The following is a 144179-nucleotide window of genomic DNA, read 5'->3' as shown; positions in this document are numbered from 1 at the left end:
AGCGTTAGCTGTTTCATGAGGTTTGGTAGCAAAATTGTCGTGTTAGTCAGAGCCAACAGAATGTCGTCTGCGAATAGACCTATTTTGTGGTTGCCTGTAGGGGTTGGGATTCCAGTAATATCTGGATTCAATCTAATCCTTTGGCCCAGTGGTTCAACCATTAAGGCGAATATAAGAGGTGACAATGGACACCCCTGACAAGTTCCATTACAGATCTGGAAAGCATCCGACAGGGCCCCCGAAGTACTCACTCTGGCAGTTGGAGTTGAGTAGAGTGGTTTGACTGCCTTTATAAAAAAGGGGCCTAGGGAAAATTGTTTCAGTGTTTCGGTCATATAAAGCCAATTAACCCTGTTGAATGCCTTCTCTGCATCTAGGGAGAGTAGGACTATTGGTAGTGTTGATTTCTTGATTACATGTAGTAAATTTTGGCATCTTCTTGTGTTATCGGGACCCTGCCTCCCCTCAATAAACCCCGCCTGGTCGTTACTTATCAATGTTGGAAGTAGAGCATTTAACCTGGTTGCAAGGACTTTTGCATATAGTTTTAGATCTGTGTTTAACAGAGCTATGGGACGGTAGTTCGGGCAGAGGTCAGTGGATTTCTCTGGTTCGGGTATTGTCACTATATGGGCTTTTAAAAAACAGGGTTTATCTGTCCCGTATTTTTAATATTATTAAACAGTTTGAGTGGCTGCGGTATTAACAATTCCTTAAATTGCTTATAATATAAGTTGGTAAAGCCGTCTGCCCCTGGTGCTTTATGCTTTAAGTTTGTTAGATTTATTTCCTTTTGTATAGTAAAATTTTTTAGCATTTTTAGTCTGTGTTGTGTTTTGGCATAGGAGATTTCATTAAGTTGCCCTCTAATTTCTTTAATTTTTTGTTGTGTTGTGAAATATATATATTTCTTCTTGTTCTAGTTTTCTTAGATTTTGCTCTAGCTTGGTATATTGCGAGTCTCTCAATTTTTTTGTCTGTTTTGCTAGGGAAATCAATTCCCCCCGCACAACTGCTTTGTGTACTAGCCAAAGAGCCCGGGGGCCTAATGTGGGTGTTGTGTTTTCTGCAAAATACTGTTTTATTTTATCTATTACTGTTTGTTTGGTGTCTGTTCTCAGCAGCAGTGACTCGTTTAGTCTCCACCTTCCTGGGTTGTGGTTGGCAGGCCACAGTTTTATACCAATTGGAGCGTGATCAGACCAGGTGCGGAGGCCTATCCATGATTTGGTGATTAAGGCTGTGGTTTGGAGGTCCGGAAGGAATAGATCTATTCTCGTGTGGGTAGCATGTCTGGGGGAGTCAGAGGGTGTCTTTTTGAGGTTTCTATGTTTCTTTCTGCTCTTGTGGTGGTCATTGAAACTTGATGTGGTGTGGACATAGGTGCAAACAGGCATTTTTGCTTATTATTACACATATGGGTAGGGTTGCCACCTTTCTGGATTTCACACGCACAGCCCGGTTTTTGGAGGGGTAGCCCTGGTGAAAGTGCCTTTCTGGATTTCTAAATTAGGAAATCCCTACAGGACACTGAAGTGAATGACATGGTGGTCAGGCAATCGCTGATCGACATGTCACGCCCGTTTCATTTGTGACTTGAAATAGTGTTACACAAGCAGATGGAGTATGAGAGAAGGAATAGAAATTGTATGTATATTTGTGTGTAAAACCAATAGCAAGCAATACACTTACTGTACATGTTATATCTTGTTATGAGTGCATATTGAAACCACTAACCACGTCTGTTTGGCAGCAGACTTTACCTTTTTAACCCACTTTCTCTGCTTACAAACAGGCCCTGGGTGTCTGGGAATCTGCGCCACTTCTGAGATGTCCAACGCGCTTCAAGGCAGCTCATCCGGGATGATGAAAGGACAAAAGGACGAGTCTATGGAATCTTATACATAATGTGGTTCTGATAGATATTTGCTGATGATTTAGAGTGGCTTCTCTGTTTTGCCTTGCGTGTTGACCAATACATTGCCTAGGAATACATGATTTGTCCAAAATCCCCTCCAGATTCTCAGGGACATCACTAAAGAACAGTGACGTATCATATAATATTTAGAATGTTTCATGTGAAATTATCAGTAGAATTATCAGGGCTCCCATCAGGGGGCACAGGGAGAGGCCAGTTGTCCCAGACCAGGCGCATTTCAAGTTTAAAGGGCACTGAGAGGGGTTGTTCATCTTTGGTGTCACTTTTATTATAATGTAGAAAGTTATATTCTGAGACAATTTGCAATTGGTTTTTATTTTTTATTATTTTGCTTTTTATTCAGCAGCTCTCCAGTTTGCAATTTTAGTAATCTGGTTGCTAGGGTCCAAATTACCGTAGCAACCATGCACTGATTTCAATAACTGACTGGAATATGAATAGGGGAGGCCTGAAAAAGAAAGCTGAATAATTGAAAGCAGCAATAACAATACATCTGTAGCCTTTCAGGGCACTTGTTTTTAGATGGGGCATCCTGGCCACCAATGTTTGTTTTCTTTTCAACTTTTATGGGGGGGGCCCTGGCCATTAATTTTTTTTTTTTTAACTTGTGTAGGGTTCACTGACCACCAATGGTTATATTTTGACCAAGGGGTTAAACCAAATGGCTCTTATTTGTACATTAGAAATGCAAATTAACTAAAAGTGCAATTTAAGTTAGCGTATGTACCTGCTGAAAGAGTCTACCTTGGTGTGGTGGCAGGCTTAATAATCCTTTGGCCAAAAGTGCTTTGTTTTTACGCTCATATCTGTGTGGACTTGCTACTGGTATGGGGTGGGCAGGTCCTGTGGCACGGTGGGCGGGACTTATGAATCATTTATATAGTGTAAGTAAAATATATTTTTCTTGGCAAACGCAATAGAAATGAATTTGGAATTATTTCTTAAGGTGACAGGTCCTGTTCCTGCCTCTGGTTGTTTTCGTCAGGCAGCTCAGTAATTCAGATGCAGATTCTGAACTGTTACAATTTGCTCCATTAGTTGATACATTTCTCAGCAGCATCTGTGGAATATTAACTATTGTATCAATTCTAACAGCTGCCTTTATGAGACTCGGGGATTCTGCTCAGCAGAAGCAAAGATAAGAAATGGATCAACTAATTTATCAATTTAGAGCAGAGTATAGAGTATGAGCCCCTCCCAGAGCTACTTTAGAAAGACATAAGAAAGTAAAAAAAAAAATTTAACTTCAGTAATAGAAACAATGGTCTCATAAAATAGAAAGTGATTTAAAAAAGTCTTTATTTCTGAACTATCTGACCTTAAAAAAGTGTTGGAAGGTGAACAGCCCCTTTAAGGGCACTAATGCACTGCCAATGATTATACTTATTCACTTTGTGTCTGGGCAATGAACGATACTCAATATCTCAACTGTCTATTACTTTTCACAAACATTAAATAACAAATACAGATTTATTTTTGGTTGAATGCATCAAATATTGCACATTCACACACCCAGTATATAGCTCCAATAAATACAAACGTTCTGTAACACTAAACTGGAGGCACAGAGCATATAAACGTATCTTTATGTAAATAATTTCTTCAGAAGGGTGTCCTTATTTAATGGCACTGGTGCACACTGCTGAGCTTTCTATGTATTCACTTTGTTCCTGTGCAATAAATGATATTGAATTTCCCAAATGTCCACTCATAGCCGACCCTCAGTGTCAAATTGAATTCCCTGTTGCCTACTTTTCATTATCAGGGAATCATTGTAACAGACGGAAGGGAATTCATCTGGATCTGTATCAATCATTGCCACAAATTGCTGAGCTTCCCATTTATAGTATGAAGTAGAAAGTGATATTCTCAGACAATTTGCAATTGGTTTTCATTGTTTATTATTTGTGGTTTTTGAGTTATTTAGCTTTTTATACAGCAGCTCTCCAGTTTGCAATTTCAGCAGTCTGGTTGCTAGAGTCCAAATTACCCTAGCAACCATGCATTGATTTGAATTAGAGACTGGAATATGAATAAGAGAGGGCCTGAATAGAAAACTGAGTAATAAAATAGCAATAACAGTAAATTTGTAGCCTTAGAGAGCATTTGTTTTTAGATGGGGTCATTGACCCCCATTTGAAAGCTGGAAAGTTAGAAAAAGAAGGCAAATAATTCAAAAACTATAATATTGAAGACCAACTGAAAAGTTGCTGGTATTTGGACAATCTATAACATACTAGAAATCAACTTTAATTTGAACCACCCCTTCAAGAAAAAAACTTTACAAAGAGCAAAAATGAATTGCCTGATAAGATTGTTTATTTGACCAGCGTAAGGAAAAGCAATCAATGGTCTACATATAAGCAACAAAAGAACACACCGGCACACGAGACTTGTATCTGCAGGGCGAGCCCTTGCAAAAGTTTTTACTGCGGTGGTGCAACGTTTCGGGGCTCCGCCCCTTTGTCAAGCATACTACATACAGGTGCAAATGAACATTATAAAGGCAAACCAATTAGTGCTTCATTATGCAAAAATGTGAATGATCAATTTCATGTAAAAGATTTTTCATTATATAGATACCAATTATCAAAAATGCATAGAATAAATCAGAAAAAAGATTATTATAAAAATACTTTGGTTCTTTTCACAATTATTATATATATATATATATAAGTGTCAATATAAATAGAGTAAGGCACACAATACTTTTAAGTCCATATTAAAGCAGCGAATTCAAAGTCCCAGTGTTGGACACCTCAATTGAAACAATTGTTGCAATTGACCTGTCCCTGTAGTTTAGGCAAAGAAATTTTCTTATCTGCGAGTCTGCGTTGGTTTCTTTTGTTTGTTCGGTGTAGGTCCTTGCTGAGTGCCGGCGTCCCCTCCTGGTTTTGCGGCGTGTGAATCGCAGAGTGCGTACCTCCTCTGCTTTCTCCACCGACAGGGCCTCCGAGCAGTCATCCGACATATTTCATCTGCCTCATCACACGGAGCGTCAATGTCTTTTTTAGGGGAAGGCCGCAAACGCCGATACCCAAAACCAGGAGGGGACGCCGGCACTCAGCAAGGACCTACACGAACAAACAAAAGAAACCAACGCAGACTCGCAGATAAGAAAATTTCTTTGCCTAAACTACAGGGACAGGTCAATTGCAACAATTGTTTCAATTGAGGTGTCCAACACTGGGACTTTGAATTCGCTGCTTTCTGTCATTAATATGGACTTAAAAGTATTGTGTGCCTTACTCTATTTATATTGACACTTATATATAATAATTGTGAAAAGAACCAAAGTATTTTTATAATAATCTTTTTTCTGATTTATTCTATGCATTTTTGATAATTGGTATCTATATAATGAAAAATCTTTTACATGAAATTGATCATTCACATTTTTGCATAATGAAGCACTAATTGGTTTGCCTTTATAATGTTCATTTGCACCTGTATGTAGTATGCTTGACAAAGGGGCGGAGCCCCGAAACGTTGCACCACCGCAGTAAAAACTTTTGCAAGGGCTCGCCCTGCAGATACAAGTCTCGTGTGCCGGTGTGTTCTTTTGTTCTAGTTACTGGGAGGTCACCGTACCCTCCATTCATCGAGCACCGAGCTAATCTACACATCTACATAACGGGTGTGCGAGGGTCTACTCCAATCGAACTACATATAAGCAAAGCAACTTGTAACACAATACAGGTAAGGGACTGGTTATCCAGAATGCTCAGGACCTGGGGTTTTCTGGATAAGATAAAAAATGAGCTGCGTCTGTAAGGTCTCACTAAAATTCCCTTCTGTACTTTACTTTAATGTCCATCCCCCAAAGACTCCATTTTAGCAAAATAATCCAAAATTCTAAAAATAAAACAGATCCTTGTTCTTGATTCAAACTTAAGATATAATTAATCGTTATTGGAAGAAAATTCAACATACTGGGTATATTTAATGTTTAAATGATTTTCTACTAGTTTTAAGTTATGAAGATCCAAATTACAGAAAGAGCCATTATCCGGAATACCCCAGGTCCCCAGCATTCTAGATGACAGGTGCCATACCTGTACCTTTACTTCTCCTTTAAATATTAAACTCAAAAGGATGATCCTGCCTGCACTAAAGATTACTCATATCTTCTGGATTCGTATCTGGAGTCAAGTACAAGGTACTGATTTATCTTATAACCAAATCAGAAAGGCTCATCTGTGGCCCAAATTAAATAATAAAGACAGATTTCTTTGTCAAGTTGAAAACAGTTTTGGCCGCAGTTTTATTTAAAACTTTACACACATTATTGCTGCTGCCATGAGATTGTAGGTGCAAATTCCCACCGATCTCCAGTAGAGAATAGAGACCAAAGCTGTTGGCTATGGATCCTCTACTGCAAAACCCACCACTTGTTTCTTATCATGGCCATTGAGTAGCTGCGCCAAATTAAGCTTCAACAATAACAGAAAACAATACAAAACTAAGAAACAAAATGACAACAATATTGAATGATTAATGGGAAAGGGGTGGGAATATTTATCCAGCCATATTCTGTTACTCTTGTGTACTAGCAGACACACATCTCCCTTTTTTTTAAAGGGTAGCTATAACAAAATGAAAATGTCATATTCGCTTCAGCACACTGAAATCAGAAACTTTCTAAATACAATCAATTAAATATTCTGCCAACTCAGCAAAGTAGTCAGAGAGATCAGCAGGAGAGCAGGGGCCTAGGCTTAGGGAATTGTTCCAAACCATTAAAAATCATGAAAAGTCTGCATATTTTTTTTTTTAACGAAAATGCTTTATTGCCATATCCCACAAAAGTATCATACATAACATACTATGTCACATACAATGTCCTGCACTGCAATATTGCTATGCATTGTGAACAATAAACAATAAATCTCTCATAATCATGTCTCCTCATCATGTATGTCGTCTCTGTAAATTGACTAAATTGACTGGGTAGCCGCATCTAAAAATAAAAGGAAAAAAAAAGGGGGGGAAAAAAGGTAGAGAGGGCCAGACAAGCAGGGATGACCTATGATGATTTTTCCTTGCGTGACTTAGCGATATATTGCTGCCATGGTAGCCAAATTTTATGGTGCAAGTCCCGTTTGTTTCTAGGGTAGCTGCCATCTCCTCCATCTGTTCACTAGAGGTAAGCAGGGCGATTAAATCAGAATGTGCATAACCAGTGTTAAGCTTCCATTTTCTGGCAATGATTGTAGCTGTTGCCATTAAGATTTGGAACCATAGCTTCCTCATTACGGGTCTAGAATCTGGTGGGGCTGCATTAAGGATTGCTATCTCTGGTTTAAAAGGTATTGTCCACCCTAAGTGAGATTTGAGAAAAGTTGAGATCCAAAGTTTGTTCCCACCACATATGTAACAGGGTGCCCGTGGTTCACAGCCTCTCCATCATTTTTGGTTATAAGTAGGATTGATACAATGGATCTTAGCTGGTGTCAAGTGCCATCTGAAGAGGATTTTCTTGAGTATTTCAATGTAGTTAGTGCACCTAGTTGCAACCTTAGGTGCTGAGAAGATTATGCCCTACTCTTTTAGTGCGAGGCTTATATTGAGATCTTGTTCCCATTGAAGCTGGTTCAGTAGCTTTTGGTCTGGATCCTTTTGTATAAGCATTTTATAACAGTCTGATAGTACTCCTTTACCATATCTGCTTACCGTGCATAAATATTCCATTAGCGTGGAAGGTCTGATGGTTTTATAACTTGGTAAATACGTCTGCATTAAGTGGCATATTTGCAACCATGGTTATCTAGATTTAGCCAGCTCAAGGGTCTCCATGAGCTGGCTAAATAAAGGTCTCCCAATGTTTTAATCCCTTTGTCATACCAGTCCCCTACTTGTATATGCGGGATCAAATGTTTGAGGGCTGTAATAGCCATCTAAGTAGTGGGATTCTATATCTACCCAAGATTTGTAACCACGGTCACTATGCATTCTTATCATATTTTCAAGTAGGGACGCCCTGTGGTATAAGGAGACATTGGGTAGGCCTAAACCGCCTGAATGTGTCCGGTAATGTAGTGTATTTGAGGCCAATCTAGGCTTTTTACCCTTCCATATGAATGATTGGAGAGTATTTTGGAGATCCTTAATATATTTTAGAGGTATATATACTTGTGGTCATTTTGATCATAGCTATGCGTCCTAGCCAGGAAAGCTCAAATTTCTGCCATTTGGCGCAGTCTGTTCTAATAGCATTTAGTAGTGGGGGGAAATTGAACTGATAAGTGTTGTGAAGAGTCTTGGGAATTTTAACCCCTAGGTAGGAAACATAGGTGTCCCGCCATTTGAATTTGTATTCCTGTTTTAGTCTTGCAAATGTATCATGGGGGATACCAATTGGGAGGGCTTGCGTCTTGCTGCAATTAATTTTGTAATGAGATATGTTCTCAAACTCCGCTAATTCCTTCACTACTTTTATTAGAGAGGAGGTCGGGTTTGTTAGGGTAAGGACTATATCATCCGCGAATAATCCTATTTTATGTTGTTCATCTGCTACCTGAATGCCCTTTATATCTTTGTGAGAGCGGATTCTCTCTGCTAGGGGTTCAACCATCAATGTGAAAATAAGGGGTGACAACGGGCACCCCTGTCTGGTCCCGTTGGCTATATTAAAGGCGTTCGATAGGACCCCCGGGACTCAGACTTTTGCCGGCGGAGCGGTGTATAAAAATATGTTTGCTTTTAAGATATTACCCTTGAATCCCACCGTTTTCAATACTTCCGCATATACAACCAATTAACCCTATTGAACGCCTTTTCTGCATCCAAAGAGAGTACCATCAGGGGATGTCTGTCTTTTTCTGCTATATGAATAAGGTTAGCAGTTTCCTGGAATTATAAGGGGCTTGCCTTCCCATAACGAACCCGACCTGGTCATTCCTAACCATCTCCGGAAGAAGTGGGGACAGTCTGTTGGACAGAATTTTGGCATAGATTTTGATATCTGGATTCAAAAGTGCTATTGGTCTATAATTGCCACAATTGTCTGGGGCAGGGCCGCCATTAGAAATCACGGGGCCCCGTACAACAAAATTTTTGGGGCCCCCTGGGCCCCGCCCACACTGACGACCAAGCTCCGCCCCATATCCCGCCCACATCGCAGTTAAAAGACCACACAGACATCAGCGCTAAAAAAGTAACCCCCCCCCACACAAGTTGTAAAAAGCTATTGATGGTCAGGGCCCCCTTATAAAAAAAATTGGGGCCCCAAAAAAAAAAAATTAAAAATTTTTTTTTTTTAAAAACATTGGTGGCAGGGGCCCCCTGTTAAAAAAACTTGGGGCCCCAACAAAAAAAATTTAAAAAAAACTAAAAAATAAACAAACATTGGTGGCAGGGGCCCCCTTCTAAGTTAAAAACAAATTGGGGCCCCAAAAAAAAATTTGAAAAAAAATTAATTTTTTTTTGAAAAAAAAAAAAACATTGGCGGCAGGGGCCCCCTTATAAGTTAAAAACAAATTGGGGCCCCAAAAAAAAAATTTTTTTGAAAAAAAAAAAATGGTGGCAGGGGCCCCCTTACAAGTTAAAAACAAATTGGGGCCCCAAAAAAAATTTAAAAAAAAAATAATTTTAAAAAAAAAAAAAACTGGTGGCAGGGTTACAAGTTAAAAAAATTTGGGGCCACCAAAAAGAAAATTAATTTTTTTTTTAAAAAAAAACAATGGTGGCAAGGGGCCCCTTACGAGTTAAAAAAAAAATTGGGGCCCCAAAAACAAAAGTTTTAAAAAAAAGATTGGTGGCAGGGGCCTATAGAATATTAAAATAATACATTGGTGGCCAGGGGATTAAAAAAAAAAAAAACACAAACTGGTGTTCAGTAGAATTGAACTCATGGCTTCAGTACTTCAACTTCGCCTCCTTTCGTGACTTCGGGTCTTTTCACCGCTTCAGGACTTCGGCTTCGGCTGTTTTCGTGACTTCGGGTCTTTGCGCTGCTTCAGGACTTCGGCTTCGGCTGTTTTCGTGACTTCGGGTCTTTTCGGCGCTTCGTGACTTCGGGACTTCGGCTTTTTCCGTGACTTCGGGTCTTTTCGTCGCATCGGCTTCGGCTTTTCGGCACTTCCGCATTCGGCACTGAAGAGGCAAGACGTACGGCTCGGGCGCTCGTAAGGGGGGCCCGGATCTTCAAAAAAATGCAGCGCTGCCGGGCCCCCCTTCATGCCCGGGCCCCCCTTCATGCCCGGGCCCGGTACGCTTGTCCCCCCTGTCCCCCCCTGATGGCGGCCCTGGTCTGGGGCCTTACCTTGCTTCAGAATAGTAACTATGTGAGTAGTAAGGAATTCGGGGTTAATCGAATTCCTAGAAACCCAGTGGTTGTATAATTTAGAGCAAAAAATGAAATCGCCGCTAACCAAGAGAGGGGATCAACTTCCGGTTCTTGAGGCAGCCCTCCATGCCGGTCCGGTACGGCACTATAGCGAACAAAACAGGTTCTGATGAAGTGACGTATTGGTCACGAAACGCGTCAAGCTACACTCACCCTGCCTGCTTGTACTGTCAATTTTAAGGATTTCATTAAAGTTTATCTGTTTTAACCTATCTTCTGGTTCCACCGCTTTTGATGACCTTCCGGACGCCACCCTCCTTCCCACTTTCAGTGCCTGTTTTGTTGGTTGTATAATTTAGTAAGCCGTGGTGCTAGAATAGCTGAGAATAATTTGCAGTAGTTATATGAGAATCCATCAGGGCCTTGTGACTTGCCTGCTTTAAGGTTTTTAATTGTGTCCATTATCTCTGTTTGTTATTGGGTCATTTAAGGCTTCCAAAGTTACAAGATGGTGACCCCCTGTAGCCAACTTTGAAAGCATAAATTATTTGTTTGATTAGGCTTGTGGTGCAGTAAGTTCATGTTTATATTTAGTATACAAAATACCGCATTTCTTGCCTTATTCTATTTTAGACTTTACATGCCCTTTAAGTCTAAATTCTGTTTTAGCAAGCAATATCCTTTTTTTTTTAATTTCAATTTGCTTTGAAAGATTCTGTGGGGATTGAAGAGAGGCTTCTGACTGTTTCAATTGTGTCTCTAACTTTATTTGTTGGGTTTCTCTATTTATTTTGACCTGTTTGCTGAGGTTGATTAGCGTACCTCTAGTGACCGCCTTATGGGCTAACCATAACGTCTGTGGTGACGTCTCAGGGCTTATATTAAGTTGGAAATATTCTTGGAGTCCCTGCTCAATTTGCTGCTTGTGTTCTGTTCTGGTTAGTAGCGTGCCATTCAGTTGCCAGATAGTTGGGCCCTTCAGTTCATTTGGGGTGCTGATGTCCACTACAACCGGGGCATGGTCTGACCATGACCGAGTTCTAATGGAGGCATTTTCTAACAGGCTCGTTGTTTGTGGATCCGCCAGAATGAGGTCAATCCTCGAATAAGAGTCGTGTCTCGGGGAGTAAGTAAATTCCCTTTGATTGTGATTATGGGCTCTCCAGAGGTCTACAAGAGCATTTGTGTGTATATATGTGTTAATTTTTTGAGCCATTCTAACTAGGTTTGGGTGTGGGCTCTTCCCTGAGGGTCTGAGAGTGTCTTCAATCTGGTCTAGGGCTATATTAAAGTCTCCTGCTACTACTAGGTGCCCCCTCTTGAAATCTTGCAGTTTATTAAGTATAGTACATAAAAATCGATCCTGATTGACATTAGGTACATAGACATTAGCAATTGTATACAGTACACCGTTAATCGAGCAGATTACCACCAGATACCTGCCATTGGAATCAGTTACTACTTTGTGCAAATCAAAAGTTACATGTTTCGAGATTACTTAAACCTCTGAGCTGGTGAGAGACTACGAGGAAATAAGATAGATGAGTAACTGAAAAACCTATGTAAATGAGAGAGGAGGAGAGAATTCAATAGTGAGAGCTGACACCAGCAGTTTAGTGGGGTTGGCCCATCTGTATGGGATTTTATGGTTTTATGATTTTATGGTTTTATGAGCTTTAATTGTCTCTTGAAAGGCTCTCCTTCTAGCCAAGGTAGCCATGGAGAGATCAGTATAGAGTTCTAGATCTGCGAATTTAGCAGGCCATCCTTCTTTCTTCCTGGCAAGAGCTAGTATTTTTTCCTTCGTTTTATAGAAGTGAATTTTAGTGAGTACATCGCGGGGTGCCTTCTCTGGTGCTGATCTTGGTTTCAGCACTCTATGGATACGATCCAGAGTCAGCTCAATGTGTGGCGTATCCGGGAGTATGCCTAGGAGTAATTCTCCAAAGTAGGCCTCAAGCTCCTCCGCCTTCATTTCCTCTGGAATTCCTCTAATGTGGATATTGCAGCGTCTGGAGCGGTCCTGCCACTTTGTCCGTTAGCCTGGTTAGTTCTTTTTCCATGGCCTGTTGGGAGTCCGCAACTTCTTGTGCGCAGCAGAGAACTCGCCCATCTTGTGCTCAATATGGTCTGTGCGCTCGCGAGTTCCCTCACCTCTTTCTTTATTTCCTCTGTGAGGCGTATAAAATCATATTGTAGTGAAGGGCGGAGGTCCGAGAGAGCATAGATTTTATCTCTGCTGCTGTTACAGGCAACGGTGTGGTATCTGCCTCAGCTCTCGCTTCGTCTTCACTGCGTTCCAAGACGGCGCAGGTTTGCTTATTGTGTTGTTCCAGAAAGAACTCCGATACCTTTTTTGAGTCTTTCTTCATCAGATTTCTGGGTCCCATGTTGCACCGCTCAATTCCAGCTATAGAGGGTGGTTGGTTTGCAGCCGTGTAGTGTGGGGAATATGCTTAAAGTACACCTTTTGGGGCCATTAATTGGAGAGCTCTCGTGAGATGCGTCTGCTCACATGCGTGACTTGGCTTCGCCCCCCAAAAGTCTGCATATTTTTTAATTGATCTATATTGCAAAGTTGCTTGAAATTGTGTTTACATTTCAAAAAGCTTAAGTTATGTTTGTGTGGAGTTCCCCTTTAAGCATAGACAACAGAAGGTGTGGAGTATGTATGAAAAAAAATAAGCAGCATGCACAGCTGTGATAGGAAAGTCAACTTTTCTAGAATGTTTCTGTAGGGGCAAAAGGGAATACGGTTGTACTGGAGAAATCTTCAGCGAAAAGGGTCCTGGATGCAAGAAACTTGTATCTTAGAGATACTCTGAAGCAATCTGCAATTGGTTATTTTTTGAATTGAGAATTTTGTACAGTAGTTCGCGATTTTGGAATATCAGCAACTATCCGATTTCTAGTGTCCAAATTAGCCTAGCATCCAGACAGTGGTGTCAGACCAGAAGATAAAGATAGATTTTACTTACCGAAAAATCTTTTTCTAGATGGCCCGAACTGTCAGTGCAGAACGCCTGGGGTTAAGTATCCACCTCCGGAGGCAGGACAGAAGAATAGAAGACTTCAGCTCCACCCTCTCTATATAATGCCATGCTCCTCCTGTTTCCCTCAGTTCTGTTCTGTCAGCTTAGTTAGTCGGAGAAATAAGAGGAGATACATCCAACATACCAGATATATAAAACATTGCATAACATATTAATGATATATGAACTATAACTTGGCTAACCTATCAAAAGGGTGAGGCTTACTGCACTGACAGTTCGGGCCATCTAGAAAAAGATTTTTCGGTAAGTAAAATCTATCTTTCTCTAGACTGGCCCTCTCTGTCAGTGCAGAACGCCTGGGGACGTTCAAAAGCTGTCCCATAACTAGGGCGGGTATAATCACTATTGCCGGACTGCAGCCTGTAGGACTTTCCTACCAAAGGCTGCAGGGGCAGAGTGGAAGACATGTAGTCTGTAAAATTTAACAAAAGTAGATAATGAAGCCCAAGTGGCTGCTCTGCAAATCTGTTCAGGGGTAGCTGAATTATGTAGAGCCCAAGATGTACTCATCGCTCTAGTGGAATGTGCCTTGACCTTAAATGGCCTGGTTTTGTGACTAAGGTCATATGCACAATTAATCGTCTCTACTAGCCATCTAGCTATTGTACGTTTAGTAGCCGGATACCCCTTATTTACCCCGTATGTGACTAGGAAAGTATCCGTCTTTCGATAGCTTTTTGATTTATCTAAGTAATAACGAATAGCCCTAACAACATCTAGTTTGTGTAGGATCTTCTCCTTGTCATTGGCAGGATTGGGGCAGAGTGAAGGTAAATTAATCTCTTCATTGATATGAAATGGAGACACCACCTTAGGTGTAAAAGACGGCACTGTCCTGAACACTGCCCTATCCTGGTGCAGAATTAACCATGGAGGTTTTTGGGAGAGAGCTGCCATGTCTGAAACCCTTTTTGCGGATGTAATAGCTAGCAAAAAAGTCATCTTCCATGTAAGAAACTTCAATGAACATGATGCCAAAGGTTCGAAGGGAGGACCCTGCAGTGCTGTGAGAACTGTAGTAAGGTCCCACGGTGGTGTGGGATCCCTAAACACTGGTCTAACCTTACCAACCCCTTGCAAAAACTGAATAAGGTCTGGTTCCTTTGCCCACTGATGCTGAAGAAAAATAGATAGAGCTGTGATTTGTCCTTTCAGTGTTGCTAAGGACAGACCTAATTGAAACCCCTGTGTTAGAAATTCCACTATGGCCTGTAAGGAAGATTGATGCCACTGCAATTCATGGGAAGCACACCATGTTATAAATTTCTTCCAGGTCTTGTAATAGACCTTTGTGGTGGTAGGTTTCCTAGCCTTCATGAATATGTCCGTGGCCTGTTTGGCCCTTGAGTTAGTAGATCCGGGCAAAGAGGAAGTCGCCATGGAGGAGCTACAGACATGTTGATGAGTTCTGAATACCATGCTCTCCTTGGCCAATCTGGGGCAACTAGGATTGTTAATCTTTGCTCCTGTTTGATGTTTTGGATTATCCTTGGCAGCAGCACTAGGGGAGGGAAAGCAAACACTTTGTTGAAATTCCAAGGAATGACTAAGGCATCGACATACGCTGCTCCCGGGTCCCGAGACCTGGCGCAGTAAGTAGGTACCTTGAAATAGTGTCTTGACGCCAATATGTGCGTGATCTGTTTGAACACCTCAGGATGGAGAGCCCACTCTCCTTGGTCTAACTGCTGGCGCCTCCCAGGTAATCCGCCTCCCAGTTTAGTACCCCTGGGATGAAGACCGCTGAGATGGCCGGAACATTTCGTTCTGCCCAGGCGAGAATGTGAGCTACTTCCTGCATTGCCCTGTCGCTGTTTGTACCTCCCTGGCGTTGTCTGACTGAATTCGAAGTGGTTGCCCGTTCAGTTCCTTCGACCAGTGGAAGATGGCATACCTGATCGCCCTGATCTCGAGGATGTTGATGGGCAGTTTGGTTTCTTTTTTTGATTAGACCCCCTGACATGTGCAAGGAGGAAAGGTCGCTCCCCAGCCCTTGAGGCTGTCGTCCGTGGTCACCACTGTCCACTGGTGTAGGACCCACGACATCCCTCTGGTCAAGTTGTGGGGTAATGTCCACCATTTTAAGGATTGTTTGGGATTGCTGGTCACAGAGATCTGTTGGGAGAGATCGAAGTGGTTCTTGTTCCAACGGCTTAAAAAATAATTCTGGAATTCTCTCATGTGGAATCTCCCGAAGGGGAGTGCCTCTAATGCTGCCACCATGTACCCCAGCAACCGTAGGCAAAACTCTGCTGAAATTGTCTGTTGATTGAAGACCTGTCGTGCCATGCAACAGATTGTCTGAATCTTTTCCTCTGTTAAAGAGATCGTCTGTAGGGAGGAATCGAGCTACATTCCTAAGAATTGAATGCGCTGTGTAGGATTGAGTTGGCTCTTTTTGTGGTTTATGAGCCAACCGTGTTGTTCGAGTAAGTTGCAACACAGTTGTGTGTCTATCTGACTTTGTTTGTGCGATGTTGACCTGATGAGTAAATCGTCCAGGTAGGGAGTGATTGCAAGTCCTCTGCGTCTGAGATGTGCAATAAGGGGACTGAGTATTTTTGGTGCCGTGCAGAGGCCGAACGGCAGTGCTCTGAACTAGTAATGTTCTTCTAAAATCGTGAATCTTGAGAATTTTTGAGATTCCTCTCGTATAGGAACATGTAGGTAGGCGTCTTGAAGATCTATTTTTGTCATGTAATAGTCCTTTGTCATTGACATCAATACTGACCGAAATGATTCCATGCGGAACTTTTGTTTTGTTACAAATGGATTGAGGGGTTTCAAATTTAGTACTGGTCGGAAGGTCCCCTCTTTCTTTGCGACCAGGAATAAATTGGAATAAAACCCCTTGAATTGATCCTGTGCTGGAACTTGTGTGATGACCCCTTGATTGTGTAAGTCTGTGACTATGGACTTCAGGGCAAGAAGTTTGTGCAGATTTCGTGGATTTGCCGATCTTTTGAAGGAGTGAGGAGGTAGTTGATCAAATGGAATTCAGTTGCCCTCGTTGATGATCGAGAGGACCCAACTGTCTTGAGTGTGAGCCTTCATCCTGATGAAGGGTGGGTGCTCCCACCCGAAACGTTGATGTTTGGTGGCTGAATAAAAGGGGATAATCCCCGACTGCATTAATCAGCGTGTGTGCAGATCCGTTTCTTATACACATTGAGTGAGCCTGCCATATTGGAAAAAATCTTTGAAGGCGACCTCCTACCCCTTCAGTTTGTAGTCTGCGCGAGTCATGTGGAAGTTGGCTTGGAAGGACCAGGTTTCCTGGTCTGCCTGGATTGGTTGGCCCAGGAAGGGCGAATCTTCTTTGTGTCACCACTCGTCTGTAAGGGGCGAAAAGAAGTGTTTTTGAAGGGACGAAAGGAGCGAGCTTGTGAGCCCCATTGATGATTGTATGGTCTACTCTGGTGTTCAGACCTGGGCCTTTTGCCGGAAGGTAAAAAAGAACTCTTTCCTCCAGTAACCTCTATTATGATCTGTTTGAGGTCAGGCCCAAAAAGTGTACCGCCTGTGAAGCGGAAATTAAGCAATTTGGTTTTGGATGCAGTATCCCCTGACCAATGTCGTAGCCAAAGAGCTCTTCTGGCTACAACTGTATCCATACTGGCCTTAGCTGCTAGCTTAACCGTGTCCATGGCTGCGTCCGACAAAAAAGCTAAAGCCTAACTAATAAGTTGTAATTCCTCTTGAAACTCTTCAGGTGATCCTGGATTTTTTAAAAGCTCCTGGCACCAGAATCTAGAAGTGCGTGCTAGTCCTGTGGTCTGAGTATGGCTGTAGTACGTGTGAATCCCTTTCTTAATGCTACCTCCATCTTCTTATCCAATTGGTTCCTTAAAGGCCGCCTCCTCTGTTGGTAGTGTGGTATTTCTGGAAAGACGAGCTACTGCAGAATCAATTTTAGGTGCCTTATCCCAGAGCTTTTGTTGTTCCTCTGGTATGGGATAAGTGCTTTGGAATCTCTGAGTTAGAGTATGGCGATGATCTGGTTTTGACCATTCGTTCTCAATAATCTGAGATACAGATTTGAATACAGGAAACGCCCTTGATTTCTTGGGTTGGACCCCTAAAACCCTGTCTGCTTTAGAAGCTGCCGTCGTTTCATCCTTTATTTCTAATGTTGCTAGCATTTCATGTAAAAGGTGCTTTGCTATGTCTGGGCCCGCAATAGATCGATATTGATGTTCATTGTCTGAATCATTAGATGATACCTCACTCATTGAGAGCTGTCCAGGTTCTAGATCGCTCTCATGGTCACTGTCATAATTGGACTCTCAGGAGTCGGTGTCTAAACTTAATTGCACCTTCCGTTTCTTACTATGAACTGATGGTTGATGAATGGAAGACTGAATAGTAGATTTAATCCAGTCAAATAATTCCTCTAACTGAGGAGGTTTTGCTGATGTGGAAGGATTCTGATCCTGTTGGTCTATTTGGGTACAATCCTGTATTTGTTGCGGGGACAGGGTAGGAGGCAAATTTGGTGGTTGTGAGCAATCTAGGCAAGTTCCCTGTTCCCCTTTACGTAAGGTATGCTTGCAGTCTTTGCACTTCTTGCTCTGGTTGTGAGTTCTCTTCTCTGGGGCCTTTCTAGTTTTAGGTGTTGTGGCTGTAGTGCCCATGTCCTTCCTAATGTCTTGAAGTGCTTGAAGTAATTATGGAATTATCTGTATAATTAAAAATAATCTTTTTAGTTGTGGTCCTCTGGACAATGCAGTTAAGTACCCCTTATATACCATAGCTAGACCAGCGTGACTAAAAAGGCCTGTAGGCCCTAAAAGTATGTAGTATCATACACCTGCGAGTAATTAGGCCAGTCCCGAGTTAGGATCTGTAAGCCCTTAGTGCTCCCCATTAAGCATTGCCAGCGTGAGTCAGCTCTAGAGGAGCTTCTGACCCGATTGTGGTGTAGTATGTAGGCTCAACTCAGCTCCGCAGCTATGATCAGCGCGCCAGTGAGATCCAAGATGGCGCCCACACAGTTGCGCAACGTACTGGCGCCAATGAAGCGAAACCGGAAGTGCGGCTACTCTGTAAGCGCCTGCTTCCGTTCCGGTTTTGGGAGACTGTAAGCGCTTCTTGATGAAAGTGGTAGCGCTCCTCCTGTACACAACAGTGGTCATCTTTGAAAGATTTCACTGAGACCAAAATCTGTGTCTCTCATTCACTCACATACGAGAGAGAGCGAGAGAGAGCGAGAGAGAACCTCCAGCAGGACAGAAGAAAAAAAAACTGAGGGAAACAGGTGGAGCATGGCATTATATAGAGAGGGTGGAGCTGAAGTCTTCTATCCTGCCTCCGGAGGTGGATACTTAACCCAAGGCGTTCTGCACTGATAGAGAGGGCCAGTCTAGAGACATAGGAGGCCTGAACAAGAGAATGAAACAATAACAAAATGGTAGCCTCACAGAGCAATAGTTCTTGGCTGCTGGGGTCAGTGGCCCCCCATTTTAAAGCTTGAAAAAAACCAAAGAAGGCAGCAAATAACTCAGACTATAGCAAATACAAAATGAAGAGCAGTTAAAATTTGCTAAGCAATGGCCATTTTAGAACATACTGTAAGTTAACTTAAAGGAGAACTAAACCCTAAAAATTAATGGCTAAAAATACCATATTTTATATACTGAATTTATTCCACCAGCCTAAAGTTTCAGCTTGTCAATAGCAGCAATGATCCAGGACTTCAAACTTGTCACATGGGGGTCACCATCTTAGAAAGTGTCTGCGACACTCACATGCTCAGTGGGCTCTGAGCTGCTGTTGAGGGGTCATCACAAATGATTAATCAGAAAATAAGGTTTGTCTGTAATATAAGCTGATGCTACAGGGCTTAATATTAAATTCTGATGCTAGTTGCATTGGTTTCTGTGCTGCCATGTAGTAATTCTGTATTATTTACTAATCAGCCTTATATTGTGACATTTATATTCTATGTGTACTGTATATTGTGATTGGGTCCCTAAGCTCAGTAAGTGACAACAGCACAGAACATGTGCAGTGAATCAGCAGAAAAGAAGATGGGGAGCTACTGGTTGAAGCAAACAGTATAGTCTCAAATAATAGCCCTCCCACAATGAGAAAAAGCAACCTGTATCTATACATTTCAATCAGGTTGGGGGATCAGAATATCTTGTTTACAATTTAACGTCACATGTTACAGATCCTGGCTGGGCCATTACTACAATTAAATGGTAATTCATATGAGCTGGGGAAATAATAAAATCTTCAAAGGCTCTAATCACAATGTGCACCACATGTAAGTGAATTCATTGCAGATTTTTGTAGCTTGAAGTTACAGGTAATACCCCCCCCCCCCCAATAAAAAATTGAGATAATTACGAAGACTTTAGAAAAATTATTTTATTGATTACTTTACAAAAATGTATTCAAAGGACATCCATTCAAAGTAGCAACAAAGCTAAACTACAGGTGGTCCTGTAATGACTATTTACAAATTGCATTTAAAAGCTTTTTACATTATTTTACATTTGTTTTAGCTTAACCACAAAATCGGAAGCAATTTCCTCCCACCCAAATAAATCCCGTAACGGAGGGAAGTTTCCTTACAAACATCCACCCGTTTGCCTCCCTGTAAATCTTATAAATATGGAAACCAAGATTCTCCACCCGGAATAATTTTCTCACACACAATAACATGCTCACAAAAATTCATTCACAAAACCAAACGAAAAAAAAACCCCAAAGTTAAATAAAACAAGAAATCTTAATTTAGAATTGTGCCCCTCCCCACCAGATAAGATGCCTAATTCTCCTTTACACAGAGCAGAAAATGTCGACTTCCACAGACCTGACGAATTAAATATGCACACATCTATACATACACGCTTAACACTGATAACATATAGCTACCATTTAATAAAAGTACATTTATAACAGACTTGCATTTCTCTGCACACCCTCTCCATTTTGTGAGCCCACATAGCAGCGACAAATGCTACCAGAAAACCTGATGGTAATGGCTGTCGATATGTTGTGGAGACCCCTGTGCTACAATGTATAGTAAAATTACTATTATATACGTAGCCTGTTAATTATTTAACTGCCAGTTTTGTGCTGCCAAAAGGCATAGCCTGGTAAACGTTATAGTCTTGCAGAAACAAATTCAGAACACGCATTTAACTTCATTTAGAAGTATTCTGAAATCCCTATGGCTGTGTCTAATGTTCACAACATAAATAGAAGATCTTTGCCAAAGCGAGTGCAAAAATGTAATTGTATTTCACATTCTCAATTAGCACCCAGTCAAGAGTTTAGCTGTGAGGCGAATATGAAAACTAGGGATGCACCAAATCCACTATTTTGGATTCGGCCGAACCCCCAAATCCTTCGCGAAAGATGCGGCCGAATACAGAACCCTAATTGGGAAGGGAACAACAGATGTCCTAATAGTCAATGGGATGCAGATATACTTACACTGGGATTGTGTTTCAGAATAGTGTGCATGAGAGACTTACTGGTAACATTCAGGGGGCATCCGACTCTGCAATCTAAATGCAAATCCACTGCTCCCTATGACCAGAAATATCCCCAATTTCTGAATGCACAGCTGCATGAACACAATACCCAAGTCAAATGATAAAGTGCAAGTTTGCTTCTACCTGCATCTAATGCAGAACATGCTGCAACAAACTAGCATTCAACCTTATAGGTACAGACTTTACAATCGGCCGTCTGTAACATGAGAATTAAGCAACTGTCTGCACATTCCCTTACAAAGCCTAAGGGAGATCAACACCCCAAGAGTTTAGTGGGGAAACGCTTACTAGCATCATTTCAGCAGCATACCCACCGTGAACTAAATAGAACAGTTTGTGTATTAAAGCACTGTAAAAACTGGAGTACATCAAATTTTTTTTCTAGTTACAAAAAAACAACTGGCAGGCACTTTAGTACAGCTAAGCACAATTCATGGAGGAAGCTGGAATCTTATTTGCATCATTCTGAATAAAATTCATTTTGTAAAACAGCTGAAAAGTAGGCAATATTAAAACGTACCCCCACAACCTTCCCAGACGACTGCCATTTATTGGGGAGGCGCAAAGCCATAAAGTACCAAGGCACAGGCTGAGAGTAATGTCATTAAGATTCACTGGGAGACCTGAAAATTCAGCAACATTGTGTTGAATGTTAAGGCCTTGGTAGATCCCAAAGCATCGCCCCTAAATCTTGCATAGCCCTGATGAAGCAGCAAATTAATTCTCTTTATCAGTAGAGATACTCAATTCTTCTAGATGGCTTGTTGGGATGGCTCAGGAGAGATGGTGGTGTGGTTATTAGCGAGAAATTCTGCTTTCATTTTCAAATAGGGGAGGAGAAAAACAAAAATAAACAAAAAAAAAAAAAAAACAGACTAGTTCATCACACGGTGTTCAAGTAAAAGGGATTAATTAGTGTGGCAATCAACTGCACATAAAGTCATCCAAAGATGGCAGCTTTTCCAGCTCATAAGCATCAAATAGATCACTGATGCCCTCCTCGTCACCAAGACTTAATAGGTAATCTTCTTGCATGAGAGGAGGAAGCAAGTTTACAAAAGGGGCATCCAAATTTAAAGATATTTGATCTTCTGTCTGCTGAAGGAGGTTGCTTGGAGAGGTTAAAGGGGATATCCCTTCCACGGAGGAATTCCCATTTTCCATGTTCGGGGACAGCGGATCTGATAGGAGGGAAGGGTGACAAAAAGTGAGATTTCAAGAACCACCATTTCTACTACAGATTACCAAATATCTTTATATACAGTTCTATGTAGTGCATGCACAGTCTCTACTAGAAGCTTGGATAACATTTGGCACAACCTCTTTTACTGGAGCAAAGTAAACCCCTCAAATTTAGTACATTTAACTAGGGATGCACCAAATCCATTATTTTGGATTCGGCTGAGTCCCCAGAATCCTTTGTAAAATATTTGGCAGAATAGTGAACCAAATCAGAATATGCATATACAAATTAGGGTCTGGGAAAGGAAAAAGTGGGATTTTTTTTACTTTTTTGTGACGAAGACACGCAACTTCCCTCCCCACCTTTAATTTGCGTATGCAAATTAGGATTCAGTTCAGCCAGGCGCAAGGATTCGGCTTGCCAGTTCCTAATGTGAACAATCAAGGCCAACAATGCAGGCATATATGTTACAATCCCAAAGCAAAATGCTTTTTACACTGTAGTTATCTGCTGTTTAACATTTTGGGATTATGCATACCTGGCAGATGAAAAGGAGATTCAGTGCACTATGGGCTAGCCAGTTTCCACAAAAAATAGCCACCTTTAAGTGCACAAAGAAAAACACTGAAAAACTGTTACCTTTGGATTGTTGTTTAGGTTTAGATACATTTCCATTGTGATCTTGACTACACGGCTTTACTGGGCTGCTGGATTCACTCTCTTCAGGACACAGATATACCTCAATTGCTCCTTGGCTGCTGGACAAATGGATCTGCAAACTCTGAATACAAGCACAAAAGGGCATGAGGCAATGCTTTCAAAAGATTCTGAATTGGAAATAAAAGTAGTCATAATTAATGCAAAACAAAAAAAAGCTTCAATCTCATGGAGATGTTAGTTTCATTACGCAGTGTTATCTGTGCACTGGTAATACAATTATTCACATTGCAAGAACCAAATGGAATAGCTGTTTTTTTTCTGTTTAGCACAAGACAAAGATTTTGTTTGCGATTTCATTGGCACTTATACTTAACATATTCCCATTTCCCCCATAACTATGCACAATGTTATTTACCTCAACCGGATCAGGCACTTCAAGTCTTGTTTCTGGAGGGGCTCTTATTACAATGACAGTTTGTTCCTTAAGGCCACTGATTTTGCGTATATCTTGATACGTTACATAAGCTAATGTAGTGTTACGTTAAGGAGAATGATGTCAGGAAGATTAAAACAAAGGTTATAAAAACAGAACATTAAGTAAAAGACTAGGTAGACTGCAAGGAGGGTATAGTACATTTGCAGAAACTGGTACCATCTGTTTATAGACAAAGCAGTCATTTGAAGTAACACAATTGTTATTAATCTTGCCATAAAGGAAAATCCTCTCATTTGGCATAGTGAGTATTTGACGTGGCCACACATACACTAATCACATGGGATGAGCCATACGCTACCTGAACGTAATTGGGGGTCATTTAAACGCTGGGCAAATTTGTACCTGGACAGTTAGTAAATATCTGGTTGCCATGGGTTTCTTTTACTCATTGCAGCTTGCAAAGAAAAAAAATCTAATCACTGATTGGTTGCTATGGGTTACTGCACAGATAAATATATAAAAAGTATTCCATTGCAAAGCAACAACTATTGCATTAAGCATTAAGCAAAGAAAACCTCTCATGGGTACCAAACTGCACTAGAGATTGAATAACGCTATTGTTCCCTCACATACTTACCGATTCTACTTAAAACACATAGTAGCAGTAAGTATAGGATCTAGTCCGCAGAATTCAAAGGCTAATGTCATGCGGGGCCTGAAATCAGCAGGAAAGACACCGCTCCTATGTAGGACAAAAGCTTCGTGGCCTCCCTGCACCAGAAACCATTGTGTCTATTTGGTTGCAGACACACGCAATGGATTTTGAACTGAAAACACAAACCCTTCAGTTTCTTTGCAGAAATCTGTCTCATGTGTTTGCAACTAAACCAGCACATTGGTTCTGATTGCAGACAGGAGGCTCATGCCAGCATAGGGGCTGATCTTGGTCTGCGTATATCAGCAGGTTGATTTCAGACCTGTGGTGTGGTATTTGCTTTAGGATATTTCTTTTCATTTCAGTGTTCCTTCTATGCTGCGTGTGCAAACAGACCAACGCTAATTTCAGCTGCAACAATTTAATACCCATTTGATCCACTCAAATTTCTGCTACCTAAAGATATAAATATATCTAATTACAGACGACTGACCAATGTGCACTAATTGTGACTGCTATCAATGCAATGGTTAAATGCCCACGGCTAGTCCCACACAGGGGTCAAAGTCAGCCTGTTTAAATACACAGGCCGATTGCAACCGCTACTACAGGCCGCAATTTGCATGTTGTGCCAAAATTCGCTGAGTGGGTTTTCGGAGACAATAGTTCCGGATGTAGAAAGGAGGCCATTACCTGTGTATTTCAGCAGACCGATTTCAGCCCCCATGTGGCATTAGCCTAGAGGCTCCACAGATATTACAATGATAAAAATACAACTTTTACTCCTTTTATTTTTACACAGACAAAAAAAGGATATCTCTGATTCTCTGCATTTTCTGTTAAGAGTTTTAGATCTAGAGTACAGTTCTTTATTAACTCATCCAGTTTACTCTCCTCTTGAGCAAGTTCGGAGAGTTCCTTAGAAAGTTCCTGAGATTTTGCCAAGTTGCCTCCATCATCAGGCAAACTGCAGCCCCTGAAAGAGAATTATATGTTACCGATCTGTTAAAACAGCAGTTTGAAATGTGCAAGTATACTACAAGTGCTGCAAGACAGTTACAAGATTAAAAAACAAAACAAGCTTGTGTAAAAGGGGTGGGTGGCATATTTAATTGAGCTGTATAAGCGCCTCCAAAAATAAATGTTTTTTTCAGACATATTTGATTCCACAGACTGAAAACTTTGATGATCTCAGGAAAGATCGGAGTTGTACCATTGTGAAGTGATGTATTGTGGGGCTCTTGCTTTCCAGGGAACCTGTGGACTGCCCACTATGGGAAGCAGAGGGAATTTAAGCCCTAGAATAGATCACTTCACAATGGAACAAGTGAAGGAGGGGTTGCCTAAACTGAAATTACAAATATTTCTGGTCCTGTGCAGTGCCGCCTAAATAAGTTCTAAACAATTTTGTAGCTGCTATTCTCAGCATGAGTGCACAAGCCAGGAATAGGTGCAATGTCTTGTATAAAGAGACTGACATGTCAGAAGATTTGTGTAGATGAATTTAGGCATACAAATCTCAGGCAGTCATAGCACTATTTGTCTAAAATGGTCTACCTATAATATTTGGGCTCCTAATGCAAGGGGTGCTGGTATATTCATACTTAATATGCCTCTGTACATTCAACTTCCCATTAAGTATTTCCCTATGGCACATACTAAAATATTATAGTATATTTTTAGAAAAATGGTTTATTCAGATGAAGCAGGGTTTCACATGGGTTTTATGCAATATATATATTTTGTTTTTAGAGACCTACAGTGTTTGAAGCGGGTAGCTATCTTGTATCTCTTGTACCTGTGCCCTGGCCAACATGGTGTATTAGCAGATTACAATTTCAAACATGTCCATTGTACATTCATTATTGCTAGGGATCGGCAGAACCTCCATACATGTATATAGTAACCATATGCAGCATCTTATCTGTGTGTGTTTGGCCAGATTTATAAAGAAGTTACCCATTTCTACCAGTCAGGAAGACCCAAGAGGTAAAGCACCTGCTTCATATGCAATTAACTGCTGCGACCAAACTAGAAAGCAATTGCAATAACAAAAGCAAATTTTACATTTAAAGGGGACCCGTCACCCTAAGAAATAATTTCAAATTCTTTTCTATCGTGTTAGTTGAGCAAAATAAACTTTACTTACACTGTATTTATTATTTAAAATTTGTTTCCTTCTGTTTTGGAATTATACAATCACAGCAAGCAGGCAGCAGCCATTTTGTGGACACGGTTATTAAGGGAAATTGTGTATCACCCCAAAATCTTGTGTATGCACCAGAATGGGGGACCTAATGTCCATGTGCAGTGCCCTACACAATTATAGAGCCTGAGGAGGGAAGGGGGAATGTGAGGAGAGCAGTGACATGTAGGAAGTGCTGAATGGAAAGTGAAAGTAATTGACTGCCCCTCCTCTATGCCACGGGCATAGAGGTGGGGCAGGTAATATTTGATTGACAGTTTAGATATTTAACGACCTTTATAACAGGTATGGATGTTTTAATGAAAATAATTTTTGGGGTTTCATATTTAAATTGCAAAGGACTTTCATTATGCAGCTTTTTATGTGTAGGTGACAGGTCCACTTTAAGTAGTACAAAATCATAGAACCAAAGTGCTCAAAACAAACACCCATAGAATTGCACTGAAATTGCCTGAAAACACATTTGTACACCTTTTCTGGCATAAATACTGGTCCGACAATTTCAACACAAGTCTATAAGGTACAGTTTCGGATGCTTCTGCTATGTGTTTTTGGGCAGAACAGAAACAGCCGTTGGTAATGAAAAGGTGAAAACCTGCAAGGCCAAGTCAAGAAACCGGATGAAGATACTTACATCCACTGTATGTTGTTCTTAGATTTCTTTTTAATGAGGTGAATTCCTTCTAGTACATTTGTGATGTCATAAATTCTTCTTTTCTGCACCTTCAGGACCTCAGCAGCTTTGTTTAAATCCACAACGCCATCAGGAGATTGGCTGAGCAGCTGAATAAACTTCTTTGTCAGGAGTCCAAGGGAAGTGTCATATCGGGTTTTTTCCAAGGGAGACTTTGGAGCTAAACATAGCAGTGGGTAAAGGTAGGACATTAAATCTCTCTCAATATAGTAATAATACATTTGTAGCCTCAGAGCATTTATTTTGCAGATAAATATTTTAAAAGCTGTAGTCAGAAGGTGGCAAATAATTTAAACAAAATAAAGGCCAATTGAAAAGTTGCTTAGAATTAGCCAATCTAGAATGTACTGAAAGCTGACAAAGGTGGACTACCAACCCTTTAGTCAATTATGAACATATTGACATTTTACATGATTTCAGAAATTTCATAATAAGCAGGAGTTTATTAGTAGGATGGACGGTGAGGTCACATTCATAGGCTATTTACACCACCATCAAGGCAAAAAATCATAATTAAATGATTGCTTGACTTGTCAAACCATGTCCTTCCAAACATCTGAGACATTCATTCTTAGCAGGCAAACTATACTTTGTTTCCCCCATAAACATCACCTGGCACTAGAAAGAGTCTTCAATATAATTTGACTTTACAAAATTGATTATTTTGCTTGTGTGCTTTTATCCAGGGATAACATTCCTTAGAGCTCGCTGTAGATTTGCTATGTATTTATGGTCTTTCAGCCATAGTGGTCACACAATGTAACAGACCAGCAGGAAATGTCATTTTCACAGCGATTTAATTCAAAATAGCATGATTTTTTGAGGGGGGGGGGATTACATTTAGGACAAAACGTGTTAACAGGCATATGAGGGAGTAACAAAATGGTAGAGGTGTGGGACTGGTTATCCAGAATACTCTGGATCCGGGTTTTTCTGGGTAATGGAAATTTGCATCTTCATACTTAAATCTACTAGCAAATCATTTAAACATTAAATAAATTCAATAGGCTGGTTTTGCTCCCAATAAGGATTAATTATATTTTAGGATCAAGTACAAGGTATTGTTTTATTATTACAGAGAAAAAAAAACATATTTCAAAAAAATAAATAAAAAAGGGAGGAGATGGCCTTTCTGCAATTTGTAGCTTTCAGTAGAACAAATCCTATATACAAAGCCCTCTATCAATTCAATTCGGTTAGGTCACTTACTTTTTGGGCTATCTGGACAGTGTGTGGTAGCCCTTCCTTTGCCTTTTGGTGTCTTTAGCCCATCGGAGAGATACTGATGGCTTCCATCACCAAGTTCTAGTCGTCTCTTTGCCTGAAAAGAAAGGTTGATGCTGTTAATTGACCACATAGAAATAAATGCCTGTTCTGCCTCTACAAGGTGCTCAGTTTGGGGCATGAGGAGTAAATATCACCCTCTCACATACAGTAATGTCCATTGTCTGGGCTAAGGGACTATTATGGTTTAGTGCTGGTTCCACTATGAACAAGTAAAAGGGGAACTTCACTCAAACATAACTTAAAGGGGTTGTTCATCTTCCAAACACCTTTTTTTCAGTTCAGTTTTCCATTATTTATTTTTTACTGTTTTTCCAAAAATCTAAGTTTAAAGTTCCTATCTCTGGTGTTTCAGTCTGGCAGCTCAGTAATTCAGGTGTAGATTATGAACTGTTACAATTTTGCAACATTTAATTGATACATTTCTCAGGAGCATCTCTGTCATATTAGCAACTATTGTATCAATTCTAACAGCTGCCTATAACGAAACCCAGAGATTCTGCTCAACAGGGACAAAGATAAGAAATGTATCAACTAAATGTATCGATATAGAACAGTTCAGGGGATCGGCGACCCCTCCTCCCAGAGTGGCTTTAGAAGGTGGAAAAAAAAAAAAAAGACACTTTACACTTCAATATTAGAAAAAAAGGTGACAGAAAATAGAAAGTCCTTGGAAAAAGTTATTTCTGGTGTCTAGTTGTTTGAAGGTGAACAAACCCTTTAAGCTTTTTGAAAAGTAAACATGATTTTAAGCAACTTTGCAATATGCAGACTATTTATGATTTTTAATGGTTTGGAACAGTTCCCTAAGCCTAGCCCCCTGCTGATCTGTCTGCTGATAAAAAGTAACAGTAGTCAGCCAGCTCAGCAAAGTAGTCAACCATCTGTCTCAGCCTGCATCCTCCAAACCCCACAATTCCATATAGAAAATGGCATTTATTCATACTTTTTGAAGTAACAGGTAACGGTGATGTGTATATTAGGAGTTTGTGTGCTATGTGGGCCTCTATCAAATTTTGGTTTGGAAGCCGGAGTTACCCTTTAAAACACATAGGTTACCTTAAAAAGTGGGAATGTAAATAGCCTTTCTGTAACCCATAGGCAATTGTATGTTTGAAGCTAAAGATGCCTTACACAAACTCCATCTGACCGCTAAGCCCAATAACTATAAATCTAGCCAGGTAACTATGATTTAGCAAATAGTCACACTACACGTATCAAGTCAACAGAGCCATGCAGTCACAGGATGGTCAGTGGCCACATTTGCAGTGTACATAATACATAATTCTGGGATCACATGGGACACAACTGTTGCTCAGAACAAGGCACAAGCTATTGTATTAGTCACTGCAGGAGATGAGACGGATGGAGCAGAAAACAAGCCTCCAGCGGTTATAAATGACAGGATATTGATCAGATTAGAAAATATAGCAAGCAGGTCTATAGGGGACAAGCTTCATAGAAATGGCTGTTCATGTCCAAGAATATGGAAAGAAGACACCAGGCATATCCGGATATGTCCATAGGAGATGACTCAGTCTACCATGTTGCTAATCTTACCGGAAAGCCACAAGAATTCTATTTTTACATTCAAGCATTAAATATTATAGTGTAACAGAATGTGTTAAACAGATGGTTCCAGCTTAAAATAATAGTGTTACCTGGGTGGTGACTGTAGATTCTAAAGACAAGTTTTAGAACATTTGTATACACTTAGCAGGCACATTGCACTTTTACTTAACTCCCTACCGTTGTTGGAACCAAACACGATTTACAGAGACATTATACACCGTGTGTGGAGATAGATTATATATATATATATATAATTTTTTTTTTTTTTTTAAACATGAGCAGTGTAGAACGGTTGCTCAGCAAACATGTTTGTTTAAGGCAAAGACTATTGATTGTGAAGAAATGCAACAGGTGGACTGCTGTGTTTGCTTCAGAAACACTACTATTGTTTATATAAATAAGCTGCTGTGTAGCAATGGGAGTAGCCATTCAAAGGAGAAAAGGTTCACGTTACACAGCAGATAAGCTCTGTAGAACATAATGGTGTTATCTGTTATCCATTATTTAACCTGTGCCATATAGCCTTTCTTTCAATTTCCACCATTCCTACACAGCAGCTTGTTTATATGAACTATAGTAGTGTTTCTGAAGCAAACACCAGTTTTACCAGTGCAAGGCAACGGTATATGATATTTTCATTACTTTAAAACATTTTTTGGTGTAACTGTTCTTTTAAAAATGGCACCCACACAAACATTTTAGGACTAAAGCAAATATTTAGCATGCCACCGATTGAAATATGGGTCGTCTATTCTCGAACAGACGTGCATCTGGGATCATCAACCAAAGGGAAAGAAATCATGTAATTTTAATATGCCAAGCCTGAGTCATTAAATTCAGCTAGCCATGTCAACCATTTGCAGCACTTCAACTTTCTGGGCATTCCCTCTCTGACTTTGCTGGTTTCCTACCTTTTTCCCATACTTGACCCTGAACATTAGTCTAGATTAGAACATGCAAAGTGTTAGAATTAGTCCTGCGCAGAGAGTCATCTGTTTATATCATACAAGTATGGGATCAAGATCTGGAATGCTCCTAACAAGGCTTTTCTAGAATTATGATCACCACACCTTGAAGTGGCTAAACACAATATGGATTGTTTTTGCTACCAGTATATACATCCAGCAATTGTTAGCTTGGCTGCCAATGACTGATACAGGTGGGCCGAATGGGGGATTTTCAAGTTTGCCCAATTTTCTCCGTCGGCAGGCCCCATATACAAGCAAATAAGTTGGCAACACTGCCTTAATAGAACGAGTTGACCGCTTTTGCCCATGTATGGCCAGAACAGGCTGCTGTTTACTTAAAGCATTTAATTATTGCTATTAACAAGGATTTTTCTGGATACACAGTTGCATAGATCCCATACCTGTATAGAGCAGTGAGTCAGCCTAAAGCATGGATGAATTCCTTAATGGAATTACTGCTAGTCATTTATACTTACATGTATGATAGACAAGCTATTGGCAGCCTGTTAGGGGAGGAGTTGGGGGGAAAAGCAAACTGAAACTGGTCACTAAGCTCTGGGAGCTGATTTTGGGGGATGGAAAGGCATGACCTCAGGAGCTGAACTTAATGGTTAGGCAAATCCCACCAGTAAATGTAACCCTTTCACTACAGGCTGGCCACTGTACCCTATAAAAGAAGTCAAGCAAGAGACAAGTACAAGAAGCCAGATGCCAAGAGATTATATAGAACCCCAGTCCAACACAGGAGATTACATTGCCCATCCTCCTCCATTTGTAGTGATGTACAGGGGGTTTGGGCACTGACAGACATTATAAGGGCAAGATAAAGGTCTGTGACTGTATCATGTATTCCCCTCCATTTTGACAAACAGTTGGATTGTACAGTTAGATCTATAGCAAAGCTGCATAAAACCCAACCTTCCCCCCTGTAATAAATCCCCTCCCCCCCCCCATTCGTGACAGATGTAAAAACTGCAAATACCCAGGTGACCTTTCCCCTGCCCCCTCTCCCATCTCCATCCGGTGCGGCTACACACACACACTACACCCAGGCCTGAGCAGCAGCAGGAAGTCCACAAGAACTAGGTGGCAAGTGGCTGATCCAAGTAGGCAGGAGCCCGGGCCTATAGACAGCCATTACAGGTGCGGTGCAACAGGAAACACTTCCCCCACACTTAGCATTTCTATCAGCCACAAACTTGCCCTGTCCAACATTCAATCGAACGGCTCCACGTCCCTACCCACACCACACACACTCCAGGTCAATAACAGAACTACTTTACATACGACTGTCCAAACCGACTGCCGCCCAGCGCCTGAACTACAATTCCCACAATGCACCCGAACCGGGGCGACATGGAGACTATAGTACAGCCGCAGCAATGTTTAAACCCATATGGGGAGCGCCAATCCTCCCTGCACCGTGCGCTTCACAGCTGCTACTGAACTGGCTCTCTTGTAGTTCAACAACAGCTGCAGATTGGAAGCTCCTCCTTGGCTTCTATGGGGATAAAACTTAAGGGGGTGGGGATGGGCCGCCAGGCGTCCAGAACGTGCACCTCCTCGGTTGCTGAACTCAACGCGTCAGGGAGGATGCTGGGAGTTGTAGTTGAACAAGTGCTGGAGAGTTGCGGCAGAAAGTGTAATTACCGGTGGGCGCCCCAATGTTGGCTGGAGTTGGCCGGCTCTGGCGGCGGGTCCGTGAGGGGTAGAGTAGATGAAACTGCCCGTTTGCTCGGGGATACACAGTCCGTGGTGATGTAGTTGGGGACCGGGGGAAGAGAGAATCTGAACGTATCCGCCGCCCCCTGCGCCAACGCCTCCCCCGGCGATGAACCCCCCCGCCAGACCGGAACCCTTGTCCGCTCCCTGCAGCCCTGGAAGAAGCAGCTTCTCGCGCCCGCCCTGGATTCCTTTTCTCATCTTCCCGACTAGTGGCCCCCGCTCTACTCCAGCGCCGCTCCTGTCCCCGGGCCGGGATCGCTCTCCCTCCTTCCGATCCGGGCCTTTGCGCTGGAAATAGCCGGGGATGTGGTTAGAGGAGAAGCCCAGGATTCATAGGACACGCTCAGCGGAGGGGTATCAAGCACCGGGGGAGGCAGATGGCGGTGGATTGCGCGGCTGAGAGTACTAGGGCCCCGGCTCGACCGCCCCGCCACTGCCGCGGCTGAAAAATGGCTCCAGGAAGCTGACAATGAATGAAGGGATGCGGTTTACGCGCGAAGGTCCTCCCGCGAAACTCAGATTTCCCGCTGTACTTTTCAAACTGGATTTGCATATCCCCGCCTGACTCTGAATGGCTTGCTCCGATTGGTTCATGGTGGGCTCGAATTCAGAACGCCGCGCGGTCGCTTGTACCCGCCTGCTATTGGCTGTCATATCCGACCGCGTGTCAATGTGCCTTTAGTGACGAAACAGCGAACACAGAGGGCGGGAATTCCCTTAACCAATGGTGGCAGTCCACAGTGAGCGTCACAAGTTCGCAGGCAGTTTACGGTTGTTTACTAGGAAAGTTTACTTTGCTGCTTTGCTTCTGTACAGCGAGTTTTATGCTTCAAGTTTTGGCGAAAGTGATGTAGTAAAAAGCAGCGTTTCCTAGTATCAATTAAAACTTGTGTTGAAATAAAATATTAGGCACAATTACAATGTGTATGCTTTCCTCTGTCTGGGATATTGTTATATAGGTTATTTATATAATTCGGCAGTGCCTTTGGCGAAAACACAATATGGCCGACAAAGAGAGAGGGGTGCAAATAATCACAGTTGAGGTGAGAAGGCCCTGCTTGTAAGAGTTTATACAATCCTTAGGCTAATGGCAGTGTCTACTATCCTGTGATCAGAATGCATCTCTCACTGTTGCTGATCTTAATTATTGTAAAATAAATTTTATTAATTGTCTTAAAGTGGTTGTTCATCTTTAAATATACTTAGTATGATGCAGAGATTGATATCCTGAGAGAATTTGCAATTGGTTTTCATTTGTTATTATTTGTGGTTTTTGAGTTATTTAGATTTTTGTTCAGTTTGCAGTTTCAACCGTCTCATTGCTAGGGCCCAAATTACCCTAGCAACCATGCATTGATTGGAATAAGAGACTGGAATATGAACAGGAGAGGGACTAAATAGAAAGAGTAGTAATAACAAGTAAAAACAACAATACATTTGTAGCCTTACAGAGCATTTGTTTTTAGATTGGGTCAGTGACCCCCATTTGAAAGCTGCAAAGAGTCAGAAGTAGCAAATGATTCAAAAGCCAATTGAAAAGTTGCTTATAATTAGCCCTTCTGTAACTAATTAAAAGTTAATGTAATGTACAAGTGACAAGTGCAACTCTGGGTAAAAATGATTTATGATTTAGCCCGGTTGGTTTTAATTTAACAAGGAGAGTCTTTTTTTTTTTTTTGTAGGATGGTGGGTGCAGATAAAACACCCCATGTGCTATTAGCTAGAAGAGGTTTTCTGGTTTGTTGGGCTTATGTCCTATAGCCAATGATGGTAAGGGGACTACTAGTGTGCCACTGAGTAACATAGGATCCCACACAGCGACGTAACTACAGATGAAGCAGACCCTGTGGCTGCAGGGGGGCAGGAGGTACAGGGGCCTCACAAGACCCTAAGGGCAGGGCTCCACGGACGATTCGGCCGTGATCTGACGCGCTGCTCAAAATCGCAGGCTTTACGTCGGTTGCGACGGAAATAAGGTAAGTAATTCAACTGTCGCATCGTTGATGCAACGTGACACGACGGTCGGATGCAGATGCTGCACACTGCGTCTGCATCTGACAGTTGCATCGCATCAACAATGCGACACGATCCGACACTGGCATTACTTACCTTATTTCCGTCGCATCCGACATGACGCCTGCGATTTTGCGCAGCGTGTCGGATCGCGGCGGAATCGTCCGTGGAGCCCTGCCCTTATTCATATGCAGTTTGAATAAATATTGATAAAACAGATCAACCTCTATATATTTTGAGGTCTGAAAAGTAATTTGCTTTGAGGCCCAGTAATAACTTGTTATGCCACTGATCCCGCAGAAGCCTCAGTGTAAAACAATTTCTATAGACTGTTTCTTATTGCCATCATAGGCCTGTATAATATCTATATATCACTTACCTAGTCTTATAATTGTGAGATTGAGCCTTCAATATCAGATTCTTTGGTGGGACTTAGGAAGCCCAGTACAACACCTTTATTCCCTTAGCTAACAATGCCCATGGTTAAAGGAAAACTTTACCGCCAAAATGAATACACAAGCATCAGAGCCTGGTTGCTAAGCTCAAAGTTATCCTAGCAACCATGCATTAAATAAGAGACTAAAATATGAATAGAAGAGGGCCTGAATAGAAAGATGAGCAATAAAAAGTAGCAATAACAATACATTTTGTAGCCTTACAGAGCATTTGTTTTAGATGGGCTCAGTAAACCTCTTAAATAATTTGAAAACCATATAAAATAAAAAATAACCAATTGAAAAGTTGCTTAGAATTGGTCATTCTATAACATACTAAACGTTAACTTAAAGTCGAACCACCCCTTTAGTAAGTGACTTATTAAAGAATCTTACCAAAGTGTAATAAATATTTAAGTAAATATTGTCCTTTTAGATCTTTTACTTTGAACCGCCATTTTGTGATGTCTGTGTGCTGCCTCAGAGGTAATCTGACCAGAAATACTGCAGCTCTAAATGTAACAAGAAGAAGAGTGGGAGTAAAACAGAATTTTGTCTGTTAATTGGCTCATGTGACTCAACATGTATGGTCTGTTCATTTTGTGTGCACCATGAACCGTAGGATCCCAGGGATGGTTTTTAATATGGCAATTTTCTATCTAGGATTACCCAATGGCACATGCTACTCAAAATGTATATTATTATAAAAATAGTTTATTTACAAGAAGATGGGGTTTACATATGAGCTGTTTTATGCAATATATTTTTATAGAGACCTACATTGTTCACATGTGTACAGTGATGCTAAAATTTTTGTTTTATAAATGCAACTGTCCATAGCTTAAAGTTCTTTAGGAAAGAATTTAAAGTGTGTAATGTGTTGTTCTGGGGGTTATTTATTAAAGTAATTAAATAAAATCAAATTTTGTAAAGAAAGCTTACCAAACTCGATTTTACCTTATTTATCATTAAAATAACCAGAAGAAAGCAGATTGCGGAAAGACTCAATAAAATTGAGTGAAAACCCAAATCGTATGATTTTTTTCAGACTTTACTCCCGAATAGCTCAATTTTTTTGGGGTATCGTCAGAAAACACGGATATTGGGATCATCAGGCTAAACCCAGGGCAGACCATAATATCTTCAATTTGGGATTGGGACATCTGCCATTGACTTATATATGACCTCAACAGGTTTGAGATGCCAGATTTATGGATTTAGGCTTTTTCCAGCATTGGAGTTTAATGTAGTTTTTGCCACAAAAACCCCCACCATAAAAAAATCAAGGTTTAATAAATAACCCCCTATGTGTATGTAAACTCTTTCTCCAGTTTAGAAGCAGAGCAGATAGTTATCAAATACATCATTTTGTTTTTGCTTCCACATGAGGCACTGTTAAAGGCCAGTAACCTCATAATAGCCACCACTAATCAAATAACATAGAAAACATAACTTCCTTCCTGAATTGCTTCCAGTTGTTATGAACCCTTCCTGTTTCGGCCTTTTTAAATAAGTACAGTGGAGCTTAAACAGCTCAGTTTATTGCTGATTTACCTTTTATGTCTTTTGATTGTTTTTTTTATTTTTATTTTGCACTGGTGGATGGTACAGTAGCTGAGCAAGTGACAACCAAAAGCTTGCCTTTTTAATTCGCAGTGTTATACCAATAATACACTTGCAAATATAGCAGCACAGATGGTTATCTTTTCTTTTTTTTTTTACACTAAATAACACATATTCACAGAATGCATGATAATACCCAAGCAATAAGATGTTCCAGACTTTACATAGGAAAAGACCATACCATCAACATTGCCATAACATGCACACTTGTCATCTGTCCCTAATTTCCAGGGGAAATCCAGTTTTTGACTCAAGTTTGTAAAAGTGACCAAATGTACATATTAGGGATGCACCGAATCCAGGATTTGGTTCGACATTCGGCCAGGATTCAGCCTTTTTCAGCAGGATTCGGCCGAATTCTTCTGTCCGGCGAATTGAATATGAATCCTACTTTGCATATGCAAATTAGGGAGGGTGAGGGAAATCTCATGATTTTTTGTCTCAAATTCGGATTTGGTTCGGCTGATTCTTTCAGGAAGGATTCGGGGGTTTTGGCCAAATCCAAAATAATGGATTCGGTCATGGGCGATCCTACCCAATTTGACGCCTGAGACGGCCTTAGTTTTTGCTGCCTCCCCACGGCACTCACCTTCAGCGCCAGATGGGGGTCGGCGGGGGGGTCCACGTCGCTAGTGCAATTTCGCTGTCTGCACTAGAAGAGCCGAATTTCCGAGTTTAGTTACCAGGAGCGGCATTTTTGCCACCCCTGGCAACCAGGGGGCGCTGCCGCCTGAGGCGAGTGCCTCAACTCGCCTCATTGGCGGAGCGCCCCTGGATTCGGTGCATCCCTAGCACATATGAAATTTAAAGATTGTATTACCAACAAGTGATTTTCAGTGTTATTCTTTTATCAGTAATAAAAACTGGGTAATTTGGTTAAACTCAAAGAACTTTATAAATGATGTTCATTTTGAATACAGTAGAACCCCCATTTTACCTCCCCTGATTTTAAGTTTTCCATCAGTTTACATTGTTGTTTTGTGGTCCCACCTATATATTATGCATAAAACATTTCCCTGATTTTATATTTTCCTGGACTTTACATCATTGTTTTCTGGTCCCCTGAAAAACATAAAATGGGGATTCTACTGTATTTTTATTTTTCATAGGTTGGCACCTGCATGAATGGCTGCATTATCTTGAGTAGGATGCATTCTTCCATAAGTCTTAAAGGCTGATCTTTTCTTTGTAACTTTATTTTTTAAGGTCACACATATATTGTATCTCTTAGTTGCAAAATGTGAAAGTTTGTGTTTATTGGTCAGTAACCAACAGGCAATGTTTCGGGCCTGGTCTTGCCCTTTTTCAAGCCTGCCTGACAAGCCTGATAGACACTATCAGGGCAGGCAGGCTTGAGAAAGGGCAAAACCAGGCCCTGAAACATTGCCTGTTGGTTACTGACCAATAAACACAAACTTTCACATTTTGCAACTAAGAGGTGCTGCAGTCGTTTCTCTTTTCTGCTGTATATTTGGCCCCTGGCAAGGTTCTGTAGACTGCTCTGCACTCTGACCGAAAGAGGCTCTTGTGAGGTGGTTGAAGCACACACATCTGTATACTTATATATAGTGTATCTAACTTTTGGGAAGTATGAGTGAATGTCATATTAAGGCTGTTGTTACCAACACAGAACCAGCCTATAACAACCACCTTTGGCTTCGGGAGGAGTCCTCCATTACTCGGGTGCCGCCAGGTCTTAGCATGAGAGGACCAGGTACAGCGTTCTGGACAGGCAAGGGAAGCGAACGTTGTAACTGGAACAGAGAACAAGAAGCGTGGTTAGGGAACAGGCTGGGTCAATACCAATCAGGAGAGGCAGTACAGATTCAGGAGACAAGAGAATAGTCGAGGTCACAGGCCGAGTCAAAACTCCAGTTTTACAGCAAAAGTCAGGACAGGCAGCGTTCTAGACAAGGTCAGGGACAGACAGGATCAGATCAGCACACTAATAATCGCTCCCAGAAACTAAAGAATTAGACCTTACGTTGGGCAACATGTTTTTGCCTGCAGGCTATTTAAATATTTGAACTTCGCACGGTGAACTCAAAGGAACATGCATATAAGTTGTCAAACCCGGAAGCAGACGGAGAAAAGAAAACTGTGGGTGTCCCTGTGAGGAGCGTGGCAGGTGTCCGCACAGCTGGACCACCAGGTATATAACCAAAGAATCAACTTATATATAGAACTAAATGTAGCCTTTTACTTCAGGTCTGTTAGCGAATAACAAAATACTAAATGCAAGTTCAGTTATCGTTTGAGCAAGTTATCCTTTAAAAAATAAGTTCCTGAACATGTTCTTTATTGCTGTCTAGTTCTCTGTATCCTGAATATAGAAGTGGTTTGTGTAATCTCTTCTACGTATGGCCGCACAGATGCCCAGTAGAAGCCAAAAAAAGGGACAGTAGGACAAATGCATGAATGCTGGAGGATATCTGGAGATACAGAGCAAGTGACCATGCTATACTTAAGCCTGTGTAATTACAAGAGATGACTGAGATTGAAGCCTGCGTTTGTCACAGAGTGATCGGTGCATATGTATTTTATATATATGTGTATATATATATATATATATTTATATATATATATATATATATTTATTTATTTATTTAACCCTTTTAACTGCTTATAGGGTCGAACTTGTTACCCAGGCATAAAAAGCTGTATAATAAAAGTCCTTTTCAAATTAAACATGAAACCAACATTCTTTTTTTATTAAAGCATCCATACCTGTTATAAACTTGTTTAAAAGTCTTCGCTGTCAGTCGTGTATTGCCTGCCCCTCCTCTATGCCTTAGGCATGGGCATCAGGTACCCCATTCTGGAGCATAAACATGAGTTTGGCATGATGCAAGGCTTACGAAAGCAAAAAAAAGGGAGAGGCTCACTGTTAGCGAAGACAGAACCCAAATAAAAAAAGGAAAAATCTTTATTAGGACAAGCTTTAGCCTGATGCATTTAGTGCCAAAGATGGGCACTTACTCGTAGGCTGATGATGCAAGGCACAATGAGAAGTTCCATATACACACACACCTGCAACCCCAAAAATAACTGCAAATTTGAACAGTCACAAGTGCGATGCACAGTTTTACCTTAACCCCACTGCTTTGTCTCAGTTTTTGCAAATAACGTAAAGCGAGAATGATTATACTGGCCAAGGTTGCGTCTATATGTTACCTAAAAATCTTGATTGAAGGGGGTTATTTACCGTACAGTTAAATTTTAGTATGATGTAGGGAGTGATAGTCTCAGTCAGTTTGGAATTGGTTTTAATTTTTTATTATTTGTGGTTTTTGCTTTTAGCTTTTTATTCAGCAGCTCTAATGTTTGCAATTTTAGCAATCTGGTTGCTAAGGTCCAAATTACCATAGCAACCATGCATTGATTTGAATAAGAGACTGGATTATGAATATAAGAGGGCCTGTATAGAAATTTGAGTAATTAAGAAGTAGCAAAAACAATACATTTGTAGCCTTACAGAGCACTTGTTTTTAGATGGTGTCAGGACCCCATTGGAAAACTGGAAAGAATCATAAGAAAAAAGGCAAGTAATTAAAGAACAATAAGAAAATAAATAATAAACCAATTGAAAAGTTGATTAGAACTGGCCATTCTACAACACATTAAAAGTTAACTTTACGGTGAACCACCCCTTTAAGGCATATTATCAGTGCATCATTTTTCCTCAGTTTTCAACAAAAGTCAGTGGTCCAAACTCCATCAACTCAACTTCATACCAATATACACACATTTGAAAAATTTGATGAACACTTGGATGTCATATCCAATATCTCTTTTAGGATGGGTTAACGCTATCAAAATGGTGATTTTACCTAAATTACTTTATTTATTCAGAGCATTACCCATTAGAATACCAGATAAAGAAATAAGATCCTTTCAGTCCTGTGTAACGTCATTTATATGGCAAAACAAAAGGGCTAGAATCTCAACAGCTATATTGGCAGGGTCTAAAGGTAAAGGTGGATGGGGACTGCCTGATATCAAAAGCTACTATTTAGCAGCCAGAGTAGCACAGATGGTCCAGTGGAACTCGACAGATAAAACTCATAGATGGGTGGAAATTAAACATTCCCTTACACACACTATTGGGGTACAGGAGTTGCCATGGATTGATAAAAAACAAAGACCCTCCCAATCAGAGTACATATCCCCATATATATATATATATATATATATCTATCATACCTTACAAATTTGGGATTTTTGTCAATCAAAATACAAACTCAGAGGCTCACCTGGTATGGTTGTTCCAATCCACAACAACCCAGATTATGCTCCAGGCTTGGTAACCCTCGGCTACAAATGATGGGCAACTAAAGGGCTATAGTCTTTGCACCAATTCCTCCAATGGGATAAATTGATCCCGTGGGACATTTTTAAGGATAAATACGACATGACCGATCAGGATAGATTTCAATACATGCAAGTATCCCACTACATTAAAACACTATTCCCTATAACACCTGTAGCTAAATAAACATGGTTTGAATGGATATACAGCAATCTGTCTTTCCGTGAAGCTGTGATTTCGGAACCTTATAGACTGATATGGCACGATAGGTCCCCAGGAAAAACAAAGCACCAACAAAGATGGGAGACACACATAGGTGAGAGCCTATCAGAAGAACAATGGACAGAAATATTCATGGATATGGCAAAGATTTCACTGAATGCTATCATTAAGGAAAAACCTTATAAAATTCTGTATGATTGGTATGTATCACCAGCCTTACTCCACAAATCGAACTCAATAAATTCCAAAAAATGCTTCAGGGGATGCGGTCACGATGCAGACAACTGGCATAACTGGTGGTCATGGCATCAAATATGGACTGACACGTTCAAAATGATCTCGACAATCTTCCAAACAAATATAACTCCAGATCCATGGGCGGCGTTGTTTGGTAGATGTTTACAAATGCCCAGGAACCACAATAAACTAGCAAACCAAATCTGTTCAGCTACAAGATGTGTTTAGCTTCAATGTGGAAGGGCCCCCGGGCCACACCAATCAGCACTGGAGGGTAAAATTTGGTGGATTGCGGCCAATGAAAAAATCACCTACCTACGGAAAGATAAGCTTGATAAATATGAGTTAATATGGAATCCTTGGATTAATAAAGATAACCCCACACAGGATGCTAGTATCTCACTGATTATGCTATAGATATAATTTTAGTCCTTGTAAAGTAGCCAGCAGGAATGACACGGTGACAACAGAAACTTTATGCAAAAATGTTAACATTTTATATTATTTTATTGTATGTTATGACATATTATTTCATTTTATTACTATTCATTATCATTTTGTGCAAAATATTGAACTTGAATAAACAGTAAGTTTAAAAAATAAAAAAAAAGTCAGTGGTCCATAGGTAACAGATAACAGAATACTGACTGGGCAGTGAGCTCTTGTACCGCTGCAGTAATAATGCCACCTGTCCCTGTTAAACAGCTATACCTGTGTACTTTTCCATATGTACAAATCCCTGCCCCTGATGCCAAACTAAACTATCACCAGACAGGCAATTACCAGTTTTTCCTGCTAGTGCACTTTCATTATCTATGTTTAGATTTCAGGTTCTTTCATTAGACTTAAGCTGGCCATAGATGCAAAGATCCAATGTTCGATTCCTCGAACGATCGGACTTCCCCATCTCCCGACCTGCCACTAACCATTCAGATCAAATAAAGTAGAAAAAGAACAGATCAAAAAAATCTGAAAATCGTACGATTGGCAATACATGCAGAGATATTATCGTCAGCCAACAGAAATATTTTAACCTGTCCGATCGACCAAACGACCATTCTCCACCGCACGAAAAATGACGGGACTCTGCACACATGGTCCGAAAATCGTACGAATCGAGGATTCATACGATCGGATCTTTGCGTCTATGGCCAGCTTTAGGGTCAGGCCACATTAGCAGATTCGGGGAGATTAGTCGCCCCAGTGACAAATCTCCTCTTCATCGGGGCGACAATCTCAAGACACGAAGATTACCAGAGAAGAAGAAGATGGCTGCCGTGAACTCCGAGGCCAGAATCTGCATGGAGGGGCGAGTAAATAATTAGGGGCATTTGCCAGGGGGGGGGCAGTTAGGCTGGGGGGAGGAGGGAGTGGGGTCTATCCAGGGTAGGGTTTTTTTTATTACAGGTTGAATTCTCCTTTAAGGCCTCCGATGGGCTTCCCTGATCGATATCTGGCCTAAAGTCGGCCAGATGTCGGGCGGGCTGGTTTAAAAATTCCATTGTATTAAGGACCACATTGGTTCGTTGATGCGGCCCTCTATCCGACCACCTATATTCTTCTCATTGTGATCTGATCTTTGGGCCCTATGGTCCACCATCAGATCAGTCCGATATCTCCCACCTCAAGGTGGGCATAACGGGGAGAGATCTGATATTATGGTGACATCGCCAAACAAGCATATATCCCTATGTATGGCTAGCTTTAGGGATGGATTTATTAAATATTCAAGTTATTCAAATATTGAAGTTTATGTTTTAACTCAAATAGTCTCAATTTATTAATGAAAATAAAAAATCATAACATTAAAATCTTCATTCCCATTCCATATGCCTGCCTTTAGAATGTGTACTTGATATTAAAATATGTCAGTTTTAGTCTGTTACACTAATTATTGTGCTATATCTTAGAACTCTGTAAAAGTCTCACTACATACAGTATATAATGTTGTATACAGCAATCTGTGGTCAGTATGGAAAAGGAACAATAATAAACAGCTTTTATTTAAAGTATGCAAATGATGGAGGTATTTGAATGCTGTTTTTTTAACTTGTTGCTTTTGTGTCTGGGCGCTTAAGTCTATCAGCTTAGGGATTTGGGGATCTGAGTATCATTGTTGGCATGTTTCAATGATTGTCTCTAGGGTTCTGTTACTGAACACAAGCACATACACTTCACCAGGATATGATGAGCTGCTTAGGTTGCAGCACAACATCAATCCACAATTCCCAAAGCAAGAAACAAAAAAACAAGCTTTTCTGTAGCCTAACCCATAACTAGTCTGGGGTGTTTAGTCTTTATTATATAAAATAGTATTTTAGTAAATATAGAATGTTTCCTTTGAAATGAGAGGTATTTATTGTTTTGAACTTTGTAAGCTGCTTTTCTAATGGCTGAGGGAATTTATTTCACAGGCTGACCATGTCTGCTTTATGTTTGCATTTATTTGATTGATCTCAACTGCAGGCCTGTACTGTAGCTGTTTTTGTCCACCTCATGGCCTAGCACAGCAAACATTTTCCACAGTTTTTCTGATGTCTGCCTTCAAAGCCTTCTCCTCATTGTCTCTAAGATGAACAGCGGCGCAAACGCATGTGCGTCATCTCGTGTCACGCGCCGAAACGGACGCGGGCACAAAAACGCCCGCTAACGTGAGCGTGCGCCGTGTGATGACGCAGGCGTGATTACGCTTGGCGCCAAAATACCTCTTTAAAAGGACGCTCAGGGAAAGGCTCTGTGCATGTTGACAAATTAACCTGCTCCTGAACTTTTTGGAACCCTGACTACTTGATTCTGGTTTTGACTTTGGCTTTGGATATTGACTTACGACTGAACTCCGCCTGCATCTGACCCCAGCCTGTTTATCCATTACGATTGAACTCTGCCTGCATCCGACCTCGGCCTGCTTTCCCGATTACGACTGAACTCCGTCTGCACCGACCCCGGCTTGCCTTCCGACTATTCTTCTGCCTACTCCCTCTGATTACTATTGTCTGCCACAGCTTGTGACACTCCTGCTGGACCTCGTCACCTCACATCTGGACTCTGGACAGGTGAGGCCTGACAAAGACTATATTTCCAGTTGTGGAAGTCAAAGTATAAATAATTCCTGGTTTTAATTATTTGACTGAAACAGTTTGCCTAGTACAAGGATAGTTCAAAACAGTTATAGATTGGTGGCCCACACTCCAATTCGGGGGGAGTTTAGTCGCCCAGCGACAAATCTCCTCTTCTTCAGCCGACTAATCTCCCCAAAATGCCTTCCCGCCGGCGATTCACATTTTAGTTGGTGGGAAGGCATTTCCAGAAGACTAGTCGCCTGAAGAAGAGGAGATTTGTCGCTGGGAGACTAATGGCACTCGGATCGCTTTGTTTTCCAAAGTTGCCTCATGAGGAAAGTTCGGGCCACTTCGGAAAGCTGAAGCCATCCAAGTGCCTGACAATACTCCCATGATATTGTCAGATAGGCAATACATCTAATCGTTAGCTGACTGAAATCTTCTAACCTGCCTGATCGACTGATCAACTGAACGACCGATCAACATGGTATGAAAAATGTCTGGACACTCCCCACACGGTCCGAAAATTAGAAGAACCTTTCCTACGACTTTATCTTTGCGTTTATGGCCAGCTTTACTTACGTTTCCCAGTAGTCCCCAGCTCTGACTTACACTTGCCCATGTGCAGTAGAGTAAAATTGGAATTATATAATGCTTTTTGTTTAACTGTATAAAAAACCCACCCAATCTGATACATGGCTGGAATTGAACCTCTGACTTGTATTTGATTGATCATACATTCTGTAGTTTATTAATAACTTTATTGTCCTGTTCAGTTGACCTTTTCCAATCAATTGCTTATTCTGTTCTGTTTTATTCCTTGCCCCCCTTATTTTAGAAAGTGTTGGTACATTCCCAGTTGTCATGCACTAGCACTGCTGTGTGTGCAAATGTAGAATTTCTTACTGAAAAAACTTTTTGTCATAGGCCCATACTGTCAACGTCTCTGAAGATGGATCTGCTGCCTGCAACCCCCCCCCCAGGTTAGTGTAACACACACAAAATACACTTAAGCTGGCTATACATGAAGAGATCTGCACATCTGGCAACATTGACGAATGAGCGGATCTTTTACCGATATGCCAATCAACGGCAGGGTTATATCGGGGTAATCCGGACACTCGGCCCTAGGGCCTAACGATCGGATTACAACAAGGAGCAATGGGCTCCGACGGGTCGGTTGGCGGAAAAATTAAACCTTACCGATCTATATTGTGGCCAGAAGCCCCCATACACGGACAGATAAATTGCCAAATTGGTCTAAAGGACCGATATCGTCAGCTTTATCTGCCCATGTATGGCCACCTTTACACACACTTTTTACACTAATACACACATTTCCACCTACACACACTCACATAGATTTGGGGGGTTCACACATTCACACCACTCACATACAACACTTATTTTGCCATGTGGACACACACTTACACAATTTATGGCTTTTTTTAAACTGCATCCTATGGTTTTCTTGTCTGAAAAAACTTTTATTGCCATTGCGAATAGCATATTCACTAACCGCACTGTGCAATACCTTTTATTTGTTATTTCGTGATTATATTATTAGCTGTTTTATTGCATTTTTAGCCATTTTATTTCATTTCTGAATAGGCGTTGCTCGCTTGTTTCTGTCTGTAAAACTTATTTGGCCAAGCTAAAATATCCAAACTGTGATTCTGATGCCTGATTACACTAAGCAAAAAAAAATCATTGAATTTAGTGGTTTTATTGCATTTTAGTGATTTTATTTTACTCCCTGTAAGGTGTGTCTCCTGCAGCATTACAACCTCTGAACCAATTTGTTTTACATGATCTAACACCTTTTTCCTCTTTACCCTGTCGTTTAGACCATGTACGATCCAGGAGAGTAAAGAAAGCGTTAAGTTGTTAGCCATAAGGGGACAGATAAAAGAACTAAGGCCATATCTTTAATCTGCAATGGCCCTGGGGGGCACCATAGACACGTGAAGTGCTGAAAATGACCTGCATAACATTTAAATTTATCAGAATTGCAACACACTTTTCCTGCCTGAAGGTGTAGGAAATGCCACTGTTTGTGCCTGACCCCAACAGAGGCAGAATTTGTACCCAAAACATCTATTATCATAACAATGCAATTTAGTGGAACTATTTAAACTGCTCAGATGCTGTACTCAGTGACAGAGAGAAAGCAGTCGATAGTTAGTATAGTGCCATCGTTAGGCCCGCCGGCCATGGAACAATATAACTAGCATGAGCACTTAACATGGGTGTAAATTAAGTCATCTGGGATGTGTGTAGTAGCCATGTATGTTGCATTACTGGCGTAGAGAAGTGCAGTATTACCACATGCAAATAAGCTATGGTAACCCAGGCCGCCAGTAAAACCCAGCATTGTGTACTCAATCTTCTTGTCTCTCAGTTGCTTCTTGACATCCTTGAACCGTGATCTTTGCCATTGAACTTCCAACAAAAAGTCCAGGTACAGTGAAATTTGCAAGTTGTGCTTTGTTTCTTGCCATTTTGAGTAGGGCATATCTATTCTTGCGTTTAGGAGCCTTGCTATTAAAACCCTTGGAGTGCTGGAATTGGAGGGCCATTCCACACTGAAGGCAGAGGTGAGAAGAGCGGTATCAAAAGTGCATCTGAGCCAGCGCTCCAGAAACTTTTCTGGTTTAGAGCCTTCTACCTTTTCAGGGAAGCCCATGAATCTTTTGTTCCATCGCAGGTGATTCTCCAAGTCATCCGTGTTAGCTTGGTATGTACTTAACGCTTGTTGGAAGTCTCTGATTTGCTGTCTCGCCATGAGCACAGGCGTTTTCCAGGCCACTGATGTGCTTCTCTGTCTCTACAGTTTGCTCATGCAGTCTCCGGATATTGTGTTTGAGAATAGAGAAATATACCGTAAGTTGCAGTGCATGACTCCCTAGACGCTTTTTCTGTGAGTGTCAGTTTGGGTAGTGGAGCCAGACTCGTGGGAGGAATCCATTGATGCAAGTGCAGAAGAGGTGACACCATCTTTGGTAGGCCTATTCCCTAGACACTAAGAAAAGCAACACCTTGTACTGACAGAGTGGCTATACGTGTGCTCAATTGAATTCCGAACCCCCCAAATAATAGCGATTTCCTCCGTTCCACCTCCCCACGTTTATCAATCCCACTATAAAGCTTTCGTTGCGGTTCTCTTTTCCCCTATCTAAACCGCTAAAGAACTAAGCGGCGGAGCTGTAGTGCCTGACGCATGTTTCGCTGATTATAGGCTTTTTCAAAGGCAAATGGCGGCGTATTCTCGCGATATTTACGTCTTCACGAGCGCGCCGATAGGTTCACTGGTGTCATGTGGTCAGTGGACATTTCTTCACATGCATCAATGGAAGAGAAACACGTATATTATCAATGCTGATTGTAACAAATTGTAACAGTAACCTTCCAAATGGTAACACATCCACAGATTTGAATATGTATCACTTAATAAAAGCAACAGTTCCACATTGTAACTATTCCAGTATTTTACTGTTGCATGTTGTATGTTATTCGATACTATATGAAAAAACAACTTTATATTTGTTGGAGAAAGACCTACTTATATTCAATATACCGAACATTTCAATGGGACTCAATGTTATTTCTATGATCCTATGTAGGTACTGTATGTAATGAAAGACTTTCATTTAAGCCATGAGGGTTTAGAGTATTGAGTTCATAGATCCATCTACTTTCTATTGAAAGAAGTCTATGATCTAAATCTCCTCTTCTAATTCCCAGAGACACTTTTTCGAGAACTGAAACAGTTAAACCATCTGTTAAACCATTATGGTATAGGTAGAAATGTTTTCCCAATGGACTGACTTTTTTGGGTTTGTATGATTCTCCATCTACAGTAGCTGATCCTACTGTTTGGGCCTCAAGCAATACTCTCTGGGTGGATTTAATACTGGTCAGATGTTCAGAAATCCTTTTATTTAGTGATCTCTTTGTTTTACCTACATAGTGTAGATTGCAGGGACAAGTGATCATATAGATCACTCCGATCGTTCGACAGTTACTCCATTGTCTGAGAATATGTTTCTTCCCAAATCTGTCTTCAACCTCTTTGATATTGTGTATATAAGGACAGATATTGCAAGAACCACATGGGTAAGTACCACAATCTTGTGTTGATCTTTTCCCTTTTTTATTATTGAAGTGACTTCGAACCAACAAATTTTGTAGGTTGGGAGCCTGTCTGGATGTTATTTGTGGGAATATTTTAATGTGTTTACCCAAAGAAGAATTAGCATCCTCTCACCTACCACTATTACAATTGCTTACAAATGTTCTCTATGTACCCCATCAATTAATTATAGGGTTATTGGGTGATGTAGGATCTAGAAGGGAACAGTCTAATGAATTAATTACGCTGTAATCCCTATTCACACATATTTCAGATCGAATCTCCACCCCTTTTTCTTAATTGTTTTTAAGTGATTTTATCAATTATTCCCCCTTACAACTTATGAATTTTAGGAGTCAATAAAAGTTATATTTTATCAGGTCTCTCATCCATGGGTCATATGTTGTGGGTCTAATCATGTATCATGTCCACAATAAGCACCTTGCACTTTAAAAGTTTTTACTTCACAATGAATTTCACAAGATTTTTCACTTTATTTATTTAACTTTATTAATTACAAAAGCTATTTTCACTAATCAACACAATCAATTTACTTGTTTGTTCACAATGAACTAGTTGATCACAATGTTTTTTGAAGACACAATCACTTACCCAAATCTACAAATAGATTGTGCGACGCCATATACTCCTCTCTTTTTGTCTCTTTCTTTGAGCATTGAATCAATTTCCTATTTATAGGAGTTGTCAGCACATCTATACCGAGTGGCTCATCTGCTTTCAGTTAAGGGACTTCCTTAGGGAGTGACATTTAGTTAGAAGGTGCGGCAAACACCAATTTCTCTCACTATTTGTATGCACATTCTGGGGTATCTACTGTATATGCCAGATACTTTGGTAATCCTATGCATAATGGGCATCAAACTGTTCAGTTAACCCCTGGCATTCATATTTAGGATGTTTTTTTCTTGGTACCTAATGCTATGTGGAAGATACGCACTTGCAAAATTAAAGTTTTGAGGTGATTTTTCATAAATTTTTATAGAAATCGGTAAGTTAAGAAAAGCTTTGATGTTTGGTATTTTGGAGTAGAAAGGTAACCCATTTTAGATTCGACAGAATGTGTACTTTTCAAAAATATATGGTTTCCTGGGGTAAACCTGTTGTTCCAGGATTTTTTGGCTTTAGAATGTAACATATTCTGGGTAGTGCTTAGAAAATTCGGTATTGGCACGTTTGAGACACTTGAGGCTTTCCAAATCAGTTGAATCTTTTTGTGTAAAATAAAATATTTTTCTGTTATAAATCCCTCTATCATCAAAGTATAGTGATTTTTCATATTTTTTTTGTATTTAGTGCTCTAAATCTTGTTCCAGAAACTAACATATACAAAAATGTAGGCAGATTTAGAAAGTTCAGGTTCTCCTGAAACAAACAATGTATAGTTTTCTTAGGTAAACTAAAAAATCCTCGCCCCCCCCAGGAAATGCCCCTAAAGTGAGCGAGCATAAAATGTTCAAAAAACAGCTGACACTAAATGCAAATGAAATGGGAAATTCTGCTGGCACTTAAAGGGTTAAACTTGAGTCTAGAGAAGGGTGACAGAGCAAAACTTGAGAAATTAAGGTTGTTTACACTGGAAAATATGTTCTTAAAGGTGAACCAAAGCCCAAAACACCTGGGTGCCAATTTATTGGAAACCTCTTTGTGACTGAAATACCTACCTTTTAACTGCCATTTAAAAAAAAAAAAAAAATATGCTGGCCCAAGGTACTTTCCATCACAGTACTGTACCACATTTTTGTAGCTAGCAGCCAGGTATCCCTTGCATTGCCCTGTGCAGGCACATGTGCCTTTCAGTAAATTATTTGTGCCTTACTGTACCTCTATGTTTTAGAAGCGCAGAAGGAAACCGGAGTACCTGGAGGAAACCCATGCAAGCAGAGGAAGAATATCAAATTTGTGCAGATTGTGGCCTAGCTGGAACTGAACCTAGGACACCAGTGCTGCAGTATAACCATTACCTTGGGCCAGTGCATCTTTTAAAGAACAGGTGAGCCTTCCCAGGAAAAAGGGGGGGAGGGGATTCCTAACATTGCCCCCCACCTCAGAGTTCTAGGGTTTCTGAGGGTTTCTCACTGTATAAATAAGGGAGTAAGCAGTCAGACTTCTGCATACTTGTTGGCACAGGTGCTCCTCAATTCTCAGTTGCTCCAACCCAGTATAGTTCATGAAAGAAGGCCCACTTAAAATTCTGTGAACTACTGCCCTACGTAATTTATTGTTAAATTTATTGTTAAATTTATTGTTAAGCATAATAAATTATACTTCACAATAAATTACGTAGAAGGATAGTCCGGCCTGGACTGGGATTCAGAAACACAAGTCCACGCGTGTAGTTATAAAACTGTATAGACATAGAGAAAATGTATAACTCCAATAAACCATAGTACAAATGGCACTTACATGAACAGCAGGTGCAGTAGTTTTGATGCTTTTTATTCAGAACTCAGCAAATGTTTTGGGGGAAGTCCCCTGACTGCCTAAAAAATCCTAGATTTCTTCGTTAGCGGGCAAGAAAATACAAAATTCCTATACAGGCTACCTATAATCAATTCACCTAACGAGCAGGTATCATTTATTGATTACCTGATTTAAATTAGGTTTATTCTTCTAAATTCAAATTTGAAAGTGTTAAACCACTGCATACTACTTGGCAGTGAACCTAATTTGTATGCAATTAAAATTTACCTCCAAGCATGGAATTAAAAAACAGACACCTAATTTGGGCTCTCTGAGATCAAAATCCTATGGGCTGGTGAAACATGTTGCTCTCAAGCCACTGGTTGGGGATCACTGTGCTAGGGGATATTTTTTTTTAACCACTCTACCCCACCTTACCAGCAATTAGGGATTAAAGCAGGGGTGTCCAAACTTTTTCAACGACTGCCAGATTTTTTGAGGTGAAAATGTGTGGGGGCCGACCATTTAGCCCGACATTCTTTGAACCATTAACACCATTTAACTCATTTAAACAAGGAATCGCGTAGCCGTAGCAGTAATATTTGGGCACATTAGTGAAATGATCTGCCACTTGGTCTATACTGCTGCCTGTTTGCTGAAGGTGTTAGCAATAGACACGTACTGGCACGGAGTGATGTGCTGCTCTCGCATACTTTTTTAGCTCTGAAGGTACAATAGAAGTAGTGACGTGCCAGTACAGTAAAGAAGTACTGTATATACTTGAGTATAAGCCGACCAAGTATAAGCCGAGGTGCCTAACTTAACCTATGAAAACTGGGAAAACTTATTGACTTGAGTATAAGCCTAGACACAACTACAGCCCTGTCTCCCAGCAGCGCACATTACGCCAAAGCGACCCCCCCAACGATCAACCGGACTTCTTTGCAAAGTTGATGGTGACAGAGAATTGCCAAACGGATTACTGTGTGCATTGTCCCACTGTCCCTATACCATGTGCAGAGGGTGCAGTGTGATATTGCCATCACTGTTAATCTTTCGTATAACCAACAGAGGGCGCTGTGTGATATTGCCATCACTGTTAATCCTTCATATAACCAACAGAGGGTGCTGTGTGATATTGCAGTCACTGTTAATCTTTCATATAACCAACAGAGGGTGCTGTGTGATATTGCAGTCACTGTTAATCTTTCAAATAACCAACAGAGGGCGCTGTGTGATATTGCAGTCACTGTTACTCTTTCATATAACCAACAGAGGGCGCTGTGTGATATTGCAGTCTCTCCCCAAGCATCCTCTGTTGGTATAGGAATGATTAGCAGTGACTACAATCTCAGCTAGTGCCCGTTGACTCGCGTATAAGCCGAGGTAGACTTTTTCAGCACATTTTGGATGCTGAAAAACTCGGCTTATACTCGAGTATATACGGTATGTGAGAGTGTCACTACGTGCCAGTACGTGTCTATTGCTAACACCTTCAGCACAAAGCCAGCAGTATAGACCAAGTGGCAGATCATTTCACTAATGTGCCCAAATATTACTGCTACATCTACATGATACCTGATCGCACTATGCTGGCGGGCCGCATTATTATTAATTTCATGATGGAGGCTGAGGGCAAATGTAAATTTGATAAAGGGCCACAATTGGCCCCCGGGCCACACTTTGGACATGCCTGGATTAGAGGCTTCAAGTTGATAAGAAGCATTTTTTCATTCCATTCTTGTGGTGGTGTCTGTGCCCATTCCAGTATACTACCTGCTGCCTTGATAGCTAATTTCCCCCTAACTTTGCATCTATTGCTTTCTATATTCTTTAATACAGTGTATACATTTTTATGCAGAGGCAAAGCTCTAGAATTATAGCAAAAACACAGTATAGAAGGAGATAGAAAGCAATGACCAAATGGAGGGAAAATAAAACCCCAATCTTGCAGAGAGTGAAGCACCTATGCATAAGATCAGTAATAGTGACGTACAAAGATTGCATCAATGACTGAGCCTTAATCATAATCTATATTTAACTTCCTATTGCACATTGAAGCACACCGGAAACTGAAAAACCACACAAGGAAACATAAATCGGGTAGAATTTGCTTTACCTCTGTTCTGCCTGCTGTTATTGGGGTTAACCCTCTGTCTCAATTTTCTGTACATATTTAGGACAAAAATATTCTTTAGATAAAAGGGCAAATACATGTAGGTGGTCCACGGCATTACTTACTTTCTTAAAAACCTCTCTGGATTTTCAAGCCTTGAGGCTTGAGAAAAGGCAAGACTAAGCCTGAAACATTGCCTGGTTGTCTGACTTAATAAACTTTTCTCTTTTTCCAACAAAGAGGTGCTGCAGCAGTTTGTTTCTACTACTTGATGTCCAAAATATAGCCCTGCCAGGGCCCAGTTTCCATTAGGGGGACCTTGGACACACTGGTTTAATTTTTTCCCATTAGAAGTTTAGGGGAAGAGTGCCTGGCTGTTTTTTCAACCAATGGGAAATTCAACATTTCACTGTTGACAGAATGCCCACAAAAAAGCCTTGAAACTGCCAGTTTCTAGCCAGCTGAAATGCATAATCATGCAAAAATGCCAAAGGAAACATTTCAGCTGTGTTCTTGATTCAGCTGGCTAGAAACAGGTCATTTCAAGGCCTTTTATTTAAAGGTATTTCGGAGCATTTTTTGCCCACTGGAAAAACAATTAGCTTTAGGAAACCAAATTCCAAAAGAAATTGCCCTTTAGAAAACAATTATACATATGGACAATTAGCAATATAAGTGGATAGAGAGTCTGGGATTAAAAAATATGAATAACAAAAACAGTTTTTTTAAATATTAAAAAAATTTGATTTAGCAGTAAAGTCAGCAGTTTATTGGTCCCTGTATGGGGGCCGTGTAAAGGCTGTCTGACCAGCCAGATATCTATCGAACAGGACTGAAATCCATAGGGTGCAGAGCTGTCAACCTTTCCAACTCATTTCTAGGGAATATTTATATAAAATTTTGGTGATCCTTGAAGTCCTGTCGATAAAAGTGATGTGCAGATTTCATACTGCGAATCGGATTTTTGCCGCAAATCATCTGAAATTGTGGAAAATTGTCACAAATTGGGGGAATGCTTGAGAATGAAGCATTGGGGATGGCGCCCAAAATCTGGTAACTCCAGAAAAAATAGGGGGATATGTCCGCTCTGAATGTTGATGTGGTTCTCATCATAAAATATTGTCTGTCTAATAACGTTAGATTGTTTTGTTTGTCCCCCATTGGTGACATCACCATTACCCCATGTGCCCTGATTGGCATTGGTACTTGCCTGATAACCAATATAATGAGGGTGCCCAGGCTTCTATGGAATTTATCTTGAGTCAGACAGTGCCATTGAGGATTGCAGCCGGGAAGTGGCTTGCCGGGATGCTGTTATAGTGCCTTATAAACAATAGTGTAATGTTCTACTATTAGAAGGAACAGCTCCTGCTTTTTTCTGGTCAGAAAAACAGACACGTCATGGTATTTTTGGGAACACCTGATTTTTAAATAATTTTTTTGAAGCTCAGAATAAATAGGGCGCAGTTGGGTTATCTACAGGGCCTGACTGGGAGTAGAAAGCAGCCCTGGCAAAAAAATCAAAGCAACCCACAAATAAATGCACAGTGGTCTTCTACTAGTGAGTGAAAAATGTTGCCATGTATAGATTTGCTGCAAACCTCCATGTTTCACCAATGGTGAAATTTTTCAGAACCGCATCAAAAATTCGCCACGCAGCTGTTTGTTCTTTGAGTAACATATTTGCTCAACACAGGCAACAAGACTTGAAAGTAAGGATATAGGTGGCCCCAAAGCAGAAACAAGGTGCCACAAACAAAACCCCCATAGACTCTAATGTAGTTTGCTACAAAAATGGTGTTATAAAAAAAAAAAAGTCACGTGATAAAATATTTGCAATAAAAAAGTTTTAGGAATGTTACGGTGAACTGAAATGGGACAGATTCACTCATCACTATCTTCTACTCTTTTAAATATCACTGCACGTATATTATCAGCCTTAACCCCAGAAATGCTAGTGACCACATCAGAAAATTGTTAATAGTCATTAACCCTTGACATGCCAATAATCACCTTAGAAAATGAGTAATCAGCATTAACCCCTGACATGCCAGCAACCAAAAATTACTGCATAACTGGCATTAACCCCAGACATGCCAGTAAGATTATTGTTGAAAACGTATTTAAAAGGTATTTAAGATCTTCCTCACCTAGCTTTTCCGTCCCCTTCCTCGTCTCCAGAACTGGGCAGTGATACGTGTCCAACAACAACAGGCTAATGTACTTTTGAGTTTTGATGAAACCAGTGGAAGATAAGCTGATTTGAAATAACTGAAATTTAAACAAATAAACATTTATAGTGCTTATGAAACATTCTGAACATAAGAGCAGAGATGAGGTTATCGCTTCTCTGCCTTTTGGCTAAGATCAAGTGTAGTATATTCCGAGAAACACTTGATCTAACCGTTCCTTTAAAGTTTCCTTCTCTAACTCTACTTCTACTACTTTCCCACTCTCTGTTGGAGTTCCTCAAGGCTCTGTTCTTGGCCCCCTGCTGTTCTCGTTCTATACAACTTCACTAGGAAAACGTATTCAGTCATTTGGACTCCAGTATCACCTTAATGCTGATGACACCCAACTCTACTTGTCTACTCCTGATCTTTCTAATTCTGTCCTTTCCCAAGTCACAGACTGTCTCTCTGCTGTCTTCTCCTGGATGTCACAGCGCCACCTGAAACTGAACCTTTCAAAAACGGAACTCATTATATTTCCTCCAAGATCTTCCCCTGTCCCTCAGATATCACTCACAGTAAACAACACCACCTTTCATTCCACCACACAGGCACGCTGCCTAGGAGTTATCTTAGACTCACATCTGTCTTTTTCACCACACATTCAAACACTTACAAAATTTTGCCGTATTCAACTGCGCAACATTGCTCGAATACGACCATATCTCAATTCAGAATCAACTAAAACACTGATCATCATCTCCCGCCTTGATTACTGCAACTTACTCCTCACAGGTATTCCAACAAGTCACCTTTCACAACTCCAATCTGTTCTAAACGCGGCCGCTAGACTCATTCATCTAGCTCGCCACTCAACATCAGCTGCTCCCATATGCATGTCCCTTCACTGGCTCCCAATCTCCTCTAGAATCAAATTCAAATTACTTACACTCACATTCAAGGCCCTTAATAATGAAACCCCTCCCTATATTTCATCTCTAATCTCCAAATTCACTCCTTCACGAAACCTTCGCTCTGCTTCTGATCTTCGCCTTATTTCTCCTCTGATCACTTCTGCCCATTCTCGTCTACAAGACTTCTCTCGGGCTTCTGCTTTTCTCTGGAACTCTCTGCCACAAGCTGTCAGACTTTCTCCTTCTTTCCAAACTTTCAAGCGCTCCTTAAAGACCCATCTGTTTAAAGAGGCTTATTCGATGTACCTTAATTAATCATTGCTGTATCAAAAATGACAAAGTGTTTATATAATCCTAATGTCTCAATTGTACCCTAACCTTTTAGTTTGTAAACTATAATCTCTAGGTCCTTCTAACCCTGTTGTACTCTGTAATCCTTGTTTGTTGTCCACCATTTATTCCCTGTTTGCTATAACTGCAGTAAAGCACTGTGTATCTTGACAGCGCTATATAAATAAATGATGATGATGATCCTCTGGCCAGGAGCCGAAACTTCATGAAAGCCCGGGGGAATTGTGCCCCTACAGGGGGTGCCTGACAATTGGGTCGAGCACATTTGCACAATGCACTTTTATGTTGCTTTAAATTTTCGCTCTGGCCTTTTGGCCAGCGAGAGACTTTTTTATTTGGCCACCAGGCTGGAGTCATACCATGGCACTTTTACACACAGCACTTATTTATGTTTTTTATATGTGTGTACACAGTCTGTATCACTCACTGCAGGGGTGCAGTGCAGTAAGTCCTTTTGGGCTCTGCCCCAGGTTTTGGTGCCCTGGGGGAAGCTTTGCGGAACCCATGGTTAAAGGGACTCTCTCTAGTCGTGAGACAAAGACCCCCCATCTATGTCTTTTGTGCCTAGGGTTGCCACCTTTTCTGGAAAAAAATACCAGCCTTCCTATATATTTATCTTTTTTCCCTATTAATAACAATGGGGTCAAGCATAATTTTTACAGGCCAGGCCAGTAAAATACCAGCCAGGTGACAACCCTATTTGCGCAGGGGGTCAGGGATTTTGGGATTTACCCTAGCTTTCGGGCAAAGGTAGTCCATCGATTCTGGTAGCTTTTAGGCCTGGCTGGGGCTTCTGGATTTTTGTTGCCCATGACATTTTTGTTAGGACTCACTTGGGCACCTGCACTTTGCACTTAATACTCTGTACACTTATGGGGACAGCATGATCCTGGGCTTTTAATTGAGAAAAACATAAAACAGCTCAGCAGCACTGTCCCATTCCTGAATCTGGTTGAGTTTAGTTCCAGCTGGCAGGGGGCACGATAATAAATATGCCCACAAATATCTTTAGTGGGGCATAGAGTTCCCATCTGGCCAGTATTTTACCTGCCTGGCCGGTAAAAATGATGGCTGATCCCAATGTTAATAATAGGGAAAAAAGATAAATATATAGGAAGGCCGGTATTTTTTTCCAGAAAAGGTTTGCAACCCTAGTGGGGCAGAGAGAGGTTCTCCCATGTACCACCTGTTTTCACACAGTACCAGGGGCAGAGGAAAACCTTAAAAAACATAAGTTTCCCTTTAAGGGGCACTGAGCTTGTTTCAAAAACGTTTTTTTCCTATGACTTGTCCAAAATTGCTGTAACACTATTGGGCCAGGAAGTTTGGAGCATGTAGTGTGAAGGGCAGTTCCTCACTCCGTGCCCCAGACAGAACACTATGGAGGCAATACATTAGGATGCTGTACAGGCGGGGCAGAGAGAACAAGTTGGGCATCTAATACTCACAAAGAAGAGAACGCCCAAATCCTGCCCGCCTCAACCCCAACCTAAACTGTCAGGCGGAGTCTACTCCTTTCACTTACTAACAGCCGCCTGACAATGTCTGTTCCCTGGGTGTGAGCCGCCAGCCGTCCTGCTTACTTGTGATTGGACAGTGTGCTTGGAGTGGGCGGGCTTGGTTTCCTGGGTGTAGGAGGCACATGTTGCCGGTGGTGTCCGATCCCTAGACTGGCAGCCTGTCTGTCACTCAGCAAGATGCAGGATGGGGGCAGCCTCTGGAAACGTAGTAACTCCTCAACCCACAGGCTCCGCGCTGCTTCAGCCTATCAGCCAACTGCTACATACTCCTCTGGATCAGGTCAGGGAGCTTTGCTTTGATTTTCTGCGTTTTTGTGCCTGTTCCTTTCAATTTGCTGATGCTTGGTCCAGAGACAGCGGGCACCGAACTTGTACCTGCCCTGGTGCGACTTTGTTTCCTCAGTCATTTATTTTACTCCGTAATGTGATATGCCAGTGTTTAGTCACGTACTTCTGGTAAACATGTGCAGTAACCGTAGCAACCAAGCCAACGCTTGCTTTTATTGAGCTTGCAGCTACATTGTAACTTTTGTTCTTGTGCTAATGGTATGGTGTCCAGCCTACTGGCATGTATGCTGCTAGTGTTCAGCTACAACAACTCCCAAATCTTCTTGCAGGTATTGGAAGTTACTGGGAGTCGTAACTGAGGAAGAGCTGGTGGCTGTCAGAACCTCACATCCCTGTGCAACTGCCTACTTGTATTATACTGTCTGTCCGGCCTGCTCCATGTGTTTATCTTCAGGTTTGATGGTTTAATGGGAACCATGGAGCTGATTTACTAACATAGGTGCAGTTAGCAATAGCAAATAGTTCTCCTCAGTCTTCTACAAATTCTAAAGTTAAAGTAAACATCTAATTGGCTTTTGTGAGTAACTGCATTGGCACACTTTAGCACCTGTTAGTACATCAGTCCCTAAATCTTACTAAAACCAGCCTTTTTCTGAAATTACACTAAAGTATCAGGTTTAAGCTGGCTACAAGTTTGTTTACTCATTTGAGTTTCTGCCTTTACCTGTATTGGATGCAGTATCTGTATTACACAGCCCTATAGCATTTTCTGATGTCATATTACAGGCATGGGATCTATTATCCAGAACGCTCGGGACTTGCCGTATTCCGAATAAGGCATCTTTCTGTAATTTGGATCTCCATGCCTCAAGTCTACTAAAAAGCATTTAAATATTAATTAAACCCAATAGGTTTGTTTTGTATCCAATAAGGGTTAATTATATCTTAGTTGGGACTCAAGTACACAGTGCAGGGTACTGTTTTATTATTACAGAGAAAAAGGATTTTTTTTTTAAAATTAGAATAATTTGTTTAAAATGGAGTCTATGGCGTTCCCATCATTTGGAGCTTTCTGGGTACTGGGTTTCCAGAAAATGGATTCCATATCTGAATTGTGTTGTCTCAGTGCTTGTTAGGTGATAGCTGTCTGAAAATGTATTTTCATGCCAGGCAGGTGAATGCAGTTTAAGTATATGGGAGCTTTAATGGTGAGTTTTTGGGCTACTAATAAAGGGGGGCGCCTGAAACAGTCCCATGTGCCATTACTGTTAGGGTGGTCTCACAACCATTTTTGTATTCTTGTAAGCAGTGTATAGTATATTATTGTATCGTTATATAGGCAGAATTTATTCTGGTGTATAAAGTTACAGGCTGCACCTGTACTGCACAGACCTACAAGGGTGTCGACTATAGGCCTTTTTGTTTGTATTTCTCTTGATTACATCATTTGCAGCTCAATGACAGAAGCTAAAGAAAGAATGTAGAAAAACTGCCCCTACACCTATAGCAGACAGTTTTGCTCTGAGAGTGCTGGTGGGAGGCGTGTAGAGAGGTGTGGGTGTAGGCGTCTGTTAATGAATTGCATGTGGTGAGTTCCTCATAGTTTGATGTTGGTGCTACTATCAAGGCAGAAAATCAGCAATGCAAATAGACATAGGTGGAAAGAATAATGGCACTTATGTGTTCAAAGGAATACAATGATTTAAAAAAGACTGGGAGGAGGGCTTTTATTCTTGCTTCATTGACATATTTAGTGATACAAGTCCAGTCATGACCTTTCTGACATTGTTGAACTGGTCTAACAACAACTGAAGGGCACAAAGTTGGACAACCCTGACTGGCAATTGTAAGGCAAAAAAGTACACCCGAAGCCCAATGAAAGCAATGCTGGAAAGCTCAGATCACTGAATTAGGGTCATATGTATCATAACTAGTGGCAGACCCATGGGAAAAGTCTCTGTGGTGTCCCTTCCCCTTTGATTGCCAAAGTAGTTCATCAACAGCCAATGGGCCTTCTCAACACTGGGCTAAATTTGTACCAGGACAGTAACCCATGACAACCAATGCCTGAAGACATTTAATCATTGATTGGTTGCTGTGAGTTACTGCTGTAGTGCAAATTTGCTCTGTGTTGATAAATGGGCCTCATGTCTCTATCTCAGTCAACTCTATATATGTTATCCTACAGCACCAGTCCTCTCTCAAGTTCTTAAATTGGTCATACACATTTGATATCATCTGCCAATTTGGGCCCTTTAGACCAATCCAGCAATTTATCTGCCTGTGTATAGGACCCTCTGACAGGTGCACCAAAACCCAATATCTGGACAAAAATCATTCAGATGTTGATCAGGAAGGTTTAATTCCTTTGTTGGATCGAAGACCTTATCATTTAGTTGATGCAGTCCATGCTCGCAGTAATCAGATTGTTTTTGGCCGAGCGGGACACCGGGAAAAAACCCGGTGTGCCCGACCCTTAATGGGCCCCCCCAGGCCAAACCCCTCTCCCGATAGCATTCTACAAAAAAAGTTTTTTTAGTCGCCGCGCAGTGCCATCTGCGCATGCGTGTGGCTCCATTCACGCAGGTGCGCCATGCGCGACGGCGCGTCACAGTAGGGGGGCGGAGGGGGGCCCTGGACAATAGTCCCAGCCGACCCTGGTTTGGCCCTAGGGCCAGGCAAACCCAAACCCAATATCTGGGCAAAAATCATTCAGATGTTGATCAGGCAGGTTTGATTTTCCTGTTGAAGCAGTCAAACCGAATCAGATAGTTGATGCAGTCCATGCTTGTATTGCCCTAGGGCCAACGATCGGATTAAGCCCGATATCAGCCACCTTAGGCCTGCTTCACTTTGTTACAGGTGCAGAGCTAAACCTGATAAACTGGTAGAGGCAGAATTAGTTTCTTTACTCTCCCTCTGCGCATATCCGTTACCCTGAAAGATGTCTTTGATGGAAAATTGTGGAACATTCTTTTAAACTCTTTCTTATATTCTTTTCCATATATTGGACCAGTTATTAATTTGTGTTTGTGGGCCTGATTTTTGTTAAATATAGTCATCCAAATAGATCATTTTAGCTCTTCTAAAGGCCATAAATATCTATTGGAGGGCCACATCTGGCCCACATGCCTCTAGTTGGATAGCTCTGAATAAACAGATTGTGTGACATCGACGCAAGGCTTGAGCAGATAGCTATAACCAACTGCTGGAAACCAGATTCTTTCAATCATTTCATATAAACATACTTTGGAATTACGTTAGACATCCTCATTTGCTTTAATCCGTTTACTCTGTGTGTTCAGTTTAACAATGTTGTTGCAATGAAAGGGCACATTGCAAGAGGGAACTCTAAAGAGGTTCCTCTTTGCATATTAATTATTAGCTAGAATATAGCCTGTCTTTTCCTTCTACCAGCTTGTACCTGTAACATGTTTGCACTGCTTGGCAAGAGACGTATATTAAAGCATGCTTCAGATAAGAAAATGTATGACAAACTATGAATTCTTTCCCAAGTACCTGTTCTGGGTATATAATCTATATTATGACAGTTAAAGTGACGCTGACAAACCCCAATAATTCCCCTCTCCTTTTTTTAATAGGAACATTTCACAATTACTTTAAAAACATCTCTGTTGTAGATACATGATGTTGGGTGTGATTATAAGGGGTTATATATTCAGGGGCTGATTTATCAACGTTCGAATTTGGGTTTTTACCAGGATTTGAGGGTTTTGGGGATTTTTTTTTGCGCTAAAACTAACATACTCAAATTATAACTTTAAGTCAGATATTTATTAAGCACCAAAAAGCATGCAAGGTCATGTAGAGCTTTTTATGACAGTTGTCCTTGGCAAAATTATTATTATGAAATTATTTATTCAGGTCAAGCGTTTTTTTGAACTTGTAAACTCAATTTTTGGAGGTATTAGGTCTATTATGCATTTTTAAAAATACATTTTAATCCATTGACTCCCCTCTGCCACACAATATCACATTTTGGTGTCTCTGTTTATCCCACCCTTTCTCAAGTGCTGCTGAGCTTTCTGAGTAGTTGATCATTACACTTCCAAGAACAATAACCTCACATCCCAAATACATTATACAGAAAGGGGAAGTCTGAACTGATACCCCAAATACAGGAATAGAAAAATTGAAGAAGCTGTAACTGTATGAAAATACTAAATGCCCTCAAAGAGAGCATTGGCACCACTGCTGTTAACCTGCATTTTTTTTGCAGGATGAGAGAACTGGATCCACTCCCTTCTGCAGCTCCATTTATTTGTACTGAAAATCACAGCTTCCGCATCAGTGTAGGTACGCAAAGCAGAGGCTGCCCTACAAATGCTTGCTTTCGCAATTTTTAGACCAATCTTTTATCGCTCTACTCCGTGTATATACACTTTCGCTTCAAAAAAAAAAAAAAAAAAAAAATGCAGAGCAGCAGAGTCAAATATCTGTGTGCCCTCAGCCTTACAATATGCTGTGCTGGCTGTTGCACTTATTTGATGTACAGGTATGATATGGGATCCGTTGTCCAGAAACCTGTTATCCAGAAAAGCTCCAAATTATGGAAAGGCTGTCTACCATAGACTCCATTTTATCCAAATAATCCAAATTTTTAAAAATGATTTCCTTTTTCTCTGTACTAATTAAACAGTAACTTGTACTTGATCCCAAATAAGATATAATGAATCCTTATTGGAAGCAAAACCAGCCTATTGGGTTTATTTAATGATTACATGATTTTTAAACTTAAGGTATGAAGATTCAAATAACGGCAAGATCCGTTATCCGGAAAACCTCAGGTCTCGAGCATTCTGGATAACAGGTCCCATACCTGTATCAGCTCTTGGGCCAGTTAGTAAAATTGCTAGATCTAGATAAATATATAGATCAGCACTACAGGCTATGGAAAAAAAACAAATAACAGAATTTAACTCAATATTGTTAAACATTCAGTACAAACAAGGCCACAACCATAGAAATTCTATGCACAGATTTTTTGTGTTTCTAAAGTGCTGTAGTGCTGAAGGTAAAATAAAACAGAACATAGTCATACCTCCCAACATTTTGGAATTAAAAAGAGGGACAAAAACTTTTTTTCCGCACATAGCGCAGCAATCTTTTTTGACCACGCCCCTTTCTGTGGCCACACCCCCTAATTACCATGTTTGTTTTACAAAATTTGGCAGGTTATGAAAGTTTGAAAATATTTCTCCTTATCTAAACTGTGTTTTTGTGTCTCAAAATTGTTACAAAGTATCTTATTTGCACCTGTTAGGTGTTCTGGGCTCTCTGCTAAAAGCCAATTAAGTGAGAAACTTTGTTTCTTTTTCTGGCTGTTCAGTGCATAGAAAAGAGGGACTTTCCAGTACAAATGAGGGACTGCGGGTTGAGCTGTCAAAAGAGGGACTGTCCCTCCAAAAAAGGGACAGTTGGGAGGTATGCATAGTGCTTTAGTGCTTTCTTCACAAATAAAGCTTAGCATGTGGACATTCCACTGTCTAGTGGGATTGCAGTTTACAAGATTTCTGATATTAAAACTGCATGTCAGTACCATTCCAGTGTGTTTCTTTTTTCTGTAAAAACATTAAAAAGCAGCACCAAAAGTGTAATTCACCTTTATTTTTAAAAGGTTTTAAAAATAAGTCACATTTCTGAGAGCGCATCAAACAGTCACTTTCTCTAGTGTTATAAAGCAAATTGTGGAGGTGAACCTTTGCAATACGAGAAGATGGATTCTGCCGGTGTGCTCACTCACTGTTGTGAAAGGAAGTGACATCAACCCTGATGGTTTCGCCGAGGACAGCTTCTTCAGAGGCGGATTTCATTTCCTTATGTTGCTTGCATTGCCATGGTTACTATTCAAATTCTTTTTTTGGTCCATAAAATGTTCTTTTAGCCCCTTACCCATAAGCTTCATATAGGCACCAGGTTACAAAAAAAGACTCTTTATACTGCACGTTCACATTCAATCAGTACAATTAATACATTGCTTACAAAACCTAAAGTGCAAAAGAATGTGAATAGTAACCAAGGCAACTCAAGCAGTATAAAGAAACAAGCAGTCAAAGGAAATCAGCGTCTGAAGAAGCTGTGCTCAGCGTCAGACATGAAGTCACTTCTGGTCCCAAGAGTGGATGCTCAGGTGGAACACATAAGGGAGGGGTACGCCAGTAGAATCCATCTTCTCATTTTGCAAAGAAAACAAAGCACTAAAGCACTTTGTTTGTATTTTACCTTTGGTAACAGCACTTTGTAAAAATCATTATAGAACTTTTGGAAAATAAATACTGTTTATTTTCCTTTAATTTTGCAAATTTTCTTTTGTTTTGCGATTGTAACTTTGTTGTACGTCAGTCAAATTTCTAGGCAAACCTTTTGTAATTCTGGACAGGACTAATTGATACATCAATTACATGCACTGAAATTGGTGATTGGTCAGTCTGAACTTATGTTTTTGGGGCTTACATGTGCACAAGTCATGCAGTTTAGCTGGAAATTGACTGAATTGGTGTGTATGGTCAATATTATGGTACAGAATTTTTCAGCACTGGTATAGGGGCATATTTATTATGCTGTGTAAAGAAATGGTGGGATAATACACCACACATCGCCAGGCTTTGCCGTGTAATAAATGGCGTAAAATTTGTATGCGTTTTTTTTTTAGAGTGACTCCTGCCGGAAGCAATTGGCAATAATGTCGGCAAATCTGGCGTTCACATGGTGTAAAATAACATACAAGTCAGTGACATCCAAAGGCACACAGGTCTACAGGAATTCTTCCAAAATTCTTTATTTACGGATTGCAAATGCAACGTTTCGGGGAACAGAAATCCCCTTTGTCAAGCATGCTTGACAAAGGGGATTTCTGTTCCCCGAAACGTTGCATTTGCAATCCGTAAATAAAGAATTTTGGAAGAATTCCTGTAGACCTGTGTGCCTTTGGATGTCACTGACTTGTATCCTGTCGTGAGGTTGCCGAGCCTCTACCATCGTGCACCAGGCGTCTCTTAATTTCCTATAGGGTGTGCGGGGTCCTACACTGCTGTTTACCTGTAAAATAACATACACCATGCAATATTTTACACAGCTTTTTATACAGTTTTTTCTGTGAATTTTGTTTTACACAGCATAATAAATATTCCTCTTAGAGTGTAGGAATTGAGTAAGTAAGCACTTTTACATGTGTAACTTATGCGTAACATAAGTATGACCTCCTTTAGCCAACACTTGTACTTTTATCATTATCCAAGCATGTGGGTGCATGATTCATGCAGCAAACAATTCAAAACACATTCTAAAGCACCTTTACACTTTATTGACAGGGAGTGGTCCTTCTTGCTAATCTGATTGAAGAAAAGAGAGGGCATAAAGAAGGTGCCAGACTGATTATGTCTTCAATTCTAGATTTCTGTAGTGGTGATTTATCTTTAGAATGTTTCTGTGGAGCCTGGTTATTGGTTATCAAATCAAGTCTGCCATCAATTTGAAAAACAAACTGAGAATGAAAACCTGGGCCATTACAGCAAACCCTGACCATTAATCATTTGGAGTTTGAATTATTCTTCAGTGTCTGTATATTTCATCTGAAATTTATAGCAGGGCATCTGGGGGACGAAAAGATTTTTGCATTAAGTTATAAGCTCCTTCTTCAGTATTAATTTGAATGTGCAGCAAATGCAAATGCAAATGCAATGCACTTAATGCACGCATTAAGAATAGCAATTAAAACAGTTACATATAGTAAACACCTTTCTTGTGTGTATTTCTCAATATAAATCAAGGCCCCCATGTAAAATCAAGTTCCTTGTACACCATTGCCATAAAAGACAATCACATTCAAAGGCATATAAAGTATTTTATTAGTGTTCTGCAAGGTCTGCAAACAATCCACACCACTCCAGAAGGATCTGCATCTATTTGTTTGCAATAAATATTTTTATACATTTTTAAAGACCTGTTAGTACGGATCCTTCTAGAGTGGTATATATAAAATACCTCCAAAAGAATCCACACTCTCAGGACTTATAGATGAATAAAATTGGTCTTTATTTACAGAACTTCAGTCTAACGTTTCAGTCCTATCCAAGGCCTTTCTCGAGAAAGTAATCGTACACAATCATACACAATCATTACTTTAAATAGTTACCACCCACATCACATGACTGTGCCTGTGACATTGTGTGCAAATTAACCCCTTGTATGGCTGCAATTGAGCAATAGTGCTTTTATATACTCATTAAAAATATTTTCCTCATAAATTACTTAAAAGTGATTCTATTTTATAAAGTGCTATGTGCTTCAATTAGTGATAAAGTTAAAACGACCTTAAAACCACTTAAGCCATACCTGTTAAATCACTTACATCGTGCTACAAATTTTAGCTACGTTAATCACAATTCAAATACCTCCAACAGAGTCAATAATTTGTGTATATATAGATATATAATACACAAAAGCCTTGAATATCCTGTAAATTATATCCTTATAAACGGTGAGTTCTGAAGTCATCAGTTATAAACGGTGAGTTCTGATGTCATTTCTGTCACATGACTCACTGAAACTTGTGTATTATAATAAATAAAGTACCCCCTATTGTAAAATATAAGGATATTAGAAGTTACCTCGGAGTTCCATGACCTGTATAAAAACACTCGGCCTTCGGCCTCGTGTTTTTATATGGTCATGAAACTCCTCGGTAACTTATAATAGCCTTATATTTTACAATAGGGGGTACTTTATTCACTATATATGCAGTTGATTTAGGAAACAGTTATATTATTACAGTGCAAGCAAATCCTTACCTGATAAAAAATTTTTTTTTAACTCTCTCTGTGGATTAGTTAGAATTTGCCAGCACTTTGCTCCTGTTCTAGAGATGAATGATTTCTACATTTAACCCAACAAAAAAATGGGGTTGTGTAACGTATGTTTCCCTAACCCAGAACTAACTCCAAGGTTCCAGTCTCAGCTCGCTCTTCTGCCTATAGCAGCCTCCTTTGGCTTAGGGTGAAGCCCTCCGCTACTCAGATGCTGCCAGATCTTATTGCAGGACGGAGAACAAGGAAGAGAGTTCTGGACAAGCACGGGAACTGAACGTGTAAGGAGAAGTTAGCGAAGTAAGGAACAGGCCAGTTCAAACCACACGGGCAAAGCAGTACCAAGGCAGGTAGCAGGAGCAAGGTTGGGGTCACAGGCCAAGATCAGACACCAGGAAGAATCAAACACAGTACCAAAATCGGAAGAGTGGTCAAAAAACAGGCAGGGGTCAGTTCGGGCAGCAGGATGGTGAAGTCAGGGACAGGCAAGGGTCAAACACAGAATATCAGCACAAGGAATCAATACAGAAAGCACACAGGAACCAGGAAGGACCTTTACTTTGGGCAATGACAACCAGGAAGATGTGCCTTTAAATATTAGAGTTTTCATGCCATGCACGTTGACGTCACACGTCGCGACAAAGAAAGCCTAGAAAGATTGCAGAGGGAGCGAAGAAGACGGTGGGCTTCCCTGCCAGGTATTTTTATTACAGGTTGTTTGTGTCTGATAAAAAAAAGACAAGTCTCTAAAAAAGTTAATTTAAAATATGGTTTATTTAATCCAGAATGTGCCTCTGTCAGCTGCTTCATACCATCAGTTAAAAATAGCTCTGTATTTAATTTCATAAATACTATCATTAAAAAAATAAAAGTTCTCTAATAACTATTTTTAAATGTATAGTCTCTGCTTGAAAATTGCTGAATTGCATTACATTTTAGTCACATCATAGTTATTTCTTTTGTTTTGTTTAGCATAAAAAGAATGGTGAAAAATTATCATGGATTTCATCACATAGCTAACCGATCACTTTTCCAAGACATGTGTATGGTTATCAGTAATCGTCAACCAGGAGCATGCAACCTTGAAGCCAGGCTTCTGGTGTTCATACTGCTGCACAGTGATTGGTGTACACCAGGAAGGGGTCAGGGGTCAGCATTGAGGGGCACTTTTGTGAGGGGAAGGGGAACCTGTGCAGAGGCAAGCTAATACACAGTTTCAAATAGGGTATGGACTTTTTCTTTGTCCTTTAGGACAACACAATACTAAGAAAACTGCTGTATTTTATTGTGCAGAGGTTACTCACTACCCATGTTTTGGTCAGAGCTGTTTCTCATGTGATTCGAACAATAGGATTGATAGCTTGAGCCTTCCACCATTTACATTTAAACAGACATGCAGATCTTATTACTATTTAATTTATTTTACATGCTGCAATGGTTTGTTGAGGCAAGGAATCCTTTATCTTTGTCCCAAAGAGAAACATGAGGGATCTGATAGCATGCAAAGACAATGTTATGACATATGTAAAAAAAAAATGTTAAACTTCTGGTGTCAGTATCTCCTTAAGTGTCAGTTTTGGAAAAACAGTAAAAAATGGAAAGCATTTGAAAAAATGCTGGTGAATAACCTGAAAACAACTTTACTGGAAAAAAGTGTTTGGAAAGTGAACAACCCCTTTAAGAGCGTTTGCATTGTGTAGAGGCATATTTGGTATCATGATGTTGCAAGAAGAAAATGACAGCTATTGCACAATAACGGATTTGTTCTAGGGGCGTTGAAGTAAGCTTTATCTTCTAACTTCTGTAAAAATCTTCTTTTTCAGTAGTAAGCCAGTATATACTCTGTGCAGGTGTCAGTGTTAACATGGGAATATGTCCTGCTTACAACAGACAAATCTACACACACTCAACTATATTTACATTTAGTGAAGTACAAGTAAAATATTTGACATGGAGTAATAATGCAGAGCTACCTCTTCACTGCTATAGTTGCTACATGTTGCATTCTAGTGTTGTAGACAGCAGATCACCTTAGGCTAAGGCCACATGGGGGCAGAATACCATTAGTAGAAGTCTGCTGGCTGATTTCTGCCCTACCACTGGCAGCAGCCTCTTCTCTCTCCCTCTTTCTTTGTCTCTCTTCCTCAGGTGGGTTTCTGCATTTTGAGCCGAAATCCACCAAAGTTTGTTCGCCGTGCCAATTCAATGAGGAAGAGAGAGGAGGCTCCTGCCCGCGGTGGGGCAGAAATCAGCCAGCGGATTTCTGCTAGCGGTTTTCTGCCCCCATGTGGCACTAGCCTTAAATTCCTTGTAGATAATAAACTTGGCTGTAGCAAACAATGCCAGGCAGCAGCTGCAAAGGCAAACAAGGTTTTGAACTGTATTTAAAGGGGGAGGAGGAGGAAGGGGTTATTCTTCCACTGTACATAGTGATAGTAAGACACTATTCAGAATATGCCGTGCAGTTTTGGTCACCAGTGCTGAAACGGGACATTATTGAAATTAGAGGGTAAAGAGAAGGGCAACTAAGCTGATAAAGGGTATCGGAATTCTTAGACTGACTATTTACACTGGAGAAGAAACACTTAAAATGATACTGACACTAAAAAACTACTTTTTAAAATATGAAAGTATATTAAAAGTTACCTATAGATCATTTTGATCGTTTTTTGCTGAGAAGTTTGTTTTTGTAAATAATTTTTAGTTGATGTTCCTAAACCTGACTGTTTTGCCAACCTGACTGTCCCATCTCAGCCTGTCAGTTACAGTTTCTAATACTAAGGGACTCTTGCTGCAAAAATATGGCAGCCCCCTCATAGACGAGCATGGGGAGTCAGATGGGTAATGTAAAAAAGCCAATACTATGATAAATGTAAAAATTGTTTAATTTCCAGTGTCAGTATCTCTTTAAGGGGATATGATAACTATGTAAAAAGGTGATTATATGAAAAAGGGGATTGTATAATAACCTCTTGGTCCACAAGTCTTCTTAAAGGAGAACTAAAGCTTAACTAAAGAAGTAGCTCGGATTACTGTACATTATGTTTTGAGCTTCTGTACCAGCCCAAATCAACCACAGCCCTTTAGCAGTAAAGATCTGTGTCTCCATATATGCCCCAGTAGCTCCCCATCTTCTTTTCTGCTGATTCACTGCACATGCTCTGTGCTGCTGTCACTGAGCTTAGGGACCCACTCACAATATACAGTACACATAGAATAGAAATGTCACAATATAAGGCTGATTAGTAATTAATACAGACAATAACTACATGGCAGCACAGAAACCAGTGCAATTAGCATCAAAATTTAATAAGCAGCCCTGTAGCATCATCTTATATTACATGGCAATCTTATTTTCTGCTTGGTAATTTGTGACAACATCTAAGCTTAGCTTCTCAACAGCTGCTCAGAGCCCACTGAGCATGTGAGTGTCACAGACACTTTCCAAGATGGTGACCCCCTGTGACAAGTTTGAAGTCCTGGATCATTGCTGCTATTGAGAATCTGAAACATTAGACCGGTGCAATAAGTTCAGTATATAAAATATGACATTTTTAACCATATTCATATTTATGGTTTAGTTCTCCTTTAAATGCAGTAGCTAATGCAATAGATAAAGCAGGAAACACAAAATGTATAGTTTACTGATGGGACATAACTGTAGCTAGAGGTGCCACAAAGTTTGGAAGTGGTTCTTTTGCAGGAACTTCTGATTTTAATATTCATATTACCGGTCACAATAATATACTGCTTAAATATAATTTTACATTGAACCATTGCTTTCCCAGAGTTCACATTAATATGGTTTGTGACTCAAACCATGATAATATGTTTTTAAATAGTGCTCGACAAACTCTGAAAAGTAAATATGTAAAGATGCCTGAGCAGTCATGTGTCCTGGGACTCCAACTGCCTTCATTTTATGTATAATACAGTCTGCAAATACCTTAAAGTAATGGGGACATATTTGACTTAAACAGCATGGAATATTATGAATTTAGGTTATCTTTATTTCTGTTATTTCCAATGGTGTTTGCTATGAAAGTTTAAAATTGGAAAACAAGCTCTTGTGTCTTGGTAGGGGTTGAGAACTGTACAAACTGCACCTGTAGTATTGTTCAGAGTTGATGTTTATGTCATATATCATGTCTTTAGTGCAATCAAAAAAAATCTATTGCGGAATGTAACCAGCCTCCATTGCCACTGGCACAAGCTTTGTATAAGAATGTTCATATGCATTATGGTACAGTCTAAGCTTTGCCCTATATATATTGTATCATGTTTGTAGCTTCAGTTGCTTTCCACCGGAAATTATTGATTTGACTTGCTAGAAATGCTCTTTATTACCAGATATTTTATAAAAAAATAGTATGTTGTTCTAATAACTAGGGATGCACCAAATACATATTTTTAGGATTCGGCCTAATCCAGAATCCTTTTTGAAAGATTTGCCCGAATACCAATTTGCAGGTAAATTAGGGGAATAAGGGGGGAAGAGAACTGCCCGTGCAGTGCGTAGTTAAAAATATTTTTACTTTCCTGTTTGTGTGAAAAGTCATATGAGTTTTTGGATTCAGAATCAGTTTGACCAGGCACTTGGATTCAGCCAAGTCCAGGGACTAGACGAAAGGTAGAATGGTTTTATGCAGGTCATGGTATATAAAGGTCACTTTAAATATCCTTACATTTTACAGTTAAGGGACTATTAGTCTTTGCTCACATGAGTGGTTGGATAGATCAGTAAGATCAGTAATCTGGCATCACACTAGTCATTATACTGCACATGGCACATCATAATCTATAATATGTACACACTGTTGCAATTTATCAGTGATATGTTTCATTTTACATGATGATGTGTTCGACATTTTTTTTAAGTGCAAATACAAATATTAAATGGAGTATTTTAATTTTCTTGTGGTATTTGACTTACAATAAATCATGAACAGGTCCTGCATTTCTTTTTTTATTCTACCACAGTAGCTTTGTGGATCATGGTTTATTAACCTTGCATACCCCAATGTTGCTGGACTACAGCTCCCAGAATACTCCAAGATGTTATCAAGGTCCATTATCTGGAAACCTGTTATTCAGAACGATCCGAATTACAGAAAGGCCTTCTCCCATAGACTCCATTTTATCCAAATAATCAAAATTTTTAAAAATGATTTTCTTTGAAAACTAAAACAGTACCTTGTACAAGATCCATACTAAGTTGTAATTATTCTTTACTGGAAGCAGAACCAACTTATTGTGTGTATTTAATGTTTACTTGATTTTCTAGAACTTCTTTTCTAAACTTAAGCTATTAACATCCAAATTACTGGAAAGCCACAGGTCCCAAGCATTCTGGATAACAGGTCCCATACCTGTACAGCAGTATTTGGGGATTTAGGGTTAAGAAACAGGGGACTGGTCACCAGTACATCTTATTATGAGACTGAAGCATGGTAATTCTAGGCCAGTAGCTAGTTAGTCTGCTGCTGAGTTTTACTGTATGTGACAAATTTGCCCAGTTAGCAAATTCTGACTCTGACTCACATATACTGTAACTAGTGGGACTGTTTTTCACTGCATTTTGCAATGGCTCTTTTGTCATCCAATTTACAGGAATGTATGTTGGCTCAGCAAGGCCTGAAACGTCTCATTTTCGTAGCTGAACCAGGAGTAGGTCGACCAGTTGCTAAGGAGTGGGCTGTGTAAAGCCGCACTGTAATTCTTGGCAGAGCTGGAGGTTGTTGCCAGTAGTTGCAACAGTTCTGCCTGTTCCATAATAAAGAGGTGAGGTGATTCCCATCAGATCCAGACAGGGAAATGAGCCAAACCGACTAGAACTGTGGTGCTAATAACTGTTTAGTTTTCAAAGATTTACCAAAGAGACCGTGCAGCTGTGACGCATTAAGACCTCTTTTTAAATCCTCATTGAGCTTTGATGCTAACATCCGGTTAATGGTGGAAATACTTTACCATGTGTATTGTATCCTATTGTTCTGAATGTTTAACACATTCCATTTTGTTCAGCGTTTTCTGCTATGAAGACAAGAAAAAACTTGTTGCATTGTGATGCTGTTTGATTCAGTATGCACAGATGGTTGGAAAGAGTTGCTTATATGAAAGGCAATATTGTTAGGTACTCACATTAATGTGAAGTAATGGGAAGCTACAGGCAATGTTTAGATTAGAAACATTACTGTGATTCTTCCTGCAACCACCAGAGGTCCAGCCCAGAAACTCTTATCTTTCTTGTTCATATTCGTATAGAATGCACTCTTTAGCAATAGGGGCTAGTTAAAGATTATTATTACTATCCTTATTTATAAATCATTCACATTAGTCTCTATCCCAGTGGAGCTTACAGTCTGTGGTCAATATCATATATACAAACACAGTATGGTCATTTTGTATCAGAACCCAGGACAGTTAAAAAACAGTGGAACCTCTATTTTACATTCCCTGACACTTTACAATACAATACAGGCCACAGGGCAAAATTGTGCTGCCATGCTAAACAAAAAAGTACCCCAGGGTAAAAGGTGCCAGTATATTTTGCTTTTCTTGTCCTTTAAGTTTTTTTATTCATATAATATCTGCATAAACCCTCAGGTGACGAGGATTGTTTCACTTACATTATTTTGTTTTAACTTAATGGGCCATAAGGATTAAAGGAGCCCTTAATATTTATTAAAACATTTTTGTAACAGAAATTAATACAGGAATTTTGTATGCCAGCTCTCTGCAATGGTTTTAGCTGTCACATGTCATTTAATTTGACTTAATCTCTTTCTTCCTAAATACTTGATGAAAGATTTTCCACTATGGCCCTTACAATGTTGTGTTATTGTTCCTCACTTACGGGATGGGATGGGGGGGGTTACAATATAGTTTCTCTGACAGAAAAACACTATAGGCCTCATTTACGTACGCAAATGTTGTGAACAAACTGGCATATTGAGTGCAATTGCCGTGTTCCCCCCCCCACACACACACAATGCTGGTGTTGTTGGGGTTTCAAGGGAGTGTTGAGTCTGATTATGTAATTGCACTCTCACTTCTCTAAAAATAAGATGCAGTTGCACTGAAAGTTTTTCAAATTTGGTTGGCGTTGTTGGTAGTGGTAGTGGGGTTTTAGGTGCAACTGATTGCAGAGAATTTGCACAAACACATCTAGGCCTGCGGTTGTAAATGACTCATTATGTGTGCCATCAGTCTATGCCCAATGTATAATACACTCCTCCTTATTTGTAAGACTGCTATAGGAGGGGATTGTTTGTAGATATTTCAATTAATTAAACAAACTATTATGTGTGTGTGGGGGGGAAGGAGAGGTAGGGTATTTTCCAGTTAAAATAATAGGATGCATTTTCAAACCAAGTATTTTGGTAATGTAAAAAAGAGATGTATATTATTACATGATGAAAACAAGAGCTGGTTAACTGGGAATATTTCCTCCTGCTAATAATATCGCCCAATTAAGCTGAAACTACCAGCTGCAAATAAACATGCTGTGACTGCCTATCGCCAAGGGATGTTTTGAGGTTAAATATTTGCACCACAAGTTAAAAAGTAATTAACCATGAAAGTTAAGTATATTAAAATCTACCATGATAAGATTTGTAATCTACTTTTCTTTTCTTAATAGCAAAGTCAATGATGCAGACAACAGCACAAACATGCACACACTGTGTACACAAATACAAAACGGGGAAACATCCATTCAAAGGAAAACTTTACCCGCAAAATGAATACTTAAGCAAAAGATAGTTTACACCATTTTAAGTGGCATAATAAATAATTTACCAAACTAGAATATATACAGTATTTAAGTATATATCGTATATATTACATTTTTTCCCTTGAGCCACCATTTTGTTTCTGTGTTGCATCAGAGATCACCTCACCAGAAATAATGCAGTTCTAACTGTAACAGGAAGAAGCGTCTGTTAATTGGCTCATGTGATCATGTAACATGTATGGTTTGTTTGTTTGCACCGTGAATTCTAGGATCCCAGGGGGCGGCCCTTATTTTTTAATTTGGCAATTTTCTATCTAGGATTACCCAATGGCACATACTATTAAAAATATATTGTTATGAAAGTAGTTTATTTACACAAAGCAGGGTTTTACATATGAGCTGTTTTATGCAATATATTTTTATAGAGACCTACATTGTGTGGGGTTATAGTTTTCCTTTAAAGGAGAGTTAAACCTGCCCCAAGACAAAAGTCCCCATCCACAGCCATCAAATGAGCTGCTCCCTCCCGCAGAGTCTATTTCAACAAAGAGTGCCTCTAATAGTAAAGCTGACCTCTTCAAGCAGGCGACAAATTCTGAATCTTTGTGATTGTTTCCGATCAGTTCAGTGACATGGAGCTTGCTGGCGCATGAGCAGTTGAAGGTAATTTCAGAGTGCCTTCAACTGCGCAAGCGCCAGCAATCTCCATGCCGCCAAACTGATCGGAAAAGAACAATAAGTTTCAGAAGATGGTGCCTGCTAGCTCCGCTGAGCATTTCTGCTTGTATAGGTCAGCTTTACTACAAGAGACACTGTTCATTGAAATGGACTCTGTGGGAAGGGGGTTCATTTGATGGCTGTGGATGGGGACTTTTGTCAGGGGGGGGTTAGTTCTCCTTTAAACAGTTGAAGGGTTTTCACAACAATCAGTGTGGGACAGTTGGTACCACCTGCCCTTAAATGGGGACTGACTCATGCTTAGTTGTGCATGGGTAACTGCTCATTTTCATCACAGTCCAAGACAGCTAAAAGATCAGCTGCAGCCCTTCCTATTTTGCAAGTCTTCTACAGAAAGCATTAACCCCTTTTGTGCGGCAGGGATCATTGGAGGAGCTATCAGACATAATGTGGCTTCTATAGCTTATTTTATCTACAGTAAACTGATAAAATAAAGGTAATAAGTAAGATTTTTCCCCACTAAGTGTTTGATATTAAACACTAATAATAAATGCAGATTAGCTTTCCAGCCTACCAAATCATAAACATGTTTGTCACATAAATAAATAATTAAAAACTCCTATTTATTTGTTTGTATGTTATTTATATTATATATTAGTGGACTGACCATCAACATTATAGTTATTGATTCATTGTTGTTCATGTTACCCGTTTGTGGGTTCATACCATAACATTATTTTTCATTTTCTAATTACATTTCCCCCTTTTCATGGGCAGTGCTGCATTCTAAGCAACAGGAATATTCCCATTATATAGTACTGTATATTAGGCATACACTCTATAGTACTGCATAGGTATACACTCTATAGGGAAGGGAGTAATACACAAGGTGAGGGAGTGGGCAAGATCGAATTAAGTGAGTGAGAAATGTGGTACTGTATGTGGTGTTGCGTTTGGTAGTTAAGCAGAGTGAGGGTAGGCTTCTCGAAAGAAGTGCGTTTTAAGAGATTTCTTGAAAGCAGAAAGGTTGGGAGAAAGTCGGACAGACCGTGGGAGAGAGTTCCAGAGGAGGGGTGCAGCCCTTGCAAAGTCTTGAATGTGAGCAGGCGAGGAGGTAATGAGAGAAGAGTTGAGTAGCAGGTCAGTAGAGGAGCGTAGTAAGCGGTTGGGTGAGTATATAGAGATGAGTTCAGAGATGTAGGGTGGGGCAGAGTTATGAAGTGCTTTAAAAGTCAGTGTCATTAATTTGAATTTGATTCTGAAAGGTAACGGAAGCCAGTGCAGGGATTGACAGAATGGCGAGGCAGAGGAGGAGCGGTCGCAGCAGTTTTCATTATGGACTGGAGAGGTGACAGTCTCTGGAGGGGAAGGCCAATTAAAAGAGAGTTACAGTAGTCTAGTACTGTATATTAGCTAATGAAATTAAGAATTTAAGGAACAGTAACACCAAAAAATGGAAGGTGTTGTAAAGTAATTAATCTATAATATACTGTTGCCTTTCACTGGTAAAAGCTGTGTTTGCTTCAGAATGACTACTATAGTTTATATAAATAAGCTGCTATGTAGCCACGAGGGCAGCTGGGAGAAAAGGCACTTGTTACATAACAGATAAACCCTGTAGAATGCAATGGTGTTTTATTTGTTATCAGTTTTGTAACCTGTGCCTTGTCTCCTTTTTTCCAGCTTAAATGGCTGCCCCCATGACTACACAGCAGCTTGTTTATATAAACTATAGTAGTCTTTCTGAAGCAAACACACAACTTTTACCACTTTTACCATTACTGTTCATTTAAAGGAACTTTTCAGTATAAAAATAAAAACTGGGTAAATAAAAAATGTTTTCAATATAGTTAGTTGGGCAAAAATGTAATGTATACAGACTGGAGTGACTGTATGTCTAGCATAAAAGGCAAGGCTTGCAGCTCTCTTGGTCGTTTCCACTGATTGCATACCTCCCAACATTTTGGAAATAGAAAGAGGGACAAAAAGATTTCCCGCGCATAGTGCCCATTTTTATGGCCACACCCCCTAATTACCATGTCAATTTTACAAATTTGGCAGATTATGAAAGCTTGAACACATTATGGGGCCGATTCACTAACTTCGAGTGAAGGATTCGAAGTAAAAAAACGTAGAATTTCGAAGTGTTTTTTGGGCTACTTCGACCATCGAATGGGCTACTTCGACCTTCGACTACGACTTCGATTTCGAATCGAAGGATTCGAACTAAAAATCGTTCGACTATTCGACCATTCGATAGTCGAAGTACTGTCTCTTTAAAAAAAACTTCGACCCCCTAGTTCGCCATCTAAAAGCTACCGAAGTCAATGTTAGCCTATGGGGAAGGTCCCCATAGGCTTGGCTAACTTTTTTTGATCGAAAGATATTCCTTCGATCGTTGGATTAAAATCCTTCGAATCGAACGATTCGAAGGATTTAATCGTTCGATCGAAGGAATAATCCTTCGATCGTTCGATCGTACTATCTGCGCTAAATCCTTCGACTTCGATATTCGAAGGATTTTAATTCCCAGTCGAATATCGAGGGTTAATTAACCCCCGATATTCGACCCTTAGTGAATCGGCCCCTGTGTGTTATTACAGTTTTGCTAATGAAGGTGAATTGTCAAATCTGTTTTCCCAAGAGACTTGCTTATCTGATGTTGTTACAAAAGTATCTAAATATCTATTCTGGGCTCTCTGCCAAAAGCCAAATAAGTAAGAAACTTTGTATTTTTTTCTGGCTGTTCAGTGCAGGAGATCAAAGAGAAAGTCCGGACATTTCAGTAACAAACCCGGGACTGCGGGTTGAGCTGTGATTGGTTGTGGTATGTGATTGGATACCAGTCAGTAACCAATCAGTGACTTGAGGGGGCCACATGGATCATAACTGTTTGCTTTTGAATCTGAGCTGCATGCTGAGGATCAATTACAAACTCACTAAACAGTTATGTCCCATGTGGCCCCCCTTCAAGTCGCTGACTAACTCAGAGTTAGACAGTTACAAAGCAGGAAGTAGTGTTCTGGCTTTTATGTTACACATCCAGTCACTCCAGCCTTTATACATTACATTTTTGGCTAACTTACTGCATTAGAAACATTTTTTATTTTGCACAGCCTATCTATTTACCCAGTTTTTATTTTACACTGAACTGTTCCTTTAAGTCCTAGAAGGAGTACGGACTGGGTCATGCACCACACATTGGTAATTATATTGTTGATTTGGTGGGTTAAATAACCATCCAATTGTTATCTTATATCACAGTGAGGACAGTGAGGTTGTGGAATGCACTGCCGGGTGATGTTGTGATGGCTGATTCAGTTAATGCCTTTAAGAATGGCTTGGATGACTTTTTTGACAGACAGAATATCAAAGGCTACTGTGATACTAAACTCTATAGTTAGTATAGTTATGAGTATATATAATTTATGTGAAAGTATGGAGGGGTGTGTGTATGGATGCTGGGTTTTCATTTGGAGGAGTTGAACTTGATGGACTTTGTCTTTTTTCAATCCAATTTAACTATGTAACTATGTGTATCCATCCATGAATATTTCTTGCATGTTATTTGTCAAATAGTGTTTTACACCACTGTGCTATAAGTACATCTATTTAACCTCTTGGTTACCATTACAGGTCAACTTTGTAGCTTGCCAACTGGTTGCCCTTTTGATTGCATTTTGGTTTCGCATTTATCTGAATCCTAGTAATGCACATCCTGCTGTCCGTCATGCATTTGCCACCTTCGTTGGAGTCTACTTTGCTGTGTTTTGCTTTGGATGGTAAGTCAATTGTGCATATGGCAAAAAATTTTAAAAAAAGGCGCTTAGCGTAACAAAGCAATAAGATAACTAAGAAGTTTTAATTTGTTTTCCTGTCCTGTAAAAAGCTACTCATTTTACTTTTTTTAAAGGTACACCATGTGACATTACACTTACTCCTTATACATAAAAATCTGCTCTCTCTCTCTTTTAAAAAGTAAATTATGTTCACTGAGCATGCACATGAGCAACTGATAAAAAAGCTCCCCTCCCATAAACACTATAATGTTGCTAAAGAGCATAACTGACTCACCAGAACAATGGTGCATACCTAAAGAGGCTTGTTCAACATGAGTACAATGAATAGGGCTTGTGTTGAACATACTTAGGGGCAGATTTATCGAAGTGAAATCGAGGGAATTTTCGAAGTAAAAAAATTCAAAATTCAAAGTAATTTTTTGGATACTTCGACCATCGAATAGGATACTACAACTACAAATTCGTTTCGAAGTAAAAATAGTTTGAATATTCGACCATTCGATAATTGAAGTACTATCTCTTTAAATTACTTCGGCTTCAATACTTCGCCAAATTAAACTTGTCGAAGTGCTATGTTAGCCTATGGGGACCTTCTAGACCATTTTTCTAAGTTTTTACACATCGAAGTAAAATCTTTAGATCGTACGCTAAAAATGTTAGAATCGTTCAATTCCAACGATTTAATCGATCGATCAAATGATTTTACTTCGATCGTTCGATGGCAAAATTCGGTGAAAAATCCTTCGACGTCAATATTCGAAGTCGAAGTATTTTAATTCGATGGTCGAATTTCAAAGTATTTTTTACTTCGAAATTCGACCCTTGATAAATCTGCCCCTTATTGTTTTAATTATGAACACTCAATAGTTTTTGTTTTTATTTAGGTAAACAAACACGGAAATTACTCCTTGATACTTGCAAGGTAGATAACTCAGTAGATAGTCAGTATGCAACCCCTTCCATTAACTTTTTGTTGTGTCTGTTTTGTTAACATGAGTCCATTATGCAGATGACTTATCTGTCTTGCATGGTCCAAAAATAGAGCTGTAGTGGAATGTATTGGAATGGAGCATATACCTACAGGGAAGTTTAGTGTTCTGACTATTTGGAAATTGAGTTGCAGGCGGTAAGGCAGCACCCCATTGTGGCCTACATTCTCTGTTGCTCCCTAACTTGCATGTCTGAATAAAACACAAGTTAGTGGATGGGAAGGGGGATGCCTAGATGCCTCCCCCCTCCGGCCCTTCAGTAGTAGCATACACTTCTGTGATCTTAAATGGCTCATCAGAACTTTGCAAAACTGACAGCAAAATTTGCGCCTACCAATTGCTTAATTTACTGTGCTTACAATCAATTAATATAATCTTTCTTGATACAACAGTATATTTTAAGACATAATCTACTTAATGACTTTTTTATCTGGTCATTACTATGGGGATGATTTATCAATATTTGTTTTAAATTTTTTACTGCATTCAAACTAAAACTCACATATTTGAATCAGAGTATTTACTGGGGTATTTACTACCATTTGTTTACACCGTATAGTATATCATATACTGTCACATTCACTGTGCTGAGGCAAAAGAGGTGCTATAACAGCACTTGTATATCTGCAGTTTCATTTAGTAAACTAGCTCTGTAACATTGAAAATATCCTGATGTAAGTATTGATGGGCAATATATACAGTTTTGAGTGTATATAGCAGTTGAGTGTTCAAAATATGACTATTTAATAAAAAATTACCCAAATACTGTAATAACTATTATTTATATACATATTTATTTATATATATAAAATAGTAGAAATGTCAATGTATTCTGTTTTGTTTTAGGTACTCTTTGCACATATTCACACTGGTACTCCTGTGCTACTGTATCATGATTACAGCAAGTGTTACAAATATTCACAGGTAGGATATACATATATTTGTAAATAATTCATGTCAGAGAGTGTGCATTCTTATTTTTACATAACAGTTTGCATATATTTATATATAACTATTTATAAAGCTCTACTAGGATGCATAATGCTTTACAATTTTACAATGTAGAAAAGTACAAATTAATATAATAAATACATAAATAAGTATAGATAGATTAAGTGCCATGGTTAAGAGACACATTAGAAGAGTCTCTGGAAGTCCCTGCCCTGTAAATCTTGTAATCAATGTTCTCATGTATATTTGGATATAAATACCACATTTTTGTTTAAAACGTTTATAAGAAAATAGCTTTCATATGTGACATTTTGGCAGACTGTGGGAAACAAGTCTGGGTTTATCAGCTAGGCCAGGGAGTCCCTACAAAGTCCCTTTGTATGTACTATAGGTAGTTTATACACAAAACTCCACTTTAAGCTCCACATTTTAACCAATGCACATGGGTTCTTTTTGTATTAAAAGTGACTTGTTTGACCTTTGTTGTTGTTATATAAAATATTTCACAAATACCTCCATTGGGTAGATCCAAAACTGCTGTATTTCTTATTATTTCTGCAAAATATAAATCTCTTATTATGTGCAAAATATATGTACAGTAATTATATTTTCTTTGTGTTATTGCAGGTACTCCTTTATAATGGCTATGGGCTACCTCACACTGTGCCAGATTAACAGAGTGTACATATTTAACTATGGCATTTTATCCACTGACTTTTCAGGGTAGGTGCACATTTACTACAGTGAATATTATTTTCTGGGCAAATGTAATGAAATTGTTGACTGTTAGCATCCAAATTTTCAAATCTATGGATGAAAGAAATATGATGTTGCTTCTCTGATCGAGTCAATTAATTTTGACTTCTAACATGACTAGGGATGCACAGAATCCAGTATGCGGCAGGCCCGGATATTTGTATTTGATACCGAACCAATCCTAATTTGCATATGCAAATTAGGGGTGGGAAGAGGAAAAAATTTTGACTTCCTTGATTTGTGACAAAAAGTCACACGATTTCCCTCTCTGACCCTCATATGCAAATTAGGATTCGGTTCGGCCGGACAGAAGGATTCGGCCTAATCGGAATCCTGATGTAAAAGGCCGAATCCTGCCCGAAAAGGATTTAAAAAGTACATTTTGTTCTATTTCATAATTAGGCAGAGGCAACAATTAAAGGAGAAGTAAACCCCCCTAAATTTAAAAACCCCATTGCCCCCACTCCCTGCTTCCTCCCTGCATAGAGTTATACTAGAAAAAGTGTCCTGGGCAGCAACACTGACCTATTTATATGCAGAGTATCGCAGTGGAACTCAGGGGCAGTAGCTTCGGTATCATACGGTTCCTCTACTTTCTCTTCCGTAATTTATGTATGTATGTATGTATATTTTTATTTGTATAGCGCTCCTTGAGGGCAAAGCACTGTACAGCAAAACAATAAATTAGAAGTAACATACAAGGGGTCATTGAAATAAAAAGTAACAATAAGTACATTATTAAAAATACAATTTACGTAAATATAAAATATAATATATAATACAGATTACGTGCTCAGTGTCAAGGAGACAAAAGGCTGGAGGTCCCTATACCGTAGGGTTTACAGTCTAAACGGGAGAGTAACAGACAGACACAATTCGGAGGGGTATTAAAGTGCTGCAGGTTACAGTTTGTTATGCTGTCAAATAAGTGCCAGTTCCCAGTTCAGGTGTTATACAGGTGCTCCCAGAGGTAGTCTTTGAGTTTAGTTTTAAAAACATTGAAGGAGGGTTCTCTCCGGAGAGTTTCAGGAATGACATTCCAAAAATAAGGAGCAGCAAGAGAGAAAGGTTTAATACGGGAAACAGCAGTAGTAGTGGGGGGTGCAACCAAGCCGTTGATCTGAGAGGAGGTTTCTGCCAGGAACATATAGAGAAACAAGAAATGAGATGTAATTAGGTGCAAATGAATGAAGGGCTTTGAAGGTTATGAGGAGGAGTTTATAAGATATTCTTTGATAAGGACTTCAGCAAGGGAGGGGCCTGTACCCTTTTGGATGAGAGGAGGATAATTTTAGCAGCAGTGTTTAATACAGACTGTAGGGGGGAGAGATGGGAGTTAGGGAGGCCAGTTAGTAGAAGGTTAAAGTAATTTAGTCGGAATAGGATGAGAGCATGCACAGCGCCGGGCCAACCCAGCCAGGTGCCCTAGGCAACCTGGCCGGCCACGGCGCCGCCTGAGTGATTGCTCTGTTGCGCATGCGCGAAACTGCGCTATGGTGCACATGCGCAAAACTACGCACGCATGCGCAGAAGCGCAATTATGGAAAAATATCCACGGCAGTCGGGGAGAGACAGGACCGGACAATGGGGTAGGCAACAGTGCCTGGCGCCCCCCCCCCCAGCTTTGCGCCCTAGGCACGTGCCTACTCTGCCTACCCCTAGTTCCAGCCCTGAGCATGCATGAGCGTCTTGGACGTATCAGGTGAAAGGAAGGGACAGATTTTAGCAATATTGCGCAAGAAAAAGTGACAGATTTTGACAGTGGTGTTAATATGATCAGAGAAGGAGAGAGAGGAGTCAAAGATTACCCCCAGACAGCGAGCTGAGTTGACAGGATTAATGAGCATGCCATCAATAGAGATAGTAAATAGGGGAGTAGGCCCAGGCTTAGGTGGAAAGATGATTAGTTCAGTTTTTGTTAGGTTGAGTTTGAGGTGGCGCTGGTTCATCCAATTTGAGATAGCCAGGAGGCAGTTAGAGATTTGAGCCTCTGTTTCAGCTGTTAATGAAGGGGTGGATAAATATATTTGGGTATCATCAGCATACAGATGGTAATTAAAGCCAAATGATCGCATGAGATATCCCAAAGACAGTGTACAGGGAGAACAACAGCAGGCCAAGCACAGAGCCTTGCAGCACCCCCACATTAAGTGGAACTAGAGATGAGATTTTGTTAGCATAGGAGACAGTGAATGATCGGTTAGAGAGGTAAGAAGAAAGCCAAGATGCAGCCTGGTTACAGATGCCAAGCGAATACAGAATCTGCATCAGTAGCTTTCCGTCTCAACTGCGCATGCACCAAAAGCTCAAGTGTCGTTTTTTAAAGGATTCCTGGGCTTCTGTACTATAATGTAGTTGCTGCAGCATATACGTCCATTATATTTTAACTTTGCGCCGTATGCAAATTAGGCAACGCTAGCGTAACTTCGCTTTGCCTGACGAAGTAACGGTAGTGCAACTTCTCTACCATTCGCCTCCCTGAGCGCAAATTCGCATTTTAGTGAATTTGTGTACGCCTGGCGAAGTGCGGCGAAGCTGTAGCTGGTGCAACTTCGGATCTTAGTGAATTTGCCCCTATGTCTAATGGAACACGATGTGGGGAGGAAACAGGGAGGGGGCCAGTGAAGTGTAGGGAATGTGAACTTTTCACTGTATGAGATTTTACTTCTCCTTTAACTCTGTATTTGCAGTTCTTTCAGCTGTTCTTAGCAAGTTCCAGAATAGAATCAATGAGCAGTGAGGGGACTTCTAATTGAAAATACAACCACTGCCTGTGTACTTTCCTCTGCTCTACCATTGACTGGTCAAGGCCCAAGTTCCTCAAAAAGTGAATCAAGTAGAAAAGCAAGGTGGTTGTATGAGTAATACATGACTGTATGAGACCTTATTGATTTATGTATTTTACTCCATTAAATACATGCATTGCTATTGCAGACCTCTGATGATTATTACTCAGAAGATCACAACCTTGGCTTTCCAGTTGCATGATGGTAAGGGTTTAAATTGGTTTATAAGGCTTAATATAGATTTAAATATTGTTCCCTTACAAATTTTACTTTCTGAGGAAAAAATGATGAGCAGCTGCAGTGTTGTATTTTTTTTCTGTTTGAGAATGACTGTAAACACATATCAAATGTAATACAGGCAGTCCCCAAGTTAAGTACAAGATAGGTCTGTAGGGTTAAGTTAAATTTGTATGTAAGTTGGAACATATACATTTACTTATTAAATGCAACTTAGACAGATGTTTGTCTTAACATGGTATTTATTTTTACCTTTCTTTGCATATCTTTACCTTTCTGTGTTTTGCAGTAGACAACACGTGCCAGAAGGGATTGGGGCAGGTGGTTTATTAAAGCTACATGCTAATAAAAGTCAAGCAATCCACAGTATGTTACTGTAATAGCCTCTGTGTTGTATGTAAGTCAAGTTTATGTAACTCGGGGACTCCCTGTATAGACACACAGTAATGCATTGGATAATTATCCATTGATCCGTAAACCTGTCCTTAGTGCTCTTGGCAGTTCTCTTTAACCTTGTAACAACAGATTGATGATCAAGTGGGAGAGTTATACTCAGACCCACCTTGCAATAGATTGTCCCATATGTTTCGTTGATTCCAAAGGGAATGAAATAACAGACTTAAGGCTCTTACAGACTAGTGTTTGAAGCTACACTCCCCTGCGTTCCGTTTTTATGTGTTCAGCCGCAGGAGCAGACACATTCAGTTTTTTTCAATGGGACTGTACTTACACAGGCGCATGTAGGCGCCGAACGCAGGAAAAATGCAGCATGTTGCGTCTCAACCTGCGTTCGGCGCCTACATGCGCCTGTGTGAGTACAGCCCCATTAAAGAAAACAAATCACACAATGCTCGGGCCATTAATTGACAGGCAGCAATCATAAGAAAGTTATGTCCGACTAATAGTAGTATCCCATTGATAGTGTCAGATATACAATACATGCAGAGGTATTATCAAGGTTAATATAAATCATTTAAACTGTCAGATCGACTGAATGATTGATCACCAAAAAATGGCAGAACAATCCACATACGGTCTGAAAAGCGTATAAAACGATGATTTTTTGTATCTTTGCGTCAATGGCCAGCTTAATTCTTGATAACTGTACAGTCCATTTTTTACCACAATCAAAGGAAGGAGCATTTTTAAAATGTATATTTAATATATAACCAGCACTCCCATTAAATTGCTGTGAACTAATTATTATTGCACCACTATACATCTCCCATGGTGACTTGATCATTTTTTACAGCATTGGAGTACCCAAATTTGACAATATTTCCCATAAACTTGAAAAATTTGAGCACAGACAGTGCTTCCTTCCTGGGAAGTTTTGCTTCTAAAAATTCTATTTTCGCGGAATACTCTGAAAGATGAAGCTCACTCAGTGTGTTACAGTCTCCTGTAAAAGCTTTCCCACCGGCAATAATGTGAATCACTGCTGGTAAAACCCCAGCGTCGCTTCAGTCTTCCAAAAATCGCTTGACATTTCCTCTTTAGGTATAGCACAGACATGGTTGTCATTGTTCAAAAAACAATTAAAGACTAATTGCACTCTTATGTGGGTTAATCGCTTCAGTGCAAGGATTTGTGTTCCAGCAAGCCTGAAGTGTGTTTGTAGCTCAAAGAGTGAATCAAACAACAAAACCAGAGATTGCTCTCTAGTGGCTGGTACTTGCATCGCCTACATTATCATCCATTGCTGATCAGGGGGAGGGGGAACATGACAAAAACAGTAGGGGAGTCAGTAGGATCGAGTGAATTATCATGGGAAAGACTTCCAAACTTGGTTGCAGTAGCTTTGGCTCCAGCTTTGCAAGTTTGTATTTTCTAAAGCTCACATGTTTATGCAGCTGCTGTCTCAAATGGGAAATATCTCTAAATAATTATGTCATAGGCCACCAACACATTTAAAGGGGAACTATTGGGAAAATTTAATATAAGCTTCATCACACTGAAATAAGAAACTTTTTAAATACAACCAAGTAAATGTTCTGCATCGTTTCTGAAATAATCAAGTTTATCTTAACTCATTCTGTCTTCTTGCAGCAGTTGGGTGTGAGATAGTCAGTGTGAGATAGTCAGTTAGATCCAATATATATATATATAGGGGAGGCTCATTTCCTAGCAGATGAATTAGAGCTCACTCAAATAACTGATTCCAGTACAAACAAAATCTAACAAAATAACTTTATTTTTATTCTGTAAATTTTATACAGAATAACTTGAAAGTTAAAGGTTTGTCTGTAGTCATTAAAAGGGTTTTTTGTCCTTTTATCATATTATTATTATTATTATTATTTTCTTTCCAGGGTTGGGAAGAAGTTTTAAATCACTCACCAAAGATCAACAGCAGTATTCTATAAAGTAAGACTTTCACATACTCTTCTGGTGTTTTGGGGTTTTGGACTGATCTCAGAAAAAAATTATCATTTGGTCAGATCTAGTAGGTGTGAGTCTTGGTGACAATGTGCCGCCTGTAGTTGAGCAAAGCAGAATGGCCACTGATATATGTGATCAGCATAACGCTGTTTCTAAGGTCAATGGCATTTGCAGTATTTTGATTTGTTTCTAACTAGCAGTGGGCAAAATGCAAGTTGCAGCCATAGCTATCCTAATGGGTAATGCCAGGAATAATATTGCACAGGGGATTATTGCCTGGAAACATATACATGCAGGGTGATTTACTGCATTTTCCATTTAAGTGATCAGTGGTCTGTAGCAGCCTTCTGGCATTTTTTCCACTGCTGCATGTCAAGTAAAACTTGTGTAGCCCAAATGTTGAGCCTCAGGGTAAGGCCAGACGAGGAGATTCGGGGAGATTTTGTCGCCTGGCGACTTATCGCCACGTCTTTTGCGCGACTATCTCCCCGAACTGCCTCAGCGTTTTTTCCCCATAGGCTGTGTGCATTAGCGCAGGCGATTTTGCGCTGTAGCCTATGGGGAAAAAATGCTGAGGCAGTTCGGGGAGATAGTCGCGCAAAAGACGTGGCGATAAGTCGCCAGGCGACAAAATCTCCCCGAATCTCCTCGTCTGGCCTTACCCTCAATGAGCGGACTGATTCAACTGAATACCACTGCTTTAGAGATTAAAATTATTCTGGTCATTCATGCAGAGAATTTTAATCTCCCTCTTCATGATCAAATGCACATGTGCATGAATTTGTCTATCAGTATGCATGCCCAGATTGTACTAATATTACTCAGGTGAGGTTTTCCTCCTCTTGCCCCATTTATGGCCATTTTTAGGGTACACCGGGTTAGAGTTACTTAAAAATTATGCACTGGCTTAACCTGACTTTGCTATCACTGATACTGATAGGCTACACAAGAAGCCTTAAGGCTTCTGTTTTATTGTAAAATTGTGTCTTTAGGCATACTCATACAAATACAAATATCATACAAATATCATACAAATATTATGATGGTTTCCATAGAGATATATGCTAACTTTATGCTTTAAGTGTTAAAGATTATATAGTTTAGATGGCCATGATCCACACAAAAATGACAGCACAGACATGTATGTTATTTTTAAAACATGTTTTTAATTTACAATTACATTTTTGGTTCTTTTTTCATGGGTCTTAGAGGGAATGTTTGTAAAAATATTCCCTGCCTTTATGAGCATAGCATCGAAATGCTTTTATCTTCATAGAAAGAAACCCTCGTTCTTGGAATACTTGAGCTATCACCTCAATTTTATGAGTGTTCTTGCTGGACCATGCAGCAATTTTCAGGATTATATTGCATTCATTGAAGGCCGACATATCCAATCAAAGCTCCTCAACTCAAAAGCGAATGGATACACTAAACTTCCAAATCCATCTCCAAATGTGAGTACATAATCCATTATTTATGTATAAAGTATATTATAGAATATATATATTTATATATATATATATATATATATATATATATATATATATATATATATATATATATATATATATATATATGTGTGTGTGTGTGTATTAAGTGTATTATAGAGCTAAAGCCAAATTCTGGGACAAACCCTGTTTTATGCAAAATGACTTTGTGTCCTTGCAATGTCACATCCTGAATCTCCATACAAATGAACATTTATTTATTGATGCTGTTGGTAAATTGGTTTCATAGCTTTTCAATTTAATAATGTAAAATGTGTTATTTTACATTATGTGTTTCATAGGTGCATATTTAGTAGTGTTTAGGCTATTGGGCCAGTGGTTACATTTGATTTAATAACCACAGAGGCAGGGTAACATGCATAACATACATTCTCTGGTTTCCTTATTCATTCAGAGTCCTCTTTAATACAATAATATTTTACTAGGACCTAGGCACATTGCAGTAAAAGCACTGATTTGTAAAACAATGTTTGGTAGAAATTCAGGCTGGTTTAAAAGATGAACGTTATAGTATACACGGATTAATCGTAGCATTAGCTAGGATGATCTAATTTTTTAAATGCTATTGTAGTAGAGTTAAGATGGCCGTATCCATTAAAACCTGCTTATTTGGTTTAGGTTGCCAAGTGGTAGCCCAAACGATGTTGATAAACATATGCAACCCTAGGAACTTGATCACATGGGACCAGTGCAGAGCCATGATGGATTGCACCTTCTGGCCTATAGTAACATAGTTAAATTGAATTGAAAAAAGACAAAAGTCTCAACCCCTCCAAATGAAACTCAGCGTCCATACATACACACAATCACATGACCCCTACATACACTCACGTAAACTATGTATACCAATATCTAACCTCTGTACTTCAAGGCCCTAGCTGGCCTTGTGCCGCTTACGGTTGAACGATGGATGTGCTGTGAATGAACTACATTCTACAGTAAGCATTACAGCCGGACTCTATAGAAGAATATTTTGGAGTATTTGTCACATGGCCACAAGCTTGAAAGTGCTTGGGTGATAATGCATGCTGTGTGCCATTGCCCTTACATAACACATAATGCTGTTGAAAGAAATGTCTGTGTCTGCAGTTAGCTAGAGATTGTTTTTTGGTATAATAGCCAACCTAGCTAAGAAATCTGAGCGCAAGAATAGAATGGCCATTTCTAAGCAACTCAGTTGGTCTTTATTTTATATTTTTTTTTATAGTTTTTTAATTATTTCCCTTCTTCTGACTCAGCAAATTCTCTGTAAGGCTACAAGTTTATTTTGATTGCTGCTTTTTATTACTGATCTTTCTAGTCAGGCCTCTCCTCTTCATATTCCACTATCGTATTCAAATTGGTGCATGGTCGCTAGTGTAATTTGGAGCCTAGCAACCAGACTGCTTAAATTTCACACTGGAGAGCTGCTGAATAAAAACCTAAAGCACTCAAAAACCACAAATAATTAAAAATGAAAATCAGTTGCAAATTGTCTCGGAATAACACGCTCTACATTATACTCAAAGTTCATTTAAAGGTAAACAGCCCCTTTAAAGGCGAAAAATTATAGAGTTTTGCAACTTCAAAGTACTTGTGCAGGGCATGTGAATTTCGTTTGAATGTATCAGCTTTTTTTTTGAGTTGGTCTTAAAAAAATGCAACCACATGAGTGACAAACTCAATCATTTCTATGTTATATTTTCAGGAAGTGGTTTTATACAAGCTGTGCGTTGCTGCAGCATGTCTCGTTGTTTTCCTGACATTTACCAAGGCCTTCCCAATTTTGTATGTAGTTGATGAGACATTTATAAACAAAACCCCATTCTCGATAAGGTTGGGCTATCTCTACTTTGCAACACAGGTCTGCAAGCCAAAATATTACTTTGCATGGACGTTAGGTAAGTGTTTGCACCTAAATTGAATAGTTTAAAATATGTTGCTGAAAATGTTCCTGTCTTGTTATTTTCAAAATCTTTAGTTATATCGACAGATTTTAGGATGCTTTTGATTCTCTTCAAAATAAATGAGAAATAAAGTAAAATCATGTATATTCTATCAAAAGCTAATTGTAATATCCAATCAGTAATTAGCATGGACTCTAGTATCAAATATCCTTATTCCAAAGGCATAATTTCCAAAATATATATATGAACAGCTATGGGTTCCCTTATCTAGAAACACATTATCCAAAAAGCTTACAGGAAAAGTCATCTCACAAGGGGGTATATTTATCAAAGAGTGAAGTTAGAAGTTATTCAGAAACTTGTTATTCAGAAACTTGTTATTCAGAAAGCTCTGAATTATGGGAAGACCATCTCTCATAGACTTGGTTTCTAAACATTTGAATTATTTGATTAAAATCTTTTTCTGTTATAATAAAACAGTACCTTGTACCTGACCCCAACTAAAGGCCCCCATACATGGGCCGATAAAAGCAGTCGGCAGCTTATTGACCCATGTGTGGGGCCATCCGACTGGCTTTCCCGATGAATATCTGGGTGAAAGTGCGTTTATTCGGTCCTGCAATCCGCCAGTATTGGATGCATTATGATCTGATCGTTGGGCCCTAGGGCCCACAATCGGATCAGCCCGATATCGCCCACTTCATCGTTACGTTTATGGCCACTTTAAGATATAATTAATCCTTATTGAAGGCAAAACAATCCTGTTAATTAATTAATCCCTTTAGGGATACTGAGAATCACTTCTGCTAAAACACTCGCTCAAAAATGCATACAGAAAAAAATGTGTAAATAATTATACATAAAACCTAGAACATGTATTTAATTGAGCTATTCTTATATTCTTATATCACTTTTTGTTTTAGCTGATGCTGTTAACAATGCAGCTGGTTATGGTTTTAATGGAGTGGATGAGAAGGGCAAGTTTCGTTGGGATCTGATTTCCAATTTGAATATCTGGAACATTGAGGTGGGCTTACAATATAGATTTATCTCTGTATGCTAGTAATCTAAAATATTGGTTGCATGTATGTAATAAAATTGTTCGATTGGGTATGTGTAATGTGTTTTAATGAGAAATAAAACAAAAAGCTTACTTATAAAGGGAGTGCAAATAAAAGAAAAAAAATCAAACAAGTGTTTTTGCCCTCAGTGTACCTTTCTGCTGGCAATTCCACCAAGGGGTGAAGAATATGCACCTTTCTGACTGTGGTGCTGCCAACAGGAGGACTTGTCTAACCCTTGGCATGCCCATTTGTATAATGTAATTTATGACATGGCCATTCTTGACATAAGTAAAAAAAAATATCACAAGGAAAAGACCTGCTTTTTTAATTAAAAGCAATCTGTGATTTTTCCCATGCCCTTACTGTGTGAGGATTTTGCTCTGAAGCACATTTAAAATTTAGTGCTTTAATCCAAGGATGCCTTTGGTTCCTTCTGAACGTAATTTTTTTTGCATCCCCAGACCTTAGACTCGGATTAACTGCGGCATTTAAAGACTAGAAGAGATGTTCTAGGACATTTTTATTTCTAGTTGATTCAAGTTCAGTGTTTGACAGAATCTACTTCTGTGTTCCTTGTATGCTCTCCTGGTAATTAATGCAAACTGTCAAAATATTTCTTTTCAGACTTAAAGCATTTACCATGGTAACTGGAGCAAGAATATTTGGTTGAGTGGACTAGATGCCAAAGATATGCGCCAAAAAATACTGTTGACTTAATTTTAATTTTTCTTAAATCTGCCTTAAGGCTTTTCTTAATGAGCTGAAAACACAGCTACATAATTAAGGCTTCCTGCATGTGCCACATTAAGCATCTATGTCTAATTGCATAGCTAAGATGTATTTCTCCTTCTCTTCCTAGACTGCCACCAGTTTTAAAATGTACATAGACAACTGGAATATTCAGACTGCAGCTTGGCTAAAGCGGTAAGTTTCCTGCAATCTTAAAAGGGAACAATAAACATACTTTCAATATATACTTTATAACTGTATCTTTACTGTGATTAGCCATCACATACAGCAACAACAAGTTATCTGCACAATGGTTTAAATTATTAATACAAGATATGAATATTATGTTGTATGCAAAGCGTGCACAGTGTGTCAGTGAAAACTTGTTTTTTTTAAAAAGATTATTTCAAATGAGTTTTTTTAATAGTTTTTCATGTATCCTCTGCCATGGATGTTTCACTGTGACATTAAAGCTTCTGCAGCAGTGTCTCTGATTGCCAGCATTCCTGTTTGGTAGTAAGTTTGCATTTTACAAGAACATTGCTTGTCTATGTCTGAATTTTGGCACTTGACTCAAACTGCAGTTATAGGTGCTTACGGGGTTTATATACCTTTTTAGGTAAATAATGTATGTATATGGATCGATTTCCACTGACAGTGAAGGCATATTGATGCCATTGTAGGAAGGTGCACTGTTTATATAATACTATAGCATTATAAGCAGTACTGGAACATTAGCTGCTGCAACTACAATGGTGAGTGCTGAAGTAAGATCCCTTCCTCCAGTAAGTACAGTCAATGCAGCCTAATTTTAGGTGGGATTTTGGGGGGGTGGTGACCTCAAAGTATCTAAATATTATTATTAATATAGTATTACTTGTATACACAACACTGTGAAATAAACTCAATATATTAGTAGAAAATATGGTGTCAAGTACAATAATAGAGCATAAATAAATACAATTACATTCAATTGCTAAGAATCAACAACAAGATTCTTCTCCAGAACTTCCAATCTAAAGGCTCAGACACATATAGGAGGGAAATACAAGTTGCAGTTTTGCATGGTGACGTCAAGTGCAAAGATGTATCGCTACTGCTGTAATAGGTAGTCTTTCAGTTTAATTTTGAGAAGATTTAGGAATGGTTCTCTATAGAGGAATTCAGGGATGGAATTCTAGAGCTAATAAACAGCAACATTTACAGAAATGGAAGGTCACAGAATTGGAAGAGGATGATTTTTCCAGGTGGTGCCTATGAGAGAAATGGACGAGTCAGCCAGGAATGTATGGAGACACAAGGGAAGAGATGTAGCCAGGTTCAGTGGAATAAATGTGTTTGAAAAGTTATATGTTTGCTTAATGGGTAGCCATGTTTTAAGTGGTGGAGCATGCCTCCCAACTGTCTCGATTTTCATGGGACAGTCCCAGTTTTAACAACTCAATTCGCAGTCCCGGATTGTTACTGAAATGTATGAATTTCTCTTTGATCTCCTGCACTGAACAGCCAGAAAAAAATATAAAGTTTCTAAAACTTAAAATTAAAGAAAAGGCTTTTGGCATAGAGCCCAGAATGCATGGCAGCTGCATTTAAGTACCTTTGTAACAAAGATAATCAAAGATACAATTGTAACAATTTAGAATAAGCAGGTCTCTTGGGAGAACTGAGACTCACAGCCTAAAGGGCAAATCACATTCATTGAAACTGTAATAACACATAAAATCTGACTCTAAAACCCCAGAAATGTGTTCAAACTTTCCACATTTTGTAAAATAGATGTGGTATTTAAGAGGTGTGGCCATAAAATGGGCTTGGTCAAAAAAAATGTTATCCCTATTTTTATTTTCCAAATGTTGGGAGGTATGGGTGGAGGAGCCTGTTTTCTCTTATGTGAAAGGAAGATTCTAACAGCTCTATCAAGGCAGTTAGATATCTCCCCAGTCCGCAGAGTGAAATTCCACCTCTCTCCATTCATTTCTATGGGTTTCTAAATGCAAATCAAAGGGTGATAGTGAAAGTTCACCATTTGATAAATACGCCTTTAAAAATCACATAGAAGTGAATGGAGAGAGGCGGAATTTCACTCTGTGGACTGTGGAGTTCTCTAACTTCACTCTTTGATAAATCTACCCCAAGGAAAGAGCTCCGATGTAAGTTGGGATCAAGCTTGCAAGAAATTTTTGGCAGGGTAAATACAGAGCATGTGAGATTCTTAATAAAGTCAGACAGATCTGTGGTATTAATATGAGGCAGCAATGCATATTGCTTCCATAAGGAAACCTGCTTCCGTTCCATAATAACACATCTTCCTGATCCTTTATGTAGTGCACTTGGAAGGGCAGTACACCCCCATTTTCATAATTAGTGCAATCAATAGGGCTTCTGCTGAACATACATTTTAAATATTGTTTTAATTAAGAAATATTCATAGTTTTTGTTATTTAGTGCAGTAAACAGGGCAAATATGAATTTAAAGGGCATTCTACTTAAGACAATCAAAACAAATCAGCAATCTATTTGTATATGCAACCTCTACCATATGTCTCACTTTTCTCTGCATCTTTTAGATTGTAAGGCCTTGCAGGAAGGCATTCATTACCTACTGTACGGGTTTGTCTCTATCTCTGTATATGTATGCAAGCGTTGATTCATTCTCCTTAAGTTTTTACTTTGAAGGTGAAGCTCTTCCCTAAAGGACAATTATACCGGGCTATTAAAGAAGCAGCAATCTTTATGTGAAAGACAAAAATGTTATGAAACAAGCACCAATCCAAATTTCTCTGCCTACTAACTTCATAATGGCAGATCTTACTTAACAAGAAGCCTTACAGTTGTTCAGTGACTGTGCCAGACATCATCAGGAGAGTTGAGCTTGGCTCAGAAACAAGTACAGCACATAGACACAAAGTATTTCAGCCAGCTTTGTTCAAGTTGCAGTTGAGTTTAAGGACACTGGTTCATTTAAAGCCGAGCTATCACAAAAATGCATTAGCTTTATCATACTAAAATAAGACATTTTCTAAATATCAAATAAAAATTCTGTCCCATTTCTGAAATAATCAAGTTTATCTTCACTATCCCTCTCTCGGCGTCTGTTTCTCTTCATTCTGTCTTCTTGCAGGAGTTGGGTGTCAGATTTTGATTGACAGTTAGATCAAATATATCTTTTACGGGGGGTACTCCTTTTTTTAGCAGGTGTGTTGGAGCTAACTCATATAATTATCCTGCCTACCTCTATTTTGGGCCCTGTCTTCTGGTAATGGCACAAGGGGTAATCACCAGTCATGATGGTTTTAGCTCAGCAGGTGTGTGTGTCATAATATCGGGACTTGCCTCCCTATCGACTGGGCTGGTGATTGGTGATGACCACCAATTGATTCTTATGATTTGCATGGGATTGGCACCATTGTTACCACTTGGGTCCAGTCTATCTATAGTTTTTTCACTTTATGAAAGTTTTGCACATTATATTTTGTATTTTTTCTTCCACAGGGTTTGCTATGACAGGGCTCCAAAGTACCGGACAGGCCTAACGTTTATGTTGTCTGGGGTGTGGCACGGTGCTTATCCAGGATATTATTTCACTTTTGTTACAGCAATTCCTGTTATGCTTGCTGCAAGAGCGGTATGTATCCTAATGTCAGGGCATATTGTGCTGATTCACCATTCAGACTGATTTCTGTTTTTTACTAAAGTTTTTTTTAAAAGTAGAGGTGTGTATACAGAGCATGCACATGTTTTGATGTAAAAAACAAAAGGAATAATAACATTCTCTTAATTTAACCCACTGTTGCTTGTTCAGCCAATATACTGTATACTCACACAACCACAAAAATGTGGTATCAATGTGCCTTCACTGTCAGTGGAAATCAATCAATATACATACAATATTCAATTAAATAGCTATATAAGTCTCACTAGCACCTATAACCGCAGTTTGAGTCAAAGGCCAAAATTCAGACATAGACAAGCAAGGTTCTTGTAAATGAAAACAAACTACCAAACGGGAGTATGAAGGTTCCAAATTATGGAAATATACTTTATCCAGAAAACCCAGGTCCAGAGCATTCTATGAAAAGTAGTAAAGAACTACTGCAGGAATCAGTGCTTAAATACAACATATTTGCAAATATTAATGTGCAGTTACATTTTATTTCACCAACTGTACAACAAAGAATATAGTAATTGTGGCAGATGTAAAAGTTTAGGCACACTTTCATTTGTCCATGTAGGTACACTGTTTTGCATAGTTCCTGATCCTAATTACCTTATTAGGCCTTAGTAACTGTTAAGAGTTGTCACCTGTCGGATATTGTGAAGCTTAAAGGGGAACTCCGGCTTCCAAACCAAAATTTAATTAAGAGGCCACCATAACACAGACACCCCTAATATACCCATCACAGTTACCTGTTTCTTTAAAAAGTATGGATAAATGCCATTTTTTATGCTGTAATCCAGCTGTTTAACAGTTCTTCTCTTTCTGCAGCTGGTTGTTGATACAAAGTAACAGTAGTCCGCCAGCTCTGCAAAGTAGTCCAGTAGATCAGCAGAAAAGCAGGGGGCTAGGCTTAGGGAACTGTCAGAAACTATTAAAACTTATAAAAAGTCTGCATATTTTTTATTTGATGTATATTGCAAAGTTGTTTACCTTTCAAAAACCTTATTACTAAATTATGTTTTTGTGGAGTTCCCCTTTAATAAAATCTCTGACACCCTAAATATTGGGCTGTCCTGCAACAACCATGAGCTCTTATAAGCAACTGAGTGAGGATCCAAAATGAAGCTAACTGATGCCTAGAAAGCAGGTTTTGCTTTAGAAAGCTTGAAAGTGCTTCCAGCTCACAATTTCTACTGTACGCAGTTTCCTAAAGAAATAGATTAAAGGGAACTATGGAAGTCAAGGAATGATTTGGAAGGCCAAAAAAATTAAGCTGAAAAGGGGATGGTTCCTACAACAAGACAATGATTGTGAACATAACTCAAAAGCCACCATGAGCCTGAAGAAAAGCAAACTGAGGTTTTTAGAATGGCCCTTACAGACCCCTTATCATTGAAACTCTATGGGTTGATCTAAAACATGCAAGGCGACCCAAGATCTCAGAATAAGAAGTAATCTGTAAGGAACAGTGGGCAAAAATCCCTGGAACAATAATACAAAGACTCTTTCATTGTTCCTATGTTTTATAGTTGGTGAAATAAATATAACTGTGCATTAATGTTTGGAAATTTGTTGTTTTTAACTCAATGATTCCTGCAGAAGTTGTTAAGTACCTTTCACTTACCAAATTAGCTAAATGTTTAGTTTAGTGCCCAATCTTTTGCTTTCAACTTCATTCCCAATGTATTTTCACTACAGAATTTACTATCCCTTAATAGAAAACTATACCCCCAGAAGGAATACTTAACCGGGAGATGTTTATATCATATTGAGGAGCCTATTAAAGAATTTTACCCAACTGCAATATAGATATCAGTAAATTTTGCCTTTTACCTTGAGCCACCATTTTATGATATTCTTTGTGCTGCCTCAGAGATCACCTGACCAGATATAATGATGAAGTGTGAGAGTAAATGACAGAAGTTCGTCCATTAATTGTCTCATTTGGCCTAACATGTATGGGTGCCCTTCGGTGTTTGTATGCACCGTGAATCATATAGTCCCAGGGGGCGGCCCTTAGTTCTTAAAATTGCTATTTTCTATTTATTATTCCCCAATGTCATATTCTACTAAAAAAAGTAAATTTTTTATGAAAATAGTTTATTTAGACAAAAAAGGGTTTTCTATTTGAGCTGTTTTATGTAATACATTGTTCAGGGTTATAGTTTTCCTTTTAACAATCTGAGATTAAAGGAAAATGAATTTGTAACTGTAGCCTTTAAAGGAATTGTTCAGTGTAAAAATAAAAACTGGGTAAATAGATAGGCTGTGCAAAATAAAACATGTTTCTAATATAATTAGTTAGGCAAAAATGTAATGTATAAAGGCTGGAGTGACTGGATGTGTAACATAGTAGCCAGAACACTACTTCCTGCTTTTCAGCTCTCTTGGTTTACACCGACTGGTTACCCTGGTTACCAGGCAGTAACTAATCAGAGACTTGAGGGGAGGCCACATGGGTCATATCTGTTGCTTTTGAAACTGATCTGAATGCTGAGGATCAATTACAAACTCACTGAACAGATATGTACCATGTGGCCCCCCTTCAAGTCGCTGACTAACTCAGAGTTATAGAGCTGAAAATCAGGAGGTAGTGTTCTGGCTATTATGTTACACATCCAGTCACTCCACCTTTATACATTACGTTTTTAACTAACTATATTAGAAACATTTTTTATTTCACACAGCCTATCTGTATACCCAGTTTTTATATTTACACTGACCTGTTCCTTTAAGCTCTATTGCTGCCAGTATGCACTACTTAGTTAGATCATCTCTGAAGAATGCATATTTCAGTTGCTAAATGGTTAGTGGTGATAACATTTTGGCCTGCTTTCAGATAACGACATTTTCCAGATAAGTTAGAATGTTAGCAATGACTGTTAGCAATGACTGGAAGTCTTTAATTAAAAATAAATACAAATATTTGTGCATATTATTTAGTTAAAGAAATACTTATATTTCTAAGCACCAGTTTCAATGTTTCTGTTATTCAATTTTCTCTCAGATGAGAAATAATTTTCGACATTTCTTCATAACCTCGACATCGTGGAAATTTCTTTATGACACATTAACCTGGATTGCAACACAGCTGGCTATCTGCTACACCGTTGCCCCATTTGTCTTGTTGGCAGCTGGACCATCCATTCAACTGTACAAGTATGTTTTGATGTTACTTGCATGATCCTTATTGTATGATTACTTATTTTTATGCACATAGACAAAAGGAAATTAAAGGGAACATTGTACACCATTAAATATAAGTAGCTATAACTGAAAGAAGGTAGACATAACGACTACTAGAAAACTTACAGTTTTGTGTGATGTTTGACATTGTGCATTGGTATTTTTGTATTATACATATCACCAAGCCTTGCTTGTTAAGGCAGCCATTTTGGCAGATTTTGTTATGCGTACGTGAATAATGGTATTTTCAGGCTTTTTAGGTTTAACCCCCTTCAGTCCAACATTTGGTCAGAGAGCCTGTACCTTCTAACATGGAAACAGATATATGAAAATACATACTTTGCTTGGGTTAAAGAAATGACTAACAAGCAAATAAATATTAGCCTAATCTCATACTAACTAAACTTCACACAGTACCCATTGCTTTATTCCTCATGGGGAGTATCAGCATTGTCTGGGAACCCTATGTTGGCTAATGACAGATGTGGCATTTTGTACACTGGCAGAAAATGCTAGTAAAGAAAACACCAGTGTCTCCTTGTGTGCATTGATAATATGGAGTCAGATCCACCCATTACAGTGAATTTTGGCCAAAAATGCTATTGTTTGCATTTTCTGTCTGAAATCAAGCGTAAGCCTTAGTACTATTTTACAATTGGGTAATATTTACATAAGATAGGTTACAAAATTATGCAAACTATAATAGTTTAACTCCAAATTTTCCATTTTCATGCTATAAACTGAAACCTACCCAATGGGTTTTAAAGTACAGGTATAGGATCCCTTATCCGGAAACCCGATATCCAGAAAGCTCCGAATTACGGAATGGCTCTCTCCCATAGACTCCATTTTATCCAAATAATCCAAATTTTTAAAAATGATTTCCTTTTTCTCCCTAATTATAAAACAGTAGCTTGTACTTGATCCAAACGAAGATATAATTAATCCTTATTGGAAGCAAAACCAGCCTGTTGGGGTTATTTAATGTTTAAATGATTTCCTAGTAGACTTAAGGCATGAAGACGCAAATTACGGAAAGATCCGTTATCCTGAAAACAACCAGGTCCTCCCCAATTATAATTCTTGTCTCTTGCTTCTTATTTACTTAAAGTATGTTGCCCTGGGCACACATTTGTGTTGGTAGGCTTATAATAATCATTGCTAACATCAAACTAAATAAACGAGGCTGCCATCTTAAAGGCTTCATGCATTTTGACTTTCACGATTCTTCCTCAGTGTAGTGATCAATGACCTTACAAAACGCTTAAAGGGGTATTTAACTTTAATTAACTTCCAAAATATTATAGATATACGTATTCCAAGATAATTAGCATGTTGTCTATTTTCTTTCTTAGTTATTTACATTTTGATATGGAAGCTTTAGACTGAATTTATCTCTTTATTACTTCAACTTTATTACTCTTATCAACCAAGCAGCAGTTTAAAAGCAATATTTATTATCAAGTATTTTTAGAGCACCAACATATTGCGATGACTTGTAGAGGGCCATCTAAACAGAAAAATACAAATAAAATTATGATCTATACTTATAGATTGGAAAGAGGTGAAATAGGAAGGCTAATTAAAGTAACCATTTACAAATAAAACCAATTAAAACTTTGCATATAATATAGGCCCATCTATATCATGCTAGAAGTAAATTTTAAGGTGAACTGCCCCTTTAAGCGCTAGTTAAATGCTAATTATTGATTCTTGCTTGTCTTTTTCTAGGTCATTGTATTTCTACCTGCATGTTGTATGCTTCCTTGCACTCATTGTTTTGCCAACAAAGCCCAGTGGAAGAGCATTCTCCAAAGGCCTTGAAATAAACCATTCAGAGGAGAAGCAAAATTCAGCAGACAATACTAAGAATCATTTGAGCTGAATCAGTCCAAAGCTCAAAAAAAAATTGGCCAAATATATCTGGCTAACTGCTTGATATTGTGTCCATTATTTCACTGGGACTTAAGTTTATGTGGAAGTTGAGTTCGGATATGAAGGAAAAGTAGTTTCTCTTATTTTTACCAATATTTTATACAAATGAAATTGCTTCCAGTCCTGTCAATGAAGGATTATCGGGAAATACATTCCAAGGTCGTGTAAAAGCACTTTTTGACGTGCAATTTATCAATACATGAATCTATCATTAGTAAAAGCACAAGCATTCCAATTGACTCTGTTACAGAGTGAGAGTTGCACCTGCTCACACTTGCTGCTCCGGCCTGCAATCCCCTCTCTTACTGCCTGCTTGCAAGGGTGCATGCAAAAATTGAAAGAAATGGGGGGGGGGGGATTTCAAGCTACATACGAAGCAGACCCAGTGGTCCAGGACCCCCTATCCCCTGGGGGCCCAGCGAGGTCTGTATCCTCTATAGTTATACCACTGATTGCCTGCATTCAGACATATTATATTCATGACAGGCAGACAGATGGAGGCATATCGGCATGTAGAGTAAAGCTCTACATGCAACAGAAGTGCTGAGTGAATGAGCCATAAGTGATGCTCTTGCACTTGTGTTCTGAGATTTTGTAAATTACCCCTATTATCTTTATTGAATTTTATCATTTATTTAACCAAGGCAAATTCAAATTTGCAAGAAGGAATGTTTAGTGCAAATAATAATATATGTCTGGCTTTTAGGTTATTTAAAAGACACAAATGGAAGCTAAACCATACTAATAAATTGGGTATACACATACACACTGTTGACATCCAGTCATTTTAGTAGAGTTGCAGACTGCCACATGAAGTAACATGTATATGTTTGTGACTTTTATGTATATTTTCAGAATTAAACAACAGTAAATTATATCTAAATGACGACGTTTCAAAATAAATACATTTTTCTATTTTATTGTTCACAACGTGCTGGTGCAAAATTATTAGATGTGTGTGCTTAACATCATGAAAGCAGCTGCTTGTCTTGGTATCTGTCTTGCACAAATGTCAGTATGCTAAATTATTGTATTTCTGTTAGTTACAAGACAACTGATGGCACAGTCATCAGAATACAGGGCAAAAGGGGAAATTGAAGACCATGTTTGGTCCTAGAGAGGTAAATAATGATATTACTAGTATACAATCTCATTAACCATCATTATCATTAGGTAACCAGATAAAACACCCTAAATAGGAACACCGGGATATGCATAGGTTTACATAAGTGTGGAATATAGGGGCCCCAAAATTAAGACACCCCATATAAGCTATCAATTCTATAATTCCAGATACTGCAAAATGAACACATTTACAGCATTTTATGAGTGGCAAAGGTACTAAAAAGTACTTTCATCCTAGAAAACTACAGTATATATTTTAGGAAAATACGCATTCCAGCAAATCCAAATTGGGCAACCACGTCTTTCTACTCCTAGTACCAAGCCCCAAAGCTTTCCTAAAGTTGGTGATTTTGGTGACATTTCTGAAAATCACCTCAATCTTATCTCCCACATATTATTAGGTACCAAGATAAAACACCCTAAATATGAATGCCAGTTTGATGCCCACTGTACATAGGATTATCCAAAGTACATGGCATGTAAAGACCCTAAAATCTACCCTGTAGATACTTATTCTATGGCTTACATTTACCCTAATAAAATAAAGAACTTTAAAAAAAAATGTGTGTGTATGCATGCGTGTACAGCTCTAAAAGGTGTGTAAATGTGTGTATGTAAGTGTGTAAATATGTGCAAAAGTGTGCAAGAGTAAACAAACAGCGACGATCCAGGTAAAAGTTGGGTCCTGTTACATGAGCTGAAAGCCTCCTTGGCTCGTTGTTGGGGGCCCATTTGACAAATGCCACTAGTACAGCACGGAAGCTCATTAGTTTGCAGCAGTCAGATCATTTTCCTGCGAGCACAAAGTACCTACAGTTAAAGAACAAGACAACCCCAATAAGGATTAACTCTTTAGGTTTTTGCCTACTTGCACTGAAGTCTGCAGCGCAGTTGATTCTTCTTAATCCTGCATGATTTCTTAGTAGCACAGTCATCCCTGTTTAAATTCCTATTACTTTTGCAATGTAAACTTTCCAGTAATGCAGGAGTCTAAGACCAAGACTTTCTGGGATTTGTGCGTGCACAGGTGATGTCTTATCTGAAGCCAAGAGCAAGAAAAATTTGGCACACTAATTTGTCAGCCATTTTTGTGACATCGTAAAGGGGAAAATGCCCGTCACGACCAAAGAAGCTGCAGAAGTTTTACATATGGTTTAGCGGTGTTGCCTTTTCTTTTAAGATCAGCATGATTGCCAGGATGAGGATAAGATACTGTGTTTAGGACAAGGGGCACACAGAGCATTGGCTATGCTGCTCTCACTCTGCATATTTTTTTCAGGCTGAGAGAAGAGGATCTGATTGCTGTCCGAACTCCATTCATCTGAACCACTTCTGCTTGAATGCAGTCACACAGTGCAGAGTTCGGCCCAATTATGAGAACACAGCCATTTTCAGGCAGACCTCCACTGCATGTGACTGCACACAAGCGGAAGCAGGTCAGCTGTATGGAGCTGTATCTTAAAGGGCACCTGTTGCCAAAAAATATTATATATCCCCAACCAAAGGTGCGGGCCAATAGAGCCCGTACTCTGGTTGGGGGTAACTAGTTTTATTTTTTAAATTGGTTCCTGCCAGAACTAGACCCCTGCACCAGGTGGAAACTCCTGGTGGGAGTGTCCATGTTGCACACGCTGAGCATAATGAGCAAATGCCGCAACTGGCTCATTATCCGCATGCGTGTGATGTCATAAGTGCGTTATGCTCATATGCTCTGATGGACATGGCCGATTGCACCGGGAGCTCCATCCCGGTGTGAATGTCCTACCGCTGGTGGAGGGCTTTTTTTAAAAAAAAGCTACCGTTACCCCCAACTGGAGTGCGGGCTCTATTAGCCCACACCTTTGTTTGGGAATAATATTTTTTTTGACAACAGGTTCCCTTTAATATCAGAAACCCATAGCTAACAATCCCATTCAGTAAAATGTTGCTTATCTAACAGTTATGAGAGCCGATAATCATCCTAAATGTAGGGAAAGAGGTAGTCCAGTAACTGTTTTATGGTACATACTGTACATGGATACTGCGGGACTTATGAAGGTGGTAAAAATAATGTATTCTAAAATAAAAAGTAATATTTGCAAAGAAATATTGCTTACCTAAATTTGCAGCAGTCTAATTTCACGCTAGTGCATTAGTATAGAGAATGAGGAATAGAGTACTTTACCAGCATTCTGACTTGAGCAGTTGTGACATTAGCTACAGGCAAGTGAGACTCAACAGTTTATTTCACTCCCTTGGCACAGCCATAACTGCCTGCTGCCCAAAATGTTATTATTTTACACGTAACCTCAATTCTGCAGGACACCACAAAGCAAAAGAAAATATGTTTTAGTACAATGTCGTACCATACATAATGCCTTGTAATACAAATTTTTTCTTAAAAAAATTAATCATTAGACACAAATATATTGTTCAAATGTATTGAACATCAAAATGCTACAACTGTTTGTGGTTATAATGTATTCCCAAGCTTAGACAATGACGTAATCTGTGCAATGCAGGTCGTCGGCCACTGGATATTAGGAGTTGTTTACTGTTGGGGATAATGGCCATGTTTTGTAGGAAAAAGCGAGTCACTGAACTATTAAATGGAGAAAATATTTAGTTAACATGCTAAACAGTGACACCTAGTGTTCAACAGTGTGGTGCTCATGTGTTGCTAAAACAGGCACTGGCGTAATAAATCACAGAACAGAAGTATGTTTGTACCATATCGCAAACTGTGTTTATAAGAAATGCTTATAACAACAGAAACTGCCCCAGAAATTGCATTACCCCCTGGTGAGGTCAAATAGCTGTAGTATCATCAGTTCTTGGATATAATGTATATCGACGGTGTCTGTTTCAAACTATATCTAAATTGAGAGCTAAGAAGGGAGGGCTGAGGATGGAGGGCTTTTGTAATGAGGGCTGAGGAATGAGCCACAAGCGGGAGATTGCAACAGCAAATGTGGGCAGCACTGCAGTGTGACTGCAGTTTCTTCGGATAAGTGAGCAAAATAAGAGACAAGTCTGCATACTTCTTTACAAGAGCGCATGTAGGAGTATGTGTTCTCCCGATGATGTCCTAAAATGCTTTCCTTACAGGTGGGCATGTGTGTTGTGTGTGTGTGTGATAGAGAGTATAAATGAATTTGTGTATAGATAGCTGTGTAAATACTTATTTTAGGTTATTAAATCTTATAGGTGCAAGTTGGGTGTTAGTTTGTCTACAACCATTCTCTCCAGGGCATTTGCCACAAAGCAGATTGACCCCTTTAGTTCCTTGTCTCATTGAATCTTTTAACTTTTAATTCATTTCTCATATTTATATTTTCCCTCTGCTGATTTACTCCACAATCACCTCTCAGTTTCTAATACTCCTATGCCTCCTCACTCCTTTATATATTTGTATAGCTATAAATATCTATAATATTAGATTTATAATATTGATATATCTATATATTTGAACCTCAGTCCCTTTCCTGTTCCTGTCCTTCTTCTACCTCTTTGTTTCTGCTTTAAGCCCACCTTTGCCTATTCCTCCCCACAAAGTAAGTAATATTATATTTGGCTGACTCTTAACCCTTTGCCTACCACCACAACACCCAGGTAATAATGCAGCTTTCCCCTAGATATCAGAATGCTTGAACATAAATTCTACACTCTTGTCATTATGTTACTCCTTTACAAACCACCTAGAAAGTAGGTTGTTGGCAGCCAAAGTAAAGGGCATTTGTTGTACACGTCTTCCTGCTCAGTTTGTCCACTCTCAGCCCACATGAACATTTTTATTTCTCATGAATGTAAGGCACTACTTTGGTTATGCACAGACTAGCAAGCTGGCTATTTAAACTGACGGACTGATTCGCCTTGCTAAATGTACATGTCAAAAGTACTTATTTGACTAATAAAGATGGCTGCATTAGCGCAGAATAATGTGTGTAGGTATAATGCTGGCTAGCTTTGTGAAAGAACAAAAATGTAAATCCAGAGAGCAGACACCCTTGGCCCTTACTAGGCGGGGTTTTCAAAAAAAAAAAAAAAATACTAAATTATAGACAGTTATGAAAGAATTCAAAACAAAGATTGTAAACTGGGTGTTGTTTGGTCTCGTATACAAATCCTGTGAATGCACTGAATACAGTTAACCTGGCCATACACTGCAATATCCACTTGCTTGGAGAGGTCACTAAATGAGCATATCTGAGCCGGACTAGGCCACCCACATGCTGGGCCAAATAGGAATGATCCAATTGATGTTAAAGTGTCAGTAACAGAATGAGAATGCTATATGTATGCAATTTGTACTACTTTATATATTATAGAAAAGCTTTGTAGATTCTGAAACTTAAATATTGGTACAAGCAATTTGTGCGATTCCTTTGCCTCCTTGCCGCCCCCCTGGAAAATTTTCTGCGGACACCCATGGGTATATGAATGAGCAATGCTCACTTCTGAAGCCCTTCTTTAATCTGAAGGTAACAGGAGGATAATCTAATGGTGCAGTTTGTGTTGTGCTGTTCTGATCTACTTTGTCACCAGCTTAAGTGGTACAACCTTATCCAACTTTTTTAGCATCCATGTCCTAATTTATATGCAGCAACTACATTAGCTTTAGCCTTGTTTCTTCATGCGTCATACATTACAATTGGAGTTGTAGCTCTCCTGTGCAAATGGAAGGCCACAATGGGTTCCTGGGAGCTTAGTGAAGATGTCAACGCAGAGCTCACTGGAGATTACCCCAGGCCCTTGCTTTTTTTTAGCAGGAGTAGTGCCGACCAGAGGTCCAAAGGTTCACAATTATATTCAATTGGGTGGGGGTGGTGGGGTTTAAAGTATCTTTTTTTTTTCTAGGTCAATTTTTATTTTCATAAACCAAGTATGATACAATACACATATATCAGGTCGGTCATATTGTCAAAGGCATTAACACAACATAAGAGTTACTTTGTTAGGTATATTCCCACGCGGCAATCAGGCGTAACTTAATATCTCTTTCTTGGGTGTGGAGTTATTAGTTTCAAGGGTCCAGCAGTTGGAGAGCCTCTGGAAGTATGTCACACCAGGGTCCCCACACTTTATCAAATTTGTCAGGGGAACCTCTGCTCTCGTCTGTGAGTTTGTAGAGTGGAATCGTGGCATTTACCATCTTCAGCCAGGCCTTGATGGAAGAGGGATGTGCTCGCATCCAGTGGGTGGCTATTGTTTTTTTTGCATAGAATAATAGTATGCGTTAACGTTGCCTCGCATGTGTTTTTATATGGTTATGGAACTCCTCAGTAACTTATGATATCCTTATATTTTACAAGAGGGGGTATTTTATTCACTATATAATACACAAGGCCCATGAATATCCTGTAAATTATATCCTTATAAATGGTGGTTAGTCAAAAGGTTTCACTTGTATATTATAATAAATTGTGTACCCCCTGTTGTAAAATATGAGGATATTAGAAGTCACCTCGGAGTTCCATGCTTTTGGCCCTATGCGTTTATATGGTCATAGAACGCCTCTGTGACTTAAATTATCCTTATATTTTACAATAGGGGTACATTAATCACTGTATGAAAGTGAGGCTGGTAACAGTGATATAACCTTAGCTGTGCATAAGGGTAGATCCTGTACAGCAAGTTAAATCACATGCCATAGAAGGGCAAGTAAATGTATTTCTGTAATGCACCCTGATGGTCTAGCGGGGACTAGTGCCCCGTCTGGGACTATGCCGCGGAGACGCCCGCAGTCCTAGTCCTCTCCTTTCGCCGGTTCCTCTATGGCATTCATGGCCAATCGCTTCTGGGTTTATGACTTGTGATGTCATCACGCTATGGCGCGAAATTCAAATGTATTTAAAGGAGCTTTGAATCCAAACTCATTGCCTTGTTTAGTATTTGGGTGTTATTCCTGTCTGTTTTGACTCCAGTTTTGATCCTTGCCTGCCTGACTATTCTGAATTCTGAATTCTATCGGTATTGACCCTTGCCTGACTGAGCAGTAGCTGTGGGCTCCTCCCGAGGCCAAAGGCGGCTGCTACAGGTGGAAGCGGAGCCGTGCCCAGGAGCCTAGCACTTGTTCTGGATTTAGGGAGCCGAACATGACAATTTCCCTTCTCTTGGAGGCATCAGTTTTGTTTATTTAAGTATTTTTTTTTGTTCAGATAAGTTTATTGAGTTTGCCAGGGTTATACATCAATGTGACTTTCATCAGGTTATACATATACATATTGTCCACTTGTGTACAGAACAGGTATCAAATACAAATACAGATCAATAACACATACGGAGAAAAGAAACATCTGTGACTCCCTGCGAGATGCCTCTGATTGCCGTTATTGTACCCCTAGGAAACATTACCAACAGTGTCAGACCACCAATATTGTTTTGGGGGAAATTTCATTAGCCAGGGGTCCCAGGTCCTATGGAACTTGTCCTGGCGGCCCTTCCGCTTAGCCAAAAGATATTCCGTATTGGCTAGGTTAGCCATAGCCGCCACCCATTGGTCCACTACAGGGGGTGATGGTTTTTTCCAATTCAGGGTGACCAGTCTCCGTATTTGGAATAGAGCTTTGTTTAAGAATTCAGTCATGTGTGGATCTACTCCCAACCCTGTCTGAATATTTAATAGGCACACTTTTGGGTCATTTAGACTATCACACTTCGTCAGCTCACCTAGAATCTCAAGGGCCTTATCCCAGTAGTCACGCAGAGCCGGGCAGCTCCAGAAGGTATGCATTAAGTCCCCTGTTGCTTGGTCACATCTGAGGCACTGAGCTGATGTATTTGGGTACATTCTGTGTAGCCTGCTTCTCGTGTAGTAGGCCCTATGTACCAAGTATAACTGTAGCAAATGGTGTCTAGGGACAAATGAGACTCTCCTGGGGGCTCTAAGGGCTGCCTCCCACTGAGTATCAGTGAGAGCACCAAGGTCACCCTCCCAGAGTTCCCTGCATTTCAACTGAGTGGCCTCAGATCTGTAAGCCACCATGAGTTTGTACACCTTGGAAATAGTTCCCTGGGGTTTTAGTTTACCGATCAATGAAATGAGCGGATGTGCAGTTAGCTCGGTTGGCCTGCCTTTATGCCACTCCAGCAACTTGCCCCTGAGTCTCATATAAAATAGCCACTGTGAAGATGGTATGTTCCACCTGGTTCTTAGTTCCGGAAAGGTGAGAGGGCCACTGAGACCCCAAACATCAGCTAAGGTACATACCCCTATCTCTATCCAGTTTCGGTGGGTATTAGGTCAGCCACACCTCCCAGTTTAGAGTTGTGCCACAGTGGGGTGGATGGGTCAATTTGAGTGAATCCTGTAGTCTGGTTAATCCTGGCAAAAATCCATTTGACATTCCCCAGGAGTGGGTTGAGTTTTGCCCTGTTCTGACCTGTGGGAGCCATTAATAGGGCTTGCACGGGAGAGACATCTGGGGGGAGTAAGGTATGCCATACTTTAAATAAGGCAGAGCAAGGGCCATCTGGCTTGAGTACATTCAGGTGTGAGATCTGCAAAGCAAAATAGAGGGCCTGAAAATCAGGCAGTGCCATCCCTCCTGCTTTCACCGGTCTCTTTAGTGTCTGCATACTTAGCCTGCTCCTACTGTTCCCCCAGATGAATTTTCTCAGTTTCATGTCCAATGTATTGAAGATCTTTATGGGGAGAGGCAGTGGGGCATGCCACAGCGCATACATCAGCTTAGGTTGTATAAACATTTTGATCAGTTGAATTTTGCCTACTGGGCCTATAGGGAGGGCCTCCCATGCGGCCAGCTTCGAGTCCACCCAGGCTAGAAGAGGGATGACATTGAGGTCACAGTAACTAGAGATCGGTAGTGCAATTTCCACACCTAGGTATGTGAATTTACTTGCCACTTGTAGGGGGCAGTTAGTCAGATCCTCATTAGCATTTGGGGGGTCAACCAAAAATAGCGTGGATTTTGAGGGATTTACTCTTAACCCTGAGACCTTCCCAAACCTCTCTGTCAGGCTAATAAGTTCTGTTAAGGACTGTCCTCTGTCCCCAAGGTATACCAGGGTGTCATCTGCGTATAACTGGATTTTGTCTTCCCCAACACTCGATACCCAACCGGTCATACGTGTGTTTTGCCTGACCGCCGCAGCAAAGGGTTCGATGGCTAACGCAAACAGGAGTGGGGACAGCGGACAGCCCTGCCTGGTGCCTCTGGTCAGAGCAAAGGGAGTAGTCAATGTTGCACCCACCCGCAATGCAGTTATAGGCTTGGCATAGAGCAGCTGTATAAGGGTTATGAAGTGATTTCCAAATCCCACAAGTCTTAACACTCTCCACAAATACCCCCACTCCACAGTGTCAAATGCCTTGGCGACATCTAATGCCGCAACAGCTCGCCCTCCTATGTTAGAGTGTTCCAGTGTGAGGTTAACCATTAATCTGCGGATATTCATGGCCGTGGTCTTGCCCGGCATAAACCCCAGTTGATCATCTGGAATTAGGAGGTGAATTACTTTCTTTAACCTATTTGCTATGATTTTGGCTAGTATTTTAGCATCCGCTGTTAGGAGGGAAATTGGTCTGTATGATTCTGGTAAGGTTGGATCCTTTCCTTGTTTTGCTAAGAGTATTACCGCAGCTTCATACATAGAGGGCGAGAGCTCTTTCGCCTGTAGGGCTGTTGCATACACCTTAAGTAGAAATGGTGCTAGTGTTTTTGAGTGGCATTTATAAAGTTCAATGGGGAGGCCGTCGGCCCCAGCTGCTTTCCCGTTGGGGAAGGAGTCAATTGCCTCTTGCACCTCGGTTAAAGTTAATTTAGAATCTAGGTACTCACTGTATTTAGGGTCTAGTTGGGGCAGCCTTAGGGAGCTAAGGAAAGATTCCACTTCTGGGAAGTCGGCTGGGGACAAAGTAGAGGTATATAGCTTAGAGTAAAAGCCCTTTAGAATATTCTGTATTTCTAGCGGATCTGAGGTTGGTTTACCGGTGGCGTCTTTTAGGAGCGTGATAGCGGGGGGGGTTGAGTGTTGCCTAGACAGGTGTGCTAATAGTTTTCCGGCCCTCTCCCCATACCCCAGGATGTTAATTTTTGAGAATAGGTGTTGGTGTTTGGCCTTTTCAGTCAAGTATTTAGCAAGTTCATCTTGTGCCGATTGCAAGTTCCTGAACCCCTGAGTATCTGGAGCCATGGTTACTAGAAGTTCCAGTCTAGTGACCTCCCCCTCAAGCTGCTGCTGTTTAAATGCGAATTGGGCCTTATAGGCATTTATTTCTGCATTATAAAATTTCCTGAGGTGGTCTTTCAATACTTCCCAGGATACAAGATGGTCATTGGCGTCCTTCATCGCCTCTAATAGATCAGTAATGAACTCCTCTACTCTATCGTGATTCCGAAGGATATTTAACCAGATCGGGTTTAGTGACTATCTGGGAGCATTCTGGTGGGGCACCACTCTAATCTCCACTCTAATCTCTAGTTCTAAGGGGGCATGATCTGAGATGCCTCTCGGGAGATATTTAATGCTTTTCACCAGGGGGAGAGCCCTATGGTTTAAGAAGGCTTGATCAATCCGCGACAGGACTAGGTGTGAGGTGGAGAAACAGGAGTAGTTTCTTACACCTGGGTGGTAATGCCTCCAAGCCTCCTCTAAGCCTGCTCCACCTGTAATGGCTAATAAATTGTTATAGGGTGATGGTCCAGGTTTCCCATCCCTTCGTAACCTGTCTAGTTTGGGGTCTAAAATAGCATTGTAGTCTCCCATAGCCACTACTGCAGCGTGTGGGAATTGAGCAATAAATTGTATTAATTGTACCATACAGTCATCAGAATAAGGGGGAGGGATATATATAGAGGCAAGAACCATTTCCTGAGCTTGAAGGAAGCCATGTATAAACAGAAATCTGCCAGATTTGTCAGATTTTATGGTTCCAAATCTAAAGGGCACGGACCTGTGGATTAGGATCGCCACCCCCGAGGAATGTGTAGAGTATGGGGCATGGTACATCCAGCCAACCCAGGGGCGCTTAAGGGCCTGCGCCTTTACCCCTATCAGGTGAGTTTCTTGCAGGAAAATAACCTTAGCGCCTGATTTTCTAAGGAAATCTAGAGTCAGCCTGCGCTTGATGCTCACATTCCAGCTAATGCACTTCAAAGACATCTATATGAGCTGACATAATATATACCTGAGAGTACACAATTCTGGCAACCAAGACAACATACCTGAACCTTGTGCAGCATACATAGACAGATCTGCAAAACATTAACATATCATGTTCCCAAACCATCCTCCCCTCCCCTTCTGCCCTTTCCCCCAACTTATGGCAGAATTTTTCCCAAACTTGCATAACTGCTGAGGAGCGTGAACTCACGCTGGGCCAGTAAAGGCCGTGAACTGGCAAACACACTTCACCCGGAGATGGGTGAAAGTCAACTGCATACTAAAGTTGGTGCAACGCAGTCTCGGAAGCTAAATGTGAACAGCACTTGTGCTGCGAAATGGGCCTCGGAGGCAACATCTAGGGCAACAGGATCTTACCGTCCCCTTCAGTGTCCAAACAAGTGGTATAAGGCAAAAGGAGAAGTAAACAGTAAGGGTTACTGCGGGCCTGTTGGTACACCCCGTACTCGGGGTGGTGTGACGCAGCCAAAACAATCGCTTAAAAAAAAGTGTGGGGCAGTTAGGAGTGGGAGAAAGGGAAAAACAGAACTTAGTGGACGGGAGATCTCCCCCACCCACCCCAAAACAGTACTCACGGTGCGCCCTCCAAATGCCAGATTACGCCAGATGGATGAAGAGTGGTCCCACTCCCTCCGGGGCCTGGGTGTTTCATGCCCGGTTCTGCTGGGTGTCCAGCCAGGCACTCAGCTCAGTGGGCGAGGTGAAGAATCTGGTCTGGCCTTCCGCGATGACCCGGAGTCTGTCGGGGTATAACATCGCATACTGCAGATTGAGGTCACGTAGCCTCCGCTTCCCATCTAGGAACTTCGCTCTTTGGCGCTGTGCCTCTGCAGAGAAGTCTCCAAACACCGAAATCCGTGCAGCTTGATAGTTGAGGGCATCCCGCTTCCTTGCCATCGTCAGGACGCCGTCGCGGTCCCTGGCATTCAGGAGGCGCGCAATCAAAGGGTGCGGTGGGGCCCCCGGTATCGGAGCTCTGGTGGGTATTCTATGGGCCCTCTCGATGGCAAACATTGTGGAGAAGTTATTTCGCCCAAATTGATCAATAAGCCAGGCTTCGAGGAAGTTCTCAGGGGAGTTACCTTCTGCCTTTTCCGGGAAGCCAATAAATCGAAGGTTGTTGCGTCGCAACCTATTTTCCAAGTCGTCCGACTTGGAAGTGCATGCGACCACCGCTTGTTGCAAATGCTGGATACGTTCGGGCAATGGATGGCATAGGTCTTCCACAGAGCTCACCCTTTGTTCCAGGGCCGCTGCCCTTTCCCGCACCTTTTGCAAATCAAGCTTGATGATAGAAAGGTCTACTTTGATTTCTTCCGTCTTGGAGCATATAAGGCTGTTGCTAGATTCCTTTGAGGCTCTGATTTCAGCCAGTAGGTCTGCTAGGGTCAGTTCCTGGGAATTACCATCTGTGTGGCTTTGGCCTTCCCTCGCATCGGGCCCGGGAGACTGCTCTCTATCGCCATTTTGTTCAGAGAGATTCTCTTGCGCATATTTTTCGAGCTTCGATGCCGCCTCCGAGGCTCTCTTGACTGCCCGATTTTGCCCCATCAGCGTTCTCTGGGGTAGTCCCTCTGCTGGGGTTGCCTCTGTAGCCGTGATATTGCTGTTCGTTCAGGATATAATCAGGGATTTTGTGACCGAGCTCCGGAGCCGCACCAACTCACGTCTGTTCACATGCCGCTCCAAGCCACGCCCCCGTTTATTTAAGTATTTGATTACATTTTGCATAGTGGGTAAAAAATATGGCAAACGTCAGTTTTTGCACCTTCAGTAAATGATCCACAGAGCATTTAACAAATATTTTTTAGAATAGAATGTCTCACTAGGAAATGGTCTTTAAACCAAATTTCCTCTAGATGGCAGTAATTGATTATGAATGACTGACCCTCCAGTTAAAACAGAAACCAGTCAATTGTTCCATTTCTAACTTTGAGATGTTAAATGGTGATTTTACATTATACTTTCTGACCTTACCATGAAAAGATTTTCTAAAAATAGAGGCAGAATGGCAATTATTTGGCCTTTTATACTCTCGTCCAATGTTAATTTACATTTCTTTCAAGGACAGTGGCTTACACAAATAAAATGTTTATGGATGTGACCAGATATAATCGGTGTCTATGCTTATGTGCTGATTTGAACAACTGATTGAGCTATCTGACTTTGGGGAAAGCTAGAATGTGGGCAGCTAGATGTACGCATTATATTCTGCATGCAATTTAAGCACATGGGAAAAGTAGTAATATTGTATAGTTGTAGTGGGTTTGAAGGGTATATTGTATCCTGTATTGTTTAGGATTGCAGAAGAAAATGATTCTTTTGCATCTGCCTTTCAAGGACTCTTCATATCTTATCTGTTTGCCACGCTTTAGAGATCAGATTCTTATATAATGTAATGGAAGGTTCGGGTAGAGGATTTTGCCAACAGTTAAATCAGTGGCTGCTTGCTATATATACAGGCTGCAGAGACTTAGTGGGGGGCTTGAAACCCTGGACCTTGGAAGACAAACCATGCAATTTGCTGCATGCCCCATAGAAAAGACATGTGAGGGCACCAGTTTTGACTCCAAAGTAGTAGTCACTCTTGAATGCAGCCAGACGAAAATGGAAGGGTTCTGTACAGGTATAACAATCCTGAAAGGACAGGGAAATCATCCACCGCAGGATTTGAACTCGGGACTCCACAGGTGGACAACAGGCTCTTTAGCCACTCACACCGCAGGCCTGGATTTGTGGCAAGGCCACCTAGGCATGGGCCTAGGGCACCAGAATTTTAGGGGGCGGCATGCTGCCCAACCACACCCACATTGGTTAAAAAAACACTGGGGGTACGATAATTTTTTTAATTTTCCGTGCGCCAATCCCCATTGCTCCGGTACCGATGATGAAAATTTGCACGAATAAAGGGGAGGTGACAGGGGCGACGAAAGGCAGTGGGCCTAGGGGCGACTGCTATGTAAATCCGGCCCTGGGGTTACGGATGTCCCCTTGTGCCTCTACATTGACTGGCTGTGCTGACAGTCCATCTTTCGCCTAATAGAGTCATTATGAACCCTGTGCTGACAGTCCATCTTTCGCCTAATAGAGTCATTATGAACCCTGGGTTCCTCACTAAGGGTCGAGTGTACCTTGCCCATACCTTGTCCATACTTTGCCCTTACCTCGCTCATAGCTTGCCCTTACCTTGCCTTTGTATCAACTTGGTTTTTTTTTCCCCATACAGAACCCTTTTTTGGGGTTGCCTAGCATCAGCCTGCAGTTGACCTTGGCAAATTGGTTAAAAAAAAAGTATTCGAGAAGCTGATTAGTGAAGGTCGGTTACTCGTTAATGTAGCCTGAGTAAAATGCAACTTTACTAAACTATATGTGTTGGTTACTCCTTAATGTAGCCTGAGGAAAGCGTAACCGATGCCTTTGTGTACAATAGACACAGACAAGTACCAAACAGGCCTGGAACTAGGGGCAGGAGACAGGGGATTTGCCACATACTCCAAAGAGCAGATAGGCCATTTTGGGGCACGGGGAGGAGCGATTTTGCTGAATCAAAAGTAGAGGTCTCTCTTGAATGCAGCATGAAGAACATGGCACAGATGAAGGTAGCCTGCTTGGGCAAGCTGTCTGCCCTTAGGTCAGTCGGTGGGATTGCCAACCCTTCCATCCCGAAGTCCTCCCTTATTTGGGTACCCAGGCAGCATATTGACTCTGTTAGGTGTAAAATGGCCTGCAGGCACTTCCTGACAAGATAAAGGTACACGGGACATTTGGTTTTTGTGGCTTTTTTATCTGATTGTTTCTGGTAGGCACATCTCAATCCTGTTGTCTAAGGGGCATGTAGCTAGGCCTTGGGCATCCACATGTATGTCAGTAAACTCTGCACTCTTGCTCTTCAATGATGGCTGCTGAATCTTCCATCAAATGAACAGTATCAAAGATCAGTGCACTCTTTGTGCTGCACCTCTGATCCGCATCAGTACAATGTGAATGGCTGCCCTAAATGAAGGGCGGCATAGAGAAGTAAAATGTTACTTGTGCCATATGAGCTTCTTCCAAGGCAATGCAAGCTATTCAGAGGAGTGTATACTATTGTGGTGTGGCTAACAAAATACTTTCCAGCAAAGACTTATGGGATTTATAAGTTCTATACAACAACCTTTATTCATTCAGGCAACAGACCACAGGTAGTTCTTGAAGCAGTGCATAACAGGAACTTAATTCATACATTTATTCTCATTGAACAGTAGAGGACAGCAGTAGCACTTGTCACTTGTATTATACAGAAACAGTACTCACAGTCATATCATCTACAGTTAGCCCTCCCTGTTTCCAGCATACACTCTAATCAACCAGAGATACTGCTCAAGCCACCCTAGGACACAGGATGACAGGTATTCTCTTTTAACTAGAATTTGTACTCTCAGTGCTAACCAGAAGGTAGCTCTTTCTCAATCAACACTCCTCCCTGGAGCTCAGGCTGATCTACTATTGCTTATACAGGTATTGGACCTATAATCCAGAATATTTGGGACCTCTGATTTTCTGTATATGGGGTCTTTCTGTAATTTGAATCTCCATACTTTAAGTTTACAAAAATACAAAAATAAAAAAATAATTTAAACATTCATGTTTATCTATTATATTTTAGTATGGATCAAGTACAAGGTACTGTCTAATTTTCTGTCATTTTTAAAAATGAGAATTATTTGATTAAAATCGACTTTATGGGAGATGGCCTAATTACTCCATAATTTGGAGTTTTCTGGATTACAGGTTTATCTCTTTCCTGTACTACCTCTTAAAAGGGTAGTTCACCTTCCAAAAAATTTTTTTACAGTTCAACTCGTTTCAGATATTACACCAAAAATAATTACTTTTTTCAGTGGCTTTTTTTAAGAGATTTTTTTCTTTTGTATCCTAGTAGCAGTTTTCTAAAAGTGGCCACATTAGTTGATCAATTGGCCACATTCGTTGATCAATTGTGGAAAATGAAACTTTAAATTTAAACATTAAAAAAATTGTCATTATTGCTTGACATTAGCTTAACTCCATTCTCTAGAAAATGTTTGGCTAAAGTCTTGGCTTTCTTTCCACCACTGATTATACAGCAGTCAAACATGCAAACTCACTTTCAACCCCAGTCTATTATATCTGTAGGAAATGTTATCATACAGCATTTACAAGTCAGGATACAGTATATATACTGCAATGAAGTCACATTTCACATAAAGTAGTATTTTCTTAAATATCCTTAAAAAGCATAGTCCACATGCAAACAAAATTACTTTCAGTATCATCGTGTCAGACAAGATTCTGCATTTAGATATTTTGAGCAAAGCAAATTATTGCTGGACCCATAAACTATGGGAGCAGGTGTTTGCCTCTTGTATTGATAAAATCCTAAAATCCATATTCACTATGTGGTTGCTCTCTGATTTGTGCAAATTGAGGTAAGACTCAGACACTCTGTCTGTTTGGTTTATGCTCTGTTTCCTATAACTAAAACACTTTCCACCCTGTATGTTTACATAATACATTGTAGCCTTTTTATGGTTCAATCTGTTGTTCCTGAATGGCAATCCCTTAAAGGTGCTGATTTCTGCTCTTATAGCTCTGTAGCTTCAGCATTGTACCATGGTGCAAATTTATTCTGTCATCCTGTACTTTTGTCCTGGAAGAAAGTGGACATTTAGCCTAAAGAACCTAAAGACTGATCCTAGCACTGACAGCCTCAGACTTAGTATTTTTTTTAAATGTCCCTATTCCACATGGGGGTTGTCTGCTTTTTAAATACATAATATGCATGTATCCTGTAGATCTAGGGATTCACAACACAACTTAACTACACGTTAAACTGTTGTGACCATATCTTGGCCCAGAATACAGGAAAAGCTGCATTGTAACAATCACTTTATTGAAGCTAGTGGTCTTGCACTCCTAAGACAATGGGGAAATCTATCCCACCCAGGTACTGGGACTTAGGAATGGAGAGAAATATTAAGTAGGGAATTTCGAAGTCATATGGAGAGTTTATCCCAGAGATCTCTACACTGCCTAAGGGAACAGACCCAAGGTCCATTTCACTGTTTGTAAAGGCAAGCAACATAAAGTTGAACTCAAATTTCTAATGCTAACCACCCTGTTTAAGGAAGGTGTCAACTAACTACAGCTGATCATGAACCAAAATGAAAAAAACGGACAAACCACTTTTCAGGGTCATCCTCTAAATCAAACTGCATGAGCCTTTCAACAAATGTAGATATTGTGACACTTCAGTATGTGTATGGCAACTTAAAGGGCATGTAAATGCAAAAAAATAAAATCCCATTTTTACTTTCGTTAATGAAAAAGAAACCTATCTCCAATATACTTTAATTAAAAAAAATGTGTACAGTTTTTATAAGAAACCTGACTGTATGCAGTGAATTTCTCCCTACATTTACTGCTGTGGATAGGAATTGTCAGATGGTCCCTAACTGCTGAGCAGGGGAACAATCATACTTATGAACAGCAGGGGGAGCCCCCGCCTTACTTCCCAGCCATGCAGAACTCAAGCAGCTTTGTTTATGACGATCCCTAAGCAGCCCAGACCACAATGAACATGAGGGTGACCCCCCGTAGCCAACTTTGAAAGCATAAATTATTTGTTTGATTAGGCTTGTGGTGCAGTAAGTTCATGTTTATATTTAGTATAAAAAATACAGCATTTCTAGCCTTATTCTATTTTAGACTTTACATGCCCTTTAAGGTTTCATTTTTTGAAAATCAAAAAAAATTGTGAGAAATTTCAACAAGACTTGTTATTTCAAGGTCATTTGCTAATTTAAAGATTTCTATGATTGATCGATAATAAAGTACAGACAGAAAGTTCCAGAACTGATTATATGTGACACTCCGGTGCTAGACCAAATATTTTTAGCAAATGTTTCTACAATAACAATCATCTATCATGTTTTCTAGGATTGTTCTAGAGTGCAAAATATTTTATAGGAGACTAGGTGCTATATTTATCCTGGTGGTGTACATTTACTTACTTATTAAGGCAAAGCACACAATCAAGCTCTGTTTTTCTGAAGCAAATGTTTCAGAATAATAGAATAAGAGTTATTAAGTACTGTTTTATGAGACAGAAGCTCAAATCCCAAGTGTATATCTAGAATTCATGTGTAAAACAAGGCAGGACAGAAGGAACACTTCTCGATGAACTACAACCTGATGGTTTGAGGGATTATTAGGACTACCCATTAGAAAGGAGTTGAGGTTGCCCTGGGAATCTTGACAGGGGGCTGTTGGCAAGCTGGCACTGGGCTTATATGTTAGATGGTAGACTGAAATGATAATACTACCATGTTCTCAGCAATTTACTTGATCATAGTAATCACTATGTTACGGTTTGCCTTGGTAAATACCTTCCAACAATCCCATTCCTCAGCTCCATGGATTTAATTATACCACAGGTCATAAATGCTTAGAAACTCCGGCTGTTACTATAATAATATCTATATATGTATGTATGTATGTATGCGATACTTATGTATGCAGAACAATTAATTGATAAAACACACAGGGGGACATTACAATAATAAATACAAATAAATACAACTTACAATAATAAATGCAGATAAATGCAAAGTACAGTTAAAATAAAGACTGAGTGTTAGAGAGACAAGAGGATGGAAGCCCCTGCCCCATAGGGATTATAATCGAAATGGGAGAGTAAATTACACACACAAATTGGAAGATATACAGGTATGGAACCTGTTATCCAGAATGCTCGGGACCTGGAGCTTTCCGGATAACGGATCTTTCCATAATTTGGATCTAATTAAATTGGATCTAATTGAAGTCTAAAGAAAATCATTTAAACATTAAATAACCCCAATAGGCTGGTTGTGCTCCCAATAAGGATTAATTATATCATAGTTGGGATCAAGTACAAGGTACTGTTTTATTATTACAGAGAAAAAGGAAATCATTTTTAAAAATGTGAATTATTTGATTGTAATGGAGTCTATGGGAGACAGCCTATCCGTAATTTGGATCTTTGTGGATAACGGGTTGCCGGATAACGGATCCCATACCTGTATGTGTGTGTATATAGATATATATATATATATATGTATATATATATATATATATATATATATATATATATATATATATATATATATATACAGTAACTCATGAAAGTACTGTATTAAGGATTATTTTAGTTACAACAATAGGCTACAGTATTAGCTATTTTATTAAATAATGTCAGTCATTTATTCAAGCCAGATAGCATACTATCAGCATGCAGAAAGGATTCAAGAAAGTCACATAAATCACAAATAAGCTACTTTCCTGTCTGTAGAGATAGTATATGTATCAGTTTCTATGTCTTAGATTGCATCTATAAAAAGAATGCAACAAACGGGAGCAGTAAACATATATCTTAATGACAAAATGCAAAATGACTTAGTCTTGTCCTGGATGTATTTGCATGTGCAGAGGGCACCTAGTATTAGGATCTGTAAGGAATAGTACCAAATGTTCACATGGGGTGTCACAAAAGAGGCGACAATCCCAGTGGCTACTTTAGGGTGGGGTGGGAAGCTAGGAAAGATGACTATAGAGGGTCCATTGCAAGTTCTGATTGATAAGCAATCTGAGAATGTGTGCACATATCAGATAATTTTCTCCAGGCAGTGGGGGCAGGAGAGGCTGAAAAGTATCAGATTGGGATGTTGGGCCCAACAGAAAATCACAGACCAATACCCCAATAATTAGATTGTTCTCTTTTTTTGTATCTTCATTCCTCCATTCCCTCCTTCCCTCTTTGTGTTTTATTCTTTCTGCTTCCCTTCTCTCCCTTTCTTTTTCTCTATCTTTTTCCTTTCCTCTTTCTTATCTTAAAAAGAAAATTACCCCTGTTTTTGACATGAGCTCATTCAGTTGGGCTTATGGAGAAATGACCGTAAATACTCAACTTGCACATATAAATATAATTATTATCTTTACACAGTCATACATGATTCTATATACTGAAAGGAAGTCATACTCCGTCATGCCCAACTGATCTAGCTTATCCCAAAGATATTAATTCTCTTTTTTTCTCATTATCTCTTTCTCTTCTCTTCTCCCCTATCCATTCCTCCTCCTCTTTCACATACTAGTGGGCAGATTTATCAAGGGTCGGATTTCGAGGGTTAAAAAACCCTCAAATTCAACCTTTGAAGTAAAATCCTTTTTAGAGCATTTAGAGGATTTTAGAGCAAAAGCTTAGATCGAACGATTTTAAGCGATCGATCGAAGGATTTTTATTCAACCAAAAAAAACTTTGAATACTTTATCCCTAGAATGAGGTACATAGAGCATGGAAAAAAAACCTTCCTGATTATCATCCTGAGTCTTTGGGGAGTTTGTCATAGTGGTCATACTGGGAAATATTCAGTTTCTATGAAAACATTGATTGGAACACAGGCAAGGGTTGAAAGCAAGCACTGTATGCATTGTGGCCTTATTACCGGAAAGGAAACAGGAGGAAAAAAATCTATTTGGTTGTGCATACTATGCAGCGGGGATGAGTCTGTATAATAGGCCGCAAATAGACTCTTTATTTTAGTTGCTAATGGCTTTACACTTGCCCATTAGCAGGGAGAGGTGAAGTATTGTTTACTGAATGCCACATGCTGTCGACTGTCATACTTACACTTTTTTGACTGATGACTGCTTTAATTAGCCTTTCCTTACAAAGGGTCACTCAATGGGGCAATTACATCTATACATCTATTTGTCAGGAGCCCAAGGAAAAAAAAAAACCTCTCCAAAAAGCCTGTGTGTCTGGCTAATGTCTAATTAATTAACACTATTTTATCTGCTAGCTGCAATGTACTGAAGCACCGAGACCTTTCCCATCCCCCAATCACATGAACATTGCATAGTTATAGGCCAAACGAATGTATTCTACCACATGCTTGTCTAGAAATAAATCATGCACACATCTAAGAGAATATAATTCACATCTCCCTTTACAGATTTTCCTGCAGAATCAGTTTGATTGACATTTTAGCAGAAAAAAACACCTCATATTCAGCTAGGGCAGTATTCAATTAATTTCCTATGAAATATTTATGGTTCGGCTCTGTATTTATATCCAGTTTGAATGCAAGAGATCTTCTCATTAGTATGTGCGGAGACTCATTTTTATTCTGTCACAGTTATTCTGAATTAAAATCCAATTAGTCCAATAATCCTGAGAATGTTATGAAATTATAAAAAACACCCCATTAAGGCGATAGTATGCAATCAGAAACCATGAGCAAGGATACAATTAGTCATTCACGTTCATTTACATTCAGAACATTTGCAGAGTCACAAAATGACAATAACCGTGAATTTAAAATGGCTCAGAATTAGAAATGTCAGTAATAAGTCAGCTGAACGGTATTAAGGGGACAAGCAGCACAATGTTCAAGGTAAGGCCGGCAAATTATGATCTTTCTATGTGTGTTGTAAATGTATGCTTTCTTTTAAATATTTCCATTTGCCCACAATGAGTTTTAAAGTGAAAGCACTTTACAGACACAGATTGTAAGCTCTATGGGGCAGGGAGCTCATGTCTCTTAGCACATAATCTTGAATATGAATATCTATTTTGTATTTTTTTGCATTTTATTATTGCCTTGACCCTTGTTTGTTATATTACTATCTTGTTTAATATAAAGAACTGTGTAAATAAATGAAAATATATTTAAACATAGTGATTTAGAAGGAAATTATCTTTTTCTTGTGTTGAGCATGGGTGGATTAACTATTCCCAATATTGTTGATGGCAGGGTATTTTCTGGCGTTTGTAGCCGCGACAAAATGCTGACCGACAAATAATACCATGGGGCCTATTTATCATGCTGTGTAAAACTTTGGAGACAAACATCACTAGTGATGTTGCCCATAGCAACCAATCAGATCTTTGCTTTTGTTTTCTAACTTGCAGGTGACTGTTGAACTCTAACTGCTGATTGGTTGCTATGGGCGACATCACCTATGATGTTTACCTTAAAGCTCTTCCCCTAATGTGATAACATTTACAATACCCTTCGATGGCTTAATGAATGGACACAATATTAAAACATAACCTTAAATCCATATGCCTCCTCCTCCCTTGTGAATAGCACAGCACCCCCCAGCACACGATTAAACACTTCTGTTTAACTGTTTTTATTGTTTTCAAATTAAACAAGCAGGATTTCAAACAAAGATCAAAGAACAAAGCTATACAATAAGGCACACCTATACAACTTGTTGTGGCTAAATGCACAGAAAGAAAAATAAAATATAGTTTTTAATTGGTGATGCCGCCTAAACACTATACTAGATTACAAACAAGTAAATTAAACCAAAACCAACAAACTAATTACACTCAGTGAATTTATGTAAGGTTCTTAACCGTATAATCATACAAGGAATGACAACTACTTTTTATGAACACATCAGATTAACCACTATAAGAAAATTATAACTGTAACAAGTCCAGAATACGTGGTTTAAAACTAGAATCAATTTGGTCCCAGAATATCGACCAAGTTTCAGTAAATCTTCTTTTAAGATGGGGTTCTGCTGATTTAATCCTTATCACGATTAAACACTTTATGGGCCCCTAACAAAAATTTACAAATGCTAACAAACCCCCAGAAAAAACCCTTACAGGCTCACGTCCCAGGTAGAATAGGGCAGGCACAGTATGGAAGGAAAAAAGGCCTGGCACACGGAGCAAGTTAAACCGGGGTCCTACCCCTGGTGTGTTTATTGCATCAAACAACAGGCCTTTTTTCCTACATTGGTCTATTGGGAGTGCCGTCTCCCGCAGGTCTTGGGCACCAGCATAATTCTACGAAGGGCCTGAGTGTGCGCGTGGTCTTCGTGTACCAGTGAGGCACAGTATGGAACACACGGGAAGCATAGATCAGGCAGAGTATGGCACACACAGGGAGCATAGGGAAGGCATGAACAATGCAATAGATTACAGTCTGAATTTGAGGTGTAAACAATACAGAGGCCAGTTAATCTCAGTACTAATATCTTTTAAAAGTTATACAAGGTAAGCAGTCACAGCAGGCAGACTTTCATGTGGGGGGTCACACAAGGGGCGGTCACAGGCTGGATGTGTGCAGGCCACTAGTTGGGCAGCACTGATTTAAATTATTGTTTTTTTGCCAAGTTTGTCTATGTGGTATATGAAGTTGGAAGCAAAGAGAAAAAGGGTCATCAATGATTCTTCCCTCTCTTGTTTATTGCTTTAATTAACATAATGTGGTTATTAGACTTTTGTCCAAATGTAAAATTGTTATCTTAGTTTTTTTGTTTGTTTGCTGAGTCATTATGGGAATCATCATTACTCAAATAGATAACTGTAAATGACTTTGAACCGCAGGTGACAGAGATCCATTTTTGTAAAACAATTACTTTAAAAAATCGAAGCTTTCTCAGGAAGCCGTTAGCATGTCAATTTGTATAATTTTATCAGCAAGCTGGCTTGTACCTGTGGCAAAGAACCAAAGCATTGTGCATATAAACTGAAAATAAAACCAGTATCATGCGTTTAGTCTCACTGCACTCCTCTGCCCTGGATTATCTTTTCTTAAATCATTACAAGTGGATGTTTTTCAGATGGTCAAATCAGTATTTCAACAGGAACAATTGGACAGTACCTCCTAAATCTACCAATAGTTAGTCTGTTAAAACAAAGGACATATCAAGGACAAATAAACATTTTAAAGTCTATATAAGACTTTGGAGCTGATGTATCAAAAGTCAAGGTTTTCATTTTTGTCACAATTTTGTTGCTTTTTTTGGTGCTCGCTTTTCCCCCCCCCCTCAACCTCAATAATGAGTAAATAGGCCTCTAAGGCATGTCCATGTTATTATATGTCTAAACTTACCACACAAAAAATATTTGTTTGTGCTTTTTTTAACTTCTCTTAAAGGAGTTTATTTTCAATGGAAATGCTCAGGCAACGTATTCTGTACTCTATAGTTCTGCAGCAGGTTGGATACCCAGTGATACCCGCAGAAAACTGAAAATCATTTAGGATTTGGGTGGAAAAAACCATGTCCTGAGTGTGCGGGGAGGCCTGCGGAAAAAAATTGTGCTCTTCAGTGTTCTCTGCAATATATGGTGTCACTTCTGGTTCCAAGTCTGGTCTATCCCTAAATACTGATGTCACTTCCAGTCTACAGGTGCATTTGGTGGGAAGTGGGATGGGTTTAGGAAGGGACTCCTTCTGGTTCAAGTACGGAGAGATGCCAGAGACAATGCAGGTGCGTGGGTTTGGGCTGGATTGTGGAAACGCAGTTCTGGGCTAGGTACGTGATAAATAAGCACAAAAATAGGCTTTGAAATGTATCGGAGCTCACCCTTTTGGTAGCGCAGCGTCTCTCCCTTCAGTAGCAGCTCTCATGGGATCCTCCTCACCTCGTTCAGGAGGTAACTATAGTGCACGGATTTACCTCGCTGTACGGCGCTGACCGAGGGAATCACGGGAGATGTGTATTGCTCAATAATCTTGCGGCTTTATGGTGCACATCATATTACAACATATGGTAGTGGGTTGGTGAGGAAACCTACGCGTTTTGTACCTTAATTCTCCTGGCACTTTATCAGGGTCTGGGCTAGGTACGTGTCTGTAAAAACAGACCCACTACAGACACTACTGTACTCAATGCAGCTGCTGCCACTGGGTATCATCATCATCATCATCATTTATTTATATAGTGCCGACAAGATATGCAGTTTATTTATTATAACCTTAGTTATAATTAGGATTGTAGAAACAATTTTGTGATTTATGATACAGCAATGATTGATTCATTAAGGTACATTGAATAAGCTTCTTTAAACAGGTGGGTCTTTATAGAGCGTTTAAAAGTTTGGAAAGAAGGAGAAAGTCTGACAGCTCAAGGCAGCGAGTTCCAGAGAAAAGCAGAAGCCAGAGAGAGAGTGCTGAAGTGAAAGTGAAAGTAATTGCCTGCCCTGCTTCTATGCCTAAGGCATAGAGGAGGGGCAGACAAAATTTGATTGACAGCTGAAATTTTTAAATGAGTTTACAACAGCTATGAATGCTTTAATAAAAAAAAAGAATTTGGCTTTCAGAGAGACAGTCTGTAACTTGGGAAAGGACAGAAGGAGAGAGGTCAGAAGTAGACAAGTATAGTTGGGTGTCATCAGCATAAAGGTGATACTGAAGTCCAAACAACTGAATAAGTTTTCCTAGTGAAGTAAGTACAGAGCGAGAACAGCAGAGGGCCTAGAACAGAGCCTTGAGGAACTCCAACAGAGAGATGGAACTTGGTAGAAGTAGAGTTAGAAAAGGCAACTTTAAAGGAACAGTCAGACAGATATGATGTAAACCATGAAAGAGCAGTGTCACGAATACCAGCTGAGTATAGAATGTCTTGGAGTAGTGGGTGGTCAACTGTGTCAAAGGCTGCAGAGAGATCTAGAAGGATAGGTATGGAATAGTGACCTGTAGACTTTGCCAGTAGAACATCATTGGTTACTGTTGAATGCAGTTTCAGTTGAGTTTGTTGGGTATAAATAGGTTAAAGTTTTTCTTTTACACTTTATGCAGCTCTCCAGTTGGCTGCAAGTGAGTTTTAGATCTGAGAGTAACAGAAGAAATTACTTGTGTGGCACACTTTATTAAAATAAACAGAATAAATCTATTCTGCTTATTGTTCAGACACAAAACACCCACACAACAGAACGTCTGAAAGATCTTTTGACCATTATTCAATTATTCAATGCATTTATATTAAAGAAAGGATAATACTATACTAATATTTCTTGGATTTTACATTAAATGTGACTATACCACAGCTAACATATTATTATTTAAATTATCTACTGTAATCATGCCAACATTTTGAATTATTTTGTGAATTATATTCTCCAGAACCACAATATTATCAATATATCTGGATGGAAATCATTGGTGTCAGGAAAAAACTTTAGCAAAACTAATTTTGCTAAATGTTACACTGAATGAAGTAGCTGTGTTGTTTTACATGTTTACTCCCATGTGTACAGACTCATACAGCTATAATGAAACCTTTATTACAATGTTCACCAAATCTGGTGGAGCAGATGTTAGGGGAAATGGGTCTATTTACTAAAGTTGTTAAAGTGTGCGATAAATTAACAAATATATTTAAATTCTTCTAGAAAGCACTTCTCTGCTTTTATTTTTTAAAAAGAACTGATTTAATGGAATAGGAAAGAATAAAAATCGTACAATGTCATGTTTAAAAGTGAGTTCATTTAGTGGGATTTATGACTACAAACAGTATACTGGTATCACTATAGGTTTTTCCGGTAGTAAATGTCTGCAGGAAATTGAAATACCCTTTTTGTTAAATCTGATTATTCTGAGAACCTGTACTTTTGTTCCACAACTGCTGCTGTATCATCTTGGTAGAAAACATATGCTGCACACTATGCACACTAAGTTTTCTTATGTGTCAGATAAAATTGATGTATATTAAATTTTTTTTGTAAATGCCCTGGGCCTTTAATGAATAGAATGTAGTCTGTTCTGCGTTTTAGAGTTTAATACGACATATTTAAGGAAAGTACCTCAAATGCTTGCTTTTCACTGCCATAATGGCTGCACCTGGGTTTCGCTTGTGCTTAAGAAATGTAGCACCTGGGAACAATAATTGCAGAACATCATTTTATGTTTCACACTGAATGCGCTGGTGTTGGTCTGTAAGTAAAATCCATCTGTAATAAGTCTGGTGAAGTGACCCATTATTTGTGTTGCTTCATAGCAATATATATATATATATATATATATATATATATATATATATATATATATATATATATATATATATATATATACAAACTCCCACGGTTTAAGCACTCCCACGCAGTAGTATCAACCCAGGTGCTACTCCTTGCCGTTAGTATATAAGTTCTCTTGTGTAGGAATGCACACTGGGATTTTAATCAAATCTTCAATTTTTATTAAGTCATAATGGTAAAAGAACACAGGTCAACGTTTCGGTCCCCTGCTTGGACCTTTATCAAGACCGTCTTGATAAAGGTCCAAGCAGGGGACCGAAACGTTGACCTGTGTTCTTTTACCATTATGACTTAATAAAAATTGAAGATTTGATTAAAATCCCAGTGTGCATTCCTACACAAGAGGACTTATATATATATATATATATATATATATATATATATATATATATATATATATATATATATATATTCGGATGCACAATGATGTCTGAATAAAAACACCATTATTTGATTAAATTGGTGTGCGGGTCCATTTTCGACTGTTGTACAATACTCTTTTGACCATGCACCCGTGAAGAGATTGAAGTGGTCAGAGTGCAGGTACTTTTGGACATATATATATATATATATAATATATATAAAGTCCGTAAGGCTGCTGCACACACTGAATAAGAATTAATGTCCTGGTGCTAACAGTAGGAGCATATAAAGTTTGAAAAAATGCTGTTGCACTCTAGGGTCTCATGCAATAAAAAAGCTTCATTGAATTGACGTTTCGACCCTTAATGGGGTCTTTATCAATATTTATAAAGACCCCATTGAGGGTCGAAACGTCGATTCAATAAAGCTTTTTTATTGCATAAGACCCTAGAGTGCAACAGCATTTTTTCAAATTATATATATATATATATATATATATATATATATATATATATATATATATATATGCAATAAATCAGACCAGCAACACTGGGTTTTCTTATTCAAGATAATACATGCACCTTTTAATACAGTTATCTTGAATAAGAAAACCCAGTGTTGCTGGTCTGATTTATTGCATATGGAATGATTTTACCTTGCATCCGGGGATACATCCAAAGAAGCGATTTGCTGCCCTATTGAAAGATATATATATATATATATATATATATATATATATATATATATATTCAACGTGCATTTTTAAAACTAGATTTCAGATGGCACAGGTATGGGACCTGTTATCCAGAATGCTCGGGACCTGGGGTTTGCTGGATAATGCATCCTTCTGTATTTTGGAGCTTCGTACCTTAAGTCTACTATAAAATGATGTAAACAATAAATAAACCGGCTGGTACATGGGTAGTCCATACACAACTATATCACATACTGAAGGTATAGATACATTTAAGCAATCATCAAAACAACTATCCATGAACTGAAACTTCTCTGTGTAAAGCAATGGAAATGATGTCAAATATTATCCTTAGTTTCAAGATCAGCACCACCAGCAAAAGCAGGACATCACAAAGGGTGCCAACAGTCTTTTTATGTGAAGAAGTTTTAACTGGATAAACCTTGGGGTTGAATCTGTTCTTTTGCACCTTCATAGGAGTCACAATGTTTTTCTTCAAACAAAAGGGATACTGTCATGGAAAAAAGGGCTACTACAACAGAATTTTGCACTGTGATCCAATTTTTAAAATATCACCCCCTCCCTATGACACCTCTGCTGAAGGATTTGTGTGCATTGCTAAAAATGAGAATAGCACCAAAGCAGGAAAACCTTTGCTTTTTTCCTGCTTGGGTGCTATTCTCATGTCTACCACGAGGTGGGGCTAGGGCATTTTTAGCACTGCAAACTGCATTTTAGCACTGTTGTGGTATAATACAATGGGAAGGGGAGAAACAATAGCTGTCTCAAAGCAGTTCTATCTTGAAGTGCTAGCTCATTCTCAAAGCTCAAGATCAGGCACAATGCACTGAGATGGCTGCCTCCACACCAATATTACAGCTAAAAAAAATACATTTGTTGGTTCAAGAATACATTTTTAAATAGTAGACTGAATTATATGCAATGTAAACAGTGTCATTTAGAAATAAGAAGTAAACCATAAAAATCATGACAGAATCCCTTTAAATATTGAAAGGTAGGGTTGCCAGCTGGCCGGTATTTTACTGGCCTGGCCGGTAAAAATGATGGTTGAACCCAATGTTATTAATATGGAAAAAGATAAATATATAGGAAGGCCAGTATTTTTTTTTCAGAAAAGCTGGCAACCCTATTGGCAGGCATATGTGCCAGGTTTAAAATGCCTTTTGTGTGTATGTTTTACTGATCACCCCTCAGCCTAACAAAAATATATAATAAGACAGGGACTGAGTAGGAGCAAGTCATGCAGTTATCTTGAGTTGTGTCTGTGCTAGAACTCTCAAGGGTGCACTGATTGTATGTTTAAGGCACTGTTACTTATTTTGGCACTATTATGATTGGCCTGGGGTGTCTAAGAAACTGTGCAGAACAAGTGTTCTAGGTGCCCTTTCAAAAAAAAGGAGTGCACAAGAGTGTGGCATTATTTTACAGTGTAATTTAGGGTATTTGTCATGTCCATCAGGTCACCTGGATAGTTGGAAATCCATAAATCTGGGCTACGGCTGCTGCTTCCTCAGTCTTCATAACAATCAGTCATAACCTCTATCCAGTTAAGTTATTAAACAAATTAAATTGTTAACATTTCTAAAAGTATAGTTTCCTTATTGTTAATATTACGAAGGAATTATTTTCATGTAATAAGTTCATTATCTGCAAATTTATGTTAGAATGAAAGGGGTGGCATACAAAGACTGTCTTGTGCTGAGCAATAGAGAGTAATACAACTATAATTGTATTATTTCTAAACAAGCGTATCATAGCCAAATAGATTTTTGCTTGCAGCTGTGTCTTTCAGATCTGTGAGGCAACGAGAATGCTTTGTACGAAGATATTATTTTCATTGTCACTCTGCATAGGCTGTTACCATGGCTCTCATATAAATGGGCGTTGGTTGCATGTGCCATTCACTGTTTTACTTAAATGCACTTGGTGTTGGTATCATTGTATAGTTAAGTATTCTATTGACAGAGCCATGTAATTATAAATAACCGTGACATACAAGTGTTGGTTGCTTTTATAACATGGAATTCTGAATGTGACAAATTATTTGATTTGTACACAAGCAGGGTTAATGGATGATGAACATGTACTGGGGAATCTGGCAGTCTCACAAATAATTTCTGTGAATTCTTGAAAATAAAGGTCAAGAAAGCATCTGTATTTTCAGAGGTGGAATATCCCTTTAACGACTTTATGTGGGATTTGTGTGTAGGATTTTATTTTATTTAATGTCATTACCACATTTAGATTTCATTCCCATGAGAGCTTAGTTACTTAATTATGTGTACCAATGGAGAAGGAGACAATTGTTGAAAGAAAATATTCTTGACCAGTGTTTTCAACATTATTCCATGGGTAAAAAGTCATATAAAGTCATTGAGACCAACTACTCCCTGTTGTGCTGTACAACCGAGTTGTTTGGCATAAACCAAAAGACTGTGGATAGGCACATCAGTGTAAAATAAGGTATCCCAGACTCAGAACTTACTCCAAGGACCCGGCTCACTCTTCTGCCTATAGCAGTTGCCTTTGGCTTCGGGAGGAGCCCTCCGCTACTCAGATGCCGCCAGTACTTAATGTGAGAGGACCAAGGAGAGAGTTCAGCGAGATGTGAATCAGACAGGGTCAATACCAGACGGGTAACACAGTACAAACACAGATAACAGAAGAGTAGTCGAGGTCACAGGCCGAGGTCAAACTAAACATTAGCGTGGTACAAAATCAGGATCCGGAGAATAGTCAATATACGGGCAGAGGTCGGTACAGACGGCAGGATGGCAGAGTCAGGAACAGGCAAAGGTCAGGAACAAGAACAGACTAGAGAAGCACACCCAGGAACTATAGGAATATACTGTTACATCGGGCAATTGGAAATAGGACATTTATATATGACATCACTCGAAATCCAGAAGCGGCATTCAGGATCAGCATGAGGAAGAAGCAGATGGCAGGCATCCCCTCTGCCCCACTAGACCACCAGGCTCTCTTACAATAAATTTACAGATTACAAATTAACATACTGTTTGGTTTTTTGTGTTTTAAATGTAACATACTCGAAAAAGTTGGGTCGGGAAAAAAACTCTATAAAACTGAGTGAAAACTTGAATTGTACAAATTTTTTGGACTTTACTTCCAAATTCCTAATTTGTTTTTCATGTTATCACCTGGAAACACCACATTTTTCGTCTACACCAAGCGTAGACTACAATATCTTTGGCATAGGGACATCTACCATTGATTTATATAGGACCTGGACAGGTTTGAGATGCCGGGTTTTTGGAATCAGGATTTTTGCAGCATCCGGGAATAATAAATAAAATTCAAGGTTTTTTTTCGCCAAAGTTATTGCCACAAAAAGCCTGACCAGAAATTTTTTTAGTTTTATTAAATAACCCCCCAAGTATCATGGATTGTCAAATTTATGGGGCTAACCCAGAAATAACAGCATGCCAGTGCTACAATTTCTAAGTTACATTTCCAAGTTACATGTTGTGCAATGTCAGATGCTTGGCAACTTGTACAAATTCTTGTACAAAACCCACAGCACTTGTGGGTTATAGGACCTAATGTACAAAAAAAGTGCTTAATAACATTAAATAATATCTAGAAGTTACCAGACTTTGCCAGGACTTTTTATGTAATCCTTTACCTAGCAATTATTGAAAGTCCATTCACATCTTACTCTTTTACATTATGCAGTGATAGAAGTCTAACATATTCAACTTCTGATGCAGAGTAACCACTAAGATTAGAGCATATGCAACCCCCTTCCCAAAAAACAGGCTGTAGAATTCATAATAATCTAAATATTTATTTTTCTTATACATCCTTTGTTGAATGTATAACTATTTACCCTCCTACCAAGCTGCTATAAACATATTAATTGGCCAGCTTGCACTTTTAGCGGCCTATTTATCATGCTGTGCAAAATATTTTAGAAAGACATCACCAGTGATGTTGCCCATAGCTACCAATCAGCAAATAGAGTTCAAAAGTGACCTACAAGTTAGAAAACAAAAGCAAATATCTAATTGGTTGCTGTGGGCAACACCGTCAATAATGTTTTTCTCCACTGTTTTACACAGCATGATAAATAAGCCCCTTATTGTTTTCTCAACTGTCACTGCTTCAGGCTAGTTGGTCAAAGCTGTCCTTATCATCTCCCATAACCCTTTTATTTCTTGGAAGAAGCTAAAAGACACATGACTGGCTGAGATATACACCATATGTAATAAAATCAGTGTCACATATCAGGAAAACTCCCAGTGGGTCCAAAGAGGACAAATGGAGAAGGATAGATGATAATATTCACAGAAAAGATGGTAGGAGAATAAACAAACTGAGTACAAAAAAGAAGGAATATGGAGAGGGGGCCTATGGTCCTAGGCTTTGTGGTGGGTGCCTAGTCTAGCACTGAATAAAATGAACTAAGTTTGCCCAGGCACAGTTTCTCAAATCAACCAATAAGGTGTTTGCCTTTAAAAGGACTCTTTCATGAATTTTATGGTATAGGTGTACATTGCACGTAATTTATTCAACCATTTAACTCACATTTTCGGGTTAAAAAAAAACTCGAATTGATTGAGTTGTTTTAAAAAACAACCCTGGAAATAGCTCGAATCTGAAAATACACCACCCAAAACCTGTCAAAGTCATGTAGGAGTGAATGGCAGAGGTCCCTTGAACCATTTGAAGAGGTAAACAGCCTGCTTGATGTTCTATATAAATAAGATACCATTTGAGTTTCAAGTTCATTCAAGGTAAAAAAAACTCTAACATTCGACCTTTGATAAATAACCCCCTAGTTGTACGGGCACATGAGTTAACCTTATGTTCATGGGCACAGACAATAATGTATGTATGTATGTATGTATGTATGTATAACTTTATTTGTAAAGTGCTGTTAAGGAGCCGCAGCGATGTACAGTGCATAAAAGTACAATATATATATATATATATATATATAATTATATTAGGAAGATAAATCACATAATAAATATACACAGAAATGAAGATATTGAGAGAGGGTTCCATACAGAGAAATTCACGGATGGAATTCCAGACGTAAGGAGCAGCAAGATAGGAGGGTTTGAGGCAAGAGGTGGCAGTGAATGGTGTTCAGGGCCCCCCTCCACTGCAGCCGGACTCCCCTCTGCCACTGCTGGACCCTCCTCCACCACTGCCGGACCCCGGTCCACCACCACCACTGGACCCCCTCCACCACCGCCGGACCCCCCATGTGCACAGTCCAACAACACAACGTAATGCCCTTTGGCCTTGATAGTCTGGAGATCATTTGCAACTCTACATTAGACAGTCTCAGTGGAGTGTGCAGGTCAAAAGCAAGACTGCATAGGGTCAAGCCGATTATTGCTTCAGAGAAAGTTAGTAATACGGGAGAAGACAAAACGTTCCAGAAGTTTAGAGGCTAGCGGTAAGTGAAAGACAGAATGGAAGTTAAACAGGATGGGTCCAGTTTAGCCTTTTTCAGAATGGGCTTGGCACAGGCCTGTTTGAATAAAGAGGGAAAGTTGCAGAAGTTAGTGAGGAATTGAATATATGAGTACTGGAGTAAGGACAGGAGCACACTGTTTTAGTAGAGGTGATGGTATAGGATCAAGTAAGCAAGTTGTTAATGGAGAGGATATGAGAAGTTTAGAGACTTCAGTCTCAGATATACATTTAAAAGAGTTGAAAATGGAAATAGGACATTTAGGGGAGTGAGAATATTGGTATCTGAGGGGTGGGAAAATTGTTTGTGGATTGAGTTAACTTTGCTTTTCAAAGAAGTCAGCAATAATAAATTAATGAATAAATTAATTTAGCGTGAATGCATGGATACATGGGTCAACCATAAAGGGGTTGTTCACCTTTGAATTAACTTTGGGTATGATGTTGTAGACAGTGATATTCTGAAGTAATTTGCATTTGGTTTTTATCTTTCATCATTTGTGGTTTTCGAGTTTTTTGAGATTTAGCTTTTTATTCAGCAGCTTGCAGTTTCAGCCATCTGGTAGCTGGGGCCTAAATTACCCTTGGAACCATGCATTGATTTGAATAAGGTAAGACTGGAATAGGAATAGGAGTGGGCCTGAATAGAAAGATGAGTAATAAAAAGTAGTAATTACAATATATTTTAGCCTTACTTAATTAAGTACATAAGGGAATCCTAAGTGCATGTTAGGATGAGATAACCTTAAGTGCATTGTTGCCTGGGGTAAACTTGCTTGGGTACCTGAATAACCTTGATTAAGGTGAATATCAAAGGAAAAATGAGGTTTATTTTATGCCGTTTTCTGTGAAAAAAAACTTGTGTCACTCGAAATTAATTGAGTTCTCGAGTGAAAACCACCGAAGAAAACCCTGAACATCATAAAGTCTACAAACATTCTCAAATCGTTGAAGGGGCCTTTGATTTCTACATGACTTCGACAGGTTTTAGCTGGAGTATTTTCGGATTCAAACTATTTCCAGGTTTGTTGTATAACCTCAAGAATTCAAGTTTTTTAAAAAAGAAACTTAAAACTTAATAGACGCTCGCGAGCATGTCCTGTCGGCGTCACGAAGTGGCCGGCTTGGCCTGGCTCTGAGATTCTCTCTTTTGATCATCTTTGTATCTGGGGCATGCTTTCTTCATTGGTGTCAGAGTGGGGTCCATCACTAAAGTGGTGAAATGCAGGTTGACACCTGTCCAACCCATAACCATCCTCTACCAACTCAATCTACATACTGTCATGACTTAAATACCCATAGGCACAGTATATAAGTGAAAACCCCTATAGAACCCCTCTGATTCACAAAATTTGGGCTTGCTCGGTACAACACTAATACAAATTCTGATTTTAGTACTAAGGGCAGAAGCACTCCCCACCTCCCTCTTGGCTCCTGCTGGCACAAGTACATATTTGGGGGCAATATTGTAAATTTTTGGCTGCTGCTGGCACAGGTACAGATTGGGGGCAATATGAGGGATTGGCTTCTGCTGGCTCAGTTATATGGGGCAATATGGTGGCTGTTGGCACAGGTAAACAGATGTTTGAGGCAATATTGTGGATTTTTGGCTGCTGCTGGCACAGGCATATATTTGGGGGCAATATGATGGATTTATGGCTCCTGCTTGCACAAGTAAATATTTGGGGGCAATATTGTTAAAAAAATCGGATCCTGCTGGCACAAAAACATATTTGGGGATTTTTTGGCTGCTGCTTGCACAGGTACAGATTGGGGGAAACAATATAGTTACATAGTTAGTTACATAGTTAAATTGGGTTGAAAAAAGACAAAGTCCATCAAGTTCAACCCCTCCAAATGAAAACCCAGCATCCATACACACACCCCTCCCTACTTTTAATTAAAATTCTATATACCCATACCTATATTAACTATAGAGTTTAGTATCACAATAGCCTTTAATATTATGTCTGTCCAAAAAATTATCCAAGCCATTCTCAAAAGGCATTAACTGAATCAGCCATCACAACATCACCCGGCAGTGCATTCCACAACCTCACTGTCCTGACTGTGAAGAACCCTCTACGTTGTTTCAAATGAAAGTTCTTTTCTTCTAGTCTAAAGGGGTGGCCTCTGGTACGGTGATCCACTTTATGGGTAAAAAGGTCCCCTGCCATTTGTCTATAATGTCCTCTAATGTACTTGTAAAGTGTAATCATGTCCCCTCGCAAGCGCCTTTTTTCCAGAGAAAACAACCCCAACCTTGACAGTCTACCCTCATAATTTAAGTCTTCCATCCCTCTAACCAATTTAGTTGCACGTCTCTGCACTCTCTCCAGCTCATTTATATCCCTCTTAAGGACTGGAGTCCAAAACTGCACTGCATACTCCAGATGAGGCCTTACCAGGGACCTATAAAGAGGCATAATTATGTTTTCATCCCTTGAGTTAATGCCCTTTTTTATGCAAGACAGAACTTTATTTGCTTTAGTAGCCACAGAATGACACTGCCCAGAATTAGACAACGTGTTATCTACAAAGACCCCTAGATCCTTTTCATTTAAGGAAACTCCCAACACATTGCCATTTAGTGTATAACTTGCATTTATATTATTTTTGCCAAAGTGCATAACCTTGCATTTATCAACATTGAACCTCATTTTCCAGTTTGCTGCCCAGTTTTCCAGTTTAGACAGATCACTTTGCAAAGTGGCAGCATCCTGCATGGAACCTATAGTTCTGCACAGTTTAGTATCATCTGCAAAAATAGAAACAGTACTTTCAATGCCCACCTCCAGGTCATTAATAAACAAGTTGAAAAGCAAGGGACCTAGTACAGAGCCCTGCGGTACTCCACTAACAACACTGGTCCAATTAGAAAATGTTCCATTTACCACCACTCTTTGTAGTCTATCTTTTAGCCAGTTCGCTATCCAGGTACAAATACTATGTTCCAGGCCAACATTCCTTAATTTAACCAGTAACCTTTTGTGTGGCACTGTATCAAATGCTTTAGCAAAGTCTAAGTAAATCACATCCACTGCCATCCCAGAATCGAGGTCTCTACTTACATTCTCGTAAAAAGAAATTAAGTTAGTCTGGCAAGATCTATTACGCATAAAACCATGCTGGCACAAACTCATAGTATTATGATTTGCTATGAAGTCCAGTATCTTATCCTTTATTAACCCTTCGAAAAGCTTTCCTAATACTGACGTCAGACTAACTGGCCTATAGTTTTGAGGCTGAGAACGGGATCCTTTTTTGAATAGAGGCACCACATTAGCAATTCGCCAGTCTCTCGGCACAATACCAGATCTCAATGAATCCTGAAAAATTAAGTAAAGAGGTTTGGCAATCACAGAGCTAAGCTCGCTAATTACCCTGGGATGAATACCATCTGGCCCTGGACCTTTGTTAATCTTAACCTGTTCAAGTCTCTTTTGAATTTCTTCTTGTGTGAACCATGCATCATTAGTTGTATTACTAGAATTGGGAGTGTTAAGAAGGAAACCTTCACTTACTGGTTCTTCATTTGTGTAAACAGATGAAAAATACGAGTTCAGAATCTGCGCTTTTATTTTGTTTTCATCAACCAGCTGATCCCCCTCTGATAGTAAGGGTCCCACCCCTTCCTGCTTCATTTTTTTACTATTGACATATTTAAAAAATAATTTTGGATTTTTTTTACTGCTTGCTGCAATATCCTTTTCTATATCAATTTTAGCTTGCCTTATAGCTTCTTTGCATGATTTATTGGCCTCCTTGTACCTTATAAATGTTTCGGCTTTACCAGCTAACTTGAAAGCCTTAAAAGCACGTCTTTTCTTACCCACCTCAACACCAACGCTTCTATTGAACCAAAAAGGTTTTGCTTTGCAACGACGTTCCTTGCTTACAAGTGGAATATACTGACAAGTATATTTATTAAGCAGCATTTTAAAGACTTCCCATTTTTGTTCTGTGTTTAACCCTGTGAAAAGCATTTCCCACTTAATATGTTGCAGAGATGCCCTTATACTGTCAAAGTTTGCACGTCTGAAATTTAGTGTTTTAGTTACTCCCTTATAGAATTGCTTCTGCAACAGAATCTCAAAGGAGACCATGTTATGATCACTATTCCCTAAATGCTCACCCACACAAATGTTAGGGATGAGTTCAGTATTGTTAGTTATTACAAGGTACAAAAGAGAGTTATTCCTAGTAGGTTCTTGAACGAGCTGGAATAAAAAGTTGTCATTCAGCATATTTACAAACCTACTAGCTTTTTCTGTCTTAGCAACCCCATTACCCCAGTCAATGTCTGGATAATTGAAGTCACCCATAGCAACAACTTGACCCAGCTGTGAAGCCGCTTGTATCTGCAAGAGTAGCTGGGCTTCATACTCGACACATATACGAGGTGGTTTATAGCATACACCAATGATAATTCTTTTTGATACCTTTTGCCCAGTCGAAATCTCTACCCAGAGTGATTCTACACCCTCACCAGTGCCAGCTATTTTTATTTCTTTAGCGCATGGCTTTAATTCAGGCTTTACATACAAACCCACTCCTCCACCCTTTTTAATCCCTCTGTCCCTCCTAAAAAGGGTGTAACCATTTAAATTCACAATCCAGTCACATGTTTCATCCCACCAGGTCTCAGTGATACCAATTATATCATAATTTTTAGAGCATGCAATTAATTCTAGGTCTCCCATTTTACCTGACAAACTCCGTGCATTTGCCAGCATACAGCGGAGGTTACTACTTTTACTTTTGAAATGTGCATTACTTAGTGAAGAATTATACGTTAAGTTAGTATTATTCTGTTTTCCTTGTAACAGAGGGACCTCCTTAGCTGGTAAACTGTATGCCCCCCTCACTCCTCCCCCATGACCCCTTACTAACCCCACTACCCCGTCTACACTAGCTTCCCCATAATCCTTTATCTCACCCACCCCCCTCTTGCCTAGTTTAAACACTCCTCCAACCTCTTAGCCATTCTTTCCCCTAGCACCGCGGACCCCCTTCCATTGAGGTGCAAACCGTCACGGCTGTATAGGTTGTACCCCAACGAAAAGTCAGCCCAGTGCTCTAGGAACCCAAACCCTTCCTTCCTGCACCAAGACTTGAGCCACGCATTAAGCTCCCTAATCTCCCGCTGTTTTCCTAAACTTGCACGTGGCACAGGCAAAATTTCAGAAAAGATTACATTGGAAGACCTTTCCTTGATCTTAGAGCCTAGATCCCTGAAATCATTCTTTAAGGTCTTCCATCTACCATTTATTTTGTCATTAGTACCGATATGCACTAAGACAGCTGGGTCGTGCCCAGCCCCACCCAATAATTTGTCTATCCGATCAACCACATGCCGAACCCTGGCACCAGGTAGACAGCAAACTGTTCGGTTGTAGCGATCCAGACGACAAATTACCCTATCCACTTTCCTAATAATTGAGTCCCCTACAACCACAATCTGCTTAGGCCTGACTCTACTCTCCCCCCCACCACTACTAGAGAAACTGGTCTCCCGGCTGTTAGAGAGATCAGCCCCATCTAGAATTGCCAATCCAGAGTTCATACTCCCATCATCTTCACACAATCTGGCAAATTTGTTGCGATGTATAATCTCCGGATCAGCCTCCATTTTCCTTTTGCCCACCTTAGATTTTCTAACTGTCACCCAGCTAGCTGCCTCAACATCCTGCTGCTGTTCTGTTCCCCCCAAACTATCTGACCCCGCTAGGTCCTGCTCAGTGAGCAAAAGACTCCTTTCAAGATTGTCAATCGACCGCAGTGTTGCAATTTGTTGCTCTAGTGCTCTAACTTGAGCCTCCAAAGTGGCAATTTGCTCACAACCACCACAGAGGTAAGTATGATGGATATTTTGGGTTATGCTGGCACAGGTACAGATTGGGAATTTAGGGGCAATCTGATAGATTGACTGCCATTTGCACAGGTACAAATGGGGGCAACATGATGGCTGCTGGCACAGGTACATGGGGCAATATGAATGGTAAGTTGGGGGCACTGATTGAAGCCCTTGCCTAGGGTGCCAAAATACCTTGGCCTGGCCCTGTCACTGCCTCTAGTTTTTGGTGCAAAGAGGGGCAGTAAAAAACTCACTGCACAAATATATCCTCCTAATGTTTAAAAACAAAGTTTGTAAAACAGTCCATCGTCTTAAAATAAATACGAATCAAGCTGTACATAAAGAAATCACATAATAAACATAAGTACTACCCTAGCTGATAGGAGACATCTGTGCGCACTATAAACCTAGACTGGTTCTTACACATTCAGCACTGAATGACTCTCTCCTGCTGATTCAGTTAAGACTTTGGATGTATTTAGCTGTGCATTTGAACAAATTACATGAGTATGATTTTACTAATTTGTAGTTATTTCCAAATTTAGAAGATACCAAAGTTGTGAAGAGTCTTGTAGAAGTGGCAATTCATGTGGATAATTATAAATGTGTGGTTATAAGTAATGTTTGTTCTACTTTCCGTGTAAATCAAGGCCTTTCTTTTTTATTATTTAAAAGTGCAAATGCACAATGTGTGGTGCAAGGGCCAGAGATCATGTAATTGGTCAACATCAGTCATCTTACACAACTGCTTCCATCATCCTAAACTGGTACTACATCTCTGGAAGAACAAATCCTTTAAATATACACCAGAGTTACAGAATCTGAGTACTTTCCCTGTCTTTCCAGAATGCTAAATATGGCTTTGGCTGAACAGTTATGTGATCCAGGAACCTGTTATCCAGAATTCTCCAAAATACAGAAAACCCAGGGGTATAAGGTACTGTTTTAGCACTACAGAAAAAAACAAAAAAAAATTATTATCTGCTTAAAATGGAGTCTATGAAAGATGGCCTTTATGTAATCTGTAATGTTCTGGATAACGGGTTGAATGAACCCCATACCTGTATTTGTTTTAAGTGCATTTACACAAACATTTTTCCTGAATACATTTTTGGGAGCACTGACAGTTCTTTTGGAAACATTTACTTATGTCATTTTTTTATTACCATTGAATAGGAGTTTAACCATCCTTAGTTTCAAAACCTTGATAACAAAAATGAACATATTTTTTAAATAACCCTTTACACATGATAAAAGCCTGTGAGGTTGATTTATGAAGGAGGACTCATTTACTAATCTCATGGGTTCAAGTGAAAAAGTCCTAAGTGGTACAATGTACTTCTGTTTGAGGGATTTGCTATACTTTGTGCTGGACTGAAAATCAGTATTGAAAACTGAAAAATGCTGTATGCAGCCTGCCCTGTTGAAATTAATGATGGTTACAGTGAGAAAAACAAAATACCCCTCAAGTTTTATCCATAGAGTTGGAGTCATTTTGTATATAAAAAAATGTAACCTGACATGTCTCTTAAAATAATTAGCAGTTGCTAAAAGTTCACAGTCCTGTAGGGTAAAATGCAACTCATCTGCTATGAATAAAACCCTTAAAGAGGAACTAAAGTCTAAAATAGAATAACTCTATAAATCTGGTATACTGAACATAAACATTCTGATCTTACTTCAACTGCCTAGGGGTTGAGAAGTTAATTGAACAAATGATTTATGCTTTCAAAGTTGGCCACAGGGGGGCACCATCTTGTAACTTTGTTAGACCATCTTTGGAAGACCAAGACCATGCACATGCTCAGTGTGCTCTGGGCTACTAGTTGGAGGCTAAGACTAAGGATCATAGTAAATGATCAAAACAGCACAAGTCAGGGAACATCTGCATAGAAGCTGATACAGCAAGACTGATACAGCAAAAATATGGGTCATGTGTTGCCATCTAATATAATGTCAATTTTATAGTTTATTATCTGTTCAATTAAAACTTTCTCCAACTCTCCAGAACCATTGGCTGCATTAATATGCAAAATAATCCTCCAAAGAGAACCCCGTGAGAACCCCGTTTTATCTGTTTACATCTGGCTCTTTGTTCTTTGTTCCTGCAACTGGAGTTCAAAACTAGTGATGGGCGAATTTATTCGCCAGGCGCGAATCTGCGGCGAATTTGCGCGATTCGCCGTCAGCGAATAAATTCGCGAAACGCCCACGAAAATTTGCGCCAAAAACGGGTGCCGGAAAAACGGGCGCGGGCATCAAAAACGGGCGCCGGCGCGATTTCATGAATTTTTCGCCGTTTCGCAAAATTCCCGCAAAATTCCCGAATTTTTCAGCCAAGCGAAACGGCGCAAATTCGCCCATCACTATTCAAAACATTAAAGCAGTTTCCCAGCACTGAACACGTCTGTCCTTTGTCTGATTTCAATGTAAAATAATGAAGCCAAAAATGACACAATTATCTCTGTATGTTAGATAATAGCAAATGGCTGACACTAGAATCTAATCAGCATTCTCATTGGTCAATTATTTGCATTTATAATTAAGTTTTTTTTTAACTTCGATAGAGAACTAGGGGGATATAATAAATCCTGGAGTGGTTCCCATAAGTGATAGTGGCCAAATAACCCCCTAAGCATAGAGACACAGGTGTATCATATATACAGGTTCATTTAAACAAATTCTGCCCTGTAATATGCATTTGATTACAGCATTTCATAAAATATGCTGAGCTGCTAATCTGTAACACAATCAGTTGCATGCATGTAGCTACACCTACATAAACCTACCCAAACCAAGCCTATATTATTTTTATTAACATGTTTTTAGAGTTCCAACTTAAAGGGATACTGTCATGAGAAAAAAAAATTTTTTCAAAATGAATCAGTTAATAGTGCTGCTCCAGCAGAATTCTGCACTGAAATCCATTTCTCAAAAGAGCAAACAGATTTTTTTATATTCAATTTTGAAATCTGACATGGGGCTAGACATTTTGTCAATTTCCCAGCTGCCCCTGGTCGTGTGACTTGTGCCTGCACTTTAGGAGAGAAATGCTTTCTGGCAGGCTGCTGGTTTTCCTTCTCAATGTAACTGAATGTGTCTCAGTGGGACATGGGTTTTTGCTATTGAGTGTTGTTCTTAGATCTACCAGGCAGCTGTTATCTTGTGTTAGGGAGCTGTAATCTGGTTACCTTCCCATTGTTCTTTTGTTTGGCTGCTGGGGGGGAATAGGGAGTGGGGTGATATCACTCCAACTTGCAGTACAGCAGTAAAGAGTGATTGAAGTTTATCAGAGCACAAGTCACATGACTTGGGGCAGCTGGGAAATTGACAATATGTCTAGCCCCATGTCAGATTTCAAAATTGAATAAAAAAAAATCTGTTTGCTCTTTTGAGAAATGGATTTCAGTGCAGAATTCTGCTGGAGCAGCACTATTAACTGATTCATTTTGAAAAAATTTTTTTTTCCCATGACAGTATCCCTTTAATCTGCAGCACTGTACAACAGTTGTTTATACAAAGAACATACAAAATTACATATGTAATGACCAGTTATATATACAAAAGGTGAAGAGGGCTCTGCCCAAAAGAGCTTGCCTTTTTTCTTATTAGTTTGAGACCAA

General features: G+C 39.7%; 2 protein-coding genes and 1 long non-coding RNA gene across 5 annotated transcripts in view; 2 read left to right on the top strand and 1 right to left on the bottom strand.

Moving 5' to 3' along the window:
* LOC108719152 overlaps positions 1–2301 on the top strand; it is a 17337-nt gene extending 15036 nt beyond the window's left edge. Inside the window, exon 3 of the long non-coding RNA XR_001936170.2 lies at positions 1796–2301. This is a non-coding gene — a long non-coding RNA (uncharacterized LOC108719152). The remainder of the gene's footprint in view (positions 1–1795) is intronic.
* Positions 2302–19636: 17335 nt separating this feature from the next.
* Positions 19637–32775, bottom strand: e2f3.L (E2F transcription factor 3 L homeolog). Its single transcript, XM_018267824.2, has 7 exons — positions 32096–32775; positions 27831–27942; positions 26562–26781; positions 24539–24697; positions 23046–23160; positions 22610–22751; positions 19637–21968 (listed from the first exon to the last, which is right to left on the bottom strand). The coding sequence occupies exons 1-7, from the start codon at positions 32366–32368 to the stop codon at positions 21712–21714; spliced, it is 1278 nt and encodes a 425-aa protein (XP_018123313.1). The 5' UTR covers positions 32369–32775; the 3' UTR covers positions 19637–21711.
* A 24973-nt stretch (positions 32776–57748) lies between these two features.
* Positions 57749–102007, top strand: mboat1.L (membrane bound O-acyltransferase domain containing 1 L homeolog). 3 transcript variants are annotated; one of them, XM_041566315.1, is made up of 14 exons: positions 57830–57972; positions 62221–62297; positions 78852–78997; positions 80851–80928; positions 81583–81678; positions 84646–84701; positions 87047–87101; positions 88393–88570; positions 90312–90504; positions 91434–91537; positions 92434–92498; positions 95796–95928; positions 98969–99120; positions 100879–102007. In XM_041566315.1, the coding sequence occupies exons 4-14, from the start codon at positions 80897–80899 to the stop codon at positions 101030–101032; spliced, it is 1218 nt and encodes a 405-aa protein (XP_041422249.1). In that variant the 5' UTR covers positions 57830–57972; positions 62221–62297; positions 78852–78997; positions 80851–80896; the 3' UTR covers positions 101033–102007. The 3 variants fall into 3 exon arrangements, with proteins under 3 accessions (XP_041422248.1, XP_041422249.1, XP_041422250.1); XM_041566314.1 differs by lacking the exon at positions 62221–62297 and having other exon boundaries at positions 57749–57972; XM_041566316.1 differs by lacking the exons at positions 57830–57972; positions 62221–62297 and adding an exon at positions 66821–67503.
* The last annotated feature ends 42172 nt before the right edge of the window (positions 102008–144179 follow it).

Source organism: Xenopus laevis, chromosome 6L (genome assembly GCF_017654675.1).
Source record: "Xenopus laevis strain J_2021 chromosome 6L, Xenopus_laevis_v10.1, whole genome shotgun sequence".
Lineage (NCBI taxonomy): Eukaryota > Metazoa > Chordata > Amphibia > Anura > Pipidae > Xenopus > Xenopus laevis.
This window is presented reverse-complemented; position numbering and strand designations above follow the sequence as displayed.

What these genes read in the sequence shown, in the direction of transcription:
- mboat1.L (XM_041566314.1), top strand. Translation starts at nt 57,877, where the DNA reads ATGGGGGCAGCCTCTGGAAACGTAGTAACTCCTCAACCCACAGGCTCC. An exon ending in GGCTTTCCAGTTGCATGATG is followed by an intron (nt 84,702 to 87,046) that starts GTAAGGGTTTAA and finishes TTTTCTTTCCAG; the next exon opens with GGTTGGGAAGAAGTTTTAAA. An exon ending in ACTGCAGCTTGGCTAAAGCG is followed by an intron (nt 92,499 to 95,795) that starts GTAAGTTTCCTG and finishes TTTCTTCCACAG; the next exon opens with GGTTTGCTATGACAGGGCTC.
- e2f3.L (XM_018267824.2), bottom strand. Translation starts at nt 32,368, where the DNA reads ATGAGAAAAGGAATCCAGGGCGGGCGCGAGAAGCTGCTTCTTCCAGGG. An exon ending in AAGAACAACATACAGTGGAT is followed by an intron (nt 24,698 to 26,561) that starts GTAAGTATCTTC and finishes ATTCTCTTTCAG; the next exon opens with GGGCTGCAGTTTGCCTGATG. An exon ending in GAAAATGCAGAGAATCAGAG is followed by an intron (nt 23,161 to 24,538) that starts ATATCCTTTTTT and finishes ACGTAACACTAC; the next exon opens with ATTAGCTTATGTAACGTATC.